General features: G+C 39.6%; 1 protein-coding gene across 5 annotated transcripts; it reads right to left on the bottom strand.

Moving 5' to 3' along the window:
- Positions 1-36,691: 36,691 nt before the first annotated feature.
- fam110b.S (family with sequence similarity 110 member B S homeolog) lies at positions 36,692-139,878 on the bottom strand. 5 transcript variants are annotated; one of them, XM_018223737.2, is made up of 6 exons: positions 139,673-139,878; positions 107,833-107,976; positions 65,772-65,863; positions 62,251-62,334; positions 52,877-53,013; positions 36,692-39,159 (listed from the first exon to the last, which is right to left on the bottom strand). In XM_018223737.2, the coding sequence occupies exon 6, from the start codon at positions 38,863-38,865 to the stop codon at positions 37,756-37,758; it is 1,110 nt and encodes a 369-aa protein (XP_018079226.1). In that variant the 5' UTR covers positions 38,866-39,159; positions 52,877-53,013; positions 62,251-62,334; positions 65,772-65,863; positions 107,833-107,976; positions 139,673-139,878; the 3' UTR covers positions 36,692-37,755. The 5 variants fall into 5 exon arrangements, with proteins under 5 accessions (XP_018079226.1, XP_018079224.1, XP_041423808.1 ...); XM_018223735.2 differs by lacking the exon at positions 52,877-53,013; XM_041567874.1 differs by lacking the exons at positions 52,877-53,013; positions 139,673-139,878 and adding an exon at positions 128,369-128,496.
- Positions 139,879-144,179: the final 4,301 nt, after the last annotated feature.

Genomic DNA, 144,179 nt, shown 5'->3' with positions numbered 1-144,179 from the left:
CTTCCTGCAATCTAGTGTGTATCCACCAGAGGTCACTAATGTTGTATCCATAGCTAAATAGATTAGACAAAATATGCAAAGAAACCTAGCTTTCAGGTAGCTGCAAGGCAGATAGCAAACTAAAGGCATGCTTTGCAGGTAGAGATGCCTGGAAGGTACACTTTGTTTTATTTAACCTGCACCAAATCTGCAACTGAAATGTATTTGACAGGTTAATGTTATTATCAATATGTAAGCTTATAATTATGGTTTAAAGATTAAAATGCATTTTATTGTTGTTAGCTATTTAAAAACAAAAAAAGTTCAGCAGAACTCATGGAGCACGCACATGGAGACAAAAGGCCAATGCTTATACAAACAGATACTGTATAGAGCCTTTATTACATTGTTATGATATATATTCAGAAGTTTTTGTTTGTAATCTCCTGACGAAGATCCCTGTGGGGGATCGAAACGTTGAGTGGAATAAAACACAATTTACCTGCATTGAAAACAACCTGTGAGTGTCGCTCTTCTTCGCAAATATATATATATATATATATATATATATATATATATATATATATATATATATATATGATGCTTCCTCTTTCAGGTGCATGCCAATTGTACATACAAGGGCATATCCCAAGGTTGGTGATACAGAAAAAATGCTTTTGAGAAGGGCAGCCTTCTTAATCTATGAATTAAATTGTGTAATTCCAAATGGCATGAACGGACAGGTTCATTTGGGACTGGATTTTTTCCACATACGTTCAGCAGATCTTGGAGTGTAAGAATCTGGTTTATGAATTCAGCCAGGGTCATGGGTTTTGAGCACAAGTAGGCTTAGCCTGTAAGGGGGCATATGAGCCAATGGTGAAGGATAGTATTATACTCACTAACCAGAGTATCAAGATTAGACATCTCCCTAAAAGAGGAGAGGCTGGACCTGAAAGGTCCGGGGGGTCAATTTTATGTGTTTTCCAAATAAAGACAGTTGGGGAAGGAGCAGATGGGGAAGAAGAGTTAGAGATAAAAAATGTAACCAAGTGATGATTGGAAAGGAGGAAGGGGTCACTGTTAAAAGCAGAGATAGATTTTTAGTAAAGACTAAATGCAGAAAGTGGCCATCCTTATGATTAAAGGAACATTTTTTTTATAAAAACGAAAAAAAAACACCAGCACACATTTAACTTTACTAAGAAACTTTATTAAGAAATATCTTACCGATACTCCACTTGCGCTCCTCTTCTGAAAAGGTGACATGGTGATGATCCATCTGGCGTCGCTCGATTTCTCCTTCCTGGCTATCTCCTATATAAGGCAGGGAGGAGAAATCGAGCAACGCCAGATGGATATTTCTTAATTAAGTCTTTGCGAATGTAAAGTTAAATGTGTGCTGGTGGGTTTTTTTTCGTTAAGAGCAAACACATTTTTTATAAATATGTTTTAATGTTACTGTTCCTTTAAGTTTGTTTGTCCACTGGTGGAGCTCAAAGAAAGAGGTAAGGTGGAGAAAATGGGAGGAAAAAAGAGAGCCAGATTTCAAAGTCAGAAAGGAAGGTAGTAGAGGAGGAGGCTGACGGGGTTTGTAAGTGACAGCCATCCATACAGAGAGAGGGTGGAAGATCTGAAGGGCATACACTTTGAAAGAATTGAATGAGATGGCTGCAGGAATATGTTTGAACTGACAACGTGAGGAGAGGAGAATACCAACTCAATGGTTCGGGAGGTGTGAGAGAAAGAGAGACCACCATGAGTAAGTGCAGCCTCAATGCGGTATCACTCTGTGAAGGCCAGGTTTCTGTTGGAAGAAGACTAAATGATTTAGAGCAAAAATGATCATGGATTAATGTGGATTTGTTAATTAAAGAGCGGATGTTGAGAAAGGCACAATAAAGACAGGAAGAAGTAAGAGTTGGAATTTGAATAAGGTTAGAGAGAGAGTAGAGGAACGAGAAGATTTGAGCAAGGGGGCAGGAAAACAAGAACGAATACAGGTTGGTATGGTGCAGAGGCCAGGGTTAGGATAGACATCCCCTGCAACCATCAAAAGTAGAAAAAAGAGTGAGAAGATCTGGGAAGATGATTTAAAGTAATTGTGCATCCATGTTTTGGCAGTAACTGGAGGACAAAGGTGTTGCAAGTAGTTGTATAAGAGCTGGAGTATGTAGATGGAAGGAAGCTGTTAAGCTCATCCAAATTTATTAAACTGGAAGGCTGCCAGATCTTCCACTGTGGCTCCCTTGTTGCTCTTCTAGTCAAACTCCTTATTTAACTGCTGCTTAATAAACATACATGTCAGTTTATCCCCCTCATAAGCAAGGAATGTCATTGCAAAACAAAACCTAGCTCTGTACCTGGTCCTTTGCTTTTCAACCTGGAGGTGGACATTGAAAGTACTGTTTCTATTTTCGCTGATGAAACTAAATTGTGCAGAACTATAAGTTCCATGCAGGATGTTGCCATTTTGCAGAATGAGTTGACTAAATTGGAAAACTGAGCAGCAAACTGGAAAATGAGGTTCAGTGTTGATAAATGCAAGGTTATGCATTTGCAGAGGTTAAAAAGATGGCTCTTGCTAGTACCTAATGATCCCAAAGCTTTCAACATCCAAAGGAAAAAGCCCAAAATAATATAAATGCAAGTTATACACTAAATGGCAGTGTGTTGGGAGTTTCCTTAACTGAGAAGGATCTAGTTTTTTTTGTAGATAACAAGTTGTCTAATTCTGGGCAGTGTCATTCTGTGGCTACTAAAGCAAATAAAGTTCTGTCTTGCATAAAAAAGGGCATTAACTCAAGGGATGAAAACATAATTATGCATCTTTATAGGTCCCTGGTGAGGCTTCATCTGGAGTATGCAGTGCAGTTTTGTGCTCCAGTCCTTAAGAGGGATATAAATGAGCTGGAGAGAGTGCAGAGACTAAGTGCAACTAAATTGGTTAGAGGGATGGAGGACTTAAATTATGAGGATCAAGGTTGTGTTGTTTTCTCTGGAAAAAAATGCTTGTAAGGAGACATGATTGCACTTTACAAGTACATTAGAGGCCATTATAGACAAATAACAGGGGACCTTTTTACCCATAAAGAGGATCACCGTACCAGAGGCCACCCCTTCAGACTAGAAGAAAAGAACTTTCATTTGAAGCAACGTAGGGGGTTCTTCACAGTCAGGACACTGAGATTGTGGAATGCACTGCAAGGTGATGCTGTGATACTAAACTGTATAGTTAGTGTATGAGTATATACTGTATAGTGTATGGAAGTGTATGGAAGGGTAGGTATGTCTATGTATGCATGCTGGGTTTCATTTGGAGGGGTTGAACTTGATGGACTTAGGTCTTTTTCAACCCAATTAACTGTGTAATGTAACTCCTTTTCAGATCACTTGTGAATGATTCATTTTGGAATAATTCACCCTTGCGCTGCTTTCCCATATTTTCCAAGTCTCAAAGGGATACTGTCATGGGAAAAAAATTTTTTTTTTCAAAATGAATCAGTTAATAGTGCTGCTCCAGCAGAATTCTGCACTGAAATCCATTTCTCAAAAGAGCAAACAGATTTTTTTATATTCAATTTTGAAATCTGACATGGGGCTAGACATATTGTCAATTTCCCAGCTGCCCCAAGTCATATGACTTGTGCTCTGATAAACTTCAATCACTCTTTACTGCTCTACTGCAAGTTGGAGTGATATCACCCTCCTCCCTTTTTCCCCCCAGCAGCCAAACAAAAGAACAATGGGAAGGTAACCAGATAACAGCTCCCTAACACAAGATAACAGCTGCCTGGTAGATCTAAGAACAGCACTCAATAGTAAAAACCCATGTCTCACTGAGACACGTTCAGTTACATTGAGAAGGGAAAACAGCAGCCTGCCAGAAAGCATTTCTCTCCTAAAGTGCAGGCACAAGTCACATGACCAGGGGCAGCTGGGAAATTGACAAAATGTCTAGCCCCATGTCAGATTTCAAAATTGAATATTAAAAAATCTGTTTGCTCTTTTGAGAAATGGATTTCAGTGCAGAATTCTGCTGGAGTAGCACTATTAACTGATGCATTTTGAAAAAAACATGTTTTCCGATGACAGGATCCCTTTAAGATATAGGGAGATCAGGCTGGGCCACAGAACTGAGAAATTAGAAATGATTGCAGCTAGTTAACTAACAAATTAAATTACTTAGTAAAGTCACAGGACCAGAGTAGTGCATTAATGAAGATGATCCCAGAACATCATAGAACTACAAAGTTTGCTTACGTTTATGAGGGGGTTCATAACATCATCTAATTGGGTGATTAAGGGAACATAGACATGAGACATTGGTACAAGGAATAAATAGTGCAACAATTACCAAGAATAAAGGCAATAATGCAGTATTCAGGGCCACAGTACAGATGGATTTAGAATAAATAGACTGTAGAATATACAGCAGTGACATGGTGTCAATTCAAAACTCCTTTTCAGATCACCTGTGAATGATTCACTCCTGTGCTGATTTCTTTGCTCTGCTTTCCCAAATGATCTCTTAAGATATAGGGGCAAATTTACTAAAGGGCAAAGTGACTAAAGCTGGCGAAAATTTGCCAGTGTGACGTTATTTTTGGGACTTCACCAATTTACTAACAGGCACTGGCGTAAATTCGCTAGTGGAGATAGACTGTAACGCTACTTCGCACTCTAGCGACAGGCGAATTTTCGCTCTGGGTAATGGACGTAACTACGCACTAAGATGCGGATTTTACTGAACGTTACCTCTTGCGCCAGACTTGCCTTCACCACCTCAGACCAGGCGAAGTGCAATAGAGTAGATAGGACTTCCTCAAAAAATAGTTGAAAATTTTTCTAAGTTCCAAAAAACACTGGCGACTTTTCAGTTTTTCAGGGTGATAGGCAGCAAAAGATTGTAAATTTTTTTTAGGGTAACCGGCTTCCCCCCTACATTTTCTTACATATGTCACATAAACCATACAGTTGGCTCATGTGTAGGGCAATATAACAACTTTATTTTATTTTATTAAGGTTCCCTGGGCTTGTGCAGTGTAATGTATTGCTGCAACATATACGTCCATTAAAATGTAACTTCCCGCCATATGCAAATTAGCCAACGCTAGCGCAACTTCACTTTGCTTGCCGGATTAACACTAGCAAAACTTCGCCATCGTTCAGCGCCCTGGACCAAACTTCGCATTTTAGTGAATTAGCGCTGTCCTGATGAATTTTCGCCTGGCGATGTGTGGCAATGTATGTGAAGCCGTCACTGGCGAATTTCCGGAGGTTAGTCAATTTGAGATCAGGCTGGGCCACTCCTGCCAGTAGATATTACTATATGCCTTACCATGTTCAGCTCCTTAAAGGGGTTGTTCACCTTTGAGTTAACTTGGTTGCTAAGGTCCAAATTACCTTAGAAACCATGCATTGATTTGAATAAGAGACTGGAATATGAATAGGAGAGGGCCTGAATGGCAACATGAGCAAAAGAAACAATACATTTGTAGCTTTGCATAGCGTTTGTTTTTAGATAGGGTCAGTGAAATTTGAAAGTTGAAAAGAGTCAGAAGAAGAAAAAGAAGGCGGCAGATAATTAAAAAACTATAAGAAATAAAAAAAATGGAGATCAATAGAAACGTTGCTTAGAACTAGCCATTATATAACATACTAAAAGTTAACTTAAAGGTGAACCACCCCTTTAAAGTGGAATTAAAGTCTATAGAATAAGGCTAGAAATGCCGTATTAAACATAAACATGAACTTACTGCACCACAAGCCTAATAAAACAAATCATTTATGCATTCAAAGTTGGCCACAGGGGGTCACCATCTTTAACTTTGTTAAACATCTTTGCAAGACCAAGACCATGCACATGTTCAGTGTGGTCCAGGCTGCTGTTGGGAGGCTAAATTTAGGGATTAGCATAAATTATCAAAACAGCACAAGTCAAATAATATCTGCCATAAGCTGATACAGCAAAGCCTGATTAATAATCAGGATATGCAGACTGCACTGGGTCATGTGTTGTCATGTAATATGTGAATTTTATAGTTTTTGTATTGTTTGATAAAAACTTTCTCCAACTCTCCAGAACCAGTGGCTGCAGCAAATAATCCTCCAAATAGAATCCCAGTTTATCTGTTTAAATCTGGCTCCATGATCTTTGTCCCTGCAGCTGGAGTTGGAAACAGAGGATGTAAAGGCAAAATTAAAATACCATTTTTACTTATTAACTGAAAAACAAACCTATCCCCAGTAATAAATCTGTACCGTTTTTATAAGAAACCTGACTGTATGCAGTGAACTTCCCCCTTCATTTACTTGCTCTGACTGCTGTGGATACGAATTTCTACACAGTCGCCGGCTGCTCTACAGGGAAACAAAGAAAGCTGCTCGAGTTCTGGGAAGTAAGGTGGGGTTAACTCCTGCTATTTGAAAGTATGTGTGTTTCCCTGCAGAGCAGTTTGGGACTGTCTGAAGTTTCTTATCCACAGCAGTGGAAGATGGAAAGCAATTGAAAAAAGTCTTTATTTGTGGTGAACAAACTGAAAACAACTAAAAAAAAGTGTTTGGATGGTGAACAAGTCCTTTATCAACCCTGCTATCAAAACTTCTTACACTAATATCTTCCCTAGACATATACTTTATCTCTGTGTTCAGACTCCCCCTCTCACTCCAATGGTAATACTCTGGGTCTTATATTTACCAGATGTTGCTGAATTTCCAATTTTACTAACTCACCATTCCCACACCATTGATCACAGACTGCTCATATTTTAACTCTCACTGACTCCTTCCACAACCCCTTCTATTCCCCAAACATGTATAGTACATACCATTACTTGCAAACACAAGATGTGTCACATCTCTCTTTCCTTTGACTCCCTTTACCCTAATACCTCCTCTGTCTAATATAGGACACTCACAACTGCACTTAATGAGCTTGCTCCTGCCAAAACTAAATGCACTACACCCAATACAAAAGCTCATAAGAAGGCTTTGCAAAGACATTCACATGCACTTGAGAGTCGACCTGTAGCTCTCCCCTTAAAAGACTGACCTGTAGTCTAGGGATCAATAAGCTGAATAGGAATTTAGGTTATGCGATTTCCCTGATCCAACGGGAGGGGATCCAGGTCGCTCTCCAGAGACCCTAAGGGGGCAGCTATCAATTTGGTATAATATCTCCCCACGGAGGTTACAAGTTGCTGGCTCCGAATTGCTCTGATGTTACCTGACATGAATACTGTATGATAAACCTCAAAGGATTGTGAATATGAAAACCCTGATTGCACTGTAAGAGAATAAAGCCTATATGTTTTGTTCAAGAACCTTTTGGAGTCCCATTCTTTTATTCAGTCATGCAGAACAAGTGAGGTGTAGTTGCGCAATACCATCTTCACACTTTTATGTAGCAAAAGCCCATCCTTTGGGGAGATGGTCAGATATAACCGGTGCTCTGACTGTTTCCTAGCTAAGGTCTAGCCTAGATGGGGTTTACATAAATTATATAGTTATAATATACTTAGTTTCATGTCTATATATGGTACAGATAGTTTTAGAAGACACAGCTCTGATGAGCAACAAGACCATGGTGATTTAAATCTAAGAGAATGTTAAAATCATGGAGGGGAACAAAGGGAGGCAGGGTTTTACGATTTTTTAATACACTCTCATGGCAAGATACATTCTTCAGCAGTTCCTATGCCTTTCATGTTTGGATTAAATGACCAGATTGATGATTAATGGAAATTCATTGTGTAGTTGTACAAACTGCTGCTGTAAGCTACTGGAAATTTATGGGATTTTACTAGATTTAATAATACCTTAGCACACAGTTTCCCTCCTTGCCTAAATATAACATTTAAGAGCATTAAGAAAATCTTTAGCTCTCACACAGTGAAAGTCTCAGAGAACAAACCCAATTGGATTTTAGGATAGATCTCTGGCCAGAAAATCCTCTTTTCTCATGGCCTGCGAGTCTTATCGTGAGATAAAGTGCTTTGATGGTTTTATCAGAACTTGCATGGGCTGGAAAAAAAATAACACAAGTAAATATTCCTTAATTTTAAATTTTGGAACTGCAAAACCATAGAGATATAAAAATATGAGGAAGTCCCAGCAGCACTGGGTTAATTAAGAGATGTCTGATTGACTTATAATGAAGTGCTCTGGCTTCAACTATTTGAAGAGACATTGAATAAGTTACATTATGAAAGTTACACATTATGGTTTGCACATTAAGAATTTAAAGGCACTGGACTTTTAATTATCATTTAAAGTTATTTTATTAAAGGTTTGTGGATTTTAATCAAAGTAAATGTTGATATTTTGTCCGTTTTAGGATTTTCCCTGTGATGGTCAACAGTTCCGTCAGGGATAGTCCTGCCATGAGTCAAGGTGGCCCAAAGCATACTAGGGGCAACCATAATTTAAGTGCTGAAATTCTGGGGCCTACCACCTCGCCCCCCCCCCCATGTAGCAGGAGGAGCACACACACGTGTTGAGGGTGTGGGTTGGAGGTAAGTGACAAGAAGGGAATGGAGGGATGAGGGCCTTGCTAGGGATAGACAGACAAAAGAGGTATGTACCTAGAACCCCCCAGCCCACCACTGCCCCCTTGGTGCACGTAACTCTTCTGTATACCCCTAGTTCCAATCTTGATTCTTCTGTTGCCTAGGGAAGATACACAAAAGCAATTGTAGTGTCAAAATGACGCCATTGCTTGCTTGCACTTCAATTCAAGAACGGACGCAATTATGCAGAAATTTTTCTTTTGTGTCATTTCTGCTGATTTGACGTGAGAGTGATAAAGGGAGAATAATGCAGCGAAGGGACTCATACCCCCAAATATTCAATTCTTTTTACAATGGTTCCTGCTAAGTTTACTAAATCTTCCACATCGAATGATTTCTTTTCTGCAGTACATTCCAGTGTGGGAGAAGATTTGCAATTTGCAGAAATAATGATTCAAAAGGAAAATTAAACCCTAAAAATGAATATGGCTAAAATGCCATATTTTATAAACAGATCTTATTTCAACAGCCTAAAGTTTCAGCTTGTCAATAGCAGCAATGATCCAGGACTTCAAACTTGTCACAGGGGGTCACCATCTTGGAAAGTGTCTGTGACACTCACATGCTCAGTGGGTTCTGAGCAGCTGTTGCAGAAAATGAGGTTGGCCTGTAATATAAGCTGATACTTCAGGGCTGATTATTAAATTCTGATGCTAATTGCACTGGTTTGCTCAGTAAGTGACAGCGGCACAGAGCATGTTCAGTGAATCAGCAGAAAAGAATGGGGATGGGGAGCTACTGGGGCATCTTTGGATGCACATGTCTTCCCTGCTAAAAGGCTGTGGTTATGGTGGAATAGTTCAGAACCCAAAACATAATGTAAAATATTAGCCTACTTCTTTGGTTAAGCTTTAGTTCTCCTTTAAACAAAATGTTAAATTTCTAAATTTGTGTTACTTAGTGAGACTATTTGTGCATTTCTCTTATTTTCCAGATGCACAAATCATGGAACAACACAGGCTTTGTATCCTCAGACAATTACTCACATGCGACTGGTCCGCATCTACCCTCGTGGTGGCCCTCCGTCAGCCGGACTCTGCTCCTGGCAAACTAGTAACATCCAAAACAAGTAGGTAGACAGGAGCCGTAATAACCACGGGTAGTATTAAGATAAAAAAATGTCTTTATTTCCAAGCATCTTTAAAAACACAAACAGGCATTCTCCTGGAACTGTTCAACTAAACCATGACGTGTCTAGACGTGACTAGACACGTCATGGTTTAGTTGAACAGTTCCAGGAGAATGCCTGTTTGTGTTTTTAAAGATGCTTGGAAATAAAGACATTTTTTTATCTTAATACTACCCGTGGTTATTACGGCTCCTGTCTACCTACTTGTTTTGTATCCTCGGAACCTTTAGGAGCTAGCACACGGACAGATTTGGGGAGATTTAGTTGGCTGACGACTAATCGCCTCTTCTGCGGTGCGACAATCTCCCGAACTGCCTTCACCCTGCCTTCCACCTGCTATAATGAGAAAACGCCAGCGCTCATGCACTCGCGGCACTTACATTTCCAAAGTGGGTATACTCGTGAGTGCCACGCCGAAGGTGTTTTTTCATTCTAGCAGGGGGAAGGCAGTTTGGGGAGATTGTCACCCAGCAGAAGAGGCGATTAGTCATCAGGCGACTAAATCACCCTGAGTCTGCCTGTGTGCTAGCTCCCTTAGGGTAAGGACACACTGGACGATTTGTCGCCAACGTTTTTAAAAAGCAAATCGCGGCGACATATCGCTCGTTTTGTCTCTGAACAAAACCAAATGAAAGACGCCAGCTCCTGTGCCCACAGCGCGTTTGTGAATCGCCTGTAGCTCCAAAACGCACTGAGACCCTTTTCCGAGCGATTTATCAGAAATAGCATGTACTTAGAAAAGCACTTAAATCTCCTAGACACGCACACACATACAGATAAGTAGCAGCAATTGTATTCAAATTACAATGCGAACGCAATGACGCAAGAACGTAAAGACGCCAGGTTACAGCGGGAAGCACAAACCGTTTCGGGTTTGGGTGGAGCACGTACCGCACAGAGTAATGGGATACAAATCGATCTGTGCCAATAGTCGCTGTGAATCGTCTGTTCAAAAAAGACGATCGTCTTGTCGCCGCGATTTACTTTTTTAAAACGTTGGCGACAAATCGTCCAGTGTGTCCCTACCCTTATCTGTAAGAGATCACCTACTACTGCTTTTAGCTCATATCTCAGCTGATCCTACAAATAAAGGATAAGACTGCCCTCAGGTGACACTGGTTTGATAAGGAGACATCAGAGAGTACTGAAATATATCACTTCTCCAAGTAGGTCTTTAAACATTGCAGATTTTTTTTTTACCAGTACTATGGACAAAGCAATAGATGGATAGAGGATTGGCTGCTGTGAGTTTCTGTTATAAAATTATTCAAGAAGCCTAAAACAGTATTCTACCAGTTAAAATATACAATTATCTACTACATAGAGAGTTTTGCTTTAGTTAGGGGGTTGTTATAGCCAGGGCCGCCATTAGAAATCATGCCATACAACAAAATGTTGGGGTCCCCCGGGCCCCGCCCATCCTGGCCCTCAAGCCCCACCCAGATCCCGCCCACTCCACATCACAGTTAAAAGACCAGGTAATCCGCCCACACAAACAAGTTTTAAAAAGCTATTGCCGACCAGGGCCCCCCTATAAGTTAAAAAAAAACATTGGCGCCAGGGCCCCCCATAAAGGTTTTTTTTAAAAAGCATTGGTGACAGGGCCCCCCTTACAAGTAAAAAAAAATTGGGGCCCCAAAGAACATTTTTTAAAAAAACATTGGCACCAGGGCCCCCCTTACAAGTTAAAAAAAATTGGGGCCCCAAAGAATATTTTTTAAAAAAAAAACATTGGCGCCAGGGCCCCTTTTTTTAAAAAAAAAACATTGGTGGCAGGGGCCTATAATATTAAAATAATACATTAGTGGCCAGGGGATTAAAAAAAATAAAAAACACACACATTGGTGTTCAGAGGAATTGAACTCATGGCTTCAGGACTTCAAATTCACCTCCTGTCATGTCTCCAGCATACGCTTTTACCATATTTGGGATTCCCCTATTCATTTGCTCGGAGCTCCCTCCTCTGGACACTTGTTGTAAGTGCACAACGTCACTTCCTATATCCATTTTTACACCTCCATAAGGCTTATGGCAGAATCTGGACTAATCAGGCTACCGTACGCCCACCATGTGACCTAGAGCAATGCCTTGTGGGAGCCAGGACTCCATTTTACAGACCATGCTGCTGGAAGAAGCACACAGTTCTGCATCTCCCTTATGATAGAATCGCTGGTAAGGAAATAGTTACACCAAAACACCTCCACAGCTGCCAGAAACCCTAGAGACATTGCTACAGAGACATTTATGCCAGTATATATATTTTATGCTGCAGTTATATGTTCATTTGCATGTTTTTATATAGTTCATTGCAAGCATACTTATTATATTTTCTGCTGTTTGTATTACAGTTTCACCTTATTCCACTTGCCTATTCAGTAAAATCTACAGACTCCAAGCTTAGTCTCTTTATTGAATTGTGGGAAGGTTTAGCTGCATGTCGAACTACACACTGCCCCAGGGTAATACGTAGCGAGGACAGAACACCTCCTTTCGTGACTTTAGAGGGCAAATTCACTAAGAATTGTAGTTGCGCCAGCGTCCGCTTCACCGCGCTTTGCCGCACTTCGCCAGGCGTATTTTCGCCAGCGCTACGCAAATTCACTAAAATCCGAAGTTGCGCTCAGGGGAAGTGTAAGGTTGCGAAGTTGCGCTAGCGTTAATTCACCAAGCCAAGCGAGGTTACGCTAGCGATGCTTAATTTGCATACGGCGCCAAATTCAAGTTACAATGGAGGAAGAATACGTAGAATCACTACAAATGCCTGGGAAACCTTCAAAACAGCAAATAAAATTTTTATTTTGCCCTACACATGTGCCCACTGTATAGTTAAGTTGCCATGAGTTATTAAATGTAGGGGGGAAGGAGGGTAGCCCCCAAAAAAATTTCGATCTATTTCAGCCTATCACCCATAAAAAATGAAAAAACGTCAGCGTTTTTTGGGACTTAGAAAAATTTTTAACTTTTTTTGAAGCAATCCCTATCTACTCTATTGCACTTCGCCTGGTCTGAGGTGGCGAAGGAAGTCTGGCGTAAAAGGTAGCGTTCAGAATAATTCGCGCGTCACTGAATTTGCGTAGTTACATCCGTTGCGCAAATTCGCCAGGCGTAAGGGTGGTAAGTAACACTAGCGAATTTACGACAGCGTCCATTAGTGAATCGGCAAATTAACGAAAATGCGCTACGCTGGCGCATTCACGCTATCGTTAGGCGCTTCGGCGTTAAGTGAATTTGCCCCTAGGTCTTTTCGCCGCTTCAGGACTTCAGCTTCGGCTATTTCCGTGACTTCAGGTCTTTTTGCCGCTTCGAGACTTCAGAACTTTCGGCACTTATGCATTTCGGCTGTAGGGACTTCTAAAGCAGTCAGCATGGCTTCGGCGCTGTCAAGGAGGGCGCGGCTCTTTCAACACTGCCAGGCCCCCCTTAAGGGCATGGTACACTTGTACCCCCTGTGCCCCCCTGATGGCGGCCCTGGTTATAACTTATAGCATATGATATTGCAACTGTCTAGAATTTTGTTGCCCCAGTGGGCTCAGCTCAGGAGAATATTCAAGCTGGACATAATTTTAGCTGTTTTTCCTAAACATGCACATTTAAGGGGGTGTTTCTAGATCAAAACTGATTTTTCATTGCCATATCTCATCATGCCCCCCATTTATGTTTTAATTTGAGCAATACCTTCCGATGTGCATCTATAAAACGCTAGTAGCAGGTGATTCTTTTGCTGCAAGTCTGATGCGCCTATTGTCGCAACCTACTGTGGGAACTCTGGAATCACCTCCATGATTTGCGCCTGATTCAGCAGAGACATGGTGGATGCTAAGTAGACAATCACTGTGTTTTGGTTCTCCTTGAACTGTCATTTCAAGGAGAAACAAACGATGTGGGGGGACCATGTGAAGCTCCAATAAATCCACTCATTTTCTATATCTGTCAGTGTTTTCAGTGTCAACTATTATTTGTTTTAATTTGGGAAAGCACCCGGGATTTCTTGAGATTTATTGTATTATGGTGAGAGCCGATACTATAGTAATATATATTTATCATAAACTTTAGGATTAGGAGTTGGGATACGATGCTTGCACAGGCTTGGCACTGTAGATCATTACAAACAAATACATATAACTGCCATAAGCTATAGGATATCAGTTTCTGACCTAGAGTAAATAATTTGAACAATATTTAACAGGTACCAGCTTGATTTGCTTGCGTGAAAATATTTCAATGCATATTTTAGTTTTAACATGATTTGTATTATGGTGTGAAACGAGATATAATGCAAGGGGATCACAAGACACTTACCCGGGATTAGTTTCATTATGACTGACTCCGATATAAATATGTTATTTCCAAGCCTCAAGGGAAGCCAGAAGGTAGTTATGAAAAGTATTATTTAGGCTTGTATCCAAAAGATATTAAATATTGCAAAGTAATTGACATTGTATAGTATCATGTTAGACTTGATTGTCTCTCACTAGTAATACAATTCTTAATATCTTTTTAATAGAGATTGGGGCCCTATTACATTGGAGTTATTGCAGTCTGCAAGGCTCACTAGTACATATTCTGCTCCTGTGCAACACTCAAAGCTTTACTGTGCCCTCTTGTCTAGTATGAACTGCATAGGTGAGATAAAGTGCACCTGTTTCGCTTATGAATTAAGTAAGTAAATCTTCTCATATGTTTAAAATGGTTTTAAACTATTTGTAAAAGGCCAGCAGCTGTTGAAATAATTTATTCTGTTCTAATCATATATTTTATTATAATCCTAGGCCACTGCGACACGGATAAACGCAGGGTAAAAATCAGCCCCTACACTTTTCTGTCGATTAGAAGCTACACTTCCCTCACCTTGTGATTATGCCAAGAACCAATGTGTTGGCCTGGATGCAGGGATGCAGAGCTGATTTCAGCAGCAAAATACATGAGCAGCCTTTTAGTGCTGAAATCTGCTCCATGTTTCTGCACATGGGCTGTTTCTCCACTTGCATATCTACACTATCGGCAAAAAGCTGATCTGGTTGATGCAATAGCCCACAGTACTAAAGGTGGCCATAGACGTACAGATAATATCGTACAAAACGTGTATGGTGGAAAAAGAGCTGGCCGATATCGGCAGAAGACTTGATTATCGGTCAGCTCGTCAATTGGGCTGGACGGAAAATTTTGATCGGGTGCCTTTGAAGGGACCCAAACATCGGCCATTGTTAGTACTGAATCGTCAGATACAGGTAGAATTCTATTGTTTCTTCCCGTATATCTACCTGTATATTTTACGACTCCACTCTACACGTGTGTATTGAAACGAACGATCTTTCTTGGAAAGATCTTTTCCAAGAAAGATCGTAATTGTTACGTCTATGGCCACCTTTAGTAATTTTATCTTTGTCTCATTAAGGGCTGAATTCCACGGAATGATTAGGAACGATTCGTTTGCGCGGTGACGAAAAGCAGGCGACAAGTCGAAGGCCCCGAAAATAATGGAAGTGATATAAACATAGTAACATAGTAACATAGTAACATAGTAAGTAAGGTTGAAAAAAGACACATGTCCATCGAGTTCAACCTTTTTTTTTTTTTTGTTTATTAACTACCTATCTGCCAGTTGATCCAGAGGAAGGCAAAAAAACCCATCTGAAGCCTCTCCAATTTGCCTTAGAGGGGGAAAAATTCCTTCCTGACTCCAAAATGGCAATCGGACTAGTCCCTGGATCAACTTGGACTATGAGCTATCTTCCATAACCCTGTATTCCCTCACTTGCTAAACACCATCCAACGCCTTCTTAAAGCTATCTAATATATCAGCCTGTACAACTGATTCAGGGAGAGAATTCCACATCTTCACAGCTCTCACTGTAAAAAACCCCTTCCGAATATTTAGGCGGAACCTCTTTTCTTCTAAACGGAATGGGAGACCTTGTGTCAGCTGGAAAGACCTACTGGTAAATAAACATTACAGGTACAAACTACATGTATCCAACACAACACAAATCTCAGATGTGAAAGTCGCACGCTGTGTCTTCATCCGACAGTTGTGTGTAGTTTGTACCTGCGATGTTTCTATCACTCCGATTATATTCGCCGCCTCTGACTTGCCATCTGCATTTCATCGCCGTGCAATGAATCGTTACAATGGCAAGGACCCAATCACCCTATTTTCAGGGCGGCAGTTCCACAAGAGTCTTCAAATAACTGTCTAAGCCTTTAAAGGAGCACTACCCCACCATGAAAAGCCCCCCCCCCCTAAATGTGCAGGCATTGCCCCCCTCCCCTCTCCCTCCCCACGATGAACTTCAGTGTAAAAAAAAAACCTTTAAAAAAATGCTGACCCTTAAATGCAGAGAATTGCAGTGGAGCTCCCGGTCACCATCTTTCGGCAATTCACATCATTTTCGGGTCTTGCGCCTGCGCAAATCGGCATTGAGACCTGCAGACAATACGAAGAGCCAGACCAGGAGCGCTGCTGTGCTTCTCTGCATTTAAGGTTCAGAATTTTTTAAAGGGATTTTTTGCATGGAAAACAACCAGGGTCCTTGCATTATATAACACCAGGACCAGTATCAGGGGGATTGGACCACTGCTATTATCCACTAGAGGGCAGCAGTGGCCAAACTTTGCTTGATGATAAAACCTAGGATATAGAATCAATTGATCAAATTCCATCTTGCCTCTCCGACCTCTATAATCCATACAGTGGATACATCATGACTTGAAATCACCAACGTTGTAACCTGAAATAAAAGCTTCGGCAATGGCAGAGAACTACTATACCAAAGGCACAAAAGGCAAAGTTAGCTTATAGTTGTTATTAAAACGTAAGGTGCTAAAAGTATTCTTCTGGCTCTGGCGGGGTTTATGAAAAAATGTTATAGTTCCTTGTAAATGGGTTTAGCATCAAAATGGAACTGCTCACTATCATGGCAGATCAGATTAAGGCACAGTCTTGTATACAACATGCACTTGTCTCTAATAGCTTGCTCAAGTGCCTAAATCATGGCAGGCAGAAAATACACCAACGCTCCATTTTTTAAAGGAATTGTTCAGTATAAAAATAAAAACTGGGTAAGTAGATAGGCTATACAAAATAAAAAATGTTTCCAATATAGTTAATTAGACAAAATGTAATGTATAAAGGCTGCAGTGACTGGATGTCTAACATAATAGCCAGAACACTACTTCCTGTTTTGCTGCTTTCTTGGTTTCCATTGATTGGTTACCAGGCAGTAACCAATAAGTGACTTGAGGGGGAATCTTATGGGTCATAACTGTTGCTGCATGCTGCGGATCAATTGCAAACTCACTGAACAGTTATGTCCCATGTGACCCCCCTTCAAGTCTCTGACTAACTCAGAGTTAGAGAGCTGAAAAGCAGGACGTTGTGTTCTGTTCTGTTAGACATCCAGTCACTCCAGCCTTTATACATTACATTTTTTGGCTAACTAACTATATTAGAAATATTATTTATTTTGCACTGCCTATCTTTTTACCCAGATTTTATTTTTACACTGAACTGTTCCTTTGAAATTAATGATTTTTTACTTTATTTACTGTACTTTTAACAAAAAAATACTAAATCTGAGAGGACAACTTTGCCACTCTCTGGCAATGAATAGTCTGAAATAATGTTTGCTAATGCATTCATTAATCTGTGTAAATGCACAGAATATGTAGGTCCCTTTTATGGGCTCTAAATGTATTACTTAATCCCTTTGCTATGGTACAGTGTTGTGTGTCTCCATCCAACTCTGGGACAGATTAGCAGGGTAGGTTCTGTGAGATGGAATGGCTTTAGCCCAACAGACAAAAGAAGAAGCAGACAGCAACAATTGGTGATCACAGAACAGCCTTTTAATTTTGTGATATCCATTAAGGGTAAGGGCACACAGGCAAATTCGGGGAGATTAGTTGCCCGGCGACAAATCTCCTTCAGGGTGACTAATGTCTCCTAACTGCCTTCCGCTGGCTATAATGAAAATCGCCAGCGGGAAGGTACTCTGAGCGATTTGTTTTCCGAAGTCGGCCAAAGTTGCCTCACGAGGAAAATTTGGGCGACTTCGGAAAAAGAATCACTCCAAGTGCGTTCCCGCCGGCGATTTTCATTATAGCCGGGAGATTTGTCGCTGGGCGACTGATCTCCCCGAAGTGTGCCCTGACCCTAAAGGAATATATATTAAGCTTACAGAGAGAACAAAGAGGGACCTAAATGGATTAATAAACAGTAACACAACTATCTATGTGTTGGGTAAATGCTAATATTACACATATAATGTCTCGTCATGTTTATACCACTAAAGTTTTCCCAGACACTCACACCAAGCCCATTCATACAACATTTAACATGACTAAGGTATACCAACACTCATGTAGTCTCAACAGTTGGCTTGTGTCTGACTTGGCAACAGAGTTCTGCTGAATATATTGGTTGGCCCGCAGAAAAGAAAATCAGGCTACATGGTAAGCATGCCAATTAGTGAGTTCCTAAACCAAATCATCCAACATCAGGAAAAAAACACAATTTTTAGCACTGCATACAGGGATGGGGCCTGCTATTCAAAATGCTTGGGACCTGGGCTTTTCCGGATAAAGGGTCTATTCATAATTTGGATCTCCATATATGTTTTAAAAAAAAATTAATTATTTGAATATAATGGAGTCTATGGGAGACAATCTTTCTGTAATTTGGAGCTTTCTGGATAACGGGTTTCTGAATAACAGATCCTATACCTGTAATAGGATTTGGGAAACCGAAAAAAAAAGACAAAAATTAGTAAATGGGGCCCCTAAGAGAAGGCCAGGATAGGTGTGAGCAGTGTGTATTATACAATTAACCCCAGTTGCTCCCAGTGGCCTCAAAACAGGGCCTTATATTGGAGCCAATCAGAGTCTCCTGTAGGCTGCCACTCCACATAGGGGCTACCAAATAGCCAACCCTCTTTGGTATCCCCTGGAACATTTTTCATGCTTGTGTTTTTCCTCAACTTTTTTAATTTTGAATGTGGCTTATGGGTAAAAAAGGTCGAGGACTGTTGATTTACACTGTAGGGAAATGTTCTAGGGTACATGCTGTTGCATTACTATGTGAAGGGCGAACCACCATGTTTTTGCATCTTCTGCTCTGCCCTGCACCCCAGAGAATTGCTACAGTACTCCAACTTTTTTCACCATGAATTCAGACAATTCCCACGGCAGTACAAAGAGCATTTAATGGTTTCACCTTAACCTAAACACTTTTTAATGAATGGATGTTCATTTGGCAATCACAAAATCATTTTTTTTTTTCATTTTAGGAGACTTGTTATATACAAAACAGTGTCTACATAAAAACAGTGAAACTACTTATAACTTAAAAAAAAAAACAACAGCCTATGAAGTGTGATTGGCTTTAATATCTTAATCGTTACATGTAATAAAATATTGTTCAGACAGCTCAGCTTTACTATAAATAACAGCGATTTTAGTCAAAGATTTTTCCTTATGAATGAGCTCCATTGACACTGTGTGCTTTGAAGAATATTGGCCAGCACTTCTAAAGTATATCTGAAGTCTTAATTAGATTAGGCTTCTTTATATTAAATGTGGCACAGTCAAAATCATTTCCTGTAAAGCTACTGATAAGAGCTAAGCGAACAGATACTGCTTTCATTTCAGGGAGGTTTGCAGCTAAGATTCAGACTAGAATTAAAAATGCAATGATAAATAAATGGGCTAATGATTTACCCCCTACGGTGATATATATAAAGCTATTAAAGATATTGTCAAATCACTGAGAGACTCCATGACAATTTAAGACGTGGGCTGAATTATACTGTTTGCTTAACTGGGGCAACTCTTGTTATCTTTATGTTCTTGGTAAGGGTCATGTTTTTTCACATAATACAGACATTTTTGATATTGCTGACTTTATTATGCTGCTTTTGTTATCTATGAGTTCAGAATTTGATTTTTTTTATGTTGGGTTTGTATTGCTTGAGAAAGGGGCTCGCCCCGAAAAGTTGCACGTCCGCACAAATAAATAAGCAAGGGGTCACCCTGCATTGCATTGTACCTCGTGTGCCAGTGTATTCTTACCTGAAGGGTTTGTATAAGCGCCATCACTGCATCACTGGGTCCTCTTTCATTGTATGTGTGTATAAATAAATGTGTGGTTAGGGTGACATGAGTGATTTTTAAAGTGTTCACATATAAGGGCCGATTCACAAAAGGTCGTTATTCCTTAGGGCACAGTTTTGCGCATTATTTAAGGAATGTTATTTAACGATTCATCAAAGTATTTTTGCATGCGCTAACAGACATGTCGCAAGCGTGAATTCTACATTGCTGCAAGGTGCTATGGGCATGTCCAGAATGCACTAAATTCTGGCGCACATTTACTTAGCTCGAGTGAAGGATTCAAAGTAAAAAAACGTTGAATTTTTTTTTGGGTACTTCGACCATCGAATAGGCTACTTCGACCTTCGACTTCGAATCAAACTAAAAATCGTTCGACTATTTGACCATTTGATAGTTGAAGTACTGTCTCTTTAAAAAAAACTTAGACTACCTACTTCGGCACTTTAAACCTACAGAGCATCAATGTTAGCCTATGGGGACCTTCCCCATAAGCTTTCTATGCTTTTTTGATCGATCTAAGTATTTGCGGTAAATCCTTCAACTTCGATATTCGAAGTCGAAGGATTTTACTTCGATGGGTTTGACTGGGCCAGCAAAACACTGGGAAAAAACCTTGTCGGCTCTGGACCCCACGGGCCCCGCTGACCCAAGCCTGCAGCCCCTGGACTCTGGAAACCCTTCCCCATCATGGAGAAAGAAGGTAAAAGAGATGCATCGCGGGTGGCTAGGGGACACGTTGCACCAGAGGGGGGTCTTAAGGTCACAGTTAGATGACCTCTGATACTCCAGTCTGATGCTGCATGGGCCCCCCAAAAAATCTTTGTTGAGAACCAGAGTGCACTACAACCCCTACCTGACTACTCCTGCTCCCCACCAAGGAGGGGGGATTTTCTACAGCTACAGTATAGATGAAGCAGACCCCTCAGTTTGGGCCCCCCAGCATCTGCTTCCTCTATAGCAGTAACCCCAACCAGTGGCTCACAGGCAACATGCTGCTCTCTGACCCCTTGGCTGTTGCTTCCAGTGGCCTCAAAGCAGGTGCTTATTTTTGAATTATTGGCTTGAAGGCAAGTTTTAGTTGCATAAAAACCAGATGTACTGCCAAACTGAACCTCCTGTAGGCTGCCAGTGCACATAGGGGCTACCAAATAGCCAATCACAGCACTCATTTAGCACCCCAGAAACTTTTTTCATGCTTGAGTTGCTCCCCAATCTTTTTTTTCAACTGTGACTCACAGGTTGGCGACCCCTGCTCTATAGTTATCACTGGTTCATTTACTCTGCACTTTTGAACATTCAGCACCATTTCTTCATATCATAATACATTGGAATATACCTGTAGTTTGGGTGAATTTCTGAATAAATATGAGACCACAGATAATGTTGATGGCCAATGTTCGCATGCCGATCTGATTAACAGACCTTTAAAGATGGAGACTCACAGACGCATCAAAGCAGCAGGGGAACTGGAACTGATAGAACATGTACTACTGCTAAATATTCTCAGTGGTACCAGCAGTACACAAAACAAGACTGACAGAAAGTACCTACATTTAATAACATTAACAAATTAATAAAGTCATTCATTTAAAGAGAAGTCACATGTATTATTTGGGTTAAGTTCTGGGCCCAAAAATAATTAGCATTAGGAATATGATAATTACTAACTCATAATAAATAACACTACATATGTTTGACCTGGTGGCCTAATTCAACTTGTAATAGAAATAAAATATTTATATGTGCATTACAGTCAGCTTTCATGGTTTCAGCAAGCAGGCACAGGATAATGTGTATTTCAGAGGTTGCTGCCACACTGAGGTTTCTAATATTCAGACAAGGTGCACATGTGCTTTGGAGAGATAACCTGTGTCTGGTGATGTCTTGTAGCAGGAGATGCCCAGAAAATGCACCTGATCTCCCAGGAGGAAAGCCTTAGATACCATATCTGAATGGAGAAATTAATGTTGTGTTTATGTTAGAGTGAAAGCACATTATATAACACCGACTGTCAAATATCAGGATATTCCAAATGATCATAAAAAGGCAGGAGGCCACAGACTGATGACTATAATGGAACACACAAGTTAATTTTTAACCTTGTAAGTAGGGAGTGTTTTTTACTAACACATCACTTAAGTATTCAGTATAAACAAGTGACATTATTCACGTTTATTTTTCTGTATTATACAGTTTACTAATAAATATATTGTACACTTTCATCTTCAGTACTGGAAGATTTTACGGGGAGATTGAAAACTGACTTATGAAAGGCCATTGAACATTGCTGTGTCATGACCTGGGAAAAATGCATTTTCATTTAACATTGCTCGGATTTTTCTTTGGTACATGGTTTGGCCAATTGAGGATACCTGGGGCCCAAGTGACATCCACCGCTCACAATGTCAGCACTAGACACTTCCTATGTTTGTAGCTTTCTACATCATTTGTATTTTCAAGTGCCATCAGTTAGTTTATATTTCTTTATATTATTTGTTATTTATGTGGTGCTGGCACATTTACCCAGTCCTTACTCCAATGGAGCTTACAATCTATGGATCCTTCTACATGTCCCACACGTGTAAGAGAGGAACCCAGAGTATCTGTAGGAAACTCACGCAGACAAAGTGAGAATGTACATACTTTTTGCAAATTGTGCCCTGGCCAGAATCAAACTCAGAACCCCAGCACTGTGCTAACTAGCCATGACCCTACCCATTTAGTTCTGCTTCCTGTCGCTGCATATAATGATAATAACTGATAATAATAACTGAAGGAGGTGCTTGGCTGATACCTACGATGAAATGTATAACAGTGTTGCATGTGAATAGCAGCAATTCAAGTGTTGACGTGAGACATCAGGCTGTAGCCTATGTACCTAGTCGGGCAGATATAGGAAGGGCCTTTTCACTACTTATTCCTTCCCTCGGCTATTCTAGAGGCACAATGGTATGTAAACTGGAAAGTTGCTCAGAAATAGAACTACAATTTCGTTAATTAGTCAAACTGTTATCTTGGGTTTACATTTCCTTTAACTGAAAGTCAATATTCTTAGGCCCTTGTATTTTCTAGTTGCACTTAATAGTGTCATTTAACAGAATGGAAGAACAAGGGTTATGTCAGGGATCTGTAGGGGCAACACAATCACCATCAGAGGGAACATGCTGGATAAATGAACATTCTAGATCAGTGTGAGTTGTTTCTACAAGTGGAAATTAATGATGAATAACAAGCCAACATGCTGTGCAATCAAACCCATAATATCATACACAAATATGAAAGACACTGCTAATTAGCTATTTTTCAAGAAACTCTAAAGACATCAGGGCTTTAGCAGAAAACATCGCCCACCACTCTCTTTCAGCCTGGCGCAGGGGGTGACGCTTACAGAGTTTTGTGGCTTTCAGGAACAGGAAACTACAGTACATATCAAAGTAAATAAGACATTTTTCATGTCTAATTGATGTAATTATGTATATAATATATATATATTTGAAAGTATTGGGCACCCAATAGATAGACTGCACATTGTGAACCAATGGTGGTTATCATTTTTAGCAAACCCAGGGCTCAGATTCATTGTCAAAAGACAAAGCATAAGGCTAGAGTAGACATTTTAAGAATTATTTATTCTATTCCTCAGGCATAGAGGCGGGGCAATCAATTATTTCACTTTCCATTCAGCACTTCCTACATGTCACTGCTCTCCGCACATTCCTCCTCACACTCTATAATTGTGAAGGGTACTGTACATGGGTATTCGGTCCCTTATTCTGATGCATATATAACATTTTGTGGTGATACACACCTTGCCTTAATAACAGGGTCTACAAAATGGCTTGCTTTGATTTTCAAGACTGAAGGAAACAATATTTAAATAATATATTTAGGGGGTTATTTACTAAACTCCAAATGCAAAAATCACGAAAAATTTGCGATTGTCACATGTATGTGGTGTTGGAGCAGCAGTTCCATGCAGTATTTACATGTGAGAGATGTTGGTGGGTTTTCATCTTGGAATCTGAACTGCAGACTCTAAGGGGGAACCTTGCAGCACTGAGAGCAGCGGAAAACGAGGGGGAGGAAAGGAGGCTCACTGAGCAACCAATGGCAGCGGCTAGTGGAGTGGGGGGAGGAGAAGGGGCAGTGAAGGTTAATGAGGGAGGAAGGTTGTCCCGCTGGGCAAATGCCCCTAACTTGTTACTTACCCTTCTGCGCAGGTCCAGTCCAGGGAGTTCACCGACGACATCTTCTTCAATTCAATGTTGATAAATGTAAAGTCATGCACCTGGGATGTAAAAATATCCAAGCCACTTATACCCTTAATGGGACTGCACTAGGCAAATCCATTATGGAAAAGGACCTTGGAGTCCTTGTGTATATAATAAACTTGGCTGTAGCAAGCAATGCCAGTCAGCAGCATCAAGGGCAAATAAGGTCTTGAGCTGTATTAAAAGGGGCATTGATTCACTGCAGGAAGCGGTCATTCTTCCACTTTATTGAGCACTGGTAAGGCCCCATCTAGAATATGCCATACAGTTTTGGTCTCCATCACTCTAACAGGACATTTGTATTTATTGTATTAAAGAGGGTGCAGAGAAGGCAACTAAGCTGGTAAAAGGTATGGAAAATCTTAGTTATGATATGATAACTATGTATAAATATAAATCATATAGCAATCTCTCTACTGCTTTATTTACCAGTAGGTCTTTCCAGCTGACACGAGGTCTCCCATTCCGTTTAGAAGAAAAGAGGCTCCACCTAAATATTCGGAAGGGGTTTTTTACAGTGAGAGCTGTGAAGATGTGGAATTCTCTCCCTGAATCAGTTGTACAGGCTGATACATTAGATAGCTTTAAGAAGGGGTTGGATGGCTTTTTAGCAAGTGAGGAAATACAGGGTTATGGGAGATAGCTCATAGTACAAGTTGATCCAGGGACCAATTTGCAGTCAGGAAGGAATTTTTTCCCCCTCTGAGGCAAATTGGAGAGGGTTCAGATGGGGATGTTTGCCTTCCTCTGGATCAACTGGCAGTTAGGCAGGTTAAAAAAAGTTAAAAGGTTGAACTTGATGGACACGTGCCTTTTTTCAACCTAACTTACTATGTTACAAGCGGGGTTGGGGGGGGGTGACAAGAAGGAGTTTTTAGTGTAAAATCCCACTGCTGCCTAGAGATACAGAAAAGCTAAACTAGACATAGGTAGAAGAGTTATATACCTGGTGCTCCCCACCATTGTGCCCTAGGCATGTGAATCTTCTGCCTATCACTATTTCCAGCCATGATGGTGTGCGCCCATTGAGGCTGGGGAAGCTTGGGGCTACTGCCACCCTGAGGCTGGAGGTAGCTCTAGGGTTCCCAGAACAGATTGTGAAAGATTTGCGCCCAGTGAACTGGATGCAACCACCATTTTAAACACACGCCCTGGAAGGGACGCAACACGCAAATATTAGATTGCAACCAGTTTGAAAAACAATTGTGCCATTAATGTTTTATTTTCACTGCAGCAAGAAAGTGAAAGAGTTAACGTATGCTATAGCACTGGAGGCAGAACAATATAAGAGTGGGGGGCATCAATTTGAATCAAAGCGCCATAGCCATTCAGGCAGCCAGGAACTTTGGGTATGGCACATACATGAATCTGTGTCTGTTCAGGAAAAATAATATGCTCAGTGTCATTCCTGTTTGCAAATTTCCAGCTGCAGCTGAATTACACCTTCCTTACACCCATGTACCCCTATTGGGGGTATACAGTAGAATGGGTGTTCTTGACAGAACAGCCCGTGAGATAATATAAAACAGGGGTACTCACAATACATTGTGCACTTTTTGAGGCACATATCTACACAATGCTGTATTTATACTAGGATAAAGGGCGCCAGCTAAGTAGCACATACTGCGGCTTGTGTGCCAATATGGATGCAAACGATCCAGTATCTTCCTCTACAACTAGCTTTGATCACTCTATGGATTTTGAATAATAAAAGCAACGGTCTACTTGGTTGCAGCTATTTTATTAGATGAGGGACAACTATAACCAAGAGTTCTAATTCAACACTCAGCCCTGTATTATATTATACTACCACATAAACTGTTATTTGAATAATTAACACCAGTTGTTTAGCGATCACTTAAGGCTGACCAGAGACTTGTTATAGCCCATAATACATATGTAATACATACACATTATGCTTTTGGATAGTCCCGCTATATGATCAGATGCTCATGGTTACTGTTATTTGTAAGGAGGTGTTATCCCATTCCTTTCCATAACTGGTCTTCAATAAAACAATGTTGCACTATGAACAAGAAACAGTTTTATTAGAAGTCCTGTCACTGAATGAACAATAAGGCCATTCAATAGCAAGCAGTTAATAGTGCCCTTGTGCTAATAGACTCAATGCAGCCATTGCACAGGCTTCTCTCTTGTCTCTCTCTGTCCTTCTCAGGAAAATGGATACATGTGGGAGGCCATAAAAACTTCTCCAATAAGGGCGTCACATTTAGTCTTTAAATTAATTTAGATTTCTAATTAAGTCATGGAATACAAACGCCAGCACACAATGAACACTGTATTGTACCATATGTACATAGCATTATTCTGCCATAAACCATCTTAAACTCCATTGTTCCAGCAAAACTCTTTTCAGCAAAGCATCTATTTGGGCATAAGGTCAATTGACATTTCTGTAAAGAGGTTTCACCAAAATTATAGTTTTGTTGTTTTTGATAGAATATCATCAAGCAATTTTTTTTAACAAATTCTACCATACACAAATGTTTATGGTAACCAAACAGTAACTGTCATTAAGAGGCTTTCCTTGTTATAGGGGCTCCTGTTTCTGTAAACAAACCCTGTTAACCCCTGCTCCATCTACACACCAGGAATTAACAATACTTTGAAACCCACAGAACAGTCCACACATTGTCATTTATTGGCTGCAGTGTCCATTTAAAGTGTTTACATAAGTAGAACATTTCTTAAGTATAGATGCAGGAGACCTTATTGAAGCAGCTCACGCAGTTCTATGTTTAAAACAATAATCTATTACAGGTATGGGAGCCATTATCCGGAAACTTGTTATCCAGAAAACTCTGAATTATGGAAAGGGCATCTCCCATAGATTTAATTTTATCCAAATAATCCACATTTTTAAAAATTATTTCCTGTAATAATAAAACAGTACACTGTATTCGATCCAAGCTAAGATATAACATTTATATATTATATATATAACACTTAATAATTATACAGCCTATCTGGCTGTGTATGGGGCTCCCCGATGTGCCCACCCAACTGATATCTGGCCAAAAACCACCCAGATGTCAGTCGGGAAGGCTTGATTTTCCTGCTGTGGTAATCTGATCATTTGGCCACCCTAGGGCCAATGATTGGAATAAGCAGGATATTCACCTTATGTGGCAATATCAGGGGAAAGATATGATTGTTTGATGACTGTACCAGACAAGCAGATCTTATAGTGTATGGCCAACTTAAGTGTCTTATGTAGGGATGGACTGGGCCAGTGGGACACCGGGCAAAAAAACCGTGAGGCCAGCCCTAGTAGTATAGCATACCTCCCAACATTTTGGAAATAGAAAGAGTGACAAAGAGATTTGTGGTGCAGAGTGAGGCAAAATTTTTTTATCATGCCCATTTTGTAGCCACACCCCCTAATTACCATGTTCATTTTACAAAATTTGGCAGGTTTTTTTGTACAGTTTTAATGAAGGTAAATTGCCCTTTAAGCTGCAAATCAGTTTCCCTAAGATACCTGCTTATCTTAAATTGTTACAACTGTTTATTTGCTTACCTTAAATTGTTACAAACGTATCTAAGTGCACCTGCCACATATTCTGGACTCTCAACTAAAAGCCAATTAAGTTTTAGAAGTTTTATATATTTTTCTGGATGTTCAGTGCAGGGGATCAAAGTGAAAGTTGAGACATTTCAGTAATAATCCGGGACTGCGGGTTGGACTGTCAGAATCGGGACAGAGGGTATGTAATAGGCCCCGGTGATCCAGACACACACCTGTCTACAGGCCATGCTGCCCCCTGATCTCATCCCCCTGGCCCTAATCACACCCACAGCTACACCCACACACAACTACAGTTGTGACTGAGACGGGGGTGGGCTGTAAGGGAGTTAGGATGGAGGCAGGGGAGCCCTGGGGGAGGGCCTGTGTTGGTAGCCCCAGTGGGCCTCTGACCCACCAGTCCGACACTGGGCTAACGTATAGACAAAGGAGACTTCACTGAAGCAGCTCACACAGTTTCATGTTGGAAAGATCATCAGGAAGCTATGGAGGGATAGGTAAAGCTTCAATATCAGAATATAGCCATGCGCCTTCCATATCGGTTTTAGTGGGTGTAGAATATATACCCCCTAATGTAACAGGGGAGACAGATTATTTTTTGGCATAATTCGAATTCCAAGGATTTTGTGCAAAAGCTTTGATCGAACCTTCGAACGATCGAATAAAATCTTTTGAATCGAATGATTTTAATCGATCGGTCGAAGGATTTTTATTAGATCAAAAAAAACTTAGAAAAGTGCTAGGGAAGGTCCCCATAGGCTAACATTGCACCTCGGTAGGTTTAAAGTGGCGAAGTATGAAGTCGAAGTATTTTTTAAAGAGACAGTACTTTGATTATCGACTGGTCAAATAGTCGAACGAATTTTACTTCGAATCGTTCGAATCATTCGATCGAATTTGACCAATTCGATGGTCGAAGTACCCAAAAAAATACTTTTTAAATGCGAATATTTTTCCATTCGAATTATTCACTGGAAATTATTCACTTAGTAAATCTGCCCATTGGTGACCGAGTTGTTCTTTTTCATTATACATTCTGTCTGGTTCCCATATATTGTACGTCACATAATTTCATTTCAGGCATTAATCAAGTCCTTGCTATACTCACAGATGTCGTGGGGGCTTCACATTATTGAAGAACCTGAGATTCTTCAGGAGAAGGAGGAATGGTTTTTGGACCATGGTTATTCTACTCTTTGGTCATTGAGTTATTCTACTTCCAGATTGTTTTCTGTCTAGCAGATATCAATTGTATTTTAATTATTATATGTATAGATTAGCAGCATGGTGGAAGATTACAGTTCAGTTCAGCATGTGTCTGGGTGCAAGTGGGTGGTTTGGAATGGGTATGCCTGAAAATATCTGGAGTAAGTATGCAATGAACTCCTAACTTAGGGATAAGTTAAATATTTTGTCACATTTGCACCACAAACACCTCATTGACTTCAATGCATTTGGTGAATTTTTTGCAGTTTAGTGAATTTTCTGGGAAGTGAAACAGGTCAGATTCTCCCATCCCTACATCATAATCATAAACAGTATCATATAGTATCATATTAAAATATGTTCTATCAAGGAACAGGAATATGTTTATGTTCAACAGAAATGAATTTATGTTTTCTCTACCATGTTATGAAACGGTTTCAATTTGTCAGTGTCACACTATTCAGTAAGATGGATTCTGTAATTTAATAGCTGGAGAGCCACAGGCTGCCTTATACTTGTACAAACTTCCAAAAAGCCAATAAATCATTAAAATCCACAAATTCAGAAAAATAGTGTGGACTGATTTATGTTTTATGTGCAGGTAGCTCTGCCTGTTGCCTAAATCTCAAAAAAAAAATTAAATATGAGATACATATGAACCTTAAGCAGAAAAGGCATTTGCCCGTATCCCTATGTTGTTTGTTTTCGGGGATGGGATATAGATAACAGTAAAGACTATATTTTAAAACATTGAGTGTCCATAATTTACTAATGCGAGGTCTACTTTTAGTGATATTGTCCTATTATGATCTACATCCATGAAAGCATTGTTAGCATTCTGTTCCATGGAAAATATGACTTAAATATTGATTTATGCGCCAATGTATATTGTTATATTTAAACATCTATGTTTTATGTAACCTTGAAGGAGAACTAAACCCTAATAATTAATATGACTAATATATTTTATATACTGAACTTATTGTACCAGCCTAAAGTTTCAGCTTGTCAATAGCAGCAATGATCCAGGACTTCAAACTTGTCACAGGGGGTCACCATCTTGGGAAGTGTCTGTGACACTCAAATGCTCAGTGGGCTCTGAGCAGCTGTTGAGAAGCTAAGCTAAGGGGTCGTCGCAAATTATGAAGCAGAAAATTAGGTTGGACTGAAATAAAAGCTGATTATTAAATTCTGATGCTAATTGCTAGTAGACAATCTGTTTGTTGACAGTGTCTTGAGATCTACTGATCAGCTAAAGGTCTACTGATAGATCCCGATCTTCCTTTTGGGCACCAATGTATTAAAATAATGCCAAAATCTGCCCGTTCTTTCTACTAAAGCACTTATTCACTCCATCAACCTGGTGCCAATGAGGTCTGTTGAGAAGCTTGCATCAGGTGGCAGCACCCCCACAAGTTACCTGGGGTGGGAAAAAAAGGCAAATTTCCAGTTTTCAAATCAGAAATTCTTCTCTGCACTAGCATTGTGGCCCCCTCTTGGATCCCCTCTGGTGGCAAAAACATGAGTACAAGGGGAAGGGGGGCAGACAGAAGGAAAGCCGCTTCTGGGCAGTAGAGGGGTCAAAATCGCCCCTGCCCTCACCCAGTGACACCTAAACTAGTCACTAACTGCCTACATTATCTCAATGACTCTGCTGCTAGAATTCTTCTGCTTTTGTCTAAAGCTAGCCCTATACTGCCAGATCCACTTGCTTAGTAAGGTTGCTGTTATGTTTTGGTAGCCGAGGATGATTAGAGTAATATATGGTTGCTTGCCTGTGACTGGTGCCATTACAGTTGCCAAACAAGCTGATCTGGGACCGATTTGGCCACACACATGTGCTGGGCAAAATTGGGCTGATCCGATCATTGGCCCTAGGCAGTGGCGGACTGGCCCACTGGGATACCAAGAAAACTAATGTTGGGCCTAGGTGTCAGTGGGCCCTCCTGCTTCTAACCATTTAGCCGATTTAGCCGATTTCATGGTCATTAGCATTCATTGATGCCTATGGAAACCCATTGCATGAAGACTGCATCAAAATACTCCTTGTTAACAGGACTTTTCAAATCTGCCTGGAACTCAATCTTAAGGGACCATATTGGCATCTTAAATCCGCCCTTGTATGGCCACCTTAAGGCTTATGGCTTACCTAGCAGGTTATTTATTAAGCAACGAATTTTTCTGATTAGACTTATTTTTTTCAGAGAAAAAAAATCAAAGTTTTCGGGATTAATTAAAGTCCGATGGTGTTAAAAATCCAAATAAAAAAGTACTCCAACTCAGACCTGCTGAGTTCATGTAGAACTAAATGGCAGATGTCCCATTGATATCCCGATCGCCATCAAATAAAAAAAAGTTGAATTTTTTTGGTGACAGATCGGAAAAAGTCGCAGTTTTCATTGACCAATGCAAAACATTCATACGATTCAGATTTTTTCACAACATTATCAAGCTTTTTTCCGCTCAAGAAATTTTCAGAAAAATGTATTGATAAATGGGGGGGGGTCAGTGCGGATTAGGTCGAAGTAGTTTTCAGAAAATAGTGAGAACTTTTCGGATTTTAATACATAACCCCAGTAGTGTTTGCTCAAAACAATGGCAGAGACCACAGGGATGTGAGAGTGAGAATGAGGTCCTTCTCTGCTCTGCAAAGAATTCAACTCTTTTAAAACCAGGACCAGGAAGCATCTTGTTCAGTCTTTGCCCTTATGAACAAATGTCCCAACCATTTTTCTTTCTGTAACATACCCACCCAGTTAAATGATTAGCCCTGTTGGGAAGTAAAGTGTATACAAGCAGCACTGTATAAATAAATGCATAAAATACGGTTACATATTTTCATGCTGGATATCGGCTAGTTCCCTGTCAGTCCACATGCAAAATAAATTGGTCTCTCTACAATGCCTTCACCCATTAGGTAACAAAACTAACCATGCAGCACGGCCAGTACATCCTATAGCTGTTCTGCAGAGGTATTCTAGTAACCCTACTCTCCATGTTCCTTCAACTAGAGAACCATATGAAAAATGTATGTACAGGGTGTCTCAGGTTAAGTCTCTGTGCATAATGCTAGAAGGAATACCTGATGTAGGGCTGCCAACATTTAAGAAGAACCCATCAATGTGGATAATTGACCAGACTAATTATGTAAAAGAAGTTCCTTAAAGGTCATGCAATGTGGCATTTAGCAGGCAGGTTATACACTGGGAGACACAGAGGTGTAACGGTGAGATATTAACATACAGGCAACACAGGGGGCTGGAGTTTCCAAGGTTAATATGCAGACACCGATATGCATCCTTTGTAGCTGTCACTATGTTATATCATGTTAAATACAGTGACTAATAAATAAATACTGCATGAAAGTAGTGAGCAGATGCCAGCATCACTTTAACCTATAGGAGGTGCATTGAAATTGTCACGGCAGGCTCAAGTTTGCTCTGCTTTTCCCTGGCTCCCTTGGAAGGTGCTTCTAGAATTCCAGAAATTATTTAAGCCTTAGGAAGGGGGGTATTATTATCTTTCAATCATGCTGCTCTAACACTGCAGAAATGACACTAAACAATGGTAGTACGAGCTAATATAACTGCACCCCAATGCAAAGAGGCCAAGAGTCTAGATTCTTTTAAATCAGTCCTATGAGAGGAACTGGAGGTGTGGATCAAGGACATTTGTTGGATGGGAGGAGTAAATGTATAGGATTCCTCACAAGCAGTGCAGGATTTCCATCTGGGTCTACACTAGACACTCCCCCCTATTCATTTGATGGGTGGCATACTCCCTCAAGCTCCAACAATGGATTTTACAGCCCTCAGTTGCTTATACGGTATATAAAATATGTCTCTGCTACAAAGTATCCAGACCACAGGTGATCACTTGTGCCCTCCACCACAGTATTTTAGGAACTCTGCTAAACTGAGCTGTTGGTTAGAGGTAGAGGCTAGAGACAATTCTATGAATCCACTGATTCTATTGGATCAATGAGTAACCTTGCTAGAGCCATAGCTGTAATAACTGTAATATTGCGGTTAGTAAGTCTCAGATGGAATTCTACTAAGAAACTCTGCAACTGCTTTTCTTTATTTATTGTGCACGGGCTTTGCATGTTCATATTCAAATTTTGGGATTTATAGTCCAATTTATCTGATGCTTCTCTTCCGGACTTGTTTCAATAGTTCCTTGGTCTTTATGAAGAGAGTTGTTTAGATACGCGCTCTGACAAACGCGGAGGTCTCTCAGACCCAGTTCTACAGTCCTTATTATGAGATGATGGAACATGGTAGGCTCCACCTAATCCTGTGGCTTCTGAAGGTAGATGGTTGCAGACCTTATTTAGGGGTTTCACAGTAAAAGGGGGGTTACTATGTAGCTTTCTTCTCACTTTGAAAATTCAAATTTGAATTTTTTTATGGTCAAAACTGTCAAATTCGACTAGGGAATTATCCAAACTCAATTCAAGATTCCAAATTTGACTATTCATCTCCTAAAACCTGGTGAATTCCTGTATAAGTAAAGGGGAGAGGTCAAGTGAACAATTTGGAGACGTTTTGTAGCCTTCCTGACAAGTTTTTTTCAGAGAATCGAGTTTGGACGAATTTGATTTGAGTTTTTGAGTTGGTAAAATTCGTCCGAGTTTAAGATATTTATTTTTTTTCTTAAATAACTCCCCAGTTGAATTTCAATTATATTAAAATTTTAGGGAGTTTAAAAAAAACTCGAAATTTGACCCTTGATAAATGTGTCTCTATGTATACATGTAGACATGACCTCTGTGAAATTATTTTAAATTACTAGGTTGAAATACCTCAAAATGTTGAAATATCCGAGGGTGAAAACAAAGCACTAATGCTTTATCAACACAAAAAGCTAAGATCAGATTGGTTGTTATGGGTAACGGATATGGTGCATATAAGTACCTATTTTGGACGTAACTGCGCTAATTCACTAAGTTGCGGATTTTCGTGAACGTTACCTCTTGCGCCAGACTTTACTTCGCCACCTCAGACCAGGCGAAGTGCAATAGAGTAAATAGGACTTGCTTAGAAAAAAGTTTAAATTTTTTCTAAGTCCCAAAAAACAATGGCGTCTTACTTTTTATAGGGTGATAGGCTGAAAATGATCCCTCCCCCCTACATTTCCTAACATATGGCACCTAAATTATACAGTGGGCACATGTGTAGGGCATTAGAATACATTTCTTAAGGTTCAATGGCCTTGTATAGTGTAATGTGTTTTCTGCTGCATACCGGTATACGGCCATTGTACTTTAACTGCACACCGTATTCAAAACTATCGGTAACTTGTGCGCAACTACGGATCTTCGTGAATTTGAGCAGCCCTGTCGAAGTGCGGTGAAGCCAACGCTGGCGCAACTTCGAAGGTAAGTAAATTTTCCCCATTATTTAGGCCTCTTAACTGCATTTCCCATTTCATAGATTCCCTCAGGTCTGATTTTTATTTCAAGAAGGCTATGGAGTCAATCTTTGTTGGATTTTTTTTCAGTAACAATGGCAGTGTTCCTCAGCATCTGATATCCTAGGGTAGACATGATTCTTTATAAAATATCTAGTAAAACTGACTGGGGTACCCATTAGCAACTGAGGAATCAGCAGTGAAAGGCAGGACGGTGGCTGTTCATCTACAATGCAGGTAGCCAGCTGTATAATTTCCACACTTGTAAAAGGGTAATTCTGCTGTAGTAAAACAAATCCTCACCCCCCATGGGACGACCTTGGCATAAGTACTGGTTGTATCCTTTTAGAATAACTTCTAAACCAGCATGTTTGGAACATATAGCACCATAAACATCCAATGGAAAATGCAAGCAGTAGTAGTAGTAATGTTCTCTCTTTTGTGTTTTCTAAGGTGCAGAACTCTCTTTACCTCCCTAATCTGTCATTATTTGTATGTCATTTCCATGTTTGATATATGCGCCCTTCTATTACTGAAAGAAAAGTGTTGTACAGGTATAGGACCTGTTATCCAGAATACTTGTGACGTGGGGTTTTCCAGCTAAGGGGTACGTGATTGGAATCTCCATACAAAATCAATTAAAAACATTAGGGGGGGGGTTATTTGTAAAAATCTGAAAATATCTCATTATTTTCTGAAAGCTACTCCAACCAAATCCGCACCGGTTTTTTCCCCCTTATTTATCAATACATTTTTCCGAAAAAAATCGTGAAAAAAAAACGGAATCGTAAATTTTTTTTCGAATTTGACACGCGATTGCATGAAACCCAGAGCAGATCAGGATATCTTCGGGACATCTCCCATTGACTTCAACGTGAACTCAGCAGGTCTGAGTTAGAGTACGTTTTTATTCGGATTTTGACACCCTCGGGGTCTGATAAATTCTGAAAAATGTTTGTTTTTTTCTCTCTAAAATTTCAGATTTTATAGTAAAATTTTTTTTTGTGTTTTTGGCAGTCTGACTTTAATAAATGACCCCCTTAATAAACCCAACAGGATTGTTTTGCTTCCAATAAGGATGAATTATACAAGATACTGTTGTATTATTAAAGAGAATAAGGAAATCATTAATGTAATTATTAAATTAAAATGGAGTCTATGGGGTTTACAGGTGGGAGGTAAAATGTCTTAGCGTGTTTCTGGATAACAGATCCTATGCCTGTACTATAGTATAGTGCAGTGGTCCCCAACCAGTAGCTCGCGAGCAACATGTTGCTCTCCAACCCCTTGGATGTTGCTCTCAGGGTCCTTAAAGCAGGTGCTTATTTTTGAATTCCAAGCTTGAAAGCAAGTTTTGGTTGCATAAAAACTGAGTATAGTGCCAAGTAGAGACTCCTGTAGGCTACCAGTCCACATAGGGGCTACCAAATAGCCAATCACAGCCCTTATTTTGCACCCCAAGGGACTTTTTTATGCTTGTGTTGCTCCCCAACTCTTTTTACATTTGAATGTGGCTCACAGGTAAAAAAGGTTGGGGACCCCTGGTATAGTGGTTTGTGGGGAAAAAATGAACCTATAAAAGACGCAAGTCAGCAGGTGCATCAAGAGCTATTTATTAGCATAACATTTTTTTCCCAAAGATTCAATAGCAAATGAAGTATGTACATATTCCTTACAGCATTTACACCATTTAAAAAAAGGTTTCATATCGGCCGGCTGAAGTGTACAAAGTACTGCAAAGCACGGATACTGGAACAACAATGTAGCTGACGCTGTACCTTCAGGTCATTCCCGTTTATTAGGAAGAAGTGTGCGGGGTCGGGCCTGACATGAGCCGACTGCCTATTGGGAAGACAGACTTGAAAAAAAAAATTAAGGGGAATAAAAAAGGTTAAAAACAACAAAAGCAAGTGGGGAAAAGGCAGCCAACTGGCAGCAAACACTGCTATGGTTAATACTACAGTAATCACACGTAGTGCCATGGGCACGAAAATACCTCAGGCAAAACACTGTGTCATAACTGATAGAAATTCTTAACATTCATTTCTGTTCAACTTGCAGACCTCCAGCTGCTGTTGAAGTACAACTCTCAAAACCCAATAACATTTTTCACCCCCAGATTTCATGGCCCCCCTCTTCTCTAATTCCAGCCCTGAAGGCAAGTGAAACAGACCTCAGACAGATGTAACATATACGAGCCAACAAATACAGCTCCGCTACTGGCGGTACTTGGGATCCAACTCCTTTATACGGATATGGCTGTGAGTTTCCATTAGTTTCGTTCACAAACTGTTCGACATGTTGATGAATGATCGCGCGGGGCTCTAATGATTCGCTCCATTGAAGGCAACTCATAGACATTTTTTTACATTGTATCTCAGGAGTCTGACAAAAGTTTAAGACTAGCAAATAATACCTCTATAAAAATATATATTACTAAGTTTGCAACATCGGTTTCTTTGCATACTACAAATGTGGTAAACAGAACAGTTCTACCAGCAGACCTTTATACTTCTAATCATCAACCTGTGAGGCTCCATCTACTGCCGGGCTACAATTCCTAGCAGGTTCATTCAACAGCATTGATGTAATAACCTATTATAGTCCTGAAACCTATAACACCCAATCAGCTGTGAACAATCCAATTCAGTTGGTTGCTATGGGTTAAGGTACTAAGGCAAACAGTGGCGTAACTAGAGTGCGTTGGGACCAGCGCACTCTGATCCCCATCCTCCCACCCACTTCCTGACCAGACTCCGCCCTCTCCCCGACACCGCCCACTATCCTCCCCATGCCAATGCTCTCTGCTTCCCTGCTGCAGGTTACAGAGCGGCTGGGGATGGGGTTCTTGTTGGCTATAGAGTAAGCAGACCCCACAGTCCAGGCCCCCCTTTTTCCTCCGGGCCCCCTGCAACTGTGGGGTCTGCTTCCTCTATAGTTACGCCAATGAGGGCAAATGATGTTGGTTACCCCTTAGTTCAGCCAAGCTGAAGAGCCCAAAGCTTTTTTTTTCTGTCCCAGACTAAGGCCTATTTAACGATTGTCCATATAGAAAAGAACAACTAGAAGATAAAACTACTTTTGGACTAAATATATTATTATTAGTGTTGTTTTAAAGAACGAAAACAAACACCTGACAGTTTGCAATTGAATAGCTACGAAAGTGTGTGTTTGTGTGTGTGTATAAGCCAAAGTAAGACTGGAATGACTTCTAAGGAAATGAGATCTACCCTTCATTGTCATGTAAACAGTGTAGTCGAAAATAAATGGACACAAAGCCTTGAACTGGACTTGGGTCTAGAACTTTTGGCAGCAAGTGAGCATATTAAAAGTAGGCTTTGTAGTGATTGTTCAAGTGGAAGCCAGGTCAGTTTACCTGTTGACAGGCATGCAACTTGAAAACATTGCACAACAAGCAACACAGAGCAGTCTGAAAGTTTACAAAGACTTCAAGTAGACTTAACAACCCTTCACAACTGACTATTCACAGACACAAGTTCTAGTCTCTCTCGTTGCATCACAGCTGGCTCGCTCTTACACGTGCGAAACTTTCTGGGAGTCTCTGGCTTGCTTAATGCTATACAACCACTTGATGATCCTGGCATTCCTTTCAATTGCAGAGATGCCATAGGGGACGCGGTCATTGGCATCGTCATTCCTAAGGTCACTGTTGCTGTCCTGAGACTGCTCACAGTCCGAGCTGATCATGCTTGCGCTGCGAAAGTTTAAAGAAATGATGTCGGAATTAGCCCTTGCAAAATTCTCCATTCCAAGGTTTTCAAGCTCTTCAGGATCCAGTCCGCAGAAATTAAAGAATCGTTCCACATCTGCGTCGACTCGGAAGTATCGGTCACTTAAATCCGATTTGGACCGTTGCAGTGAAGGCCTCCGACTGACGCCACATCCAGACTCCAAATTGTCATTTTCTGGTGACTTTAAGGTAGAAAGAGGGGCAAGCTTGGGTTTAGGAGGCAGCGGCGGGGCCGAGCTGCTGCATGGTATTGCTTTGATCTGTTTCACATTGGTTACTTTCCGAATGTCTGAGGAACTGTGAGAAACATGTAAAAAAGTATCGGTTCTCTTTTCCAGAAACCTCCTGCTGATGTTGGAGTTGCTGTCTTGAGGGCTGCCGTGTGTTTGTGTAGGGTAGACTTTCAAGGATTCTGAGAAAGAATGCCGACTGAGGTCAGCGGAGTCGGACCTGTTTGGAGGCCAATTTCGAGAAATTTGTTTATGCACGGACCCTGTACTAGAGCCTTCAGAACTGTTAATAATGTTTTTAAGTATTTCTAGCTTTAAATTTTCTCTTTGTACACAGCTTTCAGTCTTTGTATTGTTGTTGAACATCTTCATAGTTGGGCTACTGAGAGCTCTTTTGGCTCCGGGGCAAATGGGAGGTTTTGCAAGGACTGCTGGCTTTACAGGTTCTTGTTTGGCATTAATAACCTCTTGGCTCTTGACATATTTTGCCTTATCAGCTTCTAGTCTCTCCACTGCGCTGAGCCTTTTGGGATTAGGCTCGGACTGCCTACGGAAGTAGTCGGGTCCTTTGTTGAGGATTCGGAGGGGGACAGCAGATGTGAAAGTAACTGCTGGGCTAACAGGTTTCCCCATGCTACCTGTCTGTAGTGTTTCTGTGGGCATGTTTGGCGATTCTTCTCCTGCAGCCGTTTTGGATTCTCTTCTTGTGTTTCCTGTACGCACTGTGCAGAAACATGTGCATCAAGCACAAACAATAGCAGCGGAGTCTGACTGAAATCTGACTGTCACCAACAACTTGTCATCTTACATTTCATTAAAAGAACACTTTTCTTTTTTGTAAATATTCTCTTTAAATGCAGAAAGGGCAGCAGACAGAGGGCTGTATTAATCTGCTAGGCTGAATCCTTTATTCTCACAGAAGGATGTGGGAGTCCCGTCCTTTCTTTGTGTAGAGATCTGAAACACAAAACAACCAATTGCATGTCAGTATCAGCATGTGACATCATGGCTATAGCAACAGAGAAATACTCAACTGTTTAAAAAAGTCAAACACTACTGGGCACCTTTAACCCCTCCAATGTCATGGGGGGGGGGCACTCAGCAACACGTGACGTTAAATGGAAACACAATGCCATCTGCTAAACCTGCCCGAAATATGAACAGATACTAATTAACATTTCTAAGGGTAAATGGCCAAATGACATATGTGCAGCCATATGGGTCTGAACAGGAAAAAAAAATTCAAGCAGGAGAACGGTAAAAAGAAATAATTATTGACTGCGGAAGAGTTGGAATATTTACTAATATTTTGTAAATGTAATGTAACACTCGTAGCTTTTTAGCTCTATCTGCACAGCTACACGTATCATCTCACAGTCATCTGTGCTACTAGAAATGAATAGGTTTGCACAACAAATCTAGCAGGCTCTCTAAGGCTACACGTGGTGTTTTTTTTTTTGAAAAATACCTTCATTGGCGTAATTACATCATTATCCGGAAACCCGCTATCCATAAACTCCAAATTACAGAAAGGCCATCTCCCATAGACTCCATTTAATCCAAATTTTTAAAAATGTTTTCCTTTTTCTCTGTAATAATAAAACAGTACCTTGTACTTGATCCAAACAAAGATAATTATTCTTTATTGGAAGCAAAACCAGCTTAGGTAAGTGTATTAAATGTTTACAAGATTTTCTACTTGACTTAAGCTATGAAGAATCAAATTACGGAAAGATCCATTATCCAGAAAGCCCCAGGTCTCGAGTATTCTGAATAACAGGTTCCATACCTGTACCTTTTCTCACTTTTTAAAGTTAAACTTCTTAAACTATTTCCCCTGTATCATACAATTTTATTGTCACTGATGCAGTATGTAACCTGTTATCCGGAATTCTCAGGACCTGGGGTTTTCTAGATAAGGGGTCCTATACCTGTACTAAGAATAGGACATTCTATTTATCTCTTTATTACATTTAAACCTGCAGGGGTTATTGGATGCATTTATCTATTTGCGGCAGAAAAATACCTCCTTTCCAAAAAGATGAAAGTATGCAGTGAGCGCAGTATTCATTTATTAGGCTGATCAATTAACTAAAAGCTGTTCTATCACTATATTTGTACAGGCAATGTTAATATTAGCACAGCTATGTCAATTTAACCCTATGCGAATGTAAAAAGGGCAAATACGCACAGCTCTGCCACAAGCCCTGGTTCCCAGATGGGAGTCTCTCATATACAGCGGGAGAGTGAAAGGTCAGCTTAGTGGAGCGGAAAGCATAAAGAAAGCATGCCTCAAGGCTGCCAATAAAAGATCATTCAAATAGACTTCACATCATAGATCTAATTAAGGAGCACGGGGAGATTAACACCACCTCTAGATGCTCCATTGACTAAGAAAAAGACTGCATATCCACAAGGTTTTACAGGGATAGTCTGGGTAGTCTGACATAGTTTTATTGGCTGAAGATTCGCAAAGCAGAGAACTGGAATTAAAGGGAAAAGCCCTGTACCATTAGTGATCTGTTTAACCAAAATGAATAAAGGATTTTATTGCTACAACTAAGTTAACCACAAATTAAGTGTTTAATAATGAAGGAACAATGCCAAACAGTATCAGTCATCTGCAAAAGGAAGACCAAAAAAGTACAAGTATATGATCTATTATACGGAATGCTTGGGACCTGGGGTTTTCCCAGATAAGGAGTCTTGCCGTAATTTAGATCTCCATACCTTATGCCTAGTGAAAATGGATGATTTATTGGACAAACACAATATCCAAGGCTATAGTAAAACTAAAATCTATAGTTAGTGTATGAGTGTATATACAGTACATAGTGTATGTTAGTGTATGGAGGGGCCAGTATGAGTGTTTACATGTATGGATGCTGGATTTTATTTGGAGGGGTTGAACTTGATGGACTTTGGTCTTTTTTCAACCTAACAACTATTTAACCCAATAAGCCCAATAGAATTGTTTTGCCACTAATATGGATTCATGCAGTTTAGTTGCCATCAAGTCCAAGGTATTTTATTATTATTAGAAAGAAAAAGGAAAACATCTTAAAATAATCAATGAGAGATGGTCTTCCTGCAGTTTGAAGCTTTCTGGATAATGGGTTTCCAGATGGGATCCTATATGTACCGATTCCTTGCACTGCTGTGTAGCTGGGAGGAGGGGGCAGCCTTTTTAAAGGCGCAAAGGCTCAGATTAATTAACAGATAAAGTATATAGAAAACAATGTGTTCTGCTGAGATTACCTGTTGAGCTTATCTGCTATCTAACCTGTGCCGTTTAGCAATTTAGCCATGTTTAGCCATATTTCAATTGCCTCCGTTGCTACACAGAAGCTTGTTTATACATACAAAATAGTAGAGTTTCTGAATCAACCAGATCAGTTTTACCAGTGCAGGGCAACACTACATTATATTTTAATTACCTTTAAACATATTTAAAACACACATTTTTAGGTGTTACTGTTTAATGTCTGAAGCCACTTTTTATTACTAATATAAGGTATTTATAAAATGCCAACATATTCTGAAGCACTGTACTATAAAAGAGTGTAAACAATGAAAATACAGAAAAATACACAACAAACCTGATAAGAGGTACAAGAGGTAAAAAGGGCCCTGCCCAAACGAGTATTACAATCTAAACAGGAGGTGAATGAGACAAAAGATACTGTCTACCAGGGTTGGACTGAAGTAATGGGGCCCACTGGTACTGCCACATGAAGGCCCCTCCAGGCAGTCACCAGTGGTCCCCTCCCAGCTTCCCTTTGTGCGAACGACGGTGTGATGCGCGCCTGCCTCAAATGCTGGTGAAGCGTAAACCTGCGTAGGCGCAGCAGCGAGAGTTTTTTAAGGGGGGAGCCAGATCGGGGGAACATGGCTGGGCCAGCGGGGACCCACCAGGTTTTTTCCCGGTGTCCCATGACCCAGTCCGACTATGGGACCTGTTATCTGAAAAACCCAGTTCCTAAAAACTCTGGATAAGGGATCTTTCAGTAATTTGGCTCTTCACACCTTAGGGTGGTGGCAGATGGGGAGAGATTAGTCACCCAGCAACAAATCTTCTCTATGTGGAAGACTAATCTCCCTAAATGCCTTCCCACCAGCAAAAATATGAATTGCCGGCAGGATGGCATTCAAATCACGTTGTAATTCCGAAGTTGCCCAAAGTTACCTCCTGAGGAATTCTGAAGCAAGTCGTATGCCATCCCGCTGTCGATTCATATTCTTGCTAGCGGGGAGGCATTTCGGGGAGATTAGTCGCCCGCAGTAGTGAGGATTTGTCGCCGGGCCACTTATTTCCCCATCTGCCACCACCCTTAACAGAGAACTAAACTCCCCAGTAACAAAATCCCCCCTTAACTGCCTGCCATTGCCCCTTCCCTTCCCTGCACTGTGCATTAGTCAAAAAGAAGCCCCTGGAAAAAACCTGCCCTAAAATGCAGAGCAGCGCAGCGGAGTTCTAGTGAACCATCTTCTGCCCATTCTCATTCTCTTCCGGTCTCAATGCAGACGGGAGCGTGTGCAGTTGAAGCGGATTCTTGACTAGGCCCAACTTACATTCTCCCGCAGGCTTCATGTCAGTAAGAGACCCGAAAGAATATGAACAGGTAGAAGATGGTGCCCAGTAACTACACTATGCTGCTCTGCATTTTAGGGTCAGGGTTTTTTTTCAGGGGCTTCTTTTTGACTAATGCACAATGCGGGGAGGGGGGCAATGGCACGTAGTTAATGGGGGCTTTTGTTACTAGGGGGGTTTAGTTCTCCTACAAAAAAATAAATCCAATGAGCTTGTTTTGCATCCAATAATGACTAATTATATCTTGGTTTGGATCAAGTGCAAAGTGCTGTTTTTATTATTACAGAGATAAAGTTTCCAGATAATGGATCTCATACCTGTACCATGACTTGGATGAATGAAAAATTTCACAATAGCAGCCCCAGGTAAATTTAACAAACTAATTTCCAAAAAAAAAAAAAATGGTGCAACTGTTCTCTGTGCACTAGTGATGTGGTCTCCCATGCTAATCTGCTGGGAGAGAGAGATACAGGGGGTTGCGGGAGAGCACAGCTCAGCCCCAGAATCAGCTCTTATAAGAAGAGAGAAAACACAAGTGTAAAAGGCCAACTTTTTTGTGTCCTGAATTGCTGTCACGTTGTGTTCTGCAAGTGATGGAAGTAGGTAATTATATTCCAAAAATTGATACAGCAGAATTAGGAAGTATAATTAAGAAATGTCTTTTTTTCAAAACTGATAAGGTTATTTGGGTCTGGGAGTTGGCAGAGTTTAAGAAATAGATTTCACCCATTAAGACAGCAACATGGTGCTGAATTATGTCTTGGAGAATAAAGGGCCCATTGCACAGTTCTGAGGTCCTGCCGTCTGTACTTTTGAGCTTAATGCACAATACGGGCAAGGCCTTTACATATTCACTGTAACGTATAATTTAAACCCACTCTGCAGCTCTATATAAAACACACTCTAAATCCCTCTCTGCTATAATTTATGTACAGAAAAAGACCTGTGTCTGCTTGAGATAAAATGTAAACCAGATACTGTACAGGAACAAAATCCAATTGGATCACAGAGAGGGACCCTCACTATTGTTCTAAATACAAACTTTTTTTTTGCTTGAATTTTTTAACATTGTTTAATTACACAAAATAAACAAGGATTCTCCTACCCAAGGTGCCATGAGTGATACTATGGGCATACCTCCTAACTGTCCCATTTTTAGAGGGACAGTCCCTCTTTTGACAGCTCAACCCGCAGACCCATGTTTGTACTGGAAAGTCCAGATTTTCTCTGCACTTAACAGCCAGAAAAAGATACAAAGTTTCTAACTTAATTGGCTTTTGGCACAGAGCCCAGAGCAGCCCCAACAGAAGATTAGATACTTTTGTAACAATTTTGAGATAAGCAAATAAGTAATTGTAACAATATAAGATAACAGGTCCCTTGGGAAAAGTCAGACTCACAGCTTAAAGGGCAATTCACCTTCATTAGCAAAATTGTAATTACTGAAAAAAACCACAGAAAAATGTTCAAACTTTCATAACCTGCCAAATTTTGTAAAATTAAAAAATGGTAATTAGGGGGTGTGGCCACAAAAATGGCTGTTCTCAAAAATATTTTGCAGGGACAACTTTTTTGTCCCTATTTCTATTTCCAAAATGTTGGGAGGTGTGCTATGGGCATCATGTTCTGCACCAGTTCTAATATTCCATTCTAGTATCCACTGGGTGCAATTACTGGTTTGAGTTTCTATGCCTGCTGAAATCTTTTCCAATTTTATTAAAGTACCTCAAAAATAAGCCAGAGTATAAAATACCATTTACTTCCCCAGCCCCAGGTTTCTGTACTAGTGGGCCCCCCGTTACCCGTGTCATTTTTGGCAGGTGGTTCTGCATCTAGAAGGTTGTTTTCACTGACACAAAAATGTTTTGAAAAGCATCTAAGAATGACTTGGGGAAGTGGCACGGAGATAGGAATGTGCACTAGTATTCCACAGGGAGCAGACATTTAGCCTGTATCCTCTATTCTTTCATTCAAACTTCTCTTCCAGTAAGTGAACTCATTACTGAACAACAGCAATGAAATCCTTTATAGACGTATATAACTAGGAAGCCCTACTCCCCAGAGGGCCCAGCAAGTGATCCCTTTTAGCAGTTCTCTCGAGCACAGAGTAACTCCCAAAAATTGAGTTAGGTTGAAAAAAAGACACCTTTCAAGTCGATCTTTAATCTGCCTAACTGCCAGTTGATCCAGAGGAAGACAAAAAAAAACCATTTGAAGCCTCTCCAGTTGCCTCAGAGGGGGAAAGAATTCCTTCCTGACTCCAAAATGGCAATCGGACTAGTCCCTGGATCAACTTATATTATGAGCTATCTCCCATAACCCTGTATTCCCTCACTTGCTAAAAAGACATCCAACCCCTTCTCAAAGCTGTATATTTGTATATGGAGTATTTCTCAGCAGTGCGTCCGGCAAATCAGAATAAAAAATTGCTCAGACAGAATAAGGAACAATTCCTAAATTAAAAGTACCTTCTAATTGGATAATATTTAACCTCTCTAAATGCTACGAGTCACCCAGTATGTACATGGCGATGAAGATACTCAAAGAAAAAGTGAGTAAATAAAATGATGCCATTCTTACACGCAATGCCTGCGATTAATTCTGTCACTTTTTTTACACCACATAATAAAATCTGCCCCTAGATGTATTGTCTAGCAGGAAACGGATTAACCCACCCACTACATTATGATCTAATGATCATTTTTGCCTATAAATAGGAATTAACACGAATGAATGTCAGCTTCAGTAACGTTATTCAGTAACTAGTACAAAAGCTGATGCTTGAAGGCCGTGTCCTTGTTAAACAGCTTTATTACTAATTTAGTATTATTTGGTATTTCTAAACTGCTCCATCTGCCTTGTATGCAAGGATTAAGTGCAGCATAGAGTCCCTGATTTTATTCTCCATCATGGACAGAACAACAAGGAGAGAAGTCATGAAGCATCACGTTACGGCCCTTCAGAATTACTTACTGCCATCTCTGTAGATTTAGGAACATGCTAGATTGAAAGAGAAGATTTATTTTTGTGGGTCCCATTGCATTGTTATAGGGTGAAAGGACAATAAACACTGGTTAATGAACAGAGCCTGTCCTTATAATGTGTCCTGTTCTGCTATTCATTTAAATGGGAGCTGGGTTATTAAATTCCATGTGCTGTGTTTATAAACAAACATTCACTAATGAAATCTAAACTAACATGAGAACACATTTAGCACAATACTGTTAAAGACATTGTTGCTTTTTATGAATCCCAAAAATGGAGTGCTGCTCCAGGCCTGTAACACCAGATTGGTGTCAGGTGCCGTCAGGTATCGGGCCCAATGCTGCCCAAAACCCAAAAACTGTATACACAACTGGCACAACTGATGCAATTGATTCGGTGATCAGTGTTGATTCAGCTCACAAAACACACCGGCAACTTTTCGAGCCTCTGCTGGGCTCTTTATCAAGCTTGATATTGTTGCATTGCCGCTGTGTGCATCCAACACAACTGTCAGATGCGAATGCTGCATGTTGCGTCTTCATCCGACACCCGTATGATGTCGGATGCACACAGCGACAACTTCCGACATTCCTATTACTTGCCTTAGATTCAGAGAATCCAACGTGATGCCTGCGATTCATCTCAGCGTGTTGGAACGGATGCTATCGCAGGTAAAATTGATTGTGTAGAACATTTAGCAAAGATCGAATACTGTTATGTTATGTGAACTTATTTTACTCTAATAAATTTGAATGCACTCACAACTCGAATGGGAGGTTATTTAAGAAAAAACACCAACCTCTAACATTCAATCGAATACGAAAGACCCGAAAATACTAATATGAATCAAATTTTCCTCCAAAAAAAGAAACTTTGAATGTCAGGAAGGTTATTAACATCTTCAAATGTTTCAACGGACCTCTGCCATTGACTTCTATAAGAATTCGGCAGATTTTAGGTGGCGAAGTATCAAATTAGAATGGTTACCATGATCGAGATGTGATAAATCGCACATTCAAATTGGTGGTTTTAAATTCGAATTTGTGAGTTTTTACCCCAAAAAAATGTGAATTTAACATTCGAACCTTACTAAATCTGCCCCTAACTGATGAAGTTAATTATAGGCCAGAGATTCTGGCAATGTCCTAGGTGATGAGCACAGATTACAATCTAACAACTGTAATGACTTCAAAGACCATTATATATGACCATTTTGGAATGAGCAGGATCACTAGTGTGTATTATCAGGGATGTAAAACTGCCCCACTAGCTCCTGGGATCTACAGTTTATTTACCACTGAGGTTTATTGTACATGTGGAAGAGCAGGACTATGACCGGCTGGTGGAAAGATGGCGGAGATAATACAATTTAAATAATTCTAGTAATAAAGCCGGGGTTAAAGTCTTCATTAGAGATTTGCGGTTTGCACAGGCCACACAGAATACTGGAGGGTGATGCAAGCTGGAGCTCCACAACAAATAACTGCAATTACTCTTGGTTGGAGCAAATGTCAAAAATAAACTGCTGGCTGAGTAAATAAAATGAGATCCTAGATGAACTGCATTTGCAAATGCTGATTTTACCCCACTTGTTCATAGATGTACATTTCCCATTGGCAGGCAACACATGAGAAGTAACATTATGGGGCAGATTTAGCAAGGGTCAAATTGAAACTTCAAATTTCGAATTAGAATTTTCACGTTTTTTATGGCCAAAACTGTCAAATTCGACTAGGGAATTGTTAAAATTCGATTCGAGTTTTTTTAAAAAATTCGAATTAGATTTTCAAGATTTATCATACTCTAGGAACTCGAATTCGACTAATCGTCATATAAAACCCGATGAAATGCTGTTTAGTCAAAGGAATACGTCCTGGGATCAATTTGGATTTGTTTGTAGCCTTCCTGACATTCAAGTTTTTTCTCCTAATAAACTTGAATCAAGTTTTTAAAACTCAAATTGAATTTGATTTGTTTTCGGGTCGAACCTATTCACCAGAGTTTTGCAAATTTGATTTTTTAAATAAATTTCAATTGGTTGAATTTCGAGTTCACAGGAGTTTTTAAAAACTCACATGAATTCGAAATGCAACCTTTGATATATGTTTCTTTTGCCGGTCTGGGCCCCGTCATTACTGGGAAGTCACATTATGTAAATGTATGATTACTGTAAATAAACACTTGCATGAGTAAGATGGCTAATCTTTCTGCCTGCTGTTTAAATAGTCCCAGCAGTTTACAGAATATATTCAAAATAATGCTAATGCATCTGGAAAACAAACATCATAATAGGTTTGATTTTCGTTATCGTAGGAAATGATTGATTTACTGTGTAACCAGAAAACATTCTCAAGGGCAGCAGTCACAAAAGTCATTCTGATTTCTATCCATTCATTTATAAAGTGCCAATGCTGTACAGGTATCAGATCGGTTATTGGAATATGAGGAATCGGGTAATTTCCAGATTAGGTATTTATTCAGAATTTGGATCAGCCATACCTTAAGTCTACTAAAACATAAAAACCTTAATTAAATCAAGTGGCATTGTATTGCCTTCATCATGGAGTTATGCAGCTTAGTTACTAATAATTTAAAGTCAGATATAGATAGCTATATATATATATATATATATATATATATATATATATATATATATATATATATATATATATAGATATAGATAGATATATATATATATATATATATATATATATATATATATATATATATATATATATATATACACACTATAGATATATATCTATAGCGGAGTGCTGCCACAATTAATAATATATATATATATATATATATATATATATATATATATATATACTAGTAAATCAGCTCCAAAACCAGTAGTCTATCCCAGAGAAACTTAAATAATATTAATTATCAGTTACTTATAACATAGTGATCCATAGATTATTGTATCATTATCACGTATTCATAAAGTGCCAACATATTCCACAGCCACGTACAAAAAGAAGGTGTATACATTAAACATACAGTTTTCCATACAAAGTAGCAGCAAATATGCAATACAAGGTAAAGGTAAAGAAGGCCCTACCCATAACAGCTTACATATAGCCTACAAACTGGTGGATCAATAAACTGCTATCCCTACCCCACAGGTACCAGGACACACAGCAGAATAAAGTCACCTACCATGGCAGACCTGAGTAAATTCAAATAAGACAGCTCAGCAGAACACATCACTAGTTATTGTCTTAAATCCGCTGCTCTCCCAGTGACATTTACTTATAATTCACATTGCAGACAAAATAATTGTAGCAAAGTGGCCAATTTTATGGGTAAAATCACATTTCATATTACAATTCAAGAAACAGTTTCCATATCCACATCACAGTATCCGCTATTAAAGCTACTGGTGCCAAAATAGACTTTTAAAGCTAATGGTGGGGGAGGATTAAGCCATGTGAGACCCTTGATCAGGAGACACGTCCCAAGAAATGCTGTCATGTTGTGTGCCAAGCAATGAAAAATGACCAGAGGTAAATGGTTTGGGCATCCGTATGGGGTTTACCTTGACGTGGAATGGGGGCTTGCCAATTTTATAATCGTAACTTTGTAACTAAAAACCCCTGTTTTTGAAAGTATATGCACTTGTACATCAGCTTATCCTATAATAACTAAATAAAGCTAAAGAGAATGTAGAGGTGTTCTCAAGGACCTTCAACAGTTCATGGTTTTAAGCACCTTGCTTAAGCATAGGTGACTTTCTTATAGTTTTCACCAACCTGTTCTCCAGCATTTATATATAGTCCTGTTGATGGTGGCTGAAACATCCAAGCAGATGTCATAAAAGGTAGAACGTTTGCTTCTGGTCTAGTTACCCATAGCAACTAGCCAGAAGGTAGCATTTACTGGTGATCTTATGCAAGAAAGCTATTTGATTGGTAGCTTTGGTTTATTAGCACATTTTGCAGTTTTAGCAGCAGGGACAGGACAATAAAAAGCCCACTCTTGTATTTTAGTGGCACTGAATGGATAGACATAGAAATTATTCATAGACCAAAAAAATCATAATATTTTAGTTTTATATGTAAAGTTGGAGGTATCGTGATAACGTATGAGCCATGTAGCTTCTCAGCTGTGACACAATTTGCGGAGTTGGAGCACATGTAAACACAAACCCTAGAATCGCATTAAAAGGTATTGTATCTATCCAGTGCAAGACTGGCTCAGCGGGATACCAGGAAAGCTCCCAGAGGGCCCAGGGGTCAGTGGATATTTCTGACTATTTTATGGTCATTACCTATTTGTGTATGGGAATGAAGAAGAGAAATAGACAGGAGAACAGTTTATAGTATGTAATGGAAAGGGTCTAGGAGAATAAAGAGACAGAAGAAGGGAGTAAAGATAGCTTAGAGAGTGAGCCCAATGTCTAAGGTTTTCTGGTCTTCCCCTTTCACCCAAAACCAACACTGTATGTGTCTCCTATAGTATATTTGGATCTGATCTGCTATGAGATTCATATTGCATAAAAATTCCACTTGTTCTGAGCATGCCAGATCTTTCACTGGAATGGCATGGGCTTGTGCCAGATGCATCAATAATGTCTGCTCAACAGAGCCCAGCGAGATATTGCCCTTTCCTTAGCTTGTTTGGAACATTCAGCTTAAGCTGCCAAACCAAATATATGACAAAGCAGTCAGCAATAAAGACAAAGACTGTTGATTTTTTTTTTTTTTGGACAGGAAAATGCACAAAGTGCAAGCACCTTATTAAATATTACTGCAAGAAAATGTCACTCCCCAAAGAATTATAGATCACAGTGCTAATTATATGTATAACGATCTGTGGCTGCTGCCAACAGTATCAGTGAGATGATATAACAGTGACTTTCTCAGCGTATTATCCAATGATTTGGTCTGAATGAATCAGAGAAGGCGGCTTATTAAACATGTCTATGTTGCCGGAAGGTATGCCATGGCCCTAAACAAAACCAACTAAATAAACCTCATGCCAGCTTAATCCAAATGCGGATTTCAAGGATCCACCTAGCTTTATTAGAGCTTTATTATTAGTATGACTCTCGGCTCATTTTAGAGTCAATCAAACTAAAAGTATCCCAGATATAAATGTTTAGCAAGTATTAATAGCCACCTTAAACTGCTGCTCTGTTAGCATTATTATATTCTACAATGCTGAGTACATCTGCAGAATTATCAAACACAGGCAGATGAGGTTTGGCACAAGTACCTCTCTATAATAGGTCAATTGGTATCTCAGCTAGGAGGGTACCAGTTCCATTCTATTGCTTTGCACAGCATCATTCCTGCAGCCATTGTTTAGTATATTCAGCAAGTTATACCCTGAGTTTGCAGGATTACTTTCATCCCACAACATATTATATTGCACGAAAATTTAAACTCAGCAGCGTTTATGAAAGGGGAAGCTCCATTTAATTAGCTCATGCAGATAAAGCCTGCTCATGCCCTCACAGAAAATAAATAAACAGCCAGATGTTCCAGACTGTTGCACAGAGAAAGTCAGGAGTCAACAGTGTGTAAGTAAAGGGTGTAAATCAATGACAGCCTGGGTCTGTGGCATTCCTGGTTTATAGTTTACTAGAGGAACATGAAAATGTGCATTTAGTTTAAAAAATGGCCCCAGTCTGGTTACAACTTAAACATGAAAAGAAGGGGAAATTAATTTGCTCCGGGTATAGCCATTAAATCATATTACAAGTACAACCATACCATAGGCTAGAAAAGTGAACTAGCAAAGAGAGACAAAAGAATCTGATAAACTAGGGGAAGGATTTTCTGTTGCACATGGGAATATAAAACATTCCATCATGTGGTTCTTTTATTTTTGAACATGGTGTTAGGAAGCTCTTTATCAAACCTGTAATCCAAGTGTCTAACATATCCACATGACGTTCAAAGATTCGCAGCAATTATGATATAGATAAAATGCAGTCAAATGATTTAGGGTGCCAATGGGAAGGTGTAAACTCCTTGGTAGATATTTACACTCACAGCAGCGGCTGAATGCAGAGGCAAGGTAATAAAAAAGCTGTGTTCTCAAGGTTTGTCTCTTTTACTGGAAGGTACTGAAATCAAGGAGCTTGATCCACCAATTACTGTATGTGTCAGTTGTTTATACTGAAAAAGCCCTACCTTTAGCATTCAGCTGCAAAAATATCTAGTTTTTATTCAGCCCACATACATACAGATAAGGCTATGTTTGGGGCCCCTCTGGGCTTGAGAAAGTGCCTGTCACTGTAGGACAGCCTTTATAGTGAGCATGGCAGCAGACATACTTTATTAAACGGTAATAGCACTAATATGCCCAAAAATAACTTTATACTGGAACAATGATGATGGATATAAGTACTATCTAGTGCAGTGATCCCCAACCAGTGGCTTATAAGCAACATGTTGCTCACCAACCCCTTGGATGTTGCTCCCAGTGGTCTCAAAGCAGATGCTTATTTTTGAATTCCAGGCTTGGAGGCAAGTTGTGGTTTCATATAAACCAGATTTACTGCCAAACTAAGTCTCCTGTAGACTGCCAGTCCACATAGAGTCTACCAAATAGCCAATCACAGCCTTTATTTGCACCCCAAAGGACTTTTTCGTGCTTGCTCCCCAACTCTTTTTACATTTGAATGTGGCTCACGGTTGAAAAAGGTTGGGAACCCCTGATCTAGTGCTGTGCTGTGCAAGCTGTGGGTTAGCATTTGCAGGCTGGTTTAAAGGAACAGTAACACCAAAACAATAAATTTTTTCTAAAATAATGAAAATATAATGTAGTGTTGTGCTGCACAGGAAAGATGCACAACTATAGTTTATGTAAAAATCTGCAGTGTAGCCAAGGGGGCAGCTATTCAAAGCTGAAAAGGGAGAAAAGGCACCAGTAAGATAACAGACAGGCCTGGATTTGTGGAAAGGCCACCTAGGCCCGGGCCTAGGGCGGCAGGATTTTAGGGGGGCAACATGCCGCCCAACCACACCCACATTGGTTCAAAAACACTGGGGATGCGCTGGTAATATAATTTTTTAAATTTCCCGTGCACCAATACCCATTAGAGTTGCACAAAAGGCAATGAATGAAGAAAAAATACAAAACCTTCCAAAAAGTTAGGTCTGCTTGAAACATTAGCGTAGCTTGACATATCCTCATACACAGATATGCACATGAACCCCCCTCTGGATCAGAGAATATCTTCTGGATCAGAGAATATCTACTAATGTCATCTCAGGCACCTGAGGGATAAAAAGTCATTAATAATGCTTTTTCATGATGCCAGGGAAGAGTAATGCATAACAGAGTAAGTCAAATGGCTCACTGGAACTGTGCCTTGAACCAAATCACTTGGCTTGTTGGCAATTAAAACACTGCTAAGAAAATACTTCTGTGCCTCCAAAGAAATGAGGACAAGCGCACACACACACACACTGTATACAGTATATAGTGTGGGCTTTCATGTTATTTAGTGCACACTATAGAGTTAATTTCCTTGTAACCTGCCTGGAGGGATTTCCAAGCAGTGTGTTTCTATGGAAACTGCATTAACGAAGGGAACTCATTGCACATAGTTGGCACCCAGACAAGAGACTTTTTCTTTTCCTTATTATTTTGGAGGGAGGAAATGAGATGGGTGAATTTAAGTGAAGGTAAATAGAATTTGCCTCCTCTGTAAACACATCCCCACTGCTCAGCCTCAGTCAGAGAGAGAGATATTCCTCTATTTCCATTTCATACAACTGAAGGTCTGTGAGATGGCATGACTTGTGCTTGTCAGATTTGTGGAATACATTTTCTTTCTTGTACTATTCCTCCTATCTGAAAATGTGCCAATTACAATTTGCTAAGAGCATCTCTCAAAGGAACCATGTCCCAGTGACCCATTGAGTTATTCCACCTCCTCGTCGGCGCTTCCCATTATGAAATGATGGATCCTGGGACTTGAAGTCCATTTTGTTTAAACTATATCCCCCAAACAACATAGGTCTCTATAAAAAATATATTGCATAAAACAGCTCATGTGTAAAACCCTGCTTCATGTACATAACCCATTTTCATAATAATATACTTTTTAGTAGTATAGTATCATAACTCTCAACATCCTCTCAACATCCTAGAAAGAAGGGCAAAAAATGTGGCGTTTGACGGTTTTTTGACAATGCCCATTTATGTGGCCACACCCCCTAATTACCATGTTCATTTTCCAAAACTTGGCAGGTTATAAAAGTTTGAACACGTTTCTGTGGTTTTTAGGTGTTATTACAGTTTTGCTAATGAAGGTAAATTGCCCTTTAAGCTGCAAGTCACAGTTTCCCCAAGAGATCTGCTTAACTTAAATACTTGCTTTGTATTGCTTTGCTGTGCTTATCTTAAATTGTTACAAAAGTATCCAAGTGCAGCTGCCACTATTCTGGGTTCTCTGCCAAAAGCCAATTAAGTTAGAAACTTTGTATCTTTTTTTCTGGCTATTCAATGGAGGAGATCAAAGAGAAAGTCGGGACAAAACAGACAGTTGGGAGGTATGTGGTATAGAAGCTGTGCACCACTTACTGTGGAAAGCAGGTGCAGAGAATACATAAAATCCAAACCAAAAGCTCCAGATCCCTGGCAGGCTCATTCGGAACAGGTCAACAGATCAAACCTGTTCCGAATGTGCCTGCCAGGGATCCGGATCATTTGGTTTGGATTTTGCATCTAAGACACCCAAACTTCATTCTGAAGCCAGAAGGGGATTAAAGAGATCTGCAGTATTGTGGTGAGCAGGTCCCTACCTATTTGCATTTTAGCGGTTTACCATTGTTGTGAAGGCATAGAATGCACAGCAGCATCTGACCAGGTGTTATAGAGAGAATAAATATCAATGACATGAATCATTTTTTTATATATAGAATGTAGGGTCCTAGCACTCACGAGAAATCCAAACAATGATGCCTGGGTGCAGTCCACGCACTGGCTAGAAAAAAATCATTTAAAGAGGTTGCACTCACAGGTCTTAAAGTGAAAATAAAAAATGTTTATTATAAAAGATGTCAAATTGATAAAGGCTTTTGTTGCAGCCGAAATGTTAGATACTTTATATATATATATATATATATACACACACACACACACACACACACACATCTATATCTATATATAAACCCCTTAGCCCCCCCCCCCACAAGTGAGCTAACAGTGACTAAAGCTTTCCTTGCAGGCCGAGTCTTGTGTGATTTCCTGATACATGAGACATATTCTATACAAACATGTGATTCAGCACAGCACAGTGCTCCTTTGACCCATTTCTTCTGCAATGTGTCTAAGCATTCTCAAATAGTGCTGAAACAGCAAAATCAGAAATTGACAAGTTGAATATCAGGGCAATGTTACATTTCAGAAATCAGGTTAAAAGCCAACTGGTTTATGCTATAAAGGGTATTTATAAAACATCCACGTCTCCTTAAATTATCAGAATTTGTGTTTTCATAGGAAATAAAAAGACCAACATCTTACAAAATTTCCCTGTGCAGTGCTGTCTCTGCACAGGCTTCTTTATATACCGTTTTACTGTGTTCAATAGTCCCTAACAACAAAATAACAGGCTATCTTACAAAATAAGTTCATTTTTAGATTCCACTCAGATACATTTTACCATATTAATCCCTAATTAAATTATTTTAATTTTGATAATTTCCTTTCTTATCAAAAATATATGAGTAACTAAATGAGAACTAAATAGATCACTAGGCCTATGTAAAGAAATGCTATATTATAAATACACAAAAGCAATAAATATCCTGTGCTTAGTAATTTCTGTCACTCAGGGACTTATAGAATCCTTATATTTTACAAAATGGGGTACATTATGAAATGTATAATATATGTATAAGAATGCACCCTTCAAAAAAAAAAATGCACCCTAGGGTTATCATAGTGAGAATAAAAAGCAACTGTAATGCTCTAAAGCTTGCTATGCTTATTTAGCATATAAATCACCACTACATAATATTACATAGTTACATAGTTAAATTGGGTTGAAAAAAGACAAAGTCCATCAAGTTCAACCCCTCCAAATGAAAACCCAGCATCCATACACACACCCCTCCCTACTTTTAATTAAATTCTATATACCCATACCTATACTAACTATAGAGTTTAGTATCACAATAGCCTTGATTTTATGTTTGTCCAAAAAATCATCCAAGCCATTCTTAAAGGCATTAACTGAATCAGCCATCACAACATCACCCGGCAGTGCATTCCACAACCTCACTGTCTTGACTGTGAAGAACCCCCTACGTTGCTTCAAATGAAAGTTCTTTTCTTTTAGTCTAAAGGGGTGGCCTCTGGTACGGTGATCCAATTTATGGGTAAAAAGGTCCCCTGCTATTTGTCTATAATGTCCTCTAATGTACTTGTAAAGTGTAATCATGTCCCCTCGCAAGCGCCTTTTTTCCAGAGAAAACAACCCCAACCTTGACAGTCTACCCTCATAATTCTTCCATCCCTCTAATCAATTTAGTTGCACATCTCTGCACTCTCTCCAACTCATTTATATCCCTCTTAAGGACTGGAGTCCAAAATTGCACTACATACTCCAGATTAGGCCTTACCAGGGACCTATAAAGAGGCATAATTATGTTTTTATCCCTTGAGTTAATGTCCTTTTTTTTGCAAGACAGAACTTTATTTGCTTTAGTAGCCACAGAATGACACTGCCCAGAATTAGACAACTTGTTATCTACAAAGACCCCTAGATCCTTCTCATTTAAGGAAACTCCCAACACACTGCCATTTAGTGTATAACTTGCATTTATATTATTTTTGTCAAAGTGCATAACCTTGCATTTATCAACATTGAACCTCATTTTCCAGTTTGCTGCCCAGTTTTCCAATTTAGACAAATCACTCTGCAAAGTGGCAGCATCCTGCATGGAACCTATAGTCCTGCACAATTTAGTATCATCTGCAAAAATAGAATCAGTACTTTCAATGCCCACCTACAGATCATTAATAAACAAGTTGAAAAGCAAGGGACCTAGTACAGAGCCCTGCTGTACTCCACTAACAACAGTGGTCCAATTAGAAAATGTTCCATTTACCACCACTCTTTGTAGTCTATCTTTTAGCCAGTTCTCTATCCAGGTACAAATACTATGTTCCAGGCCAACATTCCTTAATTTAACCAATAACCTTTTGTGTGGCACTGTATCAAATGCTTTAGCAAAGTCTAAGTAAATCACATCCACTGCCATCCCAGAATCGAGGTCTCTACTTACCGTCTCATAAAAGGAAATTAAGTTAGTCTGGCAAGATCTATTACGCATAAAACCATGCTGGCACAAACTCATAGTATTATGATTTGCTATGAAGTCCAGTATCTTATCCTTTATTAACCCTTTGAAAAGCTTTCCTACCACTGACGTCAGACTAACTGGCCTATAGTTTTGAGGCTGAGAACGGGATCCTTTTTTGAATAGAGGCACCACATTAGCAATTCGCCAGTCTCTCTGCACTATGCCAGATCTCAATGAATCCTGAAAAATTAAGTAAAGAGGTTTGGCAATCATAGAGCTAAGCTCGCTAATTACCCTGGGATGAATACCATCTGGCCCCGGACCTTTGTTAATCTTAAAATGTTCTAGTCTCTTTTGAATTTCTTCATGTGTGAACCATGCATCATTAGTTGTATTACTAGAATTGGTACTATTAAGAAGGAAACCTTCACTTACTGGTTCCTCATTTGTGTAGACAGTTTGTCATATTTATTTTCAAAGTGTCACCCTGAAACATTTTAACCCCTTTAAAATCAAACCCTAATGTGTGCCTTGAACACGGAGTAGGAAATAGAATCTTGCTTTGAAATATATTTGAGTATAGGCCAATGGACACTCCACCCTGTCATTTCATTAAAACAGTGAATAAAAATACCTTAAAAAAAAAAAAAGATACCTTTAAAAAAAATAAATAAATAAATAAAACAGTGAATGACCGGACAAGCAAGGTTTTGCTGCAAGCGATTTTGACAGACATAAGATGCAAAAACTAGCTGTCACAAAGAAGCTTCCATTTATAAAGAGGGCTTGACAGATTACCTTCTGTACACTACTTCTTTATACAACAATATTCCATTAATAGAGAGAGGCTAACCAAGATCTGAAGAGATAAAGGTGGTCATGGACGCACCCATAATATCTTATTTGGTGCATCTATGCTGGCAGAGGAGCCGACCGATATCAGCAGAAGACTTGGATATTGGTCAGCTCGTCAATCGGGCTGCCAGAAAATTGATTGGGCGCCTTTGAAAGGACCTGAACAACGGCTACTGTTAGTGCTGAATCATCAGATACAGGTAGAATGCTATTGTTTCTCCTTGTATATCTGACAACTCAGCTCTAACAGTTAGTATTGAAAACAAACAATCTTTTGTCGCAGGAAATATCGCAATTGTAACATCTATTGTCACTTTTAGTCTTGGTCACAACAGCTCTTCCCTCAGTTCTGCCCAGGTCACACACCACGATCATGCTTCCTGCTCCAACTGTTTCTCAGGATTTCAGGTGCTACTTCTATGCATTTCATTGGCTAGGGCAAATGGCAGGTGAATATGTTGTTACTACAGGTGCCTGGGCGAGATGAGTTTATATCAGGGTGACTACCAAAAAACCGGGGAGACCCGACATGTCTGTTAATGCCACATCTTATTGTTTATGAAAGTTCTCATTCATCCAGGTCATGGTATATCTATAGAAATAAGTCAAATCAACTGGACTTGCTGTGTTTTTCTTGAAGACTTGAAAAAGTTGCTAATACAATCAACACCTAACTTAATGACATCATTGTGGATTATGTTATTATGCTGATTTGAGCAACATTCCAGAGGATATATGGTATAGCGAAGCAAGATCCTATATACAAGTTATTCTGAATTGAGAAAGACAGTTGGATGACTGGTGAAACGTCTTCAAGAAAAACACAGCAAGTCCAGTTGATTTGACTTATTTCTATAGATATGCCACATCTTATTCAGGGATGAATTACTATTACCACTTTATAATTACTAATGTGTAAGAGCCTTTGATCGGGCACCAGTAAAATTGCACACAAGTCAAAAGTACATTACATCGGCAGAATTTTGAAGCCTCGAGTCAGAACATTCATTATACTGATGGATGGCTCATTCATCATTCATTAGCAGATGAGACTACATTCTTATAGCCATTTTACAGTTATATCTATAAAAGTAAGTGTATGTGGCCCACCCTTCCCTTCTTAATATGTTTATTTTAAGAGGAAATTCTAGTAAAATGCAACCCCAGCGCAGTTCGTTTACATAACCAAAGCTTTCCAGAAAGTAATGTACAATTATATTCATTATGTTCCCTCCATGAGTCACAGGAACTTTATTTTGGGATTATCCTGTTTACCGCATTTCACAGTCAGAAGACGAAATCTAACGGAGGAATAACTGGATCAGGCGTAAAGGCAGGCTCTCTGCTGGGAAAATCACTGGTACAACCAAGTGCTAATACATGAAAAAGACACAGGTTATCCCCAACAGTGCCTCAAAAATGACTGTGGGAACGTAAAAACATTAACTCTTTAAGACAAATTTACTTAAGGTCGAATATCGAGGGTTAATTAACCCTCGATATTCGACTGCCGAACTGAAATCCTTCTACTATCGAAGTCGAAGGATTTTAATCCATCGATCGAACGATTTTTCTTCGACCGAAAAATACTTAGAAAGCCTATGGGGACCTTCCCCATAGGCTAACCTTGACTTCGGTAGGTTTTAGGTGGCGAACTAGGGGGTCGAAGTTTTTTTTGTAAAGAGACAGTACTTCGACTATCGAATGGTCGAATAGTCGAACGATTTTTAGTTCGAAACGTTCAATTCGAAGTCGTAGTCGACAATTCGATGGTCAAAGTAGCCAAAAAAACCATTCGAAATTCAATGTTTTTTCCCCTCTATTCCTTCACTCGAGATAAGTAAATGGGCCCCTTAGTGTGTAGTGTTTCAACAAGGCTTTGTGCCACTGCATTATTTTACTCTACCCAGCACTTTCCTTATAAACCCTATTAAATAGGCCCTGCTCCATCAGCTAAGTAGTTCTAGTTAAGATAAATCAATGGAAAATGTAACTGGGCTGTATGACTGTAACAAGAAACATAGTAAATCCATATATGTCATTTAAAGCATGATATGGTAACTTTAGCTGTGCTGGGAGAATTAGCTATTACTCTCCCTGCTGTTCTCTTTTATTCCTGAATCAGAATAGCATAGAATGTAAAAGCTTACTCTACCAACAATGTTAGGGTACCTTATGTATGCCTTCATGGGAAATCAGCAAGAAAACGTCATGCTATGGTGCTTGTTAAAGTACCACTTTAACTCAAACCCTGTCTCTACCAGCACCCCCCAAACCTAGAGGTATCTGGGCATGTGAATTTTTTCAGATGTACAACCTCATCAGCCACATGATAACCAGTGTAAACACAAGTTATTGCTATCAAAAGGAATGGGCTGCAATGTGGTACATCCCAGGGATGTGGGAGAACTGTGTGTCTTTTTCTTTTGTCTAAATTAGGTTATGTGCACACAATATTTGTAAATCAGTTGAAATTACTGGGATGCACAAAATCCACAATTTGGTTCAGAATTTGGGTAAATCTTTACCATAGCATTCACTATGTAATACACATTTGCCATACTTCCCAAATGTCCCGTTTTTAGACGGACAGTCCCTCTTTTGACAGCTCAACCCGCAGTCCCTCGTTTGTACTGGAAAGTCCTGTTTTTCTCTGCACTGAACAGCCAGAAAAAGAAACAAAGTTTCTAACTTAATTGGCTTTTGGCAGAGAGCCCAGAACAGCCACAGCTGCAGATAAGATAAGTTTGTAACAATTTTGAGATAAGCAATTGTAACAAGATAACAGGTCCCTTGAGAAAGACTCATTAACAAAACTGTAATAACTGAAAAAAAACACAGAAATATGTTCAAACTTTCATAACTTGCCAAATTTTGTAAAATGAACATGGTAATTAGGGGGTATGGCCACAAAAATGGGTGTGGTCAAAACATTTTTGCCGCAACTTTTTTGTCCCTCTTTTTCGGCATTTATCATACTCTGGCCCTTAAAAAACTTGAATTTGACTATTCACCACCTAAAACCTGCCAAAATGCTGTCAATGGGAGACGTCCATGGATCAATTTGGAGCTGTTTGCAGCCTTTCTGACATTCGAGTTCTCAACTCAAATTGAGTTTTTAAAATTCAAACCAAATTCGAGTTTTCGGGTCGATCCTATTCACCCGAGTTTAAAAAATTGGTTAATTTTCAACTTCATGGGAGTTTATGGGAGTTTAAAAAAAAAAAAACTCACACAAATTCAAAATTTGACCTTTGATAAATGTGCCTCCAAGAGATGAAAGGATACAGAATCTGAAGAAGTCATTAACCTTTACATTAGCTAAGACAGCCCTCCAGTGTCAATATTATCATAAATTTGTACCAGCTCATCTAAATACAAAAGGGAAAGTACATTTAGTAGGTTTTATGTCTGCTTAAAAACACATTTTTGGAATATCCTGCCTTGGTAGATAGCAACATATAACTGGAGGGTCGAAGGCATTTTTGCTGTTTTAAACTTGGGATTTAAAAAAATAGGAAACATTGACAAACATTAAAAGAAAGAAATGCACACGGCAGCATTACTGTGCCCTACGTGCTTTTCAACCTGCAAAAATTGCTTAGTAACCAACTCGCCAGAAAATCTATGAAGCTGCTGAATTATGTATTTTTCATAAACAAAGAAAGGCTGAGTCCCCCCACAAGCTTAAAACATTTCCCTATAATGTATTGGCTTTCAGCTCTTTTCCACACTTACACTGTATAGTGTATACCCATGAAGCTACTCTCCTGAAGGGAAACGCTTTTAAACAAAACGCTGAAAGAACATTTTATCTTTCATTGGCTGCACTTTTTTTTTTGATCTTTTCAAATAGACAGGGGTATTTAAAGGGAATTTCAAAACAGCTCTGCTTTGTTTGAAGTGAAACAAAACTCAAACACTTTTCTGTTTACTGATATAGATTTTTTCATGTCCACAGAACTGACCACCCTATTGTGTTGAAAAGTGCAAATATAGCTGCTTACAATAAAGAAGAATTATATTGTTAAAATAATATGCTTTATCTTTTCAGAAGATGACTATCACATGTAAATAACTACTGTAGGGAGTAAGATACTTGGACTGGTTTATGCTGTATGTCAGTGACATTATGATATATATGTGTATATATATGACAATTACAGGTATGGGATCTATTATCCAGTATATTTGGGACCCGAGTACAAGGTCTTTCAGATATAAAGAAAATTTGTAAATAAGGGAAGAAATACTTGTTTGATTAAGACAATATGGGAAATGGCTTGGCTTTCTGGAGAACATTTTCCCTAATACGAATATGATCATCAGGAAAGCATGACCTACCAAGAGCAAGAAGCATATGAGGGGATTCTTAAGGTGCACTGAGGCTTCCCCGCGTTCCAATTTGTTCTTCAAGGCATTAGGCATCTGAAAGACAAAGGGAATTTATTTCTCAATGTACAACCAGTAAAGCTCTTAAGGATCCCTACACAATCTTAGACATGTGCTGCCTTTCCCCCAATAGATTGTAAGCTTTGTAGGATATGGACCCTTTTCAAGCTATGTCATTCACGCCCAGTAACTATCTATTTAAAGGAACAGTAATACCAAAAAAAAAAATGAAAGTCTTGAAAGTAATGAAAATATAATGTATTGTTGTACTGGACTGGTAAAACTTCTGTGTTTGCTTTAAAAACTCTACTTTAGTTTATATAAACAAGCTGCTGTGTAGCCATGGGGGCAGCCATTCAAGCCTGAAAAAGGAGAAAAGGCACAGGATACACAACAGATAAGCTCTGTAATATACTATGGGATTCTTCAGAACTTATCTGTTAACTGTGTATCCAGTGCTTGTATGGCTGCCCCCGTGGCTACACAGCAGCTTGTTTATATAAACTATAGTAGTGTTTCTGTAGCAAACACACCAGTGTTGCCAGTGCAGGCCAACACTACATTATATTGTCATTCTTTTAAAACACTTCCATTTTTTTTGCTGTTACGGTTCCTTTAACTGTATGTATAGAATGTAAGTTCCCTTTGAAGAACTGCCTATTCTTTTAGGGATCACATGTGAACGCTATTCTTAGGGGCTGATTCACTAAGGGTCGAATATCGAGGGTTTATTAACCCTCGATATTCGACTAGGAATTGAAATCCTTCGACTTCGAATATCGAAGTCGAAGGATTTAGCGCAGCTAGTACGATCGAACGATCGAAGGATTATTCCTTCGATCAAACGTTTAAATCCTTCGAATCGAAAGATTCGAAGGATTTAAATCCAACGATCGAAGGAATATCCTTCGATCAAAAAAAGTTAGCCAAGCCTATGGGGACCTTCCCCATAGGCTAACATTGACTTCGGTAGCTTTTAGATGCCGAACTAGGGGGTCGAAGTTTTTTTTAAAGAGACAGTACTTCGACTATCGAATGGTCGAATAGTCGTACGATTTTTACTTCGAATCCTTCGATTCGAAGTCATAGTCATAGTCGAAGGTCGAAGTAGCCCATTCGATGGTCGAAGTAGCCCAAAAAAAACTTCGAAATTCAAAGTTTTTTTACTTCGAATCCTTCACTCGAAGTTAGTGAATCGGCCCCCAAGTGACAAGTTGGTAGGTAAAGGGTTAGTGTTTAAAGCTTTTTAGTAGCTTTAAGGCATGAATCACCTCATTAGGGAAAGATTCCTTATGTACAATACATCAAGCAAAAAAATTCTGGATAACAGATCCCAAAAAATCTTGCACAGAGTGGCAGTAAGGCAGGTTAAAAAGGTTGAACTTGATGGACGTGTGTCTTTTTTCAACCTAACTTACTATGAGTGGAAGTGTTTTGTTTCATAGCAGCTTTCCATAAGACAAGACAGATGAAGTCATGATTCAAAGTTATTCTTTTCTGGGACTTTACATTTTTTTCTGTGTCTATAACTTTTAAATATAGTTTCACAACCACATTTTCCAGATATGCCAGGGGCCTTAATTTGCTACAAAATAAACAGGTTATCTGATAAAAGCTAATCTTCATTAACATTATTCATTTTTGAAGCCACCAGATTCTGGTTTTAAATATCACTGCCTCGGGTGCCTGTCAAACATACATTTGGCTCTGGCTGGAGTAAAGAGGGATCCACAGAATGGGGAATAAATAATCACTCCGGAGGGACAGAAGGCACAAAGGATGTGTGGGAGAAGGAGACTCTTTATTGAAACGGCCCAAACCTTCCAGATGGAGTTCATCATTGAGGTACAGTAAAGGGACGCTGCATTCTTCCCAAGTCACTATAACCCATAGAGAGCCATGCATTTTCTATTACCCTTTCCTGCCTCCAAAACACTAGTAAATTACCCCCTGTAAAGTATTATCACAGTGCAACACTGGGGGCCTCATATGTGGTGTCAGGAGAAGCTGGTTAGGGAAAAGCAAGAAGGCAATTCATTCTATACAACTGGTGGGCATGTGATTTTCATGAACCCCCCTTGCAAAAGGGCACCTCATTATTCTTTGTAAGACATAATTTAATATAGTCAGGGTCATAAACTTGCTGAATATTGTGTAATTTGCAATACATTTAGACAGCACTGGTCTACAAAAATCAGTGACTAGGCAGGGAACTATACAATTCATTATTTAATAAAATATTAAAGAGAAATTATAGTTTGGTCTAATGAAAGACAATATAATTCCAAGAAACAATCCAACTGATAAATGTTAGTGTTTTTAAAGTTATTTGTATATAATTCACAATCTAGAATCATATGAAAATTCAGGGATACATCTGGAAAACCCAGTTAAAGAGGGCTGCAACAATTGCAATTTGATGGTGCCCTGCATCATGCATTTATTAGAAGAGTCAATGAATTTGCAAGTGATCTGCTATCCCTATTACAACCCCTTTTAGGGCTCTTACACACGGCCGTTCCGACCTGCGTTCCGTTTTTGGCGTTCAGCCGCAGGGGAGCGCAGGAATAGACGCAAGTCATTATTTGAAATGGGGCTGTACTCACTCAGGCGCGTGTAGGCGCCGAACGCAGGAAAAATGCAGCATGTTGCGTCTGAACCTGCGTTCGGCGCCTACACGCGCCTGAGTGAGTACAGCCCCATTTCAAATAATGACATGCGTCTATTCCTGCGCTCCCCTGCGGCTGAACGCCAAAAAACGGAACGCAGGGGAGCGCAGGTCGGAACGGCCGTGTGTAAGAGCCCTAAGAAAAAATAGGGCATATTAACAGTTTAAATGAGTTGTAAACCTAAACCTAAAACTTTATTCTAAGCTACTTTCCAATACACAATAATTACGTGTTACAAAAAGTTATTTGCTGAATATAAGTAATATAGAAAGCCTTATCTAGATGTCCTTTGCCATAAAGATTAAAACGACAAACACAAAAGTCCATATTTTCTCTAAAGTGCTTTTACAGCGCTGCACAATATGATGGCGCTCTAAAAATACTTAATAATAATAATAATAATGTCACAATAAACCAAGGGCCCTAGCAGCAGATAATGTACAGAACTGCAACTCCCAGCATTCACTAAAAGCAGGAATCTGTCAGTTTTAGTTATGAAATTTCTGTTTGTATGATAATAATCGAGAAAGAGAAGTAAAGGGGGGGTATCCCTTACAATAATAACAATCAACAACAAATCTGAAGACAGGGGAGTACCACAAATGCATAATAGAAAACAGAGAATGCTTTTATTTAGGTCACAAAACTCAAATTCTGGGCTCTGGGCAATTGTACACTTGACAATTTTGAACATATAAACATCAGGGTTCAGGGAGTGGTTTGGAGAGGAGCCACCTGCAATAAGAAAATATCTATTCCACTAAAAACTATGTGTGTCCAATGTTTAACAGTGTCCGTACTTACAGATTGTGCGTAAGTGCCACCGCATCTCATTTGGCAGAAAAAAAAACAGAGGACAGTCGATGCTGGGATCAATTCCGATGGATCATTGGCCACTGTGAAAATAAAATTTGAAGAACATTAATAATCTGAATTTTTTCTTTTTAATTATAGTTCAAAATGTACTTGGATGCAGCCAGTAAAAATGATACAGTCAAATCCCAATTTTACATGTTCCTGTTAAAATGGTGTAAAATGCAAAAAAAGGATTCTTTTCATGAAAATGGGCCAAAATGATGCCGTAAAATCCAGGAAATGTAGTAGAATAAATGTAGTAAAATCAGGGAAAACATAAAATCTAGGTTTGACTATACTTTATGTCATGTTTCTCAAATTATGGACAGCAGTATCTTCTCCAAAAATAAAGTTTAAAATAAAAGTCTTTATTGGCTTTTTTTTTTTTTTTTTTTTAAAGATGTCAACATCATTAATGGCAAACAGAGATAAGAGAAAAAAAAATGTCACTATTTGCTTCCAGCTTGAGTCTCAAATTACCAGAGGCAACCTGAAAAATCAGTGTCGGAGTTGGTCAAAGGGGAGGCAATAGCGCTGTCTGCACTAGCGAGTTAAACACGGAAATTTGGCTTTTTGCCGCCCCTTGTAACAGTCTGCTCGCAGCAGCCTAAGGCAAGATTCTCACCTTGCCTCGTAGCAGGAGTAGCCTTGCAAATAATAACAGATGGCTAATCAGGGGGGAATGGGGAAAAAATAATATGTATCAATACCATCCATAAAATAGGAACATAACATTTTTTTTTTTGTTTTTTTTGTTTTTTAAATAGAGCCATCGGCGAATAATAATAAGCTCCACTTGACGAAACAACGAGTTACTAGATTTGGCACTTGAGGTAGTTTAGTTTTCCCATTTATTCTCCAGAGGGCTACAGGGATTCCACACTATTCACCAGAGGGATATTAAAGGCAGCGATGGGCAGGCTGTTGCTTGGCACATGGTATAATAAAACATATACATTTTAAACTTTGGCATATTGGCATGCTATTTGTTAGTTCAAGGTTGAGAAAAATCTGCCACTTCAGTAATAGTTCATTAGTTTGTTAATAAGATACAATGTCAGTATTGGATGATGATGTTACATGAAGGACAATAACAGTGCACACATGTAGGTCACATTTAAGATTTATTTCTTTAGGCCAAATGCTTTGTAAACCATACTTTGTGACTTTTCTATGGACAGTGAAATGATAGCACTAAGGGTGGAAGAACTCTCCCAAAGCAGCTGCACCCCTAGAGGGGGTAACTGATATTTGACCGGCATGTTTGTGTTCATACTTTGTAAAAGGCATTTTATCTTGTCAGCACAGATCCTTTACAAATTGAATTTCTGTTTTGTCACTCAAAGAAGCACAACATGCTCTAGTCTAGCGGCTGTGTGCAAATGAGGGAGGTCACACATGAAGTATCACTTTCACGCTGCAATTTAGGTGCCAGACCATCAACTTGGCTTTGGCTCATGCAAAATATCTGCAACAGATAAGGATACACGGTGCATCTGCTCAATGACAATGTAATTTGTATCAAAATGGGCTAAACAGTGGAACAGTTGTATAATAAACTAATTATTAATTAACCGGTATCAGAATTAGGGTAGGACTCCACGAGCGACTTGTCACATGCGACAAAAATAAACTAAGAGATAGAATTGTCGCAGTGTTGATCCGACGCAACACGACTGTCGGTTGCAGATGCAGCGACTGTATCTGACAGTCGGATCAACGCTGCGACACCATGCGACAATTCTATCTCTTACCTTATTTTTCCTGCATGCGACAAGTCAGGTTCGTTTTGTCGCAGCACGTCGGATCGCTACAAAATCGCTCGCGGAGTCCTACCCTAAGTCTTACAGTTTCTTATAGTTGTTTCTACATTTACAAAAATGTATAAATAAGTTCCTTGATGTAACGGGATGCAAATAACACACTGATGTTATGAGTGTCTGATAGATGTCACCTACTCTGATTGGCTGATTTCAGCATGGTTTGAGAAAGCACATAATGAACTGTTTATGCCTTAAAAACTGTAAGAAAATCTTATTGAATCCTCTAAGCTGGTGCTTAATTAGCAGCACATGGGTGGAAATAGGGGGCTTTATATAGACAGTGGCATATTTATATTAAGGCACCAGAGGGCCTGTACCTAGGGCGGCAGGTTTGGGGGGGCGGCCCTCGGGTGCCTATAAATACATTTTTTGAAATAAAAAAAAAAAAATCGCCCAGCCTCTTCCACTGATTTCCATTGGAAATTAAGTGAAAGAGCTGGGGGGTGAGGGGTAGGGGGCCGGGTTGGTTTGCGGAAGTGACGTCACACGCATGCGGCACGTGACGTCACTTCCACGGCGTCCTTGCTTGTGACGTCACAAGCATGGTGCGCTGACATCACATGCGCGACGGAAGGGGGCGTATTTAGGTCCGATGCCTAGGGCAGCATCGGTCCTAAATACAGTCCTGTATATAGCGTTAGGATTTCGTTTGGCCAGGTTCTTGGATTAAGCCAAATGCGAATCCTGCTAAAAAGCACTCGAATCCTGAACCAAATCTGGGATTTAGTGCATCCCTAGAAAAAAATAAAATAAAATGAATGGCATTCAATAATAGTTGAATGGTTAAGTAGATAGTAATACCGGTATGGGACCTGTTTTCCAGAAAGTTTCAAATTATGGAATGACTGTACCCCATAGCCTCCATATAATACAAAAAAAATCCAAATTTTTAGAAAAATCAATCCTATTGGGTTTATTCAACGTTTAAATGATTTTTTAAAGTTGAGGTTTGGTGATTCAAATTATCTGGAATAGCTCATATACCAAGCATTCTGGATAATAGATCCCATACCTGCAGGGAAAAAAAATAGGACGCATATATGCTACATACAAATGGAACTATGCTAAGGTTATATGCCTCAGTGTAAATTTCAGCTTTAAAAGAAAAGTCAGCTCTAAACTCCTTGGGACTGGCAATGTGCAGGGCAACCTCCAGCAAGGCCCTAGCGACTCCAGCCAATATTGCATTACACAGTGCCAGCCCTAAGGTTTTTATGCAGAGAACATTATTAAATGGATGAAGTGAAATCAGTGTGATCTGTTGCAATTGCTGGACTATACAGCTGCACGAATCAGTCTGCACTTTGTGCATAATTAATTCAATTAGACATTGTTAAAGCCAATTCTGAACACTTTAACATGCAATATCCACGGAACTGCCAAGTATTGATTGCGTATGAAAGACAACCACTGTCTGTAGCAAGTACTAGACGCCTAACACACACATATATATATGCAGTTACCACTCTTTACAGATTAAGATATTTTCCATAGATACACACAGAACAGGACCTTTGTCCCAGAAGAGTTATAACCAGTAAGAATCTGAGATGAATGTGGGATGCCTGTATGCTAAACAGACTCGGTTTTCCATTTAATAATGTATTGGGAAAATGCACTCCATGTTGCAGCACTTTGCCATTAGATGACACAGATGAACAGAGACTTTAGTGCTTGCACAGTGTTTGCCTAAGTTATGAAAGCAGCATATTTCCTTTCAAAGGAAGCTATAATTCTCTGTGCATCCCATTCATTTCACGTGGACCTGTCAACCTCAATGTAGCTTGATATCTGCAAACTTCATTATAAACTGCCCGCATTCAATATTTTCCAGAAATCAGGTGCACACACACACACACACACAGTAGTACCAAGATTTCTTTTTAGGGTTAGTCCCTTTTCTGAGCGACAATCTCCCGAACTGCCGCAGCGTGTTTTCCCATAGGCTACAATGAAAAGTCGCCTGGGCTAAAGTACACGTGGCGATGCGTTTTCAATAGTTGCCCAAACTTTCGGCGACTATTGAAAACGCATCGCCGCGTGTGCTTTAGCGCAGGCGACTTTTCATTGAACACGCTGAGGCAGTTCGGGGAGATTGTCGCTCAGAAGGCGAGGCGATTAGTCGCCAGTCGACAAAATCTCCCTGAATCTCCTCGGTGGACTAACCCTTAAGTAGAGTAGTAGAGTAATTAGGACACTGCCAAGAAAACACATCTCTTTGTAGTGATGATGTCACAGGGGGAGAATACAATTGGCTGAATTTATGGCCAACAGCTCTGCACTCTCAAGAGTGTTTAACGAAGAGTCAAAGGTCAAAGCTGCTCTGAGAGGAAACTGCTTCTGGCTAGGGATCCATAAATTCAGTTGAATGCTATATTCTTACTCTTAACATGGTCTGTGCTCTTGTTTTGTGACATCACCAGTTTTCTCAGGACAATGATGTAAAACTGTTATCGGAGTTAAATGGAGCAGAGAACCTAGCCTGGTTAGGGTGAGATGGGCTAAAAGGAGCCAAAAAGCCCTTCACGTCCAACATAAAGCCTTCTGAAAACAGAAAGTATTTACTTGCCTCGTGCCAGATACATAGGACTGCTTTAATGCCACAAACGAGAGGTTAATTATCACAGGAGGCAGACATCTCTGAACAGTGAAGTATATGTTTTCTGGCATTCACAGTAGTGCCACGTCTAAGTAGCTATTTAACATTTTAAAGACTCAAGAGCTATTTACAAAGGCCCCAGTCGGAATTACTAAGGAGTGGAAAATCACTCTTGGTGCTCACTAGCGATAAGCAAATTTCTTCGTCAGCCATGGATTTGAGGCGACATTCCGAATTTCGACATGTGCAAATTTTTCAAGAAACTGCGGCGAAAATTTTCCGTGGGGAAATTCAGCAGAGAAGAAACGCCCATAAGAAAAAAGCAAATTGACTTTAATGCATTTGGAGAAAAAAAAGTCACCAAAAAAAAAAACACCCACTGATTAATGCATTAGGGCAAAAAAAGTTGAAAAAACGCCCATTGACTTTAATGTATTAGGACAAAAATTGTCACGTGCGTAAAAAATTGTTGCATGTAAAAACGCCCATTGACTCCAATGCTTTTTTGCGAAATTCCGCCGTTTCGCAAATTTTTCGGTGAATCGAAATGGGAAAGATTCATTTATCGCTAGTGCTCACTCACTGACCGTTTGAAGGGCCTTGGCTTTGCTCACACTGGATAAGAAAATCTGAAATAAAAGGTGCAGCACACAGTAGAGTCCTGCAGCGGGTCGGGTACCCGCGGGTTACCCGCAAAAACCTGCAGTACCATGCGGGTTTTTCGTTGAAGTTCAAGGTGCGGGTATACCCGCGGGTCGGCGGTTCTGCGGGTTTGCGGGTTGCGGGTCGGGCTGCGGGTCTTCTCAATATCAATATTTGCTCCTTTTTTCTGGTCACATCCACTTCCGATGATGTCATTTCCGGTACACAATGACAATACTTCCGGTTTTACTCCCTTTTTTCTGATCATATCTACTTCCGATGATGTCACTTCCGGTTTATAATGACAGTACTTCCTGATTCTAGATGGTCAGCGGGTCGCGGGTCCGGGTTGCAGAGAAAGTACTTGCGGGTCGGGTCGGGTTGCGGGTCCAAGCGGGTAAGAATGCGGGTTGCGGGTTGCAGGTTGCGGGTACGGGTCGGGTTCGGGTCCCAAAAAATGGACCCGCGCAGGACTCTAGCACACAGTACTGGCTAGTGCAAGATAAACCTGTCCTTACTGCTTACTATTGGGAAGGCAATTCCTTTAGCATCCTGTGCCCTTCACACCCTATTAATTGCATGTCTGAATTTAGTTGCAGATAAGGGAGGCTTTAGCCAATCGCATATGAACACTGTGCTACTGAAAGGCAATAGTATTGTATTCATGCAGGGAGTGCATGTCTTTGTACCTGTGTATGTGATGCAAACATCTAAAAAATAATGGCAGTTTGCGTCCATTTTTTCCACTCTGAACGCTGAATTGCTTGTAATAAAAATGACGTGACACTGCTGCACAAAGAAAACCACTGCAACAGAGCATAAAGCAAGTTCTTTTCTATTTTGATTGAAAAAGCTGAAAAAGCCAGCCCACATAGAGCTGTCAGTCTGTGCCCGCTCCCCATAACTACAACTACTTTCTCTAAGTAAGTGAAGATGAGTAATAATAACGTGTGGGAAAGGCTGTGGAGGTGTGAGCCATCAGTCTGGCAGCAACCCCCTTCCCACACACTCTTTTATTATTATTATACTGGAATTGCAGATGAAAACTTTATTTGTACCACGTACAGGGTCCATACGTTCAACAGGCAGTGGCCTATGGCAGACAATGCAGAAACATAAGTCTGAGTGCAAAGCTGCTTGCTCATAAACACCCTGCTAATGTAAATCTGGATGGACAAGTATGTTAAAAAGAACTGAAACCATAATTAACTGCCCTTGAGCAGGGATATAGTTCATTCCTGGCTTGTCAAGGCCTTTGAGGCATGCACTTAGAATGGAGACCTGCACTCCAACCAAAAACCTGACGTTCAAGCTGCCCCATACTGCCTGTTAATACAATGGGAGAAAGGAAGGATTAGGCATTCTATTTAACATCAAGCTTTGCATAACACGGCGACAAGCAGCAGCTTAGTTTGCATTTATTTTAGTTCCCTCGCTACATACTCCACATATTTTCTCATCTGGGCAGCATGGTGGCTCATAGTGCTTTGGGGACCTAAATTCAATAAATTTGTACACTACTGTATTAGCTTAGGTTTCTATTGGCCGCTTAGCTGGTTCGTCATGAGCCCCTTGGTGTGTGTGAGACAGGTACCATAGATTGTTAGCTCTGCGCAGGCAGGGACTGATGTAAAGAAAAATCTCTGTAAAGGGCTGGGTAAAGTCTAATAATAAGAAAATTCAAGTCACTTTAGTATGTAGCTTGCACGTGTTATTATATATAAAAAAAGAAAAAATCCACCCTTCCCATACTCTCACATTAATTGCATGTTTACTCAGCTTTGTATTATTGCATCTAAATACTAGTCCAGACAAATCCCAGACCCATATAATAAGAGACCATAAAGTAGGTTTAATACTCTTTGATCTCAGACATAGGGTCTGCTGAGAAATCTAAAACAGAACTGGCCCTGTAAACTATAGCCCCAGCCTCTTCTGCTAGACACATATCTGCAGAGCATTCTGGGAGTTGTAGGCCATGTGGCTGACAAACTTGACACTGACTTTGATGGATCGATATGCAATAGACATATTTCCAGATAGAAAAAAAAAACCACAAAAAATACAGGCAGTTCCAGAGGGAAACAACAGCTGTCTGCGACCCTTCCTTTTTCTACCTCCGAGTATAAATGACATACAGTATCCAAGACACAGGAAGGGAAGTGTGCAAAAGAAATGGCTTCCCTCCAGACAACTACAACACATTAAATCCAAGTTGAATATGAACATCTGTACTTGCACACGTGAGGGGTTTATATTCTAATTGCTGGCATATCTCATGGTCATTATTAATATCACCAATAAAAATACATCTATATTATTATAGTGAAAGGTGTAGAACAGCAATTATAGTTCAATTACAACTCCCAGTATCCCATAACAGGCACAGAGACTCAGCGGTTGCAGGGAGTCGTAGTTCAACAAGCTGGATACACATGGCTGCTTTATAGCCACACACCTTCTCAGGCCTCTCAGGTTACAGACGGACAATTAACTACTCTGAGAAGGCAAGCCTGCTTCTTTATATTGTTTAACTCCAAGAAAAAAAAATGGTTTCAGAAAAACAAAGCCCTTGGGCCAAATGCATCAAATCAGTTGAAATGGCAGTAAAACAGGATAGAAAACATATGCATTTCAATTTCCATTGCGGTTAGTAGAGTGGGGTCCCTGGAAATGTGCAAGGGCTGGTGCCTTCTTATGGGGAGAAATGAATAAATTATGGGTGTCCAACTGGTGGCTCTATGGATGCTGCTGTTGCACTACAACTCCCAGCATCCTCAACTTAAGGCTGTCGGAGGGAATCTGGAAGTTGCAGGCCTTCCCCAAGTATATATATTGGATATACCTAGATATTGTTGTATATTTCTTGCACTTTTATCTATATTTATCTCCCCCCCCCAAGGGGCCCTAGTGATGGCAACAGCAGGGGCCTTAATACACACATGCACAAAAATAACACACAACAACAACAAAAAAAGCACATCCCCCTGTAGTATCTGACTGCACACAAGGCTACGGCATTTTGCTTTGTACTGAAAAACTATTAACCCTTTCAAAGTGTAGAGTCCCCGAGATCAACTGTCCTACGCAATGCAAACAATAGGGGCCTGGAGACGACATACATGAAGGCGGAATCCCACACAATTGGCAATACTCCCCAAATACTGTATATCAGTCCCCAGTAACAGTATCAATAAAACAAAGGTCCAGTGAAAGCAGACATCCATCCATCCATCCAGCTGCATTCATTCCATGCATGGTGGTACCTTACTGGACTGATAAAGAGCCAAAAGTGATAACCAAGTGAGGTTGTTTCTTCCATGGCCTCTTCTTGCTGCTAAGTGCCCCAGACTGGCAACATCTTTTCTTTCAGCTCAGTCACCGGTGGGTCTCCCTTTCTTCTCTGCTACAGGCACCTCCAGCTCTGTTCCAGAACACAATACCTCTCTCGCACTGTCTCTAATGCAGCATAAAGATTTCTGCGAGAGCCAATGACAGACGAGAACAGCAGCATCAGCAGCCAATAGGAGGGAGGTATATGCAGAATCTGGCACATGCTCTCTAAGGCTCTGATACTGTCACCACCGCTTAGCAGGCTTCTAATCTAATTATAGCCTTTTACCAGCACTGGAATACTGAAGCGCAGCCCTAAGAGCAAATTAAATTTTAATAAGTGAAAACTCTTTAGATAATACGAACATTTGGGGTTGATATGTAGCAGAGGCTTTCGCTCAGGAATTTTTTTTTTTGATTTTAAGCTGCAGAGGGTTTTCTTCTTTCATACTTCAAAGCCTTACGAGTATGTGTTAAAATAAGTAATTACCGATAAAATTTATGTATTTGGTAACAAGGATTGTGTTAGTGAATGTTTAAAAGGGCATTAGTATGAAATGGCAGTTTGGGACGTGTTTGCAGTATTTGGAGGGAAGCGGCAGTCAGTATCTATATTGTAGCTGGAAGGAGTTGGGAGTGAGATAGGTCAGCTCTGTCTCAGTCCTGATAGACATGAATGCCTCCCAGCCAATAGGATAGGGAAGATATGATGTGTGCAGACTTTTACCAGCTCCTTCACAGCATGCCTGTATCTTAGGTCAGCAATGCAGAGACATAATTCCTATGTGAATGGTAAATAACCTGCTGCGTCACTGCCTGGTTTTTATGTTTTTTATTGAAAACTTTACAACAGAATATGAACATAATTTGGGCCAGTGCCATGCTTAATAACAGGCACATGCATATTCCTTTGCACCTTTCATTATATACTCTGTAGAAGGAATTTTTGCTCTGAAAGACACGCACATTCCTTTCAAAGCTCCCCATAGACGCGACGATTCTTTTTGCCGAACGACCGATTTTAGGGAAGTCCGACCAATCCTTCGAAATTATCGTGTGGTCAGTGGGATTTGAACGATCGTACATCTTACGATTTTTCGACCGACATCTGTCAGGAAATTAATCGGCCAGGTCAAAAAATCTTTGTCGGTCCCAGTGCAATCTATCTATGTTTGCAGGGCCAAGCAGGCAGCTCCCCTTTGTTTTCCTGGCAAATTGGTCTTTTTAGTTGGTGGTCAATTCGTATGATCGTACAATCGTTCCAAGAAAATCGTGGTCTCACGATGAGGATCGGATCCTTTAAAAATCTCAACATCTATGGCCAGCTTAAGTGCAGAATGCTGTAAAAATACATAACTCTTTGTACACACGGGACTAGACTGTCAGTTCTGTTACATACAGCCTGTCAGTAACATATGCTCACATGCTGTAAAACCACAAATTAACAACAGAACATCTAAGAAGAAGAAGCCGTCCATAACTCCCAACATTTTGGAAATAAAAAAGAGGGACAAAAAAGTTGCTGTGCATATCGCAGCGATTTTTGACTACGCCCATTTTTGTGGCCACGCCCCCCTAATTACCATTTTACAAAATTTCAGTGCTGTATTCATGTAGGGAACGCAGGTCTTTGAGACCATTCTGGAGTGCAGAAGTCTGCACGCATGGTACAATATGCAAGGCATGGTGTAATCCCTGAACTGCCTCCCACCGGCTAGAATGTAAACCGCCGGTGGGGTGGTATTCGGATCACTTTGAGACCAGAGTTGCATCACAAGGAAACTTCGGGCGACTTTGGGGAAAACTAAGCGATCAGAGTGCCATCCCCCGGGGATTTATATTCTAGCCATGGGAGGCAGTTCAGGGAGATCAGTTGCCCTCGAAGAAGAGGAGATTTGTCGCCGGGCATAAAACGCATCGCCGCGTGTGCATTAGCGCAGGCGACTTTTCTTTGTAGCCTATGGGGAAAAACGCTGAGGCAGTTCAGGGAGAGTCGCTCAAAAGACGAGGCAATTAGTCGCCAGGCGACAAAATCTCCCGAATCTCCTCGCGTGGCCTTACCCTTAGGGGAACAGAAAGCATTGGATTGCATAGCTTTAATTTTTCTATAGAAAAAAAAAATTAAAAACACTGCAAGGAATCACATCTCTTTCCTTTATGGTTGGTAGGAATCACTAGGCAGTTGGCACAATTAGGTAACTACTGTCCCAAAAGATAAATGACTATACTTTTAGGTGACCATATACATGTGCCTACAAAAAGTGTGACTGCCAGGCAACTTGTGTGCAACTGCCTTTATAGACTGAATTATAACGTGTACAAATTTTTTAAAAACATTTCCACTTTTGAGAGTCAGAAAAGAAAAACAAATGTGTCAAGGTTAATTCATCCCTGCCTGAAATAAAGCCTTGTGCCTTTTGCATTGCAAGAAGCCGCTTCCCTATGTTATTTGACTCCCTTGGGTGATAAGAGGATTTAGCACTATCATTATGCCAAACATAAGGCCAATTTTAGACATTATTTTAGCTGATAAATGAATTTCCTTCCGGACACTAAACCAAACCTTGGCTGTTTTGCTTAAGCCTATTAATAACTTAAGTTAACATATGTATATTCAATGGCAAGGACTCTTTTGCATGCACTACAGAGCACTCTGCGTCTACCTGAGAAAAAGCTTTATTTGGAAACATGACGACTTTAATCCTGAATAAACATAAGCAGCTCCGTTCAGATTCAAGGGTCCCTAAATGCAACAGATGTTCATAGCCGACTTCCAGCGACTTCTTGATGTTTACATTCCAGAATATAATATAAAATAGCCAATATATACTGCTTGCTAATTCTCAGTTAATGTTGAGTTAAATGCTTAACAATCGAGTGTGCAGGAGTCGCAACGAGTGTAGTAACGAACCAGTACACTGTTTTAGAAGTTGCTATGATTTGACAAAGGGGTGGTTTACCTTTAAGTCTATTTTTTGAATGTTATAGTGCATTCTATTCATAGCATTTGCATTTAAATATTTATTTATTTAGTTTTTGCCTTTTTCTTCTACTTCTTCCCAGGGGGTTATTGACCCAAGCATTCAATAAAAGATTGAGGCTTCAATTTACTTACTCTTAGTGTCTTATTCCCTGGTTGCTAGGAAAAATAAGACCCTAGCAACTAGATAGCTGCTTAAATGCCATGTCTGGAGAGCTGCTGAACAAAAAGCTAAATAACTGAAAAACCAAAAAGAAAAAAAAGAAATTAGACTAGTTACAAACTCTTATCACTAAATATCCTATCGCTATTAATATCTTATCACTAAATATTCATACTATACGGTTGCCATTTACCAGTTACTACCTTTCAGTCATAAAGGCTTTTATTTATTAATTCATTGATAAATTAATTCATGTAGTGACTAACGCTAAAGGGTGAGCTGTTGACCCTCTTTTAAGTATGGATTTGCTAATGTTTCAGTCACATATCAGAAAGGGTAAGGAGCCAATGACATTTTGAGCCAATGACATTTTAAGCCAAAGCAAAACATAATGTGAAAGAGAGAACAGAACAGTCTTCTAAATCTTCCCCAAAGGAGCCAATACAAGCACAAAGGATAAGGCTGCAATAAGCCAAACTGCATGTATAGCACATTCACTTTCTACGGTACATACTAGAGAAAAGGGATGTGAAATTGTGGCAACTCAGCTGCAACTCCCAGGATTTCACTTGTGCATAACAAAGGCAACATTTTTAAATAAAAAAATGATGGTGGAAGACAAATGTTTTCATCTACTCTGACTGTGAAGTTCCAACACAACACACTGAGCTTGCTCATTAATGGTGAAGCATTATACTGGAAATTTGACACATTTAACACCAAACTGATATTTGAACAGGAAAAAAAAAAACTTCAGTGAGTAAACTCTGATGCTTTGAAATTTTAACAGGTTGTATTGAAATTGGGGAACACTTCGATATTGCAATAAAAGGTTTGGGATTTGTTATTCCAAATTACACAAGGGACACCTGCCATAGACTCCACTTTCAAGGAACAGAAAAATAAAAACTGGGTAAATAAATAGTCTATGCAAAATAAATAATGCTTCTAATATAGTTAGTTAGCCAAAAATGTAATGTATAAAGACTGGAGTGACTGGATGTGTAACATAATAGCCAGAACACTACTTCCTGCTTTTCAGCTCTCTAACTCTAACTTAGTCAGTGACTTGAAGGGGGACCACATGGGACATAACTGTTCAGTGAGTTTTCAATTGATCCTCAGCATTCAGCTCAGATTCAAAAGCAACAGTTATGTCCCATGTGTTCCCCCCTCAAGTCACTGATTGGTTACTGCCTGGTAACCAATCAGTGAAAACCAAGAAAGCTGCAAATGTCTATTTACCCAGTTTTTATTTTTATACTGAACAATTCCTTTAATCAAAGAATTCAGCATTTTTCTCTGTAATTATAAAACAGTACCTTGTACTTGATCCCAACTAAGATATTATTAGTCCTTATTGGAGGCAAAACAATTATCTTCCATTTAATTAACGTTGAAATGATTTTTTCATAGGTCTTGGGTATGGAGAGCTAAATTACAGAGAGAACACTTATCCTGAAAACCACAGGTCCCAAGCATTCTGGATAACCGGTCCCATACCTGTCCACACACACGTATTAATGCCTTAACTCTGCTGGCCTCTCTTCCACTAATGAAGGACAAATCATAATCCCAACTAGCCAGCAATAAACATATGTTATGTGACAGCTGGAGGGACAAAGGGCTCTAACCCCAGTGTCCTTTGGAGAATGTACCACTGCAAGCTTTGAATAAAGACCTTTAAGTTCTGCTTGGTCTCACTGGTGTCTTGCTTGTCTGCAGAGCAAATGAAAAGAGCAGATATCAATCAAACTGCATAGCCGGTAAGTGAATAATACCACAGACTGCTCAATATGGAAGGGGAATAGCAAGGCCAATAAGCTGAGAGATAGTTGTCTTTCCAGGAGCTAGCCATCTCTTATTGTATTTAAACAAAAGCAATAGAGGGAGACTGAGGATGGGCCAACCTGATGGAAGTTCTGCTACTGGCCGGAGAAAATGCTGTCACATCCTAGCTGGGCAGCAGACACCACACACCTCATTCAGTGTGTCAACCATAACAGCAAGCTCTGCCAAATCCATTAGGGGTGTAAATGCCTCTGAATAGGCAACACCACCAAGGACATCAGCTTATAGTTTCTCTTTTATTTAAAAGAGCAATTCTTCATGTTGTGTCATTCAGAGGTACAATATATGGTATAAGTTACAAGAACTCGATAGAACATGTTTTGGTCTCAGCACACTAGCAAATCAAATCAAACCTCCCCCAAGGCTTCCTTTATACATCAAGCCATATTCAGTCAGTCTTATTAAAGCTTCTATCTTGTATGGTCCAATTTAACTTTGAAATTGATACCCTGTCCCGTATAAATGGAGTTTTGTAGGCAGCAAGTTATACCCAGACACAAACTATTGCAGAAAGTATTGCCTCCAATTTGGTACGTACAAACTATACTGAGAATAATGCATGTCCCCCATTTCTCATAAACTTTTGAAAACCTTAAACTTGACATGAAGACAAGGAAGTCATCACATCCAAAGCAATGGTCATGTTTGACTTGAACATTTACCTAGGGTTTACCGTGGAAATCCAACTCATCGGTATATGGAGACCTGGGACATCCAACCACGTTTTCAGCAGGCTGTTTTTAGAATTCTGAAAAGTTTTATTTATTTATTTTTTTTAAAAAGGTTTTATTTATTTGTTTGAACATCTTCACACATAAAGCAGTTGATGCATTACTTGCTAATACATATACAATATGGTTTGATATCGCTCAGCTCAAATGCATTATATCTAAATTAATTCTAAATGCTGGAGTAGCTTTGTAATTTATGGGGGGTAGTGGCAATCGAACTTCTTAAGGGTATGTGTGTGTGTGTGCATGTATATGTGTATATATATATATATATATATATATATATATATATATATATATATATATATATATATATATATATATATATATATATAATTGCTCACGCTGCCTTCACGGTGACCTGGGTGTATATACCCCAGATCCTGCGCTTCTGGGTTTGCAAACCATAACACATTAATCACAGATCAGGAAGAAGGAGAGGCACTCACCGAGTCAAAACGAGTGGACCGGGTGCATCGCCACGAACCCGTAAAAATCCTTGGGAGTGAAAAAATGTCAGCAAGCACTAGTTTCGTATCACAGATACGTAATCAAGCCTATGATTACGTATCTGTGATACAAAACGCGGCAGGATACTGATGATTTTAACCTGCTGAAATAAACTTCAACATTTTATCTTTACGAGTGGTGTACGGAGTGCTTGCCGACATTTTTTCATTGCTTGCTAATACATATATCAGTTGAATTCTGAGAAGTTTAGTTCAACAATTGAAGAGCAGTGATACTATGGACAGATGGAACTGATTTCAGGAAAATTAGAGCAGCAGGTCTTTATAAGCTGCCTGCAAAGAGGGGAAGAAAAGGAGGTAGCCCAGTACACACGGGGAGATGTGTTTTTAAAAAGTAACCTGCCATTGCTACTACATTAATAAACAGATGTGCACAGAATGTTTATGCTACTGCTGTCATCTAAGAAAAACATACATATAAAATGACTGGGGTCAACACTGTGGCGTCGCTGGCTTCTGACCCAGAAGATTTACTTTAGAATTTTTATGAAACTGCATTAGTTATCAGTTGTACTACTAAAGCTCTTGGGATGGAAAAAATATTCATCATAAAAGTTTGAAATCTGTCGGTGCAGTAGCTGGCATTGCTACCTCATAGCACTGGGGTCTTGCGTTTGATTCTTACCAGGGCACTACCTGTAATGATCTCGTTATCGGGAACCTTGCTTGGTGGTGGGTACACTCACAATGCACAGGGTAACCCTGCATATTCCAGTGTTCACCGACACCCTTTTGGGGCCCCGGGCTTTCTGCTGAGGAAAACACAAGGAAGAGTGCTTGACAAACAACAAGTCCGTAAACGAGGTACCGGTAAGGATGATGAGGAGACGTTGTCGAAAATCAGGCAAGAGGTTTAAGGCAGGCGGCAATAATTGGAGTCAAAAACCAGAAATTCAAACACAAAGAAATGCTTAGGCAGGAACAGTAGAACTGGAACCTAGCTGGGGCACTCACAAAATGGAGGACTGTAGCTTTAAAGAGGTTTTGGCGCCAAATTTGAATCTGGCGACAAATTTGTGACGTCATAATGCTCAGCGTCAAAAGATACGCGGAAGTGCGTGCCTCTGCACAGGAACCTTTGACGAGATGCGCCGGGAGGTAAGAGAGTGCCGAACTCTCCCGGTGCGTCTTAACCTAACACTACCTATGTGAATTTTAGGTTTTCTCTGGGTGCTCAGGTTTATTCCCACACTCCCAAGTGGCTTCTGCAGTAGCTCACCCTAGTGCAGTGGTTCCAAGAATGTGGGCCTGACCCAACCCCCAAGGAGGTTTAGGTCAGTTGCAGGAGGTTAGACAGAGTGAGAATTGGGATAAAAGCCTCTTTTGCTCACCTACATAAACCTAAAAGGCCATTATGAAAATCTGTTAGGATGAAATTTGAGCTGAATATTTTTTTTGTTGTCCTAGATATTCTTGAAGCTATGACCAAATAACTTATATCTGTACTCATTTAATGAGTTAAGGAGAAGCCTGGTGAAAAATATTGACTCTTACGGGCAGATTTTTTAAAATGTGAGTTCAGATGTTAATAAATAAAAACTCATCACATTCTATTCATTCCTATGAAATTTTTAAAAGGATAGTTATCAATGGGTGAAAATTAGAACTCACCATTTGATAAATACTAGGGATGCACCGAATCCACTATTTTGGATTCAGCCGAATCCCCGAATCCATCTTGGAAGATACGGCCAAATACCGAACTGAATCCTAATTTGCATATGCAAATTAGGGTCGGGAAAGGAAAAAGTGGAAAAAATTGGTTTGTTGCTTGCAACAAAAAGTCACGTGAAATCTTTCCCTCCCCACAATTTGCATATGCAAATTAGGATTCGGATTCGGTTCGGCCAGGCATAAGGATTCAGCCGAATCCTGCTGAAAAAGGCCGAATCCCGAACCGAATCCTGGATTCGGTGCATCCCTAATAAATACACTGGCACAAATACCATAGGAATGAATAAAACTTGGGGGAGTCTTTATTTATTAAAATTAAATCTGAACTCACATTTTGATAAATCTGCCCCTTAATGTGGGTCCTACCAAAGGCTTATGGGGGGTCCTGAACTAAAAAAAAAATGATAACCACTGCCTCTGTGTATGTGTTAGTGTGAAAGCAAAATGGAATATTGATTGTAAGCTCTACCGAGACAGTTTGCCCCTTCTCTTAAAGTGCTTCTGTGACGATTCATCGTTGTTTGTTAAAACATTCTGGCAAGTCTCCTTTTTATCTTCCAAAGCAAGAATGAAAATATCCATTAACAATGAGGTGTCATCAAACTTACTAGTAGAGGGAGGATAATAAATCAAAGTGTAAACACATCCTAAAGCCCGGTTAGCTATTCCACAAGTATAAATAGAATATACATTATTAATATATTTATGCTTTTAGCCAGTAAAAGACAGAGATGTATAGAGGTCTGGCAGTGTGCTGAAGCAGTCCACAGATTAAAGTTATCTGGCTATTGTATCCAACATTCCCAAATTACTCAAGACTCGAATTTGATATTTATATTGAAACACAACTCTAGAAGAGTACATGGATAAGGCATGCTAGATGTACAGTAAATCACTTATGTGCCATAATGTATATAAATGTATGGAAACTTTGTTGGCCCTATACCTATAAATCAAGTTTTCTCAAGCATTTTCATACCAATGAGTCTAGGTATCTTTAGCAGTCTTACAAAAAGATATACATAAGATTCTAAAATGTAAGTCAAATATAGATGAAAATCTAAATGCTGTGAAAATCTAGTTTGTGAGGCACATTAGTCTTTTAAGTAGAATGCAGGGATGTTAGGGGATATTATATTTTGGACTAACAGTTGACCCAGGTTTCACATTTTTTTTCAATTTGAATTTGTCGATGAAAAACACAAAGGGAGCCCTGCATTCTTGCACCCGGTACTCTGCACCTTACATGCAATCAAAGCAGCCTTAAAGAAACAGTAACACCAAAAACTTAAAGTGTCTTAAGGTGGCCGGCCATACACGGGCCAATAAAAGCTGCCGACCGACCGAATCGGCAGCTTATTGGCCCGTGTATGGGGCTCCCCGACAGGCTTCCCTGATCCAGATCTGGCTGGAAGTCGGCCAGATCTCGATCGGATGGGACTAAAAATCCCGTCGGATCGCCAATGTAATGTACTGTTGCTCTGCACTGGTAAAGTTTATATAAACAAGCTTCTATGTAGCCATGGGAGCAGCCATTCAAGCACAGGATACACAGTAGATTAGAGATATATTCTGAGTTTATTGGTTATCTGCTGTGTATCCTGTGCCTTTTCTCCTTTTCCAGCAAGATATTCTGCACCCCATTTCGGTCTTTGCATGTATGTAAGTAAATAATCTACAATGAGAAGTATGCATTCTATGGGAGACAGCCTTTCCATAATTTGAAGCATGCTAGATAATGCGTTTCTGGATAACGAATCCCATAACTGTACTATGCTTCTAAGAGTTCCCAATGCTACAAATATGTTGGCTTTAACATTGTAAAGCCACATATAGTATTAACCTTGCATATTTCAGACTTAATTAAATAATTAAACACAGTGCTCCCTCTTTATAGCCCACCCCACCACTTTCTAGCACCATCCTTGATTACTACCATTTAAAGCTACATAATAAATGTGAAATAAATATGTTAGCGCTTACACTAACTTTGTCCCATGCTTCAAGCAGGTGGCGTATCAATGGAGCAAGCATAAAGTGTGCCCATATTCATTAGGCCATTGCTGATGCAAATCATGCATATATTATCTTTGCTAGGAAGTGTGACTAATTATACAAGCTAATTATGCTTTATAAGAGGAAAATAGGAGGTGAATGCTTGAAGCCTGAAAACCAGTAATCCAGTGTAGGATATAATTTGCATTGATTACAATACCTTGTTCTCATCTCCTCCTATCCACTTCATGTACAGCTTTGTGTTTTTGGTAGGCCCAAACACTGCCTTTTTGCATTTGAATGACTGTTACACAGAGTAAACAAATGTCTGTTATGTTCTGTACAGAGAAAGCTAAAAGTAAATGCACAAAACATGATTATCTGTCTGTAGTAAACAAGACAAATTAAAAGCTAATAAATAAACATGTCTCCAAAGCACAGAAAAGCCATGACAAACAGACTTCTGGTATAACAGTAGCCGCAGAATGACAAACCGATGAACTGCAAGCAAGTGAAAAAGGGTTCCAAAAGGAAGACAAATATGCCCTTGGCTTATTTAGGATTTATTTACATGAAAGGTCCGGGTGCACGGTAGCTATCAAGATGGGCATCATTAGTAATCCAGAGTTCAGGCCTATATTTAATTGTGTATAATGAAGCAGAACACATTCTATTAGATTCAATAGCTATCAGGCCAGGACTGGAAATCTGTGAGTTCTGGCAAATGCCAGACGGGCTGCTGTAAGATGCCATAGACAGTCACTGTGGAGTGGGCTGGTGTGGAGCTGTTTGGGCCTCTCTGTACTTGAAATGCCAGTGCCTATTTTGACTCCCAGTCCAGACCTGATGGCTATCTCCCGTCCTAAGTCTCTAACTCTAACACATACAAACATTAGGCTCATGGTACACATGGTCTATTCTCTGTCGGCATTTCCAAACCCACCTGTCATTATCTCTAATGGAACCGACCTATCAGTTTTCAACTGGTGGCAATATCTCTGGGTTTAGGAGCTTCTGCACTGTAATATATCATATGTGCCATGAGCCTTATGCAATGCTACAGGTTTACTTTTTCCAAAGGCTCACCACTTACAAATGCCCAGTTAAGCTCAGTGGTTACCCTACCCACCAAGTAAGTCAATGGTTGCAGGTGCACAAAACCATGAGTTTTAGTAGACGTAACGTATGGAGATCCAAATTGTGCAAATATCCCTTATCTGGAAAACCCTAGGTCCTGAGCATTCTGGATAACAGGTCCCATAGCTATAGTAAAATGTTTCCTTATAGGGAGAAGGCAATCCTCTATAAACACCTGCTTATCCTGCATATAGAGTAGCTATATATGCATCAATATGGCTAGGCACACACAGACATTACTGCTTGAATATTGGCATCTGTATCTGCAGAGATCTTGGAAAAAGTGCTCCGTCAGAGGGACTGCATCTTAGATCGGCTGGGACAGGCAATTTTAAGAAAAGAATAAAGAACTGGACCAATGCTTTTCGCAAACATGTGGATGACCAAATCAGACAATATCCCACAGACTATTGTGATATCATTAAATCTAGCTGTGAACTGTTGCTCACAACTCCTCCTGTTTTAACCTACTGTTCCAAAGACCTGGATCTCAAAGAAATTAAGGCAGTATTGCATTTTGTTTTGGCCCAGCAGGAACAGAGGCTTGTACATGTCCATTGGTAGCTGCTAAAAGAATGAAGAGTGGGGGTTCAGGACATGCACCCAAAGCTCAAATAAGGTACTAATGACATCCCTTTCATATAAAACAAACCTCTGCTGAAAATGTAGGTCACCGTACCCAGTTAGTTACAGCTAATTTATTGCTAATGCATGTGTGATTGTTATGTCATGCATGCACCTTACTCCAGTTACTCTCACTAACCATTTTACATGTGAATAAGAATTTTAAAAAACTAAAGATACCAGTTTATATAACAAAGGGAGGGAAGGGAAGCCTAAGGGTCTGGCCACACGGGCAGATTCGTCCGCAGGCGACAAATCTCCTCTTTTTCGCGATGACTAATCTCCCCGATCTGCCTTCCCCTGCCTTCCGCCAGCTAAAATGAAAATCGGGCAAATTTGGAAAACGAAGTGCTCTGAGTGCCTGCCCCAAGGCGATTTTCATTTTAAATGGTGGAAGGAAGGGGAATGCAGATCGGGGAGATCAGTCGCTACGAAGAGGAGATTTGTCGCCTGCCGACTAATCTCCCTGAATCTTCCCGTGTTGCCAGACACTAAAAAGAATTCATTAGCAGGTACTAAAGTAGCTCTTTATGCTTCCATATATTTGTACTGAGTGTCTGCTCATTCTGCTGCTTATGAAGAAACATGTGCAAGTGTTCCTTTAATGTTGGGGTACCCTGGACCTACCGAAACATTCAGCATGTTGTGTCAATAGGCGAACCAGCAGTGTGCCCAATGAATTCCACAAACAGTGTTTTAACACATGCTGGAAACTAAACCATCTCCTCTAGGAAAATTTGGCCTACAACGTGATCCTGGTTCAATGAAGGCTTGAAATTTTTCAGTGTAAAAATATAAACTTGGTAAATAAATAAATAAAATATATGTTTCTAATATAGTTAGTTAGGCAAAAATATAATGTATAAAGGCTGGAGTGAGGGGATGTCGAACATAATAAACAGAACACTACTTCCTGCTTTTCAGCTCTATTGGTTTCCACTGATTGGCTACCAGGCAGTAACCAATCAGTGTCTTGTGGGGGGCACATATGGGTCATAACTGTTGCTTTTGAATCTGAGCTAAATGCTGAGGATCAATTGCAAACTCACTGAATAGTTATGTCCCATGTGGCCCCCCTTCAAGTCACTGACTAACTCAGAGTTAGAGAGCTGAAAAGCAGGAAGTAGTGCTCTGTTCTGTTATGTTAGACATCCAGTTGCTCCAGCCTTTATACAATACATTTTTGGCTAACTATATTCGAATCATTCTTCATTTTGCACAACCTATCTATTTATCTAGTTTTTATTTTTACACTGAACTTGCAATCTTTTCGACATATTGGATGCGACACTTTGGTCAACCACAATGACCGGAAATTGTGGGAAAAACACATGGTCCCCTGAACCTGAAAGTGCACCTTGCCCACTGCACCTGTGCTCAAAATGAACCCTTTAATCATCTGTTGCATAAAAAACAAAAAAAACAAAACAAAACAGCCATACTGTTTGGCACTTGGTCTTTCCAAATTGCAGCCGCATGCTCCAATCGGTTAAACCAGGGGAATGTGTCTGGTCACAGCAAGAGAGAGGCATTTGCAGCAGGTAAAAAAAAAAAAAAAGTTGGTGGAGCTCACAAATTATTTGATGTCTAAAAGGGTAAGAAAAAAATACACGGAGTAATTTGAGTATTTAACCACATACTGTACTACAGGTTAGCATTGTGAGGATAGCTATCCGTTAACATTTTATGCTTCAGCTAATGTAGAATCTACAGTACAGACAAAAAAGTACCATCAAGGCAGCATCTTGTTTGTCTCCAGGTTTCAGAGGGAGAGAGTTAACAGTCAGGACTGAATGTGCATTTATAATGCTGCAGAATAGTAAACTGTGCCATGTGGGAAGTGGTTGTCCTACTTGGTCTACTGATTGTTCCCCCCCTCCCCTCATCGAACATTTTATTTTTCCATTTACCTAACAGTTTTTGCAACTGAAGTGTAACAAAATGCGATCAGCTGCATTAATGCACATCTGCTGGCGGGATTGTGACTTTTTGTATTTACTCGCAGTCAGAATAAACACCTTGAATATGAAATTGATTCCAGAAAGCTACTGTCTTTATGAAATAAGCATCTAACTGAAACTATTGTATATCCCATCCCCTGAAGAACCCAGTTGCAACAGCAATAAATCATACGCCAACATACCTCCCAGATTCACGTAGGTACATAGGAAACAGGAAGATCATTCTCGGCTTATATGTGAAATCACTAGCTGTCCAGGTAACATTGGCAATGTAACCATTTCTTAAATGACCAGACCTATCTATGTGTCACCATCTGTAGAATGGATGGTTAATTCCTATTCTCTGTTGCATTTTCCTGGAAATTAAAGGACATGTAAACCCCCTCCACAAAAATTGAATCAGTGAACAGACTCTGAAATCTTGCCCATAGATGTAAAGATTTTTAAAAGATCTTTTCGTTATCGTGAGACCACGATTATTTCAAAACGATTGTTTAAATGTACGATTTGTCCATCAACTAAAAAGACCATTTCAAGCGATATTGCCAGGAAAACTGAGGGTAGCTGCCTGCTTGGCCCTGCCAACATAGATAGATTGCAATGGGCTAACAAACCTGGCCGATCAATTTTTTGACAGATGTTGGACGAAAAATCGTAAGATGCACAATCATTCGATTCCCACTAACCTCACGATAATTTGACGGATTGGTCGGATTGCACTAAAATCGAGATTGTTGCGTCTATGGGGACCTTAAAGGGGAAGGAAACGTGGTTGGCGCAAAAACCCTCCCCCCCTCCCGTGTGTTGCCCACCCTCCATCCTCCCCACTGGCCTACCCGTCACGCTGGGCAAATGCCCCTAACGTGTTACTTACCCTTCTGCGCAGGTCCAGTCCAGGGAGTTCACAGACGACATCTTCTTCCACGCGATCTTCTTCCTGCTTTGACCGGCACATGCGTAGTAGGAGCATTTCGCCGGTACGATCTACTGTGCATGCACCAAAAGTCACAAAGTACTTTTGGCGCATGCGTAGTAGATCGTACCGGCGAAATGCTCCTACTGCGCATGCGCCGGTCAAAGCAGGAAGAAGATCGCGTAGAAGAAGATGTAGTCTGTGAACTCCCTGGACTGGACCTGCGCAGAAGGGTAAGTAACAAGTTAGGGGCATTTGCCCAGTGGGACAGGTAGGCCAGGGGGGAGGAGGGAGGGTGGGCAAAACACGGGAGGGGAGGAGTCTTTTTGCGCCAACTAGGTTTCCTTCCCCTTTAAGGCTGCAGCATCCCCTTAATCACTTAGAAATCCTTGTACTCCTCTAACCCACTCCCTCAGGAATTTGCTTTGGCTGTTGATTTATGATCATGCTCAGTCCTTCTCCGCTCTGATTACTAAACACACCCTTTAGTTTAACAGCCAATGAAGAGATAGCATTGTTGGTTCCCATAGAAACTCTAGCTGTCTGATCCTAACCACCTCTTCTGAGTTCAGCTTAACGATTACAGTGCTCAACCCCAGCAGAACTCTTATCAAAGTATGTTGTGCCTGTGTAAACCTGCATTCTGCATTGCATGAACTTTACAGCATAGATGTCTTGTTAGCAGATGTCAGCGTTACTGATGATGTGCAAAAGGAAAAATGGCTGACAGCTGAAAGCTGTGATTTGTTTCAGGATAATGTGATGGCACTGGCAAATGATGGGGGTATATGCAGTACAAATGATGTGGCTTGGGCAGGAAAGCTATGCCCAACGTATATACATGGTAGGGCAATGTAGGCTTTACATGTCCTTTAATTATGATTTCTTAGCTACCTCCACACCTACATTTAGTGCGCCATACACAATGAACGCAGCATACCACAAACTTCAAGCTTTGCTAGAGGGGCTAAATAAACATGGTTGCCATCTTTGTGGAGAAAACTTTTAGGCTTGTGTTTTATATTCTTTAATCTCCAATAACCAATGAATCAAATCTTGACCACTCCCCCACAGATCAATCAATGACCTGCTTGCACGAGGTCAAACAATGGCTTTCTAAAGTAAGGCAGAATCTGGAACTCACCCAAACCACAAGCTCGATACACATCTATTTCACATTGACTTTACACATTTATAAAAGAAAATACATCTATCCCTATAAAGTGACATAAGTCATGAGTACAATTAAGCCATTCCTTTGAAATCCAAAATAAAGATTTTTTTGTTTAGGAAGAGACGAGAAAGAAGTCTGCAGAAGGATTTTTTTAATCACGTTCCTGCTGTTGTCTCTGTCTTTCTGCTGTTCGAGCCCCATTAATTTCGCCCATCTTATCTAGGAAAGTAAATGGAGCAATATAAAAAAAAATTCTGAAGTCTACTAAAACCCTCAATAAAGAAGCGTGCCTCTGTTTTCCCTGCACAGCCACAAGAGCATCTTTAATGGTATTTATTTATTTCTAGCTAGATGCAGAATTCCTGGACATGTTGATTAGTACCTGTGAAAACAGAAACTGAAGTATTTTTGTTTTCCAAATCCCTTTTAAAAAGTAATGGGAACTGGGATGGAGGGGGGGCTGGGAACAGGGAATGCAAGTTTTTTACGTAAACCACAAAAATATTTGACAAATCTGTGTTTTGTATGGCTTGATTATCCACGCTCCCCCAGTGCGTATGTCAAGAAAATAAAACAGCAGGTCCCACTGAATTCCAATAACACACTGGATATTAAAGTGTTGGAGCTCAGTAAAGTATTGAGTCAGACGTAAACATCTTAGGGCTTTAATGATAATGGGCTGGCACTGTGTACAGAAGAGATCATTGCAAAGCCTTTTCGTTATGTCTATGAGCCATACGCTGCCATATGACTGCACAAACATCATAATGGAGATGTGAACCGGATTTAACCCTGTTGCTACCATAGTAAAAGTCACTGAAAACAAGAATAAAGGGAAATTCATAGGATGATATAAATAAGCACATCTCCTTGACACTACTTCTTTCACCCTGTAATCAAGTTTTGGCAGACTCTAGAGTTGTGTCTGTTGCAGACAATTAAGCTACACATGCAAACTTTGGACAAGCTCTTACTTGAGTCAATATATTATGCCACAGTGCCCCTTGGAGACTTAAAGGGATACGGTCATGGGAAAAAATTTTTTCAAAATGAATCAGTTAATAGTTCTGCTCCAGCAGAATTCTGCACTGAAATCCATTTCTCAAAAGAGCAAACAGATTTTTTTTATATTCAATTTTGAAATCTGACATGGGGCTAGACATTTTGTCAATTTCCCAGCTGCCCCAAGTCATGTGACTTGTGCTCTGATAACCTTCAATCACTCTTTACTGCTGTACTGCAAGTTGGAGTGAACTCACCCCCCTCCCTTTTCCCCCCAGCAGCCAAACAACAGAACAATGGGAAGGTAACCAGATAACAGCTCCCTAACACCAGATAACAGCTGCCTGGTAGATCAAGAACAACACTCAATAGTAAAAACCCATGTCTCACTGAGACACATTCAGTTACATTGAGAAGGAAAAACAGCAGCCTGCCAGAAAGCATTTCTCTCCTTAAGTGCAGGCACAAGTCACATGACCTGGGGCAGCTGGGAAATTAGGGATGCACTGAATCCACTATTTTGGATTCGGCCGAACCCCCGAATCCTTTGTGAAAGATTTGGCTGATTACCGAACCGAATCCGTACCCTAATTTGCATATGCAAATTAAGGGTGGGAAGGGGAAAAAATTTTACTTCCTTGTTTTGTGAAAAAAAGTCACCAGATTTCCCTCCCCACCCCTAATATGCATATGCAAATTAGGGTTCGGATTTGGTACGGCCAGAAGGATTCGGCCGAATCCGAATCCTGCTGAAAACGGCCGAATCCTGGACCGAATCCTGGATTCGGTGGATTCCTATGGGAAATTGACAAAATGTCTAGCCCCATGTCAGATTTCAAAATTGAATATAAAAAAAAAATCTGCTCTTTTGAGAAATGGATTTCAGTGCAGAATTCTGCATGTTTTCCGATGACAGGATCCCTTTAAAAAACAAATTTGCTCTCCAGCAGAATCATGCATTGGGTCGGGACCCACTATGATTAGGTTCACCCCAGTCTAAGGGTGCAAAATGATGCGAGTTTCCCAAAAATTGATTAAAATTTTTAAAAATACAAAAGAATTTATGAGGACAATGGAGACAAATAAGCCTGATGTGTTTGGTGCTGTGGGGCACTTGCTCATAGGCTGTGAGCATTCTGCATTTTTAACTCCTTTTGGTTAATTTTTGGTTAACACGTTGGTTTTTATTTTTTATTACAGGGGGAAAAAAAGAATAGGTTAAAAAAAGGTTGAATTATTTGATTAAAATGGGAGCTGAGCTTTCTGTAATTTGGAGTTTTCTAGATAATGGGTTTCTAGATAACAGATCCCATATCTGTATTACTCAAGTGTAAGACCTGGTTTGTCCATCTGTACCAATAAATTCCTGATCCTGAATGCAATGATCACTGGGAAGCTGAGAGCCCATTGGCAAATGTAAATGTTCTGAAAGTGGTATGGCTGAGGTTTCTGGGAACCACAAAAGAGCACGGGTAAATATTTTGCTTGACCGGTTTCCAAAGCATTACATCATTTAGTCACCAAAATAAAATAAAATGATCTGCTTCTCTCGAGGCGGTAAGGAAAATGTAAATGGGACCTTGTGTTTACACGGCTATCAAATAATGGAAACTTTAACCAAGTGAATTCCACAAAATGTATGTTTCGCATTTACAAAAAGCCAGAAAATTCAAACGGACCTTATGTGAAACCAGATGTGCGAATACATTGCGTTTCCCAGGATCACAGCTGATTTGTTTCCTCTACTTTTCATTGTCGACTCTGGGGTAAGCAAGTAAAGCAGATATTCCCACTGGGAAAACACCATTAAATAAAGCCATGAGAAAGATCACAGTCGAGCAGGCTGAAACGATTCTCAACACCGAGAAAGAAAAAAGCAGCATCTTTCTGTTCTGTTGCTTGACATTAATGGAGCAGCACTAAAGCTCTGCAGAGCCCATATGACATTGTGTAGACTCAGAAGAATCTTACTTACTGTCAATGAGAAGCAGTCCAACTCCTATCCCTTGCTACAAGAGCACATAAGTTCTAAAACCTATTTGACAAGAAACTATATACTCCATACATTGCAGAACCTTTTTTATTAGTGGCGTTAAAAAAAAAAAAGAAAGAAATACAGTCAGCAGACTCGGCGATTGTAATGGCTGGATAAGCCAACAGCTCAAAAACAAAACAATAGCTTGCTTATTCCACATTTCATGTGACCCAGTATCTACATATAAAAATGCTTTAATGATTGTGCAGATAAAATTCCAAAGGGTGTTCAGTTCTGAATGAGTAACAGTTGTTTCAGATCTTTAAGTAAATCGAGGTATAATTCAGGCTAGCTGGCAATAAATTTGACCAAATGAGACAAGTTTTTGTTTTACTGGATCTTAAAGGGGTTGTTCACCGTCAAACACTTTTTTTTCCCAGTTCAGTTTCGTTTCAGATAGTTCACCAGAAAGAACGACGTATACATTCTATTTTCTATGCATGACCGTTTTTGGAGGGTAATGCTTAATTTTTTACCTTCTAAGGGTTAGTTCACACAAGGAGATTCGGGAGGCAACTCTTCAACTCTTTTACTGCCAACTCTGACTGTTCTAAATTGATACATTTAATTAAAACATTTCTTATCTTTGTCCCTGCTGAGCAGAATCTCTATGTCATTAAAGGCAGCTGTCAGAATTGATACAATAGTTGGTAATATTTCACAGATACTGCTGAGAAATGTATCAACTAAATGTAGCAAATTGTAATGGTTCAGATGCTCCTTGATCCCTGAGCTGCCAGACTGAAACATTAGCGACAGGAACATTCAACATTAAAGGACCAGTAATAATTTTCGTTAATATAGAATGAAAAAAAAAACACAGACAAATTAAACTTTTAAATTGGTAAGTCAAAACGGCTTGCGCTCTTCAGAAAAAGCGATCTGGCGATCCATCGTGCAACACTCGATTTCTCCTCCCTGCCTTCCTTATAGGAGACAGCCAGGGAGAAGAAATCAAGCGCTGCGTGATGGATTTTCGCCGTGTCGTCTTTTCTGAAGAGGAGCGCAAGCAGGGTTTCGGTAAGTTTTTTCTTAATAAATACTAAGCGATTTAAACGTTTAATTTTCCTTTGTGGTTTTTATTTTCGTTGAATATGAATGAATTTAAAAAAAATTATGTTTCTGATTCTTTAACTTAAATTTTGTGAAAATGGCAAAAAATAAAAAGATATTGAAAAAAGTCTGTTTATGGTGAACAATCTGAAAACAGCTGAACTGAGAAACAGTGTTTTGAAGGTGAACAATCCCTTTAAAATATACACTAGATACTGGGTCACATGAATATCATTCAATATCATGTGGTCACAATGAATACGAGACCATCAAGCTGATTGGTACATTAATGGAGGTGATTTTGCATAGATTACATGAATGGTGATGAGCAATAACACGATGGGGAGTCACACAGTCTCTAAGGTCAAAGATCTTTTTCATGGGAGACACAAGTCCTTCTAATAAAAGTCTACTAATAACATAAGTGCTACAGGCTAGTGTGAGATAGTAGTATTTAATTGCTGTGGGAAAGTCGGTGATCAATAGTTCTCTTTAGAGTCAAGAATACAAGTGAGTGTTGGCGGAACCACTGACTGCCAGCTATTTTCCACTGGTGCTCAACTGTCTTTGGGCTTTATTTGGCTTGTGGGCTATATGCTGCAACTGCATTACTTGGCACCGAAACAAAGCGCAAACAAAAGCACTATAGAGCTGCAACTTACAACTTAATATTGAAGCTATTTAACATTATATTAAGTAACTTTAACATTATAGGTAAAGCAGCACTCCATGCTGCCAAAACTAAGGTGGTGCCCCATATACAAAGAGTAAGTACTTATTCTCATGCACAATATGAAGCCATATGAAGGCTATTTGGTTCCAGATTCAGGACTCTGATGTGGGAAATTGGAAACCACAGCTCTCAGCAATACTCTAGAAATGTAAACTTCAGAGAGTACAACTGAACCCAATCACAACTTGCCAGTTAGCTGAAAAATACATTGGCCAAGTCTGGTTAGATGCAATGGATTCCCAAAAAGCTGAACACAAAACACAGATGTGACTTTTTACTATACCTACTGGAGTAGCCAAATGAAAGTCCCCATGCTACAGCTGGTTCAACTGCAATCGCTTCAGTCTCCATTGTGCATAAACCCCTTCTTTACCTCTAAATGACACGTTGTCCATTATCAGGAGATTTACACATTCCAGCCCACTATACTGCATTTTGTCACTTTATCCAGATGCAAATTCTAGAGAGCAGTAGCTGGCAGGTCTGATTAATGTTACTAAAGAGAAGCAACTGGGCCTGCCAGACAGCTGAATGCTTCTTCCTACTGTACATTCCCTCACATACAGGAAGAGAGAGAGCAAACGATACAGCTGGTTTGCAAAGCATATGATGTCTTCACTATTATAAAATAAGCAAAAACAGCAGAGCACCGAGGAGGCCAGTAAAAATATAAAAAAAATAAAAAGTTTTATTTAGTATACATATAAAAGCAGATTACAGCAGCAAAGTATGAACCTTGGCTGCCCGCTTAATGTGTTTCGTGGCCTCCTCGGTGCTCCGCTGTTTTTGTTTTTTTCCTGGAATGAATTGACCGCATGGGATGGCGGCGCGGTGTGCAGCACGATGAGCCAAGTGTCCGGTAAGTGCTCCCACTAAACTACAATTTTTCCTGGACTAGACGATTATAAAACCTGAAAATGAACTTCTTTGGGACTGTCCAACTTGACACCAGAATGACAAGGTCTATGGGTGCAAAGCAGAAGGGTATTATTGAAGAAATAGCCATGAGGCCATGACTACACAACATGGAAATATGTACATCTGGGCAACTTTACCTAGGAAGCAACCAATCACCTTTTTCTTTCAATGTTTTACTTACCCGGGTGAAAATATCCCTAGTGTTAGTAAATGAGCCCCAGTTTATATTGGTAGGGTGCAAGTTTACAGTTCTGGCTAGAGTTAAATGAATACATTTTATAACCAAATGACACCTTCAGCATGACAGTCAGGGAACATCTTTGTATCTTTCAAGCTGATCCAAGGCAAATGGCTGATATGATCCTTATCATCATCAATTATTATATAGCGCTGACAAGATACACAGTGCTTTCGATTATAACATTCCATTCCACTGGCAACCTCCCTAGCAATCCTATCCCCCTCAAGTGGCTAGCAAGTATAGACAACCATTTTTATACATAAGCCTCCTGCTTATCTACCATTACTTATGTATGCAAAAATTACTTTCTAATGAGGTCAGTCTGCTTTCGCCTTATCTCCCAGATAATGAAGCGACTCATTGTCATTCCTGTATTGCTAGACAGTATATTTAAATCCATGATTATATGTTGGAGTATGGAGGGAGCTGCAATACATCACATCATTAGGTCACTTTCAGCTTCCACTAAAAGTAGATGTTGGCAGAAGGGAGGCCACGGAGCAATGCCATGGTTATTAGATGTAATGCTGTATATGATCATATAGTCTAAGGCTAGGGACACACAGAGCTGAAATCCACCTGCTGAAATCCACAGGCTTCTTTCAGTGTGAAAAGTATCCTCCTTCTTTTGTGACTAAAGGGGTTCTGAACGCAAATGAACAAGGAGTATACTGCTCACAGTGAGGGTCTGATTTTTGCCCAGCATAGCTTTAGCCTTATGACTAGAATCTAAAAATGTACGGTTGTCAGCACCAAGCATCCACCCACCCACATGATTGGAAGGAGGTAGAAGTGAAGGCACAGAGAAAAAGTAATTGCAGAGAAATTTTACATTCTTGAATGTCATGAGTCTCCCCGCAAGCTATTATCTACATTCACATACAGGTACTTTTGATTCATAACAATTTTTTATCAAGCCCTAATATCAATGCTTAAAGCATCCGGGATCTCTTTGGAAATGTCAGAAGCAGTCATGATTGTTCATGCAATAACCATACGTATAAGTAATCTCAAAAACACTAAACTCCAGGAGGTACACAGTGTTGCATAAGGTGAAGCAAACTTATGAGTAACAGGTTTTCCTGTAAAAAAACAAAACAAAACATTACCGTATCTTTTTTTCTTTTCGTGTTCCATACTGCAACCAAAGGGCAAAGATATTCCATTGAAACTATACCAACCACCACCTGACACAAGTACAGTATTTCACAATAAACTGTTTAAAGAAGTTTTTTTTGCCCAACACTGTTTTTTTTTAATCAGGCTGCTGACAGGTTTAAAGCAACTTAAAGCAAACAAATCATCTGAAAAGGATAAGTATTTCTTAACTGCTTTTTATATTAAGGTTTATATTTAACTACTGTGGTTTTATTTTTTTTAAAGGTTTTTTTTTCTGTCTTGGGTGCTAAACAGCAAAGTTTGGTGTGCTAGTGTGCTTACAGCAAGTTTGTCACAACCTGCTTTACTTTGCAGTTTTCCCTCCGTTTGAGGGGGTGGGGTTTGATTAGTTGCACCTGAACAGACTGTATAAATAGAACCCCTGGGACTCCAGTGGAGCTTGCTCTAGTGTTTAGCTTCTCTTAAGTGTTTGTTAAGTGGGGGATCTGTAAGTGGAGTTATAAACACTGGAGTTGAAAACTAAAGGAGGTTCAAACTAGGTCAAAAGTTTTGTTCTAAACCCTCATTTTTATTTTATATATTTATTTTTATTTTTTCCTGTTTTGATCTGTAACTGGGATAATGAGTGCTAGCAAGATTGAAGGTCTGACTCAGTGCACAGTCTGCCATATGTATGCAGATTTGGAACAAGAGATCCAAAATGCTTACCTCTGTGGTGGTTGTGAGCAAATTGCCACTTTGGAGGCTCAAGTTAGAGCACTAGAGCAACAAATTGCAACACTGCGGTCGATTGACAATCTTGAAAGGAGTCTTTTGCTCACTGAGCAGGACCTAGCGGGGTCAGATAGTTTGGGGGGAACAGAACAGCAGCAGGATGTTGAGGCAGCTAGCTGGGTGACAGTTAGAAAATCTAAGGTGGGCAAAAGGAAAATGGAGGCTGATCCGGAGATTATACATCGCAACAAATTTGCCAGATTGTGTGAAGATGATGGGAGTATGAACTCTGGATTGGCAATTCTAGATGGGGCTGATCTCTCTAACAGCCGGGAGACCAGTTTCTCTAGTAGTGGTGGGGGGGAGAGTAGAGTCAGGCCTAAGCAGATTGTGGTTGTAGGGGAGTCAATTATTAGGAAAGTTGATAGGGCAATTTGTCGTCCGGATCGCTACAACCGAACAGTTTGCTGTCTACCTGGTGCCAGGGTTCGGCATGTGGTTGATCGGATAGACAAATTATTGGGTGGGGCTGGGCACGACCCAGCTGTCTTAGTGCATATCGGTACTAATGACAAAATAAATGGTAGATGGAAGACCTTAAAGAATGATTTCAGGGATCTAGGCTCTAAGATCAAGGAAAGGTCTTCCAATGTAATCTTTTCTGAAATTTTGCCTGTGCCACGTGCAAGTTTAGGAAAACAGCGGGAGTTTAGGGAGCTTAATGCGTGGCTCAAGTCTTGGTGCAGGAAGGAAGGGTTTGGGTTCCTAGAGCACTGGGCTGACTTTTCGTTGGGGTACAACCTATACAGCCGTGACGGTTTGCACCTCAATGGAAGGGGGTCCGCGGTGCTAGGGGAAAGAATGGCTAAGAGGTTGGAGGAGTGTTTAAACTAGGCAAGGGGGGGGTGGGTGAGATAAAGGATTATGGGGAAGCTAGTGTAGACGGGGCAGTGGGGTTAGTAAGGGGTCATGGGGGAGGAGTGAGGGGGGCATCCAGTTTACCAGCTAAGGAGGTCCCTCTGTTACAAGGAAAACAGAATAATACTAACTTAACGTATAATTCTTCACTAAGTAATGCACATTTCAAAAGTAAAAGTAGTAACCTCCGCTGTATGCTGGCAAATGCACGGAGTTTGTCAGGTAAAATGGGAGACCTAGAATTAATTGCATGCTCTAAAAATAATGATATAATTGGTATCATTGAGACCTGGTGGGATGAAACATGTGACTGGATTGTGAATTTAAATGGTTACACCCTTTTTAGGAGGGACAGAGGGATTAAAAAGGGTGGAGGAGTGTGTTTGTATGTAAAGCCTGAATTAAAGCCATGCACTAAAGAAATAAAAATAGCTGGCACTGGTGAGGGTGTAGAATCACTCTGGGTAGAGATTTCGACTGGGCAAAAGGTAACAAAAAGAATTATCATTGGTTTATGCTATAAACCACCTCGAATAAGTGTCGAGTATGAAGCCCAGCTACTCTTGCAGATACAAGCAGCTTCACAGCTGGGTCAAGTTGTTGCTATGGGTGACTTCAATTATCCAGACATTGACTGGGGTAATGGGGTTGCTAAGACAGAAAAAGCTAGTAGGTTTGTAAATATGCTGAATGACAACTTTTTATTCCAGCTCGTTCAAGAACCTACTAGGAATAACTCTCTTTTGGACCTTGTAATAACTAACAATACTGAACTCATCTCTAACATTTGTGTGGGAGAGCATTTAGGGAATAGTGATCATAACATGGTCTCCTTTGAGATTCTGTTGCAGAAGCAATTCTATAAGGGAGTAACTAAAACACTAAATTTCAGACGTGCAAACTTTGACAGTATAAGGGCATCTCTGCAACATATTAAGTGGGAAATGCTTTTCACAGGGTTAAACACAGAACAAAAATGGGAAGTCTTTAAAATGCTGCTTAATAAATATACTTGTCAGTATATTCCACTTGTAAGCAAGGAACGTCGTTGCAAAGCAAAACCTTTTTGGTTCAATAGAAGCGTTGGTGTTGAGGTGGGTAAGAAAAGACGTGCTTTTAAGGCTTTCAAGTTAGCTGGTACAGCCGAAACATTTATAAGGTACAAGGAGGCCAATAAATCATGCAAAGAAGCTATAAGGCAAGCTAAAATTGCTATAGAAAAGGATATTGCAGCAAGCAATAAAAAAAATCCAAAATTATTTTTTAAATATGTCAATAGTAAAAAAATGAAGCAGGAAGGGGTGGGACCCTTACTATCAGAGGGGGGTCAGCTGGTTGATGAAAACAAAATAAAAGCGCAGATTCTGAACTCATATTTTTCATCTGTCTACACAAATGAAGAACCAGTAAGTGAAGGTTTCCTTCTTAACACTCCCAATTCTAGTAATACAACTAATGATGCATGGTTCACACATGAAGAAATTCAAAAGAGACTTGAACATGTTAAGATTAACAAAGGTCCAGGGCCAGATGGTATTCATCCCAGGGTAATTAGCGAGCTTAGCTCTGTGATTGCCAAACCTCTTTACTTAATTTTTCAGGATTCATTGAGATCTGGCATAGTGCCGAGAGACTGGCGAATTGCTAATGTGGTGCCTCTATTCAAAAAAGGATCCCGTTCTCAGCCTCAAAACTATAGGCCAGTTAGTCTGACGTCAGTATTAGGAAAGCTTTTCGAAGGATTAATAAAGGATAAGATACTGGACTTCATAGCAAATCATAATACTATGAGTTTGTGCCAGCATGGTTTTATGCGTAATAGATCTTGCCAGACTAACTTAATTTCTTTTTACGAGAATGTAAGTAGAGACCTCGATTCTGGGATGGCAGTGGATGTGATTTACTTAGACTTTGCTAAAGCATTTGATACAGTGCCACACAAAAGGTTACTGGTTAAATTAAGGAATGTTGGCCTGGAACATAGTATTTGTACCTGGATAGAGAACTGGCTAAAAGATAGACTACAAAGAGTGGTGGTAAATGGAACATTTTCTAATTGGACCAGTGTTGTTAGTGGAGTACCGCAGGGCTCTGTACTAGGTCCCTTGCTTTTCAACTTGTTTATTAATGACCTGGAGGTGGGCATTGAAAGTACTGTTTCTATTTTTGCAGATGATACTAAATTGTGCAGAACTATAGGTTCCATGCAGGATGCTGCCACTTTGCAAAGTGATCTGTCTAAACTGGAAAACTGGGCAGCAAACTGGAAAATGAGGTTCAACGTTGATAAATGCAGGTTATGCACTTTGGCAAAAATAATATAAATGCAAGTTATACACTAAATGGCAATGTGTTGGGAGTTTCCTTAAATGAAAAGGATCTAGGGGTCTTTGTAGATAACACGTTGTCTAATTCTGGGCAGTGTCATTCTGTGACTACTAAAGCAAATAAAGTTCTGTCTTGCATAAAAAAGGGAATTAACTCAAGGGATGAAAACATAATTATGCCTCTTTATAGGTCCATGGTAAGGCCTCATCTGGAGTATGCAGTTCAGTTTTGGACTCCAGTCCTTAAGAGGGATATAAATGAGCTGGAGAGAGTGCAGAGACGTGCAACTAAATTGGTTAGAGGGACGGAAGACTTAAATTATGAGGGTAGACTGTCAAGGTTGGGGTTGTTTTCTCTGGAAAAAAGGCGCTTGCGAGGGGACATGATTACACTTTACAAGTACATTAGAGGACATTATAGACAAATGGCAGGGGACCTTTTTACCCATAAAGTGGATCACCGTACCAGAGGCCACCCCTTTAGACTAGAAGAAAAGAACTTTCATTTGAAGCAACGTAGGGGGTTCTTCAGTCAGGACAGTAAGGTTGTGGAATGCACTGCCGGGTGATGTTGTGATGGCTGATTCAGTTAATGCCTTTAAGAATGGCTTGGATGATTTTTTGGACAGACATAATATCAAAGGCTATTGTGATACTAAACTCTATAGTTAGTATAGGTATGGGTATATAGAATTTTAATTAAAAGTAGGGAGGGGTGTGTGTATGGATGCTGGGTTTTCATTTGGAGGGGTTGAACTTGATGGACTTTGTCTTTTTTCAACCCAATTTAACTATGTAACTATGTAACACAGACGCAGATGTTTTATTTTATTTAGCAAAGGCTATACAACGATCTTTTTTTTTTTTTTTGAGATATATCTTTTTGTTGGCTTTCACTCTTGTATATGTATATGTAAGAGTCAGAACCAGAACCAAAAGAATATGGTGATCCAAACAATGGGAGGGGGGGGGGGGACCTTATCCGGAAAGGGCCAGGTCTCAAGCACTCTGCATAATAGATTCCATACCTATATATACTGCATGCTGATTATGTAATTTTAAACACAGTCTCCTGATTACATGGGAGCTAGTAAAGGAAAATGCAAAACAACCATCTCTGCTTTACAATATGGAAATGAAAATTGGTTGAATATATTTTCAATATATGGCCTATTTATTGTGCTCACGTTTAACATAGCTCTGCATAGGCATATATACCTCCCAACATTTTGGATACAGAAAGAGAGACAAACATATTTTGACCACGCCGATTTTTTGTAGCCATGCCCCCAAATTACCATGTTCATGTTACAAAATTTGGCGGGTTATGGAAGTTTGAACACATTTCTGTGGTTTTTATGTGTTATTACAGTTTTACTAATGAAAGTGAGTTGCCCTTTAAGCTGAAGTCATAGTTTCCCCAAGAGACCTGCTTATCTTAAATTGTTACAATAGTTTCTTTGCGTATCTTAAATTGTTACAAATGTATCGAAGTGCGCCTGTCACGTATTCTGGGCTCTGTGCCAAAAGCCAATATAGTTTTAGAAACTTTGTATCTTTTTCTGGACTGTCCCTCGAAAAATGAGACAGTTGGGAGGTATGGGCAAATACTGGCCCTTTAAAATAAGGACCAGACTTCAGTGTTCATGATACACATTACCTCATCCTAAGAATGGGAGGGAGAGCTCAGACACACAGAGGTTTATTTACTGGCTGCTGCAGAGGCATGGTGACACTATTAGGGAATGCATATGCAAGAGAGAGATGGTAAATTTGCCAGAAAACTATCGAGGTACTCCAAATATCTCCATGCAAGGTGTTCTATGGAGAAGTAGAAAAAAATAGCTGGATCATTCAATGAAAAATGCAAGTGAAACATTACCTTGACCTTGATATACTGTATTTATTTGTATTCTACATATAATTTTCCCCATTTGCATTTTATTTTTTTCCGTTTCTGTTTTCCACCATCATCTTGCACCTTGTATTCCATAACCTCCCCCCCAATTGCTTCGTCCTGTTTTACCGTTTCTTCATTATCCTTCTGTTCAGCAGTCTTTGCATTCCTCATTCTGTCACTCACTGTCACGGTTTTGCGACCCCCAGAATTCTGTAATGCCCATTCTTTACACTTATTCCATTATCGGTTATCTTCCTTTTTCTTCATCCTCAAGCTTTGTGTTTTGCTCTTTGTATTTACACCTGCCTTTGTCCCTGTCCCCTTGCCTTTTGCCGTCACCTTGTGTCCTGTCTCGCCTGGTGGGGAAGAGTCTTCATTGCATATACTGTAGATGGTTTAGGAGCTGAAACATGGCCATTGGTTTTAGTAATTAGAAAGGAGTTTTGTTCATAAGTCAGATTTCACATGTCATTCACTTAACTTATTTGGCCCCAGAGTGAAGTCTCTTAAAACAACTGGAAAAGCTTGTTGCTTTGCTCTTCCAGATTTTAAATAATCCCTATCCAATCCATGTGCGAATACGAAACATTGCAGTTATTTTCCCATGACCTATCACACATCTGGTTTTGATTTACATTATTTTGTACAGCAGTCTAAAGCACCAAATCAAAGTGGATTAAAGCAATAAACATACATTTTTTACATGAATGAATCAATGATACGCATGCAAAAAAATCCCAAGAAGGATGCATTTGATCTGAGCTCAGCATAATCACCTAATGAAAAGTAGGACTCATTACAAGCATACCAAGCATAAAAAAGTCAATAAATGCTGCTTTTCATACATGGAAGCTGCTAGGCTGAACTGGTTGCATTTGAATTTGAAGAAAACACTGATCTCCCACAGTCAGAGGTTTTATGTCAGGTTCTATCACTAAATCAATTCATGCAGCACCCACAACCAAAGATCTTTCAGTGTTTCTTAACTATTGCATTATTTTCATTTCTGCAGTCCTATAATTAAAAACTTGCTGAGACCAAATCAACGGCTTGCCAACAATGGTTGCTGCCTTTAATGGAGAGGCTTTCAGACAATTGTGGCACCAAGAAGGTCACAGAATCAGATTGCAGACTGCAATGGTACTCAAATAGAAGTGTTGTATAAGGGATCACAAGTGAAGGGACAGAAACGTCATCCAATCATTCCACTAAGGGGCCCATTTACTTAGCTCGAGTGAAGGAATAGAATAAAAAAACTTCCGATTTTCGAATGGTTTTTTGGATACTTTGACCTTCGACTATGACTTCGAATCGAACGATTCGAACTATAAATCGTTCGACTATTCGACCATTTGATAGTCGAAGTACTGTCTCTTTAAAAAAAAAAAAACTTCGACCCCCTAGTTCGCCACCTAAAACCTACCGAAGTCAATGTTAGCCTATGGGGAAGGTCCCCATAGGCTTTGGAACAATTTTTAGGTCGTAGAAAAATCGTTCGATCGATGGATTAAAATCCTTCGATCGATGGATTAAAATCCTTCGAATCGAACGATTCAAAGGATTTAATCGTTCGATCAAACGATTTTTTGTTCGATCGGTCAATCGAACGAATTGGGGTAAATCCTTCAACTCGATATTTTAAGTCGAAGGATTTCAATTCGGCAAATTAACCCTCGATATTCGACCATAAGTAAATCTGCCCCTAAATGTTAAGAACTGCTATTCTACCCAAATAGTAGTAGGGTTAAATTTCCATTTTAAAGCCGTTTTATAAAATCAGGGGCTATGTGGCCTGCTTAAATGACCTTATGTAGGAAAGCATTTTATGCTGAAACATGCAGAATATGTCCAACATCTCTATTGCAGTTGGCCAATAAAGGGAATTACTAAAATAATAATTTTGTAAAGAAGATTCTTTTAGAACAACAGTATACAAAAAATCTGTGGTGTGCTGGATTGGGTTTGAGGACCAACAAATCCCCTGATTGGCTGCAGTATGGTTATAGTTGAAAAGCCTTGGTACAGGTGAGGCATTTAAACAAAGAAAAATGTACGGGACTCCTAACAAGATAACTGGACATTCTCTGGCCTAAGAATTATCACACATGACATTTTATCTGTGACTTTTATCTGGATAAGTTCCCATACAGTTAAGGTGTGCAGAATAGGGAAAATTCTCAATATAGTCCAGAGGAACTTTAAAGGACTCAACCCTGCAAAGGCATATAATCTTTTAAATACTATTTCTAAATATGAGAAAACACTGACACTGACACTGGAGCTACACCTGCTCTTTCTTGTGTAGAACAGTAACAGTAAATGTGCCTCCATTCTAAATGTCAGCACAGTATTAAACCCCAGATAAAACTCTTTTAATAAATTATAGATTAATTTCTTTGCAAAAAGGTACAATACTAGAAGCAAAGTAGTTTGCTTATAAAATTCAAGAAGTACTTTTAATTTTACCATCCTAAAAAATAACAAATTAAATACAATATTAAATACAGCAGAGGTGCAACAATTTTTTTTCATACATCACTGCTTTTTTGCCTGGACGAAACTTAAAAAACTATTACCGGTAACAAAGGAAAACTTCTTGCTAATTCTATAATGTACTGTAATTGAAGAAGTCATTGTGTATTACCTACACTGCATGCACTCATGTTTCCTTTTTAAAAAGTACTGAAAGAATAACAATATAAAACAGACAAATTGTCCAGCGGAATCAATTGTATCTACACATACAATATTGTTGTCTCACATACAGAGGTCGGTTTTAAGTGCACACATACAGAAAACTACCATTTCAGTTACCAGAAGGTAAATCTTGTAAAATAGCAATGGCTCCTTATAAACATACCCAAACAAATGTCACCTACAGGCCAACCATTTACAGCTGAACTTCTTGGCTGTCACGGATAATATCACAGGTTCTTGTGTGTGCAGACTGCATAGAGTAGCCATAATTGATCTTCATGTGTTAATTGCTATGGGAAATCCCCCAATGTTTCAGTTGTTTAAAGATCACTTATATAGGTTAGGGACAAAGGTAGTGGATCTTGGAATGTGTAGAAATGCAAACCAAGAATCTGCTCCCCTGTTCCATGTGCCTGCACCCGGATATATAACCTTGGTTTGGGTACATGCAAACACAGCAGAATTTACACGGTTTACAACAGTTTGCATTTCAGTGTCAAACACCATTGTGTCTACCTGTACCACAGCAGAGACAACGTATCCAGGTGCAGGCACAGCTCAGTTTCTCCCTCTCACCCCACCAAACCATCGAAGGAGCAAAGCCTGAAGCATTTCATGGTTTGCTCAGTGGCCATAGGTGTGCCCTACCAAAAGCAAAACTTGCAAAGATCCCTAAGCTTAGCTTCTCAACAGCTGCTCAGAGCCCACTGAGCATGTGAGCATCGCAGACACTTTCCAAGATGGTGACCCCCTGTGACATGTTTTAAGTCCTGGATCATTGTTGCTATTGAGAAGCTGAAACTTTAAGCTGGATCAATAAATTCACTATATAAAATATGGCATTTTTAGCCATATTCATTTTTAGGGTTTAGTTCTCCTTTAATGCCTTTAAGAATGGCTTGGATGATTTCTTGGTCAGACATAACATCAAAGGCTATTGTGATACTAAACTCTATAGTTAGTATAGATACGGGTATATATAATTTATGTGAAGTTATGGAGAAGAGTGTGTAGGATAGCTGGGTTTCATTTGGAGGGGTTGAACTTGATGGACTTTGTCTTTTTTTAACCCGATTTAACTAGGGTACTATGTAAGAGCTCAGTACTAAAGCATGAAAACTTTTTTCAGGAAGAAAAGTGAACAACTAATGTATTTTCATCTTAGTGGATGACACACGAAAATGACTTCACTATTTACTGCATAGGCTGTTGAGATGATAATAGAGTTTAAGACTGTATCTATTATAACAATTTGCCTATAAGGCACAGGGCTGTTTTGCAAGGGTGTATTGTAGCAGGCAGAAACTCAACCCTAAACTGCACCTACAGGCACCCACTGGCTTCAATTGGAACTGGTATCACTTCTAATACAGATGGTTTCACCCTGCAAACACTCTAATGCACGTTTGGTAGGAAAACTAGTGTCAGGAGCAGTTTCATGGATATTTCCATGTGAACATAAGTTTGTTTACTCACAATAATCTTTTTACCAAAATAAACGTCCATTGATTTCATTTGCTTGTGCCTATAAACATAAGGTCATGCCGCTGGTCATATGCAGCCCCTTGCTAAAAGTAGTTATACTTAAACCAAGCCCAATATCAACTGACAGCAGTGCGTTTCAAAGTCCATCTACAAAGTCATTCAGGTCTGTGTGACTTATCTTTAAACCAACAGCTATTCCAAGGTAACAGAATGTGCACAAATAGACAGACTACACTTATGAAGGTAACGTTGCCTTTTTTATTACGGACTCGTTGTATACAAAAGATGAACATAATCCAAAGGGAAAACCAGAAAGCCAACCAAATTATAATAATAAAAAACGCGATTTTGCAGAATAAAAAGGAGTAGCCGTTACATTAATGTTTATCAGAAAGCTGCTTTGAATTCTATTTCAGGTACAGAAAGCCCTTGTGCATTTTCACACTGTGGCCCAGAACTAGAAGAGGGACTGAACGTGCTACTCTGTTCTGTATTCCTCTGAGTTTAATACATATTATTAGCACAGAAAGCACCTGCCAGACTAGACTACGTCCCCAATGGGAAAAGATGCCAACACCGGTAGACAGAATTAAATATTTATTATTTTCGATGTAGAGCAGGTGATAAACAATTTCCGATCATCCTTATTTGAAATTTTTATTCTCCAAGGGCATTGTCACAGTACACACATTATGCAATCTTATAAAGACCACAGACAATTAATGATCATAGCTTTACCTCATTATTTGTTGTAGTCCGCAAGGAGTTTGTTTTCTAAGCTCTTCCCAGAGTTCTATTCAATATGAAGTATCCGCATTCTAAGAAGCTATTCATTAAAGTGTTCATACTGCAGCAATCAACTTGGTAACATACTCCCTGGACCTGCAGAAAAATAGATAACACAAGAAAATAATTAGAAACATAATGAAATAGAAAGACAATATACACTTCTGCAATTATGTTGCCACTGCCCACACACGGTTATAAATGCAGAAAGCTATTAAAGCTGAGTTTTGAACTTCGTTTTAGGAACATATCCCCACCTTCTCATGACAAAATGAAATACAAGTATGGGAACAGATATACAGAATGCTCGGGACCTGCATCCTTTTGGAGAAGAGATCTTTCTGTAATTTGGATCACCAAACCTTGTCTGCTAAAAAATAATTTAAACATTAATTAAACCCAATAGGCTTTTTTTGCCTCCAATGAGGATTAATTATATCTTACTTGGGATCAAGTACGAGGTACTGTTTTATTTTCAGAGAAAAAGTAATTAAAAAAATGTAATTATTTGAATAAAATTGAGTCTATGGGAGAAGGCCCTCCACTAATTTAGAGGTTTTTGGATAATGGGCTTCTGGAAAATGAATCCCATTCCTGTACATAAAAAAAATTATATATTGATCACCTTACTACGGTTTCAGGAGGATTTAGAACAAATGATCATTCACCCCAAATTTCACCCTAACTGCTATCATTCCTCCAAAGTTTGTATGAAGGTCCATGAAGGATAATTAGCCTTGCTACCACGCACTCCAGATTTTCTCATAATGTTCCAATGAGCCTCAGCAGCTCAAATATAGCAATGAAGACTTCATGCTGGTGTTCAGGAAACCATTCATTCAATGAAAGAATCATAAGGCAATTGAGTTTGCACCATAAGGTACACCTAGTTCTATACCTCCCAACATTTTGAAAATACAAAGAGGGACACTGTGGTGAGAATTTTTCACCAAGCCCATTTATGGCCACACCCCCTAATTACCATGTCCATTTTACAAAATTTGGCAGGTTATGGAAAGTTTAACACATTTCTGAGGGTTTTAAGGTCAGGTTTTATGTGTTATTACAGTTTTGCTAATGAAGGTGAATTGCCCTTTAAGCTGCAAGTCACAGTTTCCTCAAGACCTGGTTATCTTTAATAGTTACAGTTGTTTCTTTGCTTATCTATAATTGTTACAATTGTTTCTTTGCCTATCTTAAATTGTAACAAAAGTATCTAAGTGCACCTGCTACGTATTCTGGGCTCTCTGCCAAAAGCCAATTAAGTTTCAGAAACGTTGTATCTTTTTCTGGCTGTTCAGTGCAGGAGATGAAAGTGCAGTGCAATCCGGGACTGCGGGTTGAGCCATCAAAAACGGGACTGTCCCGTGAAAAAACAGGACAGTTGGGAGGTAAAATGGCCTAATATTCTTTGGGCAATATACAACATGGAGAGAAATCACCAGGCCTAAAGCAGGCAATACATGCGGAGATCCAACTTGAGGTGAGCGATATCGGGCTGGTTCGATCGCGGCCCATAGTGCCCAACGATCGGATCACAACCCTTAATCCGACGGGATTTTTAAACCTGCCTTGCTGATATATGACCACCTTAATGCATCCCATTAGAATACTGCCCATACCATTATAGATCCATCACCAAGAGTAGGCAATAGACAAGGTCAAATGAAGACATCCTTTTGCACACGTTAGAATATAGGATGAACCCTTTCTGCATATTTATGTGTTGGCCTAGAGTGCCAGTAGTTCCCAAATGACAGCCCTGCTACAAATCCAGTGTCAAACAAGGCCTTGTCCTAGGGCAGCGGAATTTTAGGCGGTGGCATGGTGCCCAACCATTCTCAAATGGGTTTACAAACACTGCGGATACTCAGGAGATACAATAGTTTTCAAAATTTCCAATGCACTAATCCCCATTGCTACGGTCCAGAAGATGAAAATTTGTGCGAATAAAGGGGAGGGGATAGGGGCGAAGAACATCGGTAGATGTAAATCCAGCCCTGATGCCCCTGCAGATTCCATTGTCAAATACCAGGGCAGTGACCATGAAACAAAGATGGGTATGCTATTTCTTTATCAACAGTATGATGTTGGTTTCATGCATTATTCATGGTTAGAAACAATAAATAGTTTAGCAGCATACTGAAATGCCTCCTAAAACTTCTTTGAAACTCACTTGCCTTATGCTGATTATCAGACCTTTATCTGCCAGACTGCTAATTAAAATCCAGTGTGGCTGGGAGTTAGTTCCTTCCAGTTTAAGTTGCTCCTCTGTGTATATCTTATTTACATACTATATACATACTCAATAAGAACGTATAGTTCTATATTGGTGACCTGTACATCATACAATTCAAGGAAAAGACAAGAAACAGCAGCAAAAGGAAACAGAGTATGCTTGATATTGATGCATAGAAGTGTGTGTTAATATACGAGGCAAAAAGCAAGACTTCAGTGTGACACTATGACATTAGTGAAAGAAAACAGCTTTGGGGAACAATGTGGAGATAATCCTCATTTATTCTGATATCTGCATTCAACCATGCAAGTCCCGTCACTGAGCCATGCTATAAGTTTTATTCGTAATCTTTGGATTTGGTCGGATATGAAAGAGAGATCCATCCGTACGCAGATACTGCCAATTCTCGCTCTCTGTCAGAAGAGACTTATCTAATCAAAGTCACTCGCAGAGCCCCTAAGAACCGTTTATTCTAGCATCGCAAATAATAAAAGCATTGAGGCTAAGTATGTACATAGCTGCAGGGTTAGACAAATATTTTTATCATTGGACACTCATGGGGATCGGGAGCAGGGAACATCTGGCTCTTCAGCTGCTGCTAATGAATTCCCAGAGCCTTTAGAGCTCAGGTTTCTGGGACTTGTAGTTCAAAAACAGCTGGTAAGTCCCATGTTGGTATCCACATACAAGTATTAATTCTACCCCTTCACTTGATTCATTATGATCCCTTATTAAAGTAATCTAATATTTAGCATTTTTCATATTCTCCTCCTGTGTCCCACCAACTACTTCCAGCCGCCTGCAGCCCTCCAACTGCTAAAAGTATATGTGACTGGTGCTTTGTGAAGCCCTTTAAAAAGAGACGCCCCAAGACAGTGACCCCTGCTTTTACCCTTCTAAATAAAGCTTTTGCCATGTCTGGATTGTTTGCAAATAACCTTTAAATATCCAAAGGAGAATAAAAGTCCATCGTAAATTAGGCAATAAACCAGTCAAAAGGCAGAGAGAGAGAGAATACATCAAAGTTTCCTTATTAAAACCAGAAATATTTAAACTCTGGAGCCACTATACTATTTGAAAATGGTTACTCTCTGGATTCCAGAGCAAGGAGACATGCTAAGATAAAGATTTATGAACACGCTGCCCATTGCAGACAATTAGATGAATGCGGCTGTTTAAAATGGGTAATCGTTCTGAAATGCACATATTCCCAGTAAACCTTACTTATGTTTTCTTTCTGGGCCAAATCAAGTTTATGTCCTAGTTCTCCGTCTCTGGGCCTGGGAATGGGGCGTACAGATGGAGCAGAATGGATACATTATTAATAACTGTGCTCTATGGCAAAAATACATCTTTTGATTTACACCTACACCAAATATTGATGCCATCACCAGTCTGAGAAAAATTGGTTATAGGAGAAATGTTTTCCTGCAGGAAGTAATCACTAATCACAAGTATTAGGAGAAATAAACTCCTGTATTCACATTCAATGAACGTTTACAGGGTTCTGTGTATTTTGAAAATAGTTTAAAAGTTAGTTAGCATTTTAATAATATCATCAATGTGATATTTTTAAAAGTGTACATTAAGCTTACAAAAATACCTCCCAACTTTTTGCAAATGGAAAGAAGGATCAAAAGATCACTGCCATTTACTGGCCCCTAATTACCATGTTCATTTGACAAAATATGCCAGTTCATGAAAGTTTGAACTCATTTCTTTGGTTTTTATGTGTTATTACAGTTTTGCTAATGAAGGTGAATTGCCCTTTAAGCTGTGAGTCTAAGTACTCCCAAGAGACTTGCTTATCTTAAATTGTTACAATTACCTTTTCTGCTTATCTTAAATTGTAACAAGAGTATCGAAAGTGCACCTGCTGAATGTTCTGGGCTCTCTGCCAAAAGCCAATTAAGTTAGAAACATTGTATCTTTTTTTTTTAACTCTGAAAAGTCATGTACCCTCTAGCTGAATGAATATTTTTCACTTTCAGAATCCTAAACTTTTTAAAAAATCCCTCAGAATGTGGCTGTGTGTCTTTTCATGATCACAAAGCAGAATATCTTGCTCTGTAGGTTCAGCATCTGTAGGAATGCCCTTCCCTGCTCTGGAACTAGAAGTGGGCTATCACAGGTGACAAGGGGGTACCAATAAAAAGGAGAACTAAACCCTAAAAATGAATTTGGCTAAAAATCCTATATTTTACTTAACTTATTGTACCAGCCTAAAGTATCAGCTTGTCAATAGCAGCAATGATCCAGGACTTCAAACTTGTCACATGGGGTCACCAACTTGGAAAGTGTCTGTGACACTCACATGCTCAGTGGGATCTGAGCAGCTGTTGAGAAGCTAAGCTTAATTATCAAAAATTATCAACCCCATGTGATGGTTCAAGGGGTGTTTATTCCAGTAAAATTGCCCTTGCCGTCTATTATACACTTGAATGGAAAACAGTTAACAGAGGAGGCACCAGAGAAGGCTTTGAGCACCAGTAGACAAAATACCCAATGTGCCATCAGACCTCAGACCAATTACTTTAGCGAAGTGATCCCTAACCAGTGGCTCATGAGCAACACGGCTGCCTGTCCACATAGGGGCTACCAAATAACCAATCACAGACCTTATTTGACATCCCTAGGAACTTTTTTCATGCTTGTGTTGCTCCCCAACTTTTTGCTACATTTAAATGTGGCTCATAGGTAAAAGAGGTTAGTGACCCCTGCTTTAGCTGCTCCTATACCATTTTCAAACGCATTTGAAATGATGATTGTTGATTAATAACTGTTAAGCACATCCACAATATCTTGCTAGCCAAAAGCATACATTTTTTTTTTCCACATTTATGAGCTCCCTTCCAAAGCAGAAAACCCTAGAGATAGCTTTCCTTTGATGGTTGACAAGCATAGCAATAGGTAGGACAATTTATTTGTGATTTTTCTGTGATACAATATATAATTTATCTTTCCAGAGAAATTCCATGACAGTAATAGACTTGCCAACAAGACCTTATTTTTTGTGATAATTCGCTAAATTAAAAAAAAAAAAAAAAATGTGAGTAGGAAAGTGTATTTTTATATTCTTAATACAAGATACGAATAATCCTGCACATTTTTTCCACACGTTTTTAACCAAACAAAAATATGGGGGGGGGGAGACGATAGTTTTACTAAAAGTAGCAAGCCCTTTGGTTTCTTCATTTTGGCACCAGCAAGAACAACTAATAACCCACAATCCCTTAAGGCAAATCAACATAAGCCATGACTGCATTCCACTTAACCATGGACTTGTTAGCACACATTTTACGTTACCGCTAGAATGTGATGGACTGTATGATACACAACGTGTGCACTTCATGCCCACAGATCATCAGACCTATATTTGAGCACACAACGAGCTCATTCAGTTGCAGATATATCAAATACGTGGAAAAATATAATCAATAGCATTGACTACAATACTCTAAAATGCCCACAGTCAGCAATTTGAACTTCTCCGACTTCTCAATCAATACACCCAGTTTTTTTTTCATTTAGTTGATTAACAGATGATTCAATTTTTGAGAAAGGGATATGTGACTCAACAATCTGATTGGCAAGCACTTCCATGAGAACACATGGTATGAATTATTGTGGTCAAAGATGTCACATGGTACTTTACGGACTGCAATTAGAACTGACCTCCAGAGGAATTGCAGCATGAAAGTTTAGGCTGACTTTTCCAAATTTAGGCACTATTTATAAAAGAAAAATTGGCTAAGACCCTTAAGGGTCTTTTTGTGTGTTCTTTGCCAGTCTTGATGAGACCAATTAGTATAGACATTCAGAATACAACAATACAAGGATTTTTGCCTGAAGCCCAAGCAGTCACAACTTTAAAACCACTAAAATAGTTTGCATGATGGAGAGTGTGGCGTTGCAATGCAGAGAGTGTTCATGTGCACTTTTGGGATCTCTAGTTTACACACAAAGAGTCGATGCCCTAGATTTGGAGCAAGAAGAATTAAACTGGAAAGAATAGGAAAGACACTCACATGTATCATCTAGGCTCTGTGTCCTTTATTTCAAGCCACCGTTTGACTTGTGCAGTGAATTAAGCATTTCATCTAGAATAATTGCACACAGTGTTGATGACAAATTTATAAGCGCAAACCCCTCCCTCGATAAAAGGCTTCTCAATGTGACAATATTTGAAGTGAATCTCTTGGGGAGGCTCATTTGTCAGCATTCTGATTGGCTTTTTAAGGTTTTATAAACCACGAAAAACCGAATATTCTCTGAAACCACAAATGCCAAGTAGTTTATAAAAAGCAGAAATGGACAATAATGCAGAACTAATCTGAAAACTAATGCAAACATTCTTGAATTTGTAGTGCAAATACAACCAAAAAAAAAGAAAACCTCTGTAATTTTTAATTAAAAAAAATAAATAAATAAGATTTTAATAGGAAAAGGACAAATCCTACTACATGACCTCAACAGATTTTACAAGGGGACATTTTATACAAATTTCTTTTTTTGTTTGATAAACTACACATTTTCCACGGTTGAGTGATTAGTATAATCCACAATTTTTCGAGCTAAATATGATTTGTGAAAACGAACGAAATACAAATGTTGTAAATCGTCCATCGGTGGAATAATAAGTTGGTTTGCCTCCTTTGTGCAAATTTAATAAAGCTTTTGCAAACCTGGAAACTGTTTAGTGAGCACTTCCAACAGTTGAAGCAAGATTGCAAATGTTATAGTTTGCACCAGTGCACAGTGTATGTAATAAAACTTCTTCCTATAAATGTTATGTTTGCTCCAAAAGATTAACCTAGCTTCAAGAATATCTTAAAGGAGAAGGAAAGCTAAAGAGGCATTTTATTGCCAATAGATTAGCTGCAATAGTGCAAGCTAGAATACTATATTTATTCTGTATAATGTTTTACCAGACCTGAGTAAAAAGCTCTAGAAGCTCTCAGTTTCTTTAGGATAGCAGCTGCCATATTAGCTTAGTGTGACAACTTCCTGACTGAGACTCCCTGCTCACTTATAGCTCTGAGCTCAGATTACAGCAGAGAAGGGAGGGGGGGAGAGGAGCAAACTGAGCATGCTCATGCCCGGGGCAAGGAGGTTTAAGCTGAAGGCAGGAAGTCTGATACAGAAGCCCATGTGTACACAATAGAAGGAAAGAAATGCGGTGTTTCTTTTGACAGAGGACTCGGAGAAGCATTACTTTGAGGGTTTACTGGTATATTTAGTTGGACCTTTCTGATAAGGCTTACTTAGTTTTAAACTTTTCTTCTTCTTTAAAATGCACAATTAAAATGTACAATGCAATAACAGTCTTTTTTTTTTGGATTGAAATATTTTATTTGGTTTTCAGAATAAACCATAAAAATCAATATGATAACAAATAGTATGCAGAATAAGAAGATTAATGCAATGACATATTATCAATAACAGTCATATTACCTTGCGAAATACAAACGGTTATTCTTATTTGTGCAAATTTGCAAAGTTTTTGGCTTTGCAACTCGTATTACACAAATTCCATGATGCTTTGTGAATTATGAAATGACCACTTCAAAGTTTTTTTTTGTTTTTTTAACCATTACATTTCTCCCATCCATGAAAAAGTATTTGGTGTTGTTGCATTTCCTCATCTTTAATGCTTATACTATATGGTGAGCAGGGTCAGACTGGGCCGGCGGAGAACATGAAAAAAAAACTATGTGGGCCTCGCCAACCAAGACCCACCCCTGCTGAAGCCCTGGATGCTGCACCATATCATCATAAGCAACCAGGTACACGCCGGGGGAGGGGGTAATTGGGGGTGGTTGCGGCACCATGTAGGGGAACCTTATTGGGGGAGTGGTATATTTGTTGCCACAAACCTGTCCTATTGTGTACAGCAGTTCTATGACATAAGCAAATAAAAAAACTAGGCGATGTGAAAAGAGGAAGACAACATTAAAGGAAGGAAATGCACATTCTACAAATATTGCACTGCTCTAAAACAGTGTTTTCTCTTTCTCACATTGTGTAGAACATGAATTTTCACTTCCCTAAGATATATTATAACAAGCACTGGAAACAACAATAAAACCTTGTAAAAGTAGGTTTCACTTAAAGACATATCCCGAGTATCTTTCCACTTACATATAAACAATTTTGGCTTTTGTTCCAAATTATCTACAAAAAAACCTTCCTGACAATGACTAATGTATATGCAGATTGCATTGTCACATGAGGTTTGAATGGTGCATGTGACATTCTTGGTGCACATTACTAACAATGGCATCTACACAAGAACTTGACTGGTAAAAACATCTGTAATTCATCTGGGGTTTTGATTTGTTTTTATATTTTAATGAGACAGTGATTTGATGCCAAGGGATTTTATTAAAGAGAATTGTATTTTTAGATCTCTGATAAAAGGAAAGGCTTGTTTTGGCTTGACTTGCAAAATGACTTACGTCATACATTAGAAAGTTTATAAAAAGAGACACACACAATATGAAGTCTGGAATTACAACCTGTCTCGGTCATTAATACATAGTCTGGCAACACTGCCAATTTCTTAATTCCTCTCGCCAAGGCAACAGAACATGTAAACAACTATTATGCGGATAACAAGAAATTACAGATTATTTACTTAATGTCCTCTTGCAGTTTTTGATTCTATGTAAAGTGTAAATGTAAAAATATTAAACAGCAAAAGACTTTAATCAGCCTAAATACTTCAATGATCTGTTGTTGTTGTTATTTTTTTACAAATATTACAGAACATACCCAAAATGCTGCATTGTAACAATACATAAGAATTTTTTTTTTTTAAAGGGATCCTGTCATCGGAAAACATTTTTTTTTTTTTAAATGAATCAGTTAATAGTGCTACTCCAGCAGAATTCTGCACTGAAATCCATTTCTCAAAAGAGCAAACAGATTTTTTTATATTCAATTTTGAAATCTGACATGGGGCTAGACATTTTGTCAATTTCCCAGCTGCCCCAAGTCATGTGACTTGTGCCTGCACTTTAGGAGAGAAATGCTTTCTGGCAGGCTGCTGTTTTTCCTTCTCAATGTAACTGAATGTGTCTCAGTGGGACATGGGTTTTTACTATTGAGTGTTGTTCTTAGATCTACCAGGCAGCTGTTATCTTGTGTTAGGGAGCTGCTATCTGCTTACCTTCCCATTGTTCTTTTGTTTGGCTGCTGGGGGGGAAAAGGGAGGGGGGTGATATCACTCCAACTTGCAGTACAGCAGTAAAAAGTGATTGAAGTTTATCAGAGCACAAGTCACATGACTTGGGGCAGCTGGGAAATTGACAAAATGTCTAGCCCCATGTCAGATTTAAAAATTGAATATAAAAAAATCTGTTTGCTCTTTTGAGAAATGGATTTCAGTGCAGAATTCTGCTGGAGCAGAACTATTAACTGATTAATTTTGAAGAATTTTTTTTTTTCCCATGACAGTATCCCTTTAAAACAGAAGGAACGGCATTTTCTACTTGCGGGTGCCAAAAGTTAGGTACCCCAAAAGTGATTCTATTTACTTACCCGACACCCTGGGCCGGTGCTCCTATCAGCAGAAAACTGTACTGTTCCAGGGTTATTCCAGTGAGCAGCACAGAGAGATCCTCTTACGGCTTCTTCTATCTTCTCGCGGCTGCGCATGCTCAGTAGAGCGAAAAGCTGAACTTTAACGGAAAAAGCCGGCTATTTTGTTCAACTGCGCATGCGTTTGCCCCGGGAAATTTGAAAAGAAAAGAAAAAGAAAGAAGCAGGAAAGTGATCGCTCCATGGTGCTCACTGGAATAACCCCAGCCTGATGCAGTTTTCTCTTGATAGGAGCACCAGCCTATGGTGTATGGTAAGTCGAAAGTAGGGATGCACCGAATCCAGGATTCGGTTTGGGATTCTGCCAGGATTCAGCCATTTTCAGCAGGATTCGGCCATAATTTGCATATTAGGATTTGTTCGGTATTTGGCCGAATCTTTCGCTCCATGAAACAGGTTCAGCCGAATCTAAAATAGTGGATTTGGTGCATCCCTAGTAGATACAATTAGTGATACGCGAATAAATTCACGTAGTGCGAATTCGCTGCAAATTTCTGTGTTTCGCTGTCTGTGATTAAATTCTCGGAACTCCAGCGAAAATTTGCCTGTGTCAAATAATTTTGGACTCGCGTACGAAAAGTTGCTCACACCAAAACCGCTACGCATCAACACTATTCGGATGTCCATTGACTTTGATGTCTGTGTTGAAATTGACGCAAGCGACTTTTCGGATGCACGTCCAAAATTGACGCGGGCGTCAATTTTCGAGTATCACAAATGTTTCGCCGTTTTGCAAACTTACCGGAAAATTTGCGAATTTTTCGGTGAAACGAAACGGGAGAAATTCGCCCATCACTATATACAATTACTTGTGGGTGCTTAACTTTTGGCACACCCAAGTTAAAACACCATTCCTTCACCTTTAATATACAGAATGATTTGTTTAAATTACGTCTATGGGAGATAGCAGTCCCATAAAAATGTGCTTTCTGAATTATGGGTTTCCAGATAAGGCATCCCATAACTATCCCTGATAATTATAGAGTATTTACTTTTTTTACTTAGGGTTTTTATTTGCACTCAGGGCAGCCATCAGGGGGGGACAGGGGGGAGAGTTGTAGGGGGTCCCGACCAGGCCACACTTACTTGATTAGCCGGGCCCCCCCATCTTTTTGAGAGCTGCTGACTTTGGGAAGGCATGGATGTTTAAGGGGCCCTGGCCACCAATTTTCTTATAATGTGGGGGAGGGGGCCCTGGCCACCAATTTTGTTTCTCATGTGGGGTCCTAGCCACCAATATTTTTTAATGGGGGGGGCCCTGGCCACCAATATCTTTTTATTTTTTATTAACATGTGGGAACCCTAGCCACCAATATTTTTTTTGTCTTTTTACTGTGTGGTGGGGAGGGCGGACCTGTAGGTGGGGCTTGCGGGGGGTCCATGAAATGGCCCTGCAATTTCTGATGGCGGTCCTGTTTGTACTCCAAACACTCATAAGAACTTGTTGAGCAGATCTAAGCTGTGTGCTAGATACAGACTCTAATGGCCATATGGGACAAATGATCCTGCACCTGTCCTGGGACAGATTTTGGGCAGAAATGGGGAACATTTTCTAGTATATTTACAGACCTGGGTGCAGGCAGATATCACTCATTCCTGTCACTACGCATACAAGATGAATTTGCCTTTTCTTTGACAGCATTTTTACACTGGTGAAAAAAATATACTGTGTGGCACTACCACTAATGGCAATATCTAAAATTAGGTCACCTGAGCATTTTCTCACTGTGTGGGAGGGGTACCATAGACTATAAAAATGAATGGTAAATATGGTCTTGCATATACTATTAAGTCTAGGCAAATGAAGTCCAACGTTTATTCAAGTTTTTATTTCATTTACATCTGCCCCAAAAAAACAATAAAACACCCTAAGCTCACTAATATAAGCTTGCAGTCTGAGGCACAACTGAAGGAGACCAATATAATTATATAGGCTGACCTAATAGGGATTTAAACAGATTTCCTTTTTGTCCAGTTGAATTGCAGCCAGTCAAAGGAGAAGTTCCCTTGCTGCTGTCTCCAACTCTCCCGGGAGCAGGTAACAAACAATTTACTATCCCATCCTCTTTCCCCTTCTACCACCCACCTGGTGAGCTCATGATTAATATCAGAAAATTATGTCGGGAGACTGGAGCAAACCATATCAACCAGGTAGGAAGCCCTTAAAACATAAACACTTTAAATGAATTGTTTGTTATTATGTTACTAGTGCAAACCAACTATTAAACAATTTAGAACCGGGTATATTTTTTTTACATATTAGATTACAGAGCACTTTCCCAGGCATTACAAACAATATCAGCAGATTTTATTGTCTTTTGGTAATCTAAACTCACTGCTCAGGCATGTATGTTTTTTTTAGGTCTAATACAAGTGGGTCCAATTTCTGCTGTCAAGAGGTTAGAAGCTGAGCAGTAAAAAGGAAGTTAAGATGTTCCAGCACTTTCATCAAGTAAACTGCCCATGCCTAATTTAAAACACATGGATTCTCTATAAAATAAACAGACAAAAGTTCCATTACAACGCCAACAATGCTCCAGAACCAGCACAAAGTTTATTGATTAAATGTTAGGTGACTTTAAAACTCTTGACAACTGAAGGCAATAGTTTTTTATTTCATAGATAATGCAGCTTTTGTAGAATTTTTAATCATCAGATCTCAAGGGTTTGGATACAGTTTTGGATACAGTCCTACAAATTCATCCACATTAAAGGGGACCTATTGTAAAAATGAAAATTTAAAAAAAGCTTCCTCATACTGACGTAAGAAACGTTCTAAATACAATCAATTAAAAAATCTGCATTGTTTCTGAAATAATTAGAAATGTATTAGAGCTCACTCAATTAAAATCGGCAAAAATCCTGTCTCTCTACATGCAGAATTTGTACAAAAGGCAGTTTGTTAGATTTTGTTTATACTGGAATCAGTTGAGTGATCTCTAATACTTATGCAGGGGTTGGGTGTTAAATGAATGATCCAATAAATCTTATAGAGGGGCTCCTTTTGCCTAAAAGATGTATTAGAGCTCACTCAATTAAAATCGGCAAAAATCCTGTCTCTCTACATGCAGAATTTGTACAAAAGGCAGTTTGTTAGATTTTGTTTATACTGGAATCAGTTGAGTGAGCTCTAATACTTTTGCTAGGAAAGGGAGCCCCCCGATAAGATTTATTGGATCATTCATTTAACACCCAACTCCTGAATGACGACAGAATGAGGAGAAAAACTTGATTATTTCAGAAATGGTACAGCAATTTTAATTGATTGTATTTAGAAAGTTTCTTATTTCAACTTGCTGAAGCTAATATTACATTTTCATTTCCGCAATAATTCCCCTTTAACAATGATACACGTGGCACAGTTCTTGCTGTCATCTGCAGTGACAGACCCTATGCCCTTATGTGTACTCTACTTTAAGAGAATCACATATCCATTCAAAATACCAACAATTTAGCTTTTTAGGGTCACCTTTTTGAAACTTCTGGGAAAGTGCTGCCTGAGTAAAGGTTCTCACCTTGTTTTATAGCAAAAACAACACTGGATATACCAGATACTGAACAGATTTTTTGATTAGGTGCACCCTAGTTTATTTGTACCACCAAAGAGGTTCTAAAAAAACATTGTTTTATTAGCTGATTATAATATATAGACCAAACACTTAGGCAGTTTTAGATACTGTCCCTCATAAGTAACTCACTCGTTTTCTTCATCAATTGGTTGCCCAACAATGGAGTTTTTAGCTTACCCCATACATACAGATCCAACCATAGGTGCTAGGACCATTGCACCAGTGATTAATTGCCTGGGTACATGGAATAGGTTGTTCACGGGACTCTTTAAGAAGAACTTGCATTTTTGAAGGACCCTGTGGAATGGCAAATTCAATTGGTAAAGTAGATTGTAGGTTTCCTCCAGGTACACTTTTACTTACAAAAGCATATAGACAAACTGGCTCCTAATGAAACAATGTGACAGGGACCTTAGAATGTAAGCTCCACCGGAGCAGAGACATATATGAATGATATATATATATTCTCGGAATTATGGATATCTGACATAAACAAATCAGCATTATATAAAACAATATCAATAATAATTCAAATTGTATCATCTTCAAACAGGGCTAAACGTGAACTTGAGGTTAAATTTAGATCAGAAAAGAAATCTTTGGTTCAGTTGTTTTTTTGAGAGACTCAGGGACAACCATAAGAGTCAGTGTCTTACACAAGAAGCTGCTGGAATGGATCTATTCTATGCCCTTGGGCCGCTCCATACAAAGCCCCGTGGAAAATGACTTGCACTTTAGATAGTACAAAATGTAAAACACAGCAATGAATCACCATTTTACGGATCTTAAACTAAAGAGTATGCTGCTTGATGAATATCTCACAGGCACAACTAATTAATAGCAGAAAAATGATGGGCACCTTGTAATACAGTAACTAAGGCTGAAAAAAGAAACAAGTCATTCAAGGTCAGGCTGCCAAGCTGTAAACTGTGAAAAACAGAATGTTAGGTTTTCTGTCACAGGATAAGCACAAACTGTAAGGCAAAAGGTTATCCCCATGGAAAGGCCTCATTTAAGAAAGTAAAACAAGCTGAACTAGAGAAAGACAGTGTAGCAATGCTGAAACCCTGCATCAGCAGACATCAACGTTTCTTGCGCAACTGGTGTTTGATGCTACAGTAAATTGGGAAATGGGGTTAAGTGTGAGAAGGTGATGAAATGGAAATGCCCAAGACAATGCAAGTTAGGGGCAAAAATACACCAAAAAATATCCCTTTGAAGTGAAGTAGTGAAATCACAGAAAGTATGTCAGAAGCAGAGCACTGCCATATGTCAAACAGCTTTCAGCCCTAGGAATACTCTGATATATAAATTGTTGTGGATGGTAAAAGAAAAAAAAAGGCAACAATCACTGGGGGGGATAAGATAAGACACCCCATGGTGATTGTATTCACTTACCAGATACCCCAGGGCTGGTGGTCCTGTCAACTGAAAATGTCTCCAGTTTGGGGTTCTTCCAGCAAGCATGACAGAGTCATCTTCTTCCTGCACCTTCTTTCTTTGTATGGATGCGCATGCGCAGTAGAGTGTAAAGTTGAGAAGAAAAAAAAATGACTTTTTAACTCTACTGCGCATGCGTTGGCTCTGGGATTTTTGAAGAAAGAAGAAGCAGGAAGAAGAGGTTTGCTATTTTGGTGCTCGCTTAGAACAACTCTGGGCTTGGACAGTTTTCTGCCAACAGAAGCACCGGCCCAGTGTGATAATCACTTGGGGGTGCCTAACCTTTGTCTTTTTATCTTTCCTTCTCCTTTAAAACAACATCTTAGCACTACAGTAAAGCTGGCCATACATTTTAATATCAGCTCAATATGTCCACCTTTAGGAGGGTGATATTGGGCTGACCAAAATGTTTTAATCATATTTGTTTTTGGCCTTTAGTTCTCCTTTAAGGATTCAAACGATCGGATCTTTGCATCTATGGCCAGCTTTATCCTCTCATCCTGGTGTAGAAAAAATTAAATCCAAAGCCAAACTAAGAGAAGTCCCCTATTTGGTGATACATTTAATTCCACAGCGATAGCTTCAAACAAAGCAGTGAAAACAAAAGTGTGCCTGGAATCACTTAAGCGCCAGAAATCCCCATGCCATTAAACGTCATAAAAATAAAATATTAATAAAAGGCAAGCAGATGGCTCAGCTACTCTAACAACAATAAATTTTATTGGGTTTATGGAGTTGTCAAGTCAAATTGGACTTCCTTTCCCCTAACATTCAATGAGATACCTTGTAAAGAAATTCACATACGTGTCCTACATGTCCATGCACTGTTTGTATGAGAATAAATATAAAGACTCACAGATAACAGACTGAAGAAAAATATTACCAAATTGTAACATTGTTTGTCATTTCCTAAGGGTAATAGCCAACAATTATTAATTTTTGTCAGGACTGCCCATTAGGACGACATAGCTTTGTCAAGAGAGCTTTGTCCTCCGTGGTTTGACATAATAACATTCTGTCAGAACTGATCCCCAGTCTTACATAAATGACCAGATGGATAAAATGTGTAATTTTTTATGGGAGGCAGGCAATCCACATTCAGGTCAAACCAATAAGTAGAACTTTGTCAAAACATCTCTTAAAAACTTTGGCTTAAGTTTCCAAACTAGCCTAGCTCTTTTTTCAATAAAATATGTTTTCCCAATTTAATTTATTTGGCGTGGATGTGGATTTCATAAATGTCCACCTTTTTTCAGATGCATGGATATCTACTCCACTAGCTGAAGGTCGGGGTTAGTCGCCCCTAGACCACCACAGGTACATGGTGAGCAGTCAACTTCTAATATTCTCTTTTTTTTTTATTGTTAGATGGAATAAATTATATAATCTGCCTTATCAAATGAAGGCTTGTATGGCTAGCTTTAGCCTTGCTACTGTGCAAACCTTTTGTGCACAATAATAGAAGTGAATAGGAACACAAACAGAACCAGAAAGAGCAATATCTCATTTCATACTGAAGTGTGTATGACAAGCACCTCTCTGCTCTTAGCACTGGGTGACGTAATACACATACCACTGGCACCACTTATCAGGCATTTGTACGTGCAGCAAATAGGGGCACTGTTATTTTCTCACTTTCTCAGCCAAAGAGATATACCTCATTCAGTAGTCTATAAATATCCAATAAATTGGCTATAAATATCCAATTACAGTGTCAGACCAGTATAATGCTGTCGCCTGTACAGTAGTCCTTGAACTAACTGAATGGGTGAAGGTTCTTACAGAAGAGCTTAACAGCTTTACATATGTTAATTGTTTTTCAACACAAAAGTACATTAACAGGTATATAAATCAAGGCACAAAAGACACAGGGGTTAAATATACGGCACCATAGCTGCACCAAGAGATATAACTACAGAATCAAAGAAATATAAACCATTTATCAACGTCAGTTCAGAAATATCAGAAAATAACTACTTGTAGTTCTGAATCTCAATGACATTAAATACATTTGCAACAACATATTTTGTCTGTGTAGTTTAAGCACTTCATTCATACCAATTAGAGCAACGCCAGTGATTAACCCTTCTATTTGATAACAAATTTGAAACCATTTTGCCTTTTTGGATTGTCTATGTCATTTAGCAATGTTGCCAAGATATAGCCGTAAAATCCAAGATGGCGGCTGTAATGCTGCAATTGGATAAGAAAGTCATTTCTCTAAAATATGAATAAAGGGTTTAAGGTGTGGCAACGTCAGGGACACAACGGCAAATACATGACAAAATACATTCCTACACTATAATGAGAAGTAGACCTGTTGTCTGGAGTTCTGTACATGTGTCCAGTGAAAGAAAAAATTGAGAGCCTTCTGACATCAGCCATCACTACAGATGGGGGCAGAATTCAAGATAAATTAGGGAAAAAGGAAGAAACTGGGCTATGCAATTTTAAAAAGCCTTTTAAAATGTCATTGACTTTATATCGGCCGTTACTTTCATTGTATTTTCTCCTGCTAATAAGAGAGTTGGCTCCAAGAACACACTGTTCACAGCCTAGGAGGTAAAAAATAACGTGCCAAGTACAAAGTCAGGCATGGACTAATAAAACAGACCAGCTGGCACCCGCAGGACAATTTTTTTTTACACCAAGCATGTCCAATCAGCATCCAACACAGGATGGAAACCCCTGCTTCATGGAACCTTGTACTGCTTCTTATTTTCTACTCTTAGAACTAAGAGCATATAAAACCTGTCATGGAGCTTATAACAAGGCAAACGGAAATACGTGAAAACAGAATAAGCAGAAATGGTGGTGGTCATTCTTTCCAATATAAGGCTGCAGTTGTTCTTAATAACAATATACTTTATTTTTTTTTTCCTCGAGCTAAAAGAAAGCATACAGATACTGAAGCTACTCCATGTTTAGTCCTTGCAAGGCACATACTTGGATTACTAGAGCTTAGATCAGCCCTCACCCCAGGGGCGATCCTGGCCCCTCCGCCGCCTGAGGCAGAAGCAGTTGCTGCTGCCCCCCCCCTCCCCCGGAAATTCGCTCTTAAAGTACCAGGAGCAGCATTTTTGCTGCCCCTGGTACCTAGTGGGATGCTGCCGCCTGAGGCGACAGCCTCAACTTGCCTCATTGGCAAAGCACCCCTGCCTCACCCCATCCCTTGCATAGTGATGGTCTGCTAACAAAAAAAGTCCCTGCCGTGCACTTACTGCCTGTTGCCAGTTGAATAGCATCACAGAGATTGTCTAAAGTGTAAAAGCATCCTATCCAGTAAGCAAGAGCATTGTCTCAGAGATGCTGCACCTCCTCAACAAGATGGATACAGGGCTATAAAACTAAGTGGAGAGACTCTGGAAACAAATGAAAGAGCACTTGTGGGCCCCATAGTGCTTATTTAAGGAGCACTTGCACCAGTGGTTTCATCCTCTGCAGCTCACAGTGGATGAAAAATTGAGAGGTGCACTTTCCCGTTAATCTCCTCTGGCAGCCAGTACAAATTAGCTTATTCATTTTGGAAAGCAGTTTACAGAAAACATGGCGGATGGATCAATTTTGTGCACTTTGCACCATGTGTTGCACAATTTTTTGATAGGCCCATGGCATCCCTTTCCAAATCCAAGCTTGGGAATACAGTTATCGTCTGACGCTGTTGCCTCTTTCTGTGTTAGCTTTTCATACAATAGCTTGCTAAGAATATCAGTATTTTTGTTGTTGCGCCTTTGTCTCAGAAAAGTTGCAGCAACAAATCTCCATGTGTGACATCAGCCTGAAAGAGCTCCTACAATCAAGAAATTCTGCGGCACAGAAAGCACATTCACTGCTTATTCTCCCTGGGACAGCAGAGAAGGGTGTTTCTGTTTCGTTGGCTCTTAGGATGTTGCCTCCTTTCCAACTCACACTTCTGCGTTTATTCCCCCTTCCAAATCCTTTTTCCTTCATCGTTCAAAGAGGCTCTTGTTTCAAATATCCTCATTTGACTTTTACCTTTTCATCCATTTTCCTGTTTCGCAAAGTAATATTGCAGCCTAGAGGCTCAAAAAAACTTTTTACCCATCTAGTCTAACATATTAATGCCAATTCATTAACCAACCTGATGAGTGCCTTCTCATCCGGCTTGTGCTGCTCATCCCTGGTACATATAAACCAATGCAAGGATCAACATAGAGTCCTGTTGCGGGTTTGGTATGTTCTACCCCAAAATACAGGTGTCACTTCCAGTTTAGAAGTGCATTTGGTGGGGAGCAGGTTTAGGAAAGGACTCCTACTGGCGGGTTTGGTAGGGAGAGATGCCAGAGACAAAGTGGGCTTGCAAGTTCGGGTTGGTCTGGACTGGATACTGGCCTATAAAAACCGACCCGCTCAGGACTCTAGATCAACATATAACTATATTGACCATACAAGTACATATATTGTTGTCAGGTTTTGTGTCATAATCGGTTTGTGTTGAGCGAAAGTTAGGGACAGATATTACCATGCCATGGATATTGAGTGTCTCTGCAATCTGACATCTTAGAAAATTTTGATCACATCCTCTCATTTATATGGCAATAACTGTAAGAGTACAGATCCGTATTGCCATGTTTGCAGTACCATGTTTTATCCGAATAGCCAACTGCTTCCTTTGCGTGCATGAACACTCTATTCTGCAAACAATGATATCAAATAACCATATTTCCAAGGCAGCAGACTTTACATTAAACACATTATATGCCAAATGATCAGTCTTACAGGTATTGCATGGCCAAACTACAAGGCAGCTCTTATGCATATTTATTATTCATAGACAACTAAATATATAGTTAGACCCAACAAACAGATGTGCTTGATTTTCCTTTTAAAGGAACAGTAATACCAAAAATTTATAACATACTGTTTCCCTGTACAATAGTTTATAGAACAAAGCTGCTGTATAGCTATGGAGGCAGCCATTCAAAGCTGAAAAGGAGAAAAGGCACAGGATACACAGCAGATAACAGATAAGCTCTGTAGTATACAATGGGAGTCTTCTGTTATGTAGTGTGTGTCCTACATGGCTACACAGCAGCTTGTTTATATAAACTATAGTTATGTTTGAGAAGCAAATACAACTGTTTTACCAGTGCATGGCAACAGTACTTTTTCAAGTAAAGAAAAACAAATGCTGATACAGCTAAAAACCATAGTACACAGTTTTGATCTTGCCTCACAAATCAAAATATTTTTTGGCACTGCCAATCCTACCTCTGGCACCATAAATGTTAAGATCTACAGGAGGCAAGCAGTTAGAGCACAGTTTAATTATAGAAATGATTGTCAAAATATCATAATTATGGCTTCTGTTTAATCTGTTAATAAAAGAAGACAAATATAACTCCCTTTGAAGATAATTCAATTCTTTACTCCTGAAATCTTTGGGATGTGCCTGCAAGTTTTATTTGAGAAACAGACCTGCCCTGCCTATAGTTCCGCAAGCACAGCTCCTTATGGGATATCATGTGAAGGAAACTAGTACAAAGGCTGTGCTCATCAGAAAAGAAGAGTTTTAAGGACCTACATTTACTGGGAACATTGCCAAATATGTTAAAAATAAAAAATAAAGAATCAAAGTTATTCACATGTTGGGTTCTTTGTGAATAGAATTCCCCACCTGTTTACACACATCCAGAGCAAATGCTTCAGCTCCTTCCAAATACGTGCATTCACTACCGGCAAACAGAATAAAGCCTGGCTATTGCTACACGACCCAATGCAACAGGATGGCTGGAGCTCATGTACACAACTGGAGAAATGGAATAGCATAAAAAAAATTAATTATATCAACACACACACATTTTATCTCTCCATCTATCTATCTCTCCACCTATCTATCCATCTTTCCATCTATCTAGAGATATATATATATATATATATATATATATATATATATATATATATATATATATATATATATATATATATATATATATATATATATGTGTGTATATATATATATATACACACACACACACACACACACACACACACACTTTTCCTTTGTGCATAGTTACTATATGTGTTGCAAACACACTGTGAATGCCTAATTGTAGGCTGCTTTTCAATTGGTTTTCGTTATTTTTTTTAAATAGTTTTTGAACTTTTTGACTTCTTCTGACTCTTTCCAGCTTTCATTGACCCCATCTAAAACAAATGCTCTATAAGGATATAAACATATTGTTATTGCTACTTTGTGTTATTTATCTTTTCTATTCAGGCCTCTCCTATTCTAGTGTTTCATGGAAATCAATGCATGGTTGCTAGGGTAATTTGGACCCTAGCAACCAGATTGCCATCCTCTGCTATCAAGGCAGTTATGCTTTGTCACTACAGGGCATAAAGCCACAGTTTCATGTTGTGAGACTGTGACGGACCAGCAAGAAAACAGGAAAATTAAGGGGTTATTGGGAATGGTGGGCTCTTATGAAAAGAGGCTATTTGGGAGGTATGGCAATGCAAAAAAAAAAAAAAAAAAAAATGAACATTATTAGGTTAAGAAATGTAATTTTTAAAAATAGAGACTTTTACATCAGTTTCTGTTGTTAATGTTATGTTTGTACTGTATACTAAGCACAGTTGGGTTATGCGAGGATTGTTTACTAAATCACAAGATACAGGTAATACATTTATATTAATTAAAACTTGGATGACATTGTAATACACAAAACCCACAGATTGCAACCCAGATCCAAAGTGAACCAGGAGCATCTTGGCTCTGCCTGCCATGCGCTTACCTGTCCAGGTCCTACCCCCAATGCTGCTCCCTGTTCCAGTTTGTGCAGATTTCAGATGACCATTCTCTGCTTCTCAATGGCAAGTTATGATCTGCGTACACACTACATACAGCAAGTTCTGTGGGTGAGCGATTAAGGGGAGGGTGGTAAATAGTTAAATCAGGGTGACATGAGTTGACAAGTCTGATGTTATTATAGAACACATTCACTGTACAATTATAAATCAAGCTATTATGACAACAAGGTTATTGTATGGTTGTCTGAGGAAAGCACCAAGAACTTCAATTTGCTTAGATCAGAGGTCCCCAACCTTTTTCACCCGTGAGCAACATTCAGATGTAAAAAGAGTTGGGGAGCAGCACAAGCATGAAAAATGTCCCTGGGGGGTGCCAAATAAGGGCTGTGGTTGGCTATTGGTAGCCCCTATGTGGACTGGGAGCCTACAGGAGGCTCTGGTTGGTTGTACATCTGGTTCTAATGCAACCACAACTTGTGCCCAAGCCTGGAATTCAAAAATAAGCACCTGCTTTGAGGCTACTGAGAACAACATCCAGGGGATTGGGGAGCAACATGTTGCTCACAAGCTAATGGTTGGGGATCACTGGCTTAGATGATAAGAGTGGGAGAAGGTAGAGACTGGGAAGAGCTTGTTCCGGTCTCAGTACATTGTGACCAGTTACTTCCTCTTCCTGTGCCACAATAAACCACATGTACCTCTCACATCTACTCTGTTTTGTCTTCACTAAATCAAATCACATTCAAGCAATTATATTTAAATGGGTGGTTGTGATGCTAAAGGTGGCCATATACAGATTTAACACAGATTTAAGCTGGCAATTTGAGTCCTTCACAATGAGCGGCAGCTTCTCTGCCTTTATATAGGGCCTCTGGGGGGGGCTACCTGACCGATATCTGGTCAAAAATTGGTCAGAAGTCGATTGGGCAGGTTTGATTTTCATGTTGGATCTCACCGGTAGTGATGGGCGAATTTGGGCCGTTTCGATTCGCTGAAAAATTTGCGAATTTCCCTCGAAATTCGCGAAACATTGAAAATTTTGCGAAACGGCGCCGGCATCTCGTTTTTCTACTTTAAGGGGCAGATTTATCAAAGGTCGAATTGATAAATCAAATTTTAAAATGAGATTTTCTAGCTATATTTAGTGTACTTCGACTATCGAATAGTCCAAACTTCTATTCGAATTTGAAAAAAATTTGACTATTCGAATATCGAAATTTATCAAGTACTGTCTCTTTAAAACTTCGACCATTCACCATCTAAAACCTGGCGAAGTGCTGTTTTAGCCTATGGGGGACCTCCTAGAACCTATCTGGAGTCATTTGGTGGACTTGGTGTTTTGGAAAAAATCCTTCGTTTCAGGGCCGGACTGGGGGGCTTGGGGCCCACCGGGGCTACTGGCCCCGGGCCTCGCTCCAGTACCCACGCCGCTCCGGCACTCTGGTGCTGGGTATGTGTATGCGCATCAGTGTGCATGCGTGTCAGTGTGCACGAGTGCGCACACGCCATGCACCACGTTAGTGCGCATGCGCGCTGTGCCACTGGAAAGTGGATCTCGGCCGGCGGGGCCCACAAGAGCCTGGGGCCCACCGGGTTTTTTCCCGGTGTTCCACCGGCTCAGTCCGACACTGCCGTAAAACTTTGATTCGAATACAGTGAATACCCGAAGTTAAAAACTTTGTTTTAATAAAATTTGATTTGGTCTTTTTTATTACAATTTGGAGTTAATGGGAGTTTAAAAAAACTCCCATCACCTCGAAATTCAACCCTTGATAAATCTGCCCCTTAGTGTTTTTGTTATGATCTACATCCATAAAAAAAACCATTGTTAGCATTCTGTTCCATGGGGAATATTACTTAAATATTGATTTATGTGAATAAAATTATGAGCATAAAAAATATATAGGGTTATATTTAAACATCTATTTCTTATGTAATCTTATAGTAATAAATATCTGAATGAAAAGCATGAAATAGGAGGGAGATTTAGACAAGCTGTGCTTGTGACAGTGTCTTGAGTTCTTCTGATCACCAGCTAAAGGTTTACTGGTAGATCCCAATCTACCTTTTGGACACCCCTGATCTAAGTGCACCTGCCACGTATTATGGGTTCTCTGCCAAAAGCCAATTGAGTTTTAGAAACTTTGGATCTTTTTCCGGCTGTTGTGCAGGAGATCAGAGAGAAAGTCTTACATTTCAGTAACAATCTGGGACTGCAGACTGAGCTGTCAAAATCTGGACTGTCCATCAACTGTGTATGTTGGACTTACTGAGAGATGCAAGGTATTATGGTCAATTGAAATCCACTCTTGAAACAAAATCTATAATGCCTGCCATTATAATTTATCAGAGAAAAACCACAAAGGTTAAAATTACACTTCCTCCTCCCCACCCTGACCCTGTAGATGTTGAATGTTGGCATCTCAGCTTACTTGCACAGAGCAGACAATGTGCTCACACCAGATAATTGGCCAGATCATATGCTCTCATTTCAGCAACAGCCCCTTGCCTCAGGCAACTTCTGAAATTATGTGGGGTCACAAAAAGTTAGGGAAAGAAACGTGACTTGGGGTATGAGTGTGAGGGAAGAATGGCACTGCAGAGAACAGTGGGAGGAAAACAGCTAGTCAATGCCTCATAGAAATTTGCATCAAAATTAAAGATGTACAGAGCGAGAACCAGGGATGACTAAGCTTAATATTATTCACACAAAAAAAAAAAGAGAAGCTGGTAATAAAAGTGTCACTCAATGTACAACTTGACAATTAAATAGAGTAATCTGCATTCATTCTTGTCAGTCTGAGGACTGCAGAATAATTGTGGTACTCGTGGGCAACAGCACATCCAGTTCTTCACCCACAAAAAGGAGGATGCGCCAGCAGATTCATGGGGTTTGTCTGCTCCATGTGTATTTCATTATCGAGTTCTGTTTTTTCTCAGGAATAAGCCATAAAACAGCCGCTATTTTCTTTATTTCCTTCCAGCAAAGATAAAGGCAATCTTGGTATTCATGGCACGCACAAGCGTCTATATGTTATAGGCAACATTTGCTCCAGTGGAGAGCAAGATACCCTGATATGTAACTGGTCAGTCAGAAATGAGAGTCCACAGTGAGGGTTAAAATAAAGAGTCAGTAGATCAGATCCATAAGTAAATGCTCCTTATTAGCACAAATGGTTTCTCCTGCTCAAACAATCTGCAGATGATGCATATTACAGCCAATACCCATGACAATCATTTCATCTGTTACTTTCAATCTGCTAAGCATTTTCAGACAAGTCTTGCAGCATTTTAAAACCTTTTTAGCCAAAGGGGCAAACAGTTAGGGGCCGATTCACTAAGCTCGAGTGAAGGATTCGAATGAAAAATACTTTGAATTTCGAAGTATTTTTTGGGTACTTCGACCATCGACTACGACCTTCGACTTCGATTCGAACGTTTCGAACGAAAAATCGTTCGACTATGCGATAGTCGAAGTACTTTCCCTTTAAAAAAAACTTCGACCCCCTACTTCGGCAGATAAAACCTACCGAAGTCAATGTTAGCCTATGGGGAAGGTCCCCATAGGTTTGCTAACCTTTTTTTGATCGAAGGATTTTCCTTCGATCGTTGGATTAAAATCCTTCGATCGATCGAACGTTTAGTGCTAAATCCTTCGACTTCGATATTCGAAGTCGAAGGATTTCAATTCGAGGGTCGAATTTCGAAGTATTTTTAACTTCGAAATTCGACCCTTAGTGAATCTGCCCCTTAATGTGTAAAAATAAAAAAATCACAAATCTAAAGGAACGCACACATGTTGTACTTTCTGATGTGTTGTCATGTCAGCTGTGACACAATCATTACAAAGCATATTGTGTGCGTCCATATTAAATCCAGGGAGCGTCCAGCATGAGCAGCAAGTCTGCCAACTGGGTTTGTGGCACAGCATGAAAATGCAGGCTCGGCATCTTTCTGCTGAGATTGTGCCAAGTATTCAGTCAGAGATGACTTAGATTGCATAAAAACATGCGTAGCATTTGTTGGATAAAATCCATATTTTCCACGAACCTTACTTAAACTCACCATAAACAAATCGTGCCTCTGTAAAATCAATGTAAGATTGAAAAAACAAAGAAGAGGCGCGAGCCTTGCCTCCGACAGCACAGCAACCAGGGTGGAAAATGGCTAGTAATCTTAAGAACCAAATGTATGTTTGGGGGCAGCAACTGGTGCCTTGAAATACTGGTTTTCAAGCAACTTGCTCCAGGGTGCACTGGTGGTACTTGGTGTCCTAACAATTTGATCTGAAGATGGCAGTTTTCTGCTGATAGGAGCACTGGCCTGGGGTGTCAGGTAAGTAAATACAATCACTTGGGGCACCCCTAAGTGTAAAATGCCTTTCCTTCACCTTTAATATTTAGAGTACAGAAATCAATTTCACTGACACAGTCTGAATCATATACCCCTTTCTAGGTGTCAAATGCTTCCTGTTCATTTAAATGAGAAATGCACTTCTTATGGCAGATGCCGTCTCTAGCAGAAGAGAACAGTTATCCCTGCCTAATAGCAACCAGCATCTGCTTTACACAGCACATTTCCCATTTAAATAAATGGGAAATAAATTCACTTCTGCAGGCAGAGAAGGTCGTTTTGACTTGTGCAAATCAAAAGAAGCTGCAAAAAAAGAAAAAGAAGGCCTGCGGGAGTCATAGCCCCAACCGCCTATTTTTTGCACAACACTAAAATGAATTTGCCTGTTTTGTTGAATGCAAAAAATATTGTCAGACCACGTTTTTTGGAACAAATGCTATTTATCTGCCTAGTGTTGACACAGAAACGACACAGTACACCATTCTTTAACACAGCTATACAGTAAGAATGTACGAGTCTGCCCCAGGGAAGAAGCCAACAACAACCAGGCAACTTTTATCTTAAACTGCATTATTTATGAATAAGTACGGGTATGGGATTCTTTATCCGGAAACCCATAACCCAGAAAGCCATCTCCTATTTTCCATTTAAGTAAATAATTATTTTTAAAAAATGATTTCCTTATTCTTGGTAATAATAAAAAAGTACATTGTACTTGATGGCAACTAAGCTGCATGAACCCACATTAGTAGCAAAACAATCCTATTGGGTTGGTTTAATGTTTAAATACACAAAATATGGAGATCCATGTTGGGTAACGATCCCTTATCAGGAAAACTTCAGGTCCCAAGCATTCTGGAGAATAGATCCTATATCCTCCATAGAGCAACAGAGACTGATTCTCAGCTAAACTTAAAACTATATCATGAGAAAAAAGTGACACAAGCACCAGTCAAAGGAAGAAAAGGGGGAAATTATTAGTATCAAAACTCAAGAGGGTACACAAAAGAGGTAAAATATAAACGAATCTATGTATGCACATCCGTGCCATGGTATAAGCAATGATTGTGTGATAGGAAATCAAAGTGCCAACTGCCAACCTATATTTTCACAAACCCATTAGCGTGCAATATCACACTTCCATTGCAGATATCCTCTTACTCAAGCCAAATTCCATTGAGCACATAAAGCACCTAACAACTTGTGTTTGCCAAAGCATAAAACAAAGGATCTAAAATGCACTTGCCAAAGCAGCTTAAATATCGCCACTTCTTATTGTACTCCCACGTCCTTTAAAGTTGATCCTCCTGTGGTATACAGAAGTCTTTCTCAATCTCTATAGAGGCGGAAGAGCAGAGCATAATATTACAAAACCTTTCATACTTACAACTATGACTTAAAGACAACAAACAAATACCATAAAATACTGCATTTTTCTAGTTTGAAGTTTTGGCAATGGATTAGAATATTTTAGATTTCCCCCTTTCTGCAGAATACTTTGCAGGCAGCAGATGTAATGATTTGGAGCAGTCACATGGGGTCTGCCAAGATGCTTAATCTCAGGATTAGCGTGCTCTGTTAAAGATCAAGGGCCTAATATTTTGGTCAAGAAGAAGAGAACTGCCAGGCCTGATAGTTATTGTTCCATGGAAAATACAATACAACAGGCACTCCTCTACTTTTTATACACAGGGGAGTGATCAAAGTAATTATGCAACCCAATTCATAGCTGTATTAGTACCAATTTAGTGAACTCTTCCAATTTTATTAAATAAAAAAAAAGTAAAAAAAAAAAGACAACATTTGAGACCACAGCTGCTTTCAACAGAAAGTGCCAGAAGATGGATCTGCTATACTTGAATGTTGTGACAGATGTGCTGCAGATAATGAACGAAAGATAAGAACCAGCCTTGAGAAGCAGAAGGTTCCCCAGAGAAAAATACAGAGATCTCTCAATAAATGCACCCCAAAAAAAAGTTCTGTATGTATGCAGAAATGGTCAAAGTGTGTATAGAACTCCGAAAAAGCACAGTGAACGTTTAAAGGGATACTACATTGGGAAAATGTTTTTTTTTCTTCTTATCTTTGTCCCTGCTGAGCAGAATCCCTGGGTTTCGTTAAAGGCAGCTGTTTTATTAATACTCCAGAGATGCTGCTGAGAAATGTATCAACTAAATGTTGCAAAATTGTAACAGTTCAGAATCTGCCCCTGAATTACTGAGCTGCCAGTCTCAAACACCAGAGACATTAAACTTTAAACTTAGTTTTTGGAAAAACGGTAAAAAATAAAAAAAAATGGAAAGTAATTGAAAAACTTCTTTTTTTCTGGTGACAATCTGAAAACAATTAAACTGAAAAAAGCGTTTGGAAGGTAAACAACCGCTTTATAATAGATCCTATACCCGCTCCACATGTGGATGTTTGTCTGCCAAGGTATAAACGCAGGCTGGGAAACAGATAATCCACTCGACAGACATTGTGTTGGCCTGGCTGTTGACAAACAAAACAGATTTTGGCAAGAAGAGTGAGAGTGAGCATTTTCATCCCAAACTCCACCAGGCACCAAGGCCAACATAGTGCTAGTCAGTGCAGCAAGCGGATGGGCTGTTTCTCGGTCTTCATTTATACAGCCTCATGGGAAATGGCCTAGAGGTGCAGACATGCAAAATACTTGCTGGACCCATGCATTAAGGTTTATCTCGGATGTACTAAATAACAATTAAAATAATACTTAGTCCAGCAGGCAATGGATACATGGACAGAGAAATGTTTAAAGGTTACACAACCGTTCAGTAAGACTGATGGTACACAGAAGGCCAAACTCATTCTCTGTGCCCTCTCACTGACTTGAAACACCTGTCAGCACCAAAACTGAGACTCTTCAGAAGAAAAGCACTCTCTGACACTCTTTAGTTGTATGCCATCGGCCTAATAACTTTAATAAGCAAAGCCACATGCAGGGCCGGATTTCCAACGCCGATTGCCGTCTGTCAATTAATGGCCAGAATATCGTTTGATTTGTTCTTTTATCTACTTATTTAAGATGAATGTTTAATGGTAGATCATTGGACTGGAATCAACAAGCATTGCACAAATAATAAAATCTGCATGTCTATGGCCAGCTTTACTCTAAGGACAACACCTTGGATGTAGGGTGTCATTGCATATGGGCACCATATGGTGAAAAACAGCTCATGTGCTTAATCCAAGTGCAGATGTAGGAGGAAGGTAATTGATCATGTAGTGGGGGGATTCATAGTGCTTCTGGACATAAGTAACAGCACAGTACCTGTATTATATAAATACAGGTCTGGGACCTGTTATCTGGAAAACACTTATCCAGAGAGCTCCAGATTATGGAAAGGGCATCTCCCATAGACTCCATTATAATCAAATAATCCAATTTTTCAAAATCTATTTGTCTGTAATAATAATACAGTATCTTGTAGTTGATCCCAACAATTGGAAGCACAACCAGCTTATTGGGTTTATTTAATGTTTTCATGATTTTCTAGTAGACTTATGGCATGAAGATCCAAATTACAGAAAGATCCATTATCTGAAAACCCCCAGGGTCTGACTATTCTGGAAAACAGGTCCCACAGCGGTACACATAAAACAAGCAAATATTTAGTTGGGACTTTTCTTGAAACTTTTCTTGCCACGTAATGTAATTTTCCAGATATTTATTTCCAATGTTAGTAGACAAGAATTGCAGCAACACTAGCACTTAAACTGCAAAGAATTAGCACCCATCAGATCCGGGGGAAAACACTAGGTACAAGGGTTAAAACCTGGTGATGCCAGTGAAGGTAACTCATTTTAACAGTGCTTTCTGGAAAAGACTCACTAGCACTCAATAGCAAACATTATAGCACTGCATATGCAACACTTTAAACAGATACAAAGTGTGGGTTTTACACTAAGAATACCCCAGGGTCACAGCTAAGATGCATTTATTTACAGTAAGAAAGAAAAAAAATCAATGTTTTTATGCCCATAGGACTCTTGCATCAGGTCTGCATAATGTAATTACAAAAGGTAGACATCCTATAAAGGATTCCGTGACAGCACTTTAACCTGCGGGATTGTTGTTTCGCAATGATACATTGCTGATCCATAGTAGCTAATTAAAACCATCCTCTTTCCAACAGAGCACAACAGTCCAGCCTTTCCAATACAACTCCCTGGATCTCTCCTTGGGTTGGATACTTGAGAGTTGCATTTCAAGCACAACTGGAGAGCCGCAGGTTGGACATTATTATTATTATTATTATTTCATGTCAGCAAACAGAGCCGGTCTTCGCTTTCCTTACAGCAGAGAACTGACAAAGGAAAGCGGAAATCTTATAAAAACAATGAGAACAATCAATGAGCAGAGCTGGCAGTGGTTAAACAAACCATCCCTCCAGGACTTTCTCCTTACAGTAAAAACCTTGCCAGTGGCCTCTCTATAATTCCTGCACACAAATGAAAAAATATGTTGGCTCTCTATAAATACATGTTAAAGGGATACTGTCATGGGAAAACATGTTTTTTTCAAAACTCATCAGTTAATAGTGCTGCTCCATCAGAATTCTGCACTGAAATTCATTTTTCAAAAGAGCAAACAGATTTTTTTTATATTCAATTTTGAAATCTGACATGGGGCTAGACATATTGTCAGTTTCCCTGCTGCCCCCAGTCATTTGACTTGTGCGCTGATAAACTTTAGTCACTCTTTACTACTGTACTGCAAGTTGGAGTGATATTACCCCCCGCTCACAGCAGCCTAAGAAAAGAACAATGTAATAAGATAGCAGCTCCCTAACACAAGACAACAGCTCCCTGGTAAATCTAAAAACAACACTCAGTAGTAAAAGCCAAGTCCCACTGAGACTGAAAGTAGTTCCATCCTAAAGTGCAGGCACAAGTCACATGACTGAGGCAGTTGGGAAACTGACAATATGTCTAGCCCCATGTCAGATTTCAAAATTGAATATAAAAAAAATCAGTTTGTGCTTTTGAGTATTGTATTTCAGTGCAGAATTCTGCTGGAGCAGCACTATTAACTGATCCCATGACAGTATCCCTTTAATAATAATAGGTGAGTGCCAGCTTCTGTGCAGTGTCACGCTTATTGGGGCTCATTTTCAGATACAACTCTACCGGACCCTGTCATTTCAAAGAAAATCATACAAGAAGTTACAAGATAGAGCCCCCAGCACCCCACTAGTGGGGGCGTAAAGGTGGCCATAGACGCACGGATAATATTATACGAAATTAATTTTTGTACGATATTCGTGAGTGTATGGTGGGAAAGGAGCCGACCGATATCGGCAGAAGACTTGGATATCGGTCGGCTCGTCAATCGGGAAAAGATCTTTTCCAAGAAAGATCGTAATTGTAACGTCTATGGCCACCTTAAAGCAGAAACTGCCCACCTAAGCCTTGACAATGGGGTGCAGACTGTGAAGGGGACACAGGTCAGCCCCTTATGCATAAAGAAAAAAAGAGGGTGTAGAGTGCAGCCTGTAGCCCTCAGCACTCATTATTTGACAAATTCCAAATAGAAGAATTATAATGCAAATGAATACACACATCTGTGGCATTGCTGCACAAAGTCTCATCATGCTCAACACTGATTGGCTAACAATGCATAAAGGTCAAATACACCAGGCTGTGCCTTATTATATAGGCAATGATAACACCCCCATGAATTCTTGTGTTTGGCTGAGCCAAAAAGGCAAAACAGTGAGTCAATCTGTAGCAGTCATTCAATAATCCCCGGCTTTTCCATTGGTAGAAGTGACAGAAAGAAAAGATGTAACGTTACCGTGTTGCCTGTGTTATAGGCGCAGAGTCTCAGGCTGGCGCAGCAGAGGCGCAACACCGGGGGCAAAGAAACGCAAGGAGTCTGCTGATGGGTCACACTCAGGATAGCAGTGAATTAAAACTGCTTTATTCAGCCTGCAGGAACAGCTCAACCCTTTCCACTTCCTGGGGAGGGGGAGGGATCACTAATACTTTATTCTGCTGCCGCTGCTTCTCCTTCTCTTTTTCTCAGCATTTTATTGGGATTTAAAGAGGATTCTGTCGCCACCTAGTGGCTGATTATGGTTAGTGCTCGTATGGAGCTTTAGCTGCGGCTTTACGGGTCAGTGCAGTTAAAGGACAGAAGAGAAGGCACAGGGAACCTACAGGAAATAAAAAGGAATCGGCATTGAGGAGGAGACCTCTTATTAAACAGCAGAGCCGGCAGGTATAATGTAGAAACCTGAGAAGGCTATGGGGGAAGGGCAAGGAGGTGAAGCTTGATGGGCTTAAAGGGGTTGTAGTTCACTTTCAATTCACTTTTAGTTTGTTAAAGAATAGGCAATTCTAAGCAGCATTTCAACTGGTCTTCATTTTTTAATAGTTGTTTTCAAAGGACCAGTAACCACAAAAGTTTTCGAAAAATAAATTCTTTAGTATGCTACGAAAAAAAAAAGACACCAACACATATTAAACTTTAAAATCGCCAAGTCTTTATAAAGAAATAACTCCGCTTGCGCTCCTCTTCAGAAACGGCAACTTGGTGACAACCCATAGTGCAGCGCTCGATTTATCCTCCTTGGCTATCTCCTATAAGGAAGGCAGGGAGGAGAAATGGAGCGCCGCACAATGGATCTCCTTTTCTGAAGAGGAGAGCAAGCGGAGTTTCGGTATTTATTTATTAATAAAGACTTGGCGACTTTAAAGTTTAATATGTGTTGGTGTCTTTTTTTCGTAGCATACTAATGAGTTTTTTTTTTTTAGAAAACTTTTGCTGTTACTGGTCCTTTAATTATTTGCCTTCTTCTGACTGTTTACAACTTTCAAATAGGGGGTCACTGACCTATCTTAAAAAAAAACAAACAAATGCCCTGTAAAGCTGCTGAATAAAATGTTCAATAACTCAAAAACCAAAAACAATTGTCTCAGAAGCTCACTCTGTAAATCATACTAAAAGTTAATTCAAAGGTGAACAATCCCTTGTTTTAAAAGCTGCAGCCTGAGTGTAAAAAATAAATCCACTAACCTTGTTTTCATCTTTGAGTTTCAGAGTTAAAAAAAATAGGTGCATATCTTACAGGAGGCAATGAATCCGAATCAGTCAAAAGAAGTCTCCTCTCAAGGAAAAGCTAACACCAGTAAAAACACTTGCTTCTTTTTTATTAATGCACCAGCACTGGGTACTTTACTCAAGAGCACTGTGCTGCTCCCATGTATAATTTGTTCTGATTCAAATGGAATAAATGGGCAGTAGAAGAAACTGCTGGGTTGTGCATGTTCCTACCCACGACAGTGCAAGGGGTTTGAATTTTTAGGTGGGTGTTAGACACCCAGACATTGACATTAGGTGTAGAGGTCTATTTAGACAGGGTGGGGTTGCATATATTTAGATTTAGGTCTGGATGTCTTTAACAACCAGTTGCAGGGGTCTAATGGCATTAGGTGGTTACCTTCTGGGTGGCAGAATGCATCTCCTTCACACTCAAGATGCAACATTGTGGTTTAACCCCTTCAAGCTGCAGGTGTGATCTTTTCTCTGCATATAGACTCTACCTAAAGAGTCTTAGGACATGATGGTTTATGACAACAAGGCATTGAAGGAAGGGCTAGAGAGGAGAGGGTGTTCCTGATGTACCTCTGTGCCAGGGATCCCTAACATTTATTAAATGTGAGCCACATTTAATTGTATGTGCTTTTACACATGGTCGCTTTTTCCTGCGCTCCCCTGCGTTGCGCTTTCTTCCGTTCAGCCATAGGGGAACGCAGTAGTAGACGCACTCTATTATTGTTATTGAGGCTGTACTCACACAGACGCATGTATGTGCCGAATGCAGGTGAGATGCAACATGCTGCGTCCCACCTGCGTTTGGCACTTACATGCGTCTGTGTGAGTACAGCCCCTATCACAATAATTGAGTGTGTCTACTTCTGCGCTTCACTGCAGCTTAATGGAAGAAAGTGCAACGCAGGGGAGCGCAGGAAAAAACGCCAGTGTGTAAGAGCCCTAAGAGCCGGGAAGCAACACAAGCATGAAAATGTTCCTGGGGGAACAATTAAGGACTCTAATTGGTAGTCCCTATGTGGGCTGGCAGTCTCAAGGAGGATTTGTTTGGCAGTACATCTGGTTTTATGCAACTATAATTTGCCTCCAATTCAGGAATTCAACACAGAGTGCCTGCTTTGAGGCAATTGACAGCAACATCCAATGGGTTGGTGAGCAACATTGCTGCTTGTGAGACACTAGTTGGGGACCTCTGCTCTTGTGCAAGAGAGGCATTGCTGGCAGGTGTAGAGATTTGGCAGCTGAGTACAAGCTAACTAGAGTCTGCAGGGTAGGATTCAGTGGCCAGGGGCTGCCTTCTGAGTTTTTTTTTATTAAGCTTTGCTTCAGCTAGAGGGCTTGTAGAAAATCCATCTCTTACATGTACTTTTATAAATTTAATATAGTCCCTTATTATGTGTAGCCCTCTGCACTAGAGCAGTAACCAATATTCTTGGTCTTTTATATATGTTGTATCTTATCTGTGGAACTTGATGACTGAATAGGCACATCATTGCCCAGTTCAGCTACACACACTAGTAACATGTAATATTTGTAATTTGTAATGTCATATTTTTTTTGCTGGAGCTAAAAACGTTCACAAAAACCCTTGGGAACATCAATGACGATATTTGGATCCTTTTTGACCTATTACAGACCTCACTGACTTCCTTGCAATGTTTGTGAACAAATGGCTTTTGCGAACATGCGCAGTGTATGTAATAAAAATATGCAACAAAATGAAACTCCAGAGCAGGTGTTAACACTAACTTTTGCTTAACATTGCAGGCAGCACTAAACATTTGTATAAACAGCATTTTAAATAACACTTGCAATTTGCGATCTTTCAGCCTTTCATGTTATATCATATTTTGCACTTACTCCACTGTATATCCCTGGTCTAGTTACATCAGCAACATTTATAGGCATTATTTTAACTATTGAAACCTCTCTAACTGCTCTTGTTCTTAACGCAACACAGAATAAATATATGGGAAAAGAGCTGGAGGAGCAGTTCTGGAATTGGATGGGTTAAGAGGTGCTTTAGAGTCACTGGGAGAAAAGGCGGAGGGCAACAATGGCATATCAGCCTTGACATAAGGTTAGGCATTAACTGTGCCCTATCCCCAATACATACTAAAAGAAGCAGCTGTTTGCTAGAAGTCTCGTGCAGGAAAGTGACAAACACAGTCACTACCCCACATTCCATCTTGAAAAAAAAACTCTTGCCACTTTGTACTATTCCAGGAATGTTTTCTTTAACAGGTGGAATGACAAGTTTAAGTTAAGAAGGGACAGGTGGGCCAGAAAAGATACTGAAGTTTGTGGTGCACATCAGAGAGAAAAAAAACCACAAATACAAATAAAATTTTAATTTTGATTTATATATTAATTATGGCTGAGATTATACATAGTTTATATACATTCTAGTGTCCATCCTTTTACCCTTAAAGGGGATGTTTACCTTCCAAACACCTTTTTTCAGTTCAGTTGTTTTCAAATTGGTCACCATAAATAAAATAATGCCTTTTTTCAATTGCTTTCCATCTTTTACTTTTTACTGTTTGTCCCAAAATTTAAGTTTGAAGTTTAATGTTTGTGTCTCTAGTGTCTCAGTCTGACCGTTCAGTGATCCAGGAGCGTCTGAACTGTTACAATTTGCTATATTTAGTTGATACATTTCTCAGCAGTATCTGTGGAATATTAGCAACTATTGTATCAGTTCTAACAGCTGCCTTTAAAGTGGATCCGTCACCCAAAAAAATTATTCAAAATCCTATTTTATCACATTAGTCAAGCAAAATGAACTTTAATTACACTATATAAATTATTTGAATCTTATTTCCTTCAGAGTGGAAATTCATAATTATAACAAGCAGGCAGGAGCCATTTTGTGGACACTGTTATTAAGGCAAGCCTTGTATCATCTCAGAATCTTGTTTGTGCACCAGAATGTGGGACCTGATGTCCATCCCCATGCACTGGTTACACAATTAAACGGTGAAGAGAACGGGGAATGTGAGAGCAGTGAAATGTAGGAAGTGCTGAATGGAAAGTGAAAGCAATTGTCTGCCCCGCCTCTATGCCTAGGCATAGAGGCGGGCAGACAATATTTGATTGACAGCTGAGATTTTTAATAAAAAATAGAAATTGGATTTCATGTTTAATTTGAAAAGGACTGTTATTATACAGATTTTTGTGTCTGGGTGACGGGTCCACTTTAATGAAACTCAGGGATTCTACTCAACAGGGACAAAGATTATAAGAT

The sequence above is a fragment of the Xenopus laevis genome, chromosome 6S (genome assembly GCF_017654675.1).
Source record: "Xenopus laevis strain J_2021 chromosome 6S, Xenopus_laevis_v10.1, whole genome shotgun sequence".
Classification (NCBI taxonomy): Eukaryota; Metazoa; Chordata; class Amphibia; order Anura; family Pipidae; genus Xenopus; species Xenopus laevis.
The sequence above is the reverse complement of the archived record's forward strand: the minus strand, read 5'-3'. Positions and strand labels throughout refer to the sequence as shown.

What these genes read in the sequence shown, in the direction of transcription:
- fam110b.S (XM_018223737.2), bottom strand. Translation starts at nt 38,865, where the DNA reads ATGCCCACAGAAACACTACAGACAGGTAGCATGGGGAAACCTGTTAGC.